Source organism: Mustelus asterias, chromosome 18, assembly GCF_964213995.1.
Source record: "Mustelus asterias chromosome 18, sMusAst1.hap1.1, whole genome shotgun sequence".
NCBI classification, from domain to species: domain Eukaryota; kingdom Metazoa; phylum Chordata; class Chondrichthyes; order Carcharhiniformes; family Triakidae; genus Mustelus; species Mustelus asterias.
The window spans coordinates 29,725,289-29,869,467 of NC_135818.1; the positions used below are offsets into that span (position 1 = coordinate 29,725,289).

Genomic DNA, 144,179 nt, shown 5'->3' on the forward strand with positions numbered 1-144,179 from the left:
TCTCTTCCTTTCTTGGTCCAACAGAATGTGGAATAGGAAGTGGCAAAAGTCAACATTATAAAGCAAATTTAACAACAGCACACAATTGGATTAAGCTTGAAATTTTCAGCAAAAGGGATAATAATGTAGAGTAAGAACCCAAAATATTTTGACATGATTTTAAACTTTGTGAAAGTTGAGCCTTAAACTCAACATTTTACTGAGAGAGGCAAGGGAGGAAATTGCTGGTCCTTGAGAGAAATCTTTGTTTCCTCACTGGCTACAGGGGAGGTTCCAGAGGATTGGAGAATAGCCAATGTTGTTCCTTTGTTTAAGACAGGTCGCAAGGATAATCCAGGTAATTACAGGTCGGTGAGCCTTATGTCAGTGGTAGGAAAATTATTGGAGAGGATTCTTCAAGACAGGATTTACTCCCACTTGAAAATAAGTGGACGTATTAGCGAGAGGCAACATGGTTTTGTGAAGGGGAGGTTGTGCCTCATTAACTTGATCGAGTTTTTCGAGGAAGTGACAAAGATGATTGATGAGGCAGTGGATGTTGTCTACATGGACTTCAGTAAGGTCTTTGACAAGGTTCCTCATGGCAGAAGGTGAAGTCGCACGGGATCAGAGGTGAGCTGGCAAAATGGATACAGAACTGGCTCGGTCATAGAAAACTGAGGGTAGCATTTTTGAAAGGAAGGCTGTGACCAGTGGCGTTCCTCAGGGATCAGTGCTGGGATCTTTGCTGTTTGTAATATATATATAAATGATTTGGAGGAAAATGTAACTGGTTTGATTTGTAAATTTGAAGACAACACAAAGATTGGTGGAATTGCGGATAGCGGTGAGGACCGTCGGAGGATACAGCAGGATCTAGATCGGTTGGACATTGGCAGAGTTTAACCCAGACAAATGTGAGGTAATGCATTTTGGAAGGCCTAATACAGATGGGAAATATACAATAAATGGCAGAACCTTAAGAGTATTGAAAGGCAGAGGGATCTGGGTGTACAGGTACACAGGTCACTGTAAGTGACAACGCAGGTGGAGAAGGTACTCAAGAAGCCATACGGCATGCTTGCCTTCATCAGCCGGGGCACTGAGTTTAAAAATTGACAAGTATTATTGCAGCTTTACAGAACCTTGGTTAGGCCGCACTTAGAACATAGTGTTCAATTCTGGTCGCCGGACTACCAGAAGGGTGTGGAGGCTTTAGAGAGGGTGCAGAAAAGATTTACCAGGATGTTGCCTGGTATGGAGGGCATTAGCTATGACGAGAGGTTGGAGAAACTTGGTTTGTTCTCACTGGAACAAGAGGTTGAGGGGCAACCTGATAAAAGTCTACAAGATTATGAAGGGCATGGACAGGGTGGATAGTCAGAAGCTTTTTCCCAGGGTGGATGAGTCAATTACTAGGAGGCATAGGTTTAGGGTGCGAGGGGCAAGGTTTAAAGGAGATGTACGAGGCAAGTTTTTTTACACAGAGGGTGGTGGGTGCCTGGAACTCGCTGCTGGGGGAGGTAGTGGAAGCAGATACAATAGTGCCTTTTAAGGGGCGTCTGGACAAATACATGAATAGGATGGGAATAGAGGGATATGGTCCCCGGAAAGGTAGGGGGTTTTAGTTCAGATGGGCAGCATGGTCAGTGCAAGTTTGGAGAGCCGAAGGGCCTGTTCCTGTTCTGTAATTTTCTTTGTACTTTATTGCTTAATTGGTAGATTCCTTGTCCGGGAGTTTTTCTTGGCTTGTGAGATGGTGGATCTGATGTATAATTGGAGAACATTCCCCAAACTGTTTTATCCTATGATTGGTTACTATGCATGCCTTAGATCGCAAAATAACTCACTCTACAGGATCTTAACAGCAGACATGCACAATTCCTAGCCTCTGACCTATTCTTGTAACCATGATGTGGAGATGCCGGCGTTGGACTGGGATAAACACAGTAAGAAGTTTAACAACACCAGGTTAAAGTCCAACAGGTTTATTTGGTAGCAAAAGCCACACAAGCTTTCGAAGCTCTAAGCCCCTTCTTCAGGTGAGTGGGAATTCTGTTCACAAACAGAGCTTATAAAGACACAGACTCAATTTACATGAATAATGGTTGGAATGCGAATTAGTTGTAAGTATTCGCATTCCAACCATTATTCATGTAAATTGAGTCTGTGTCTTTATAAGCTCTGTTTGTGAACAGAATTCCCACTCACCTGAAGAAGGGGCTTAGAGTTTCGAAAGCTTGTGTGGCTTTTGCTACCAAATAAACCTGTTGGACTTTAACCTGGTGTTGTTAAACTTCTTACTATTCTTGTAACTACAGCATTTATATGCCATGTTAATTTTCAGCTCAAAGGTTATCCCTGCATGTTGATGCTGGGTTTCAGCGATGCGGTAATGTTATTGAATGTCAAGGGCAGATGGTCAAGCCTGAATGCTGCCTTTATCTTGCGACGTGCAGGCTCAGATTACTCATTATCAGATAAGTTACTGATGGCTTACAGTGCCTTTTGAGCCGCTAGGCCTGTTCTCACAGCGCCAGGGTCCCAGGTTCAATTCTGGCCTCTGCTCAGTGTGGGGAGCTAGCACATTCTTCCCGTGATCGCGTGGGTTTCCTCCCACACTCCAAAAATATAAAAGAGTTAGATTGATTGGCTATGGTAAGTTGACCCTAGTGTCAAGGGATTAGTAGGATCAATATGTGGGGTTACGGGAATGTGGGGTGGGATTGTGGTTGGTGCTGACTCAATGGCCTTCTGCACTGTAAGGATTCTATAATTATGAATCTATCCCATTTAGCACTGTGATAATGTGACACCACACTGAGAACACTCTTCATTGTGTCAAAATAGGGTTATATCTCCACAAGATTCATGGTCATCCTACTACTACCATGGAGAGATACATCTACAATAGATAGATGGTTGAGGACAAGGTTAAGTTGGTTTTTGGTTTTCTCCTCTTGCCTCAGACCCGGTCTAGCAGATATGTCCTTCAAGAATTGGCCAGCTCTGTCAGTGGTACTAGTCAGTGGTACAGGATGAGGTATCTAAATGGATACAAAATTGGCTTCGGTGGTTTTTCGAACTGGAGGCCTGTGACCAGCAGTGTGCCTCAGGGATCAGCGCTGGGTCCACTGTTATTTGCCATTTATATTAATGATTTGGATGAGAATATAGGAGGCATGATTAGTAAGTTTGCAGATGACACCAAGATTGGTGGCATAGTGGACAGTGAAGAAAGTTATCTCCAATTGTAACGGGATCTTGATCAATTGGATCAGTGGGCTGACAAATGGCAGATGGAGTTTAATTTTGACAAAAGCGAGGTGATACATTTTGGTAGATTGAACCAGGGCAGGACTTACTCAGTTAATCATCATAGAATCATAGAAATCCTACAGTGCAGAAGGAGGCCATTCGGCCCATCGAGTCTGCACCGACCACAATCCCACCCAGGCCCTACCCGCTAATCCCTTTTTTTTTGCCCGCTAATTTACCCGCTAATCCCTCTAACCTACGCATCCCAGGACTCTAAGGGGCAATTTTTAACCTGGCCAATCAACCTAACCCGCACATCTTTGGACTGTGGGAGGAAACCGGAGCACCCGGAGGAAACCCACGCAGACACGAGGAGAATGCGCAAACTCCACACAGCCAGTGACCCGAGCCGGGAATCGAACCCGGGACCCTGGAGCTGTGAAGCAGCAGTGCTAACCACTGCGCTACCGTGCCGCCCGTGGTAGGGCGTTGGGGAGAGTTACAGAACAAAGAGATCTAAGAGTACATTTTCATAGCTCCTTGAAAGTGGAGTCACAGGTGGACAGAGTGGTGAAGAAGGCATTCAGCATGCTTGGTTTCATCGGTCAGAACATTGAATACAGGAGTTGAAATGTTTTGTTGAAGTTGTACAAGACATTGGTAAGGCCACACTTGGAATACTGTGTGCAATTCTGGTCACCCTATTATAGAAAGGATATTATTAAACTAGAAAGAGTGCAGAAAAGATTTACTAGGATGCTACCAGGACTTGATGGATTGAGTTATAAGGAGAAGCTGGATAGACTGGGACTTTTTTCTCTGGAGCGTAGGAGGCTGAGGGGTGATCTTATAGAGGTCTATAAAATAATGAGGGGAACAAATCAGCTAGATAGTCAATATCTTTTCCCAATGGTAGGGAGTCTAAAACTAGAGGGCATAGGTTTAAGGCGAGAGAGGAGAGATACAAAAGTATCCAGAGGGGCAATTTTTTCACACAGAGGGTGGTGAGTGTCTGGAACAAGCTGCCAGAGGTAGTAATAGAGGCGGATAGAATTTTGTCTTTTAAAAAGCATTTAGATAGTTACATGGGTACAATGGGTATAGAGGGATATGGGCCAAATGCGGGCAATTGGGATTAGCCTAGGGCTTTTAAAAAAATAAGGGCGGCATGGACAAGTTAGGCTGAAGAGTCTGTTTCTATGCTGTAAACCTCTATGACCTAGCCAGTCTTGGTGATGGGCTTTGAAGTCCCACATCAAATATATTCTGTGCCCTTACCCGTCTCAGTGGTGTTCAACATGGAGGAGTAACAATTCATCAGCTGTGGGTAAACGTTAGGTGACAACCAGGGATTTCCTTACCCATGTTTAACCTGTCATAGAACATCATGGTGACCTACTCCTCAGAGTTGCACCATCCTAACACCTCCAGTGGCTCTATCCTACTAGTGGGACAGGGCATACCCAGGAATGGTGATGGAAGAATCTGGGGCTTGTAAAGTATGGTTGATTGAGTGTGATGGTGCTCGAGCTCTCTCCTGAATGGCCTGGTCTTAATTTTAACCCAACAGTCGTGTGAAGATGTGTCCTAATTTTAAGGCTCTGTTGGCTTGTTCTGGATTCTCAAGTGTGAGGAAACAATTTCTGCTTACCCTACCAAACGCTCTAATTACTTGAAACATCAATGAGACTCCCTGTTACCCTCACGTCTTGTGGAAAAAGCCTGATGTGCCGTAGGTGATTTCCTGCTGACTCCCAATTTCTCCCCCCCTCCCAATTACATAACAGAAAGAAGGCAGCAGGAGGCAAATTTCCAGTGTTCAGTTTTCTAACTTTTAATGGTTAGTCAGGAACCCAGAAGGAAGTCCAATTGGTTTCCCTGGAGGCCCCAAATGTTTTTAAAAGACTCAACATATGTATAATATTCCAAAACATCACAAAGTCCAGAGATTCTGATGTACATCAAGTTTTCCAAAATTAAAGTACAAAAAGTTGCCGGAAATCTGCAATAAAAACAAAGTGCTGGGAAACATTCAGGAAGTACAGTCACCGACCTCGAACTTTAACCCTTCCGTGCTCTCTCCACTAATTAACCTGCTGAGTGTTTCCAGCATTTCCTGTTTTGATTTCAAAAGTATGCTGGTGGCCTTTCGCCATTAATTTGTAAGAAAAGTTCAATTAAGGGTGAAGTAAAGTTTATGGTGTTCAAGACATGTTTACTTAAAGGGGGCCACCACCAGCATAGAAACCTTCGTAAACAGAAAGGAACATTTTAGAAACTGAACGGAAACAGTTTGTTTTCATTGCATTGTAACACTATTTACAGAAATGTTGCATCCAGAGCAAGACTGTGACCAACAGGTTGCAATTCCTGGCTTTGATCGTCTTGCATCTCAGTAGAAATGCATTTGTGTTAAAATCGCAACCAGCCCCACAGAGACAAAAAGCCAACTTTCTTCAGAATTGTGCACAGGATTTGAGACACAGAATCAGCAGATAATAATCCACACAGATTGCACCCAGCTTTATTGTACGCTATTTCAGATAAGATTATACCAATTACAAAAGTCTATTTTCCAGTGCTCATCAATATTTACAGTACATCTTGGAAGCACATTCCAATAACAGAGATACTAAATGTAAAACTGATATAAAGCAAGTTGGTCCATGAATGGACGAACCAAGTTATCAGTAGCAAAGTAGAAAACCAGCCCAAATGTAATGGAGATTGGAAGTGCTGGTAAAGCCTTCTTAAAGATGGCAAGCAGCAGGAGAGTAAGGCACAAACCCTGAAACACAAAGAGGAGGCACATTACTAATCAGGGACATTTTATCCAAAACCTCTCCCCAAAAATATAACAAAGGAGGACAAGACATTCTAGTTTATACAGATAAAAAAAGCATTAAAATTCCACATTTTGGTTGGTTGAGGTGGTGCGCAGAAACCAACCAACCACAAGCAAAACGAGGTCAGTGAGAGGATAAAAGGTTGAGAGAGAGACAGACACAAGTGGGAAAATTTAGTGAGCAAGAACATAGGGAGGTGGGTGGGTGGGGAAGGGGGTGCACCCGGCAAAAGAGAGTGAGGGAGAGAGAGAGGGAGAGAGAGAGAGAGAGAGGGGGGGGAGGGGGGGGGGTGCGCACAGCGAGAAAGAGGGAGAGAGTGGGGGAGGGTGTGCATCCAGCGAAAGGGAGAGACAGAGAGCGTGGGGGGGGGGGGGGGGGGGGTGCGCCTGGCGAGAGAAAGAGAGAGGAGGGGGGTATTCCCGGCGAGAGAGAGGGAGGGGGAGAGAGTGAGAGAAGGGGGTGCATGCCCGCCGAGAGGGAGAGAGAGAACGACAGGGGGTGCACCTGGCGAGAGAGGGGGGGGGGGCGGTGGTGGTGCGACCGGCGAGAGAGAGGGGAGGGGGGGTATGCCCGGCGCGAGAGAGGGAGGGAAAGAGAGGGGGAGAGAGAGAGAGAGAGGGGGGTGCGTGCCCGGCGAGAGGGAGGGAGAGCGCGAGAGGGGGTGCGCCTGGCGAGGGAGGGGGGGGGGTGGTGGTGGTGCGCCTGGCGAGAGAGGGGCGGGAGAGAAAGGGTGGGTGGGGGGTGCACCCAGCGAGAGGGAGGGAGAGAGAGAGAGAGGGGGTGCGCCCGGCGAGAAAGAGAGGTGGGGGGGGGGGGGGGGGGGGAGAAAAGAGAGAGAGAGGGGGGGAGGGGGGGGGGTGCGACCGGCGAGAGAGAGGGGGAGAAAGTGAGAGGGGGGGGGAGGGGCGGCGAGAGAGAGGGAGTGCGGGGGTGCATTGGGTGAGAGAAAGGGGGGGGGGGGGGGAGGTGTCGGGGGGAGCCTCTGGCGAGAGTGAAGGAGAAAGTGAGCGGTTGCACCCAGCAAGAGAAAGGGGGAAGAGAGAGAGAGGGAGAGTGGGTGCGCCCGACGAGAGGGGGGGGAGAGAGAGGGGGGGGGAGAGAGAGGGGGGGGGATAGAGAGGGGGGGAGAGAGAGGGGGGGAGAGAGAGGGGGGGGGAGAGAGAGGGGGGGGGAGAGAGGGGGGGGGAGAGAGGGGGGGGGAAGAGAGGGGGGGGGAGAGAGGGGGGGGGAAAGAGGGGGGGGGAGAGGGAGGGGGGGGAGAGAGAGGGGGGGGAGAGAGAGGGGGGGGGAAGAGAGAGGGGGGGAGAGAGAGGGGGGGAGAGAGAGGGGGGGAGAGAGAGGGGGGGAGAGAGAGGGGGGAAGAGAGAGGGGGGGAAGAGAGAGGGGGGAAGAGAGAGGGGGGAAGAGAGAGAGGGGAAGAGAGAGGGGGGAAGAGAGAGGGGGGAAGAGAGAGGGGGGAAGAGAGAGGGGGGAAGAGAGAGGGGGGAAGAGAGAGGGGGGGAGAGAGAGGGGGGGAGAGAGAGGGGGGGAGAGAGAGGGGGGAAGAGAGAGGGGGGAAGAGAGAGGGGGGAAGAGAGAGAGGGGAAGAGAGAGGGGGGAAGAGAGAGGGGGGAAGAGAGAGGGGGGAAGAGAGAGGGGGGAAGAGAGAGGGGGGAAGAGAGAGGGGGGAAGAGAGAGGGGGGAAGAGAGAGGGGGGAAGAGAGAGGGGGGAAGAGAGAGGGGGGAAGAGAGAGGGGGGAAGAGAGAGGGGGGAAGAGAGAGGGGGGGAAGAGAGAGGGGGGAAGAGAGAGGGGGGGAAGAGAGAGGGGGGGAAGAGAGAGGGGGGGGAAGAGAGAGGGGGGGGAAGAGAGAGGGGGGGAAGAGAGAGGGGGGGAAGAGAGAGGGGGGAAAGAGAGAGGGGGGGAAGAGAGAGGGGGGGAAGAGAGAAGGGGGGAAGAGAGAGGGGGGGAAGAGAGAGGGGGGGAAGAGAGAGGGGGGGAAGAGAGAGGGGGGGGGAAGAGAGAGGGGGGGGAAGAGAGAGGGGGGGAAGAGAGAGGGGGGGGAAGAGAGAGGGGGGGAAGAGAGAGGGGGGGAAGAGAGAGGGGGGGAAGAGAGAGGGGGGGAAGAGAGAGGGGGGGAAGAGAGAGGGGGGGAAGAGAGAGGGGGGGAAGAGAGAGGGGGGGAAGAGAGAGGGGGGGAAGAGAGAGGGGGGGAAGAGAGAGGGGGGGAAGAGAGAGGGGGGGGAAGAGAGAGGGGGGGAAGAGAGAGGGGGGGAAGAGAGAGGGGGGGAAGAGAGAGGGGGGGAAGAGAGAGGGGGGGAAGAGAGAGGGGGGGAAGAGAGAGGGGGGAAGAGAGAGGGGGGGAAGAGAGAGGGGGGGAAGAGAGAGGGGGGGAAGAGAGAGGGGGGGAAGAGAGAGGGGGGGAAGAGAGAGGGGGGGAAGAGAGAGGGGGGAAGAGAGAGGGGGGGAAGGGGGGGGGGGGGAAGAGAGAAGGGGGGTTGCGCCTGGAGAAAGGAGGGGGGGGGGGCCCGGGAAGAGAGAGTGAGAGAAGGTGAAGGTGGGGTGGGGGAGGCCCCGGGCGAGGAAGAGTGGGCCCCCCGGGCGAGAAAGAAAGGCCCCCCCGCCCCCGGCAAGGACGGAAAGGCTGACTCCCCCCCGGGCGAGAAAGGGTTTTGCAGGTTAGGTGGATTAGCCCTGCTAAATTGCCTCTTCATGTCCCAAGATGTGTAGGTTCGGTGCATTCGCCATGATAAACGTGTGGAGATGGGGCAGTGGGGCTCGGTAAGACAGAGTCGTGTGAAGTCGATAAGCCAAATGGCCTTCTGCTGCACTGTCGGGATTCTATGGTAATTCAGCCCATAGGCTTGTTCCGCCATTCGATTAAATTCATGGCTGAGCCACTCCTGCCTTATCCACGATGCTTAATATCCTTATCCAACAACAAGCCGATGTCACCCATGAAAGCTCCAATTGATGTTAGGTTTGTTAGAGAATTTAAAGACTGACAAATCCCCAGGGCCTGATGGAATCTATCCAAGGCTGCTCAGGGAGACGAGAGATGAAATCGCTGGGCCTCTGACGCAAATCTTTGTCTCGTCACTGGACACAGGTGAGGTCCCAGAGGATTGGAGGATAGCTAATGTGGTCCCGTTATTTAAGAAGGGTAGGAAGGATAACCCGGGTAATTATAGGCTGGTGAGCTTGACGTCTGTGGTGGGGAAGTTGTTGGAGAAGATTCTTAGAGATAGGATGTATGCGCATTTAGAAAGGAATAAACTCATTAACGATAGTCAGCATGGTTTTGTGAGAGGGAGGTCATGCCTCACTAACCTGGAGGAGTTTTTTGAAGAAGTGACCAAAATGGTTGACGAGGGAAGGGCCGTGGATGTCGTCTATATGGACTTTAGTAAAGCGTTTGACAAAGTCCCTCATGGTAGACTGGTGAAAAAGGTTGGATCTCATGGGATAAAGGGGGAGGTGGTTAGATGGGTGGAGAACTGGCTTGGTCACAGAAGACAGAGGGTGGTAGTGGAAGGGTCTTTTTCCGGCTGGAGGCCTGTGACTAGTGGTGTTCCGCAGGGCTCTGTATTGGGACCTCTGCTGTTTGTGATTTATATAAATGATCTGGAAGAAGGTGTAACTGGGGTGATCAGTAAGTTTGTGGACGACACAAAATTGGCAGGACTTGCAGATAGTGAGGAGCATTGTCAGAAGCTACAGAAGGATATAGATAGGCTGGAAATTTGGGCAAAGAAATGGCAGATGGAGTTCAATTCTGATAAATGCGAAGTGATGCATTTTGGTAGAAATAATGTAGGGAGGTGCTATATGATAAATGGCAGAACCATAAAGGGTGTAGAGACGCAGAGGGACCTGGGTGTGCAAGTCCACAGATCCTTGAAAGTGACGTCACAGGTGGAGAAGGTGGTGAAGAAGGCATATGGCATGCTTGCCTTTATAGGACGGGGCATAGAGTATAAAAGTTGGGGTCTGATGTTGCAGATGTATAGAACGTTGGTTCGGCCGCATCTAGAATACTGCGTCCAGTTCTGGTCGCCACACTACCAGAAGGACGTGGAGGCTTTGGAGAGAGTACAGAGGAGGTTTACCAGGATGTTACCTGGTATGGAGGGACTTAGTTATGAGGAGAGATTGGGTAAACTGGGGTTGTTCTCCTTGGAAAGACGGAGGATGAGGGGAGACTTAATAGAGGTGTATAAAATTATGAAAGGCATAGATAGGGTGAACGGTGGGAAGCTTTTCCCCAGGTCGGTGGTGACGTTCACGAGGGGTCATAGGTTCAAGGTGAAGGGGGGGAGGTTTAACACAGATATCAGACGGACATATTTTACACAGAGGGTGGTGGCGGCCTGGAATGCGCTGCCAGGCAAGGTGGTGGAGGCGGACACACTGGGAACGTTTAAGACTTATCTAGACAGCCATATGAACGGAGTGGGAATGGAGGGATACAAAAGAATGGTCTAGTTTGGACCAGGGAGCGGCGTGGGCTTGGAGGGACGAAGGGCCTGTTCCTGTGCTGTATTGTTCTTTGATCCCCCAGAATCTACTCTGGGGAAAAAGAAAGTGCTCCAGATTTCTACTACCCTACAGGGGAAAGTATTTCCTGATTTCACTCATGAATGGCCCAACTTTTATTTTAAGGTTGCGCCCCTTTGCCCTGGAATTATCCACCGGAGAAAATAATGTCTCTGTATTCATGCTTAGAATATTCGAGCACCTTTATTAAAATCATTCAATTATCTAAACTCAAGGGAATGCAAATCTGGTTTCTGCAACTTGCCCTTATGATTTAACCCTCTTTCTCATAGCATTATTTTGGTGAATTGACATTCTATTGCCTACTAAGTCAGCAAAAACCATTTATTTTATGCTGCATCTCTCACAGTACTATATCACTCAAACAGGCTATGTCACCCAGCACGTCCATGGTGCTGATGCTCCAACCTTTATTATAACTCTTATCAACATATCCTTCTATTTATTCCTGCTTCATGTATTTGTCTCGTTTCCACTCAAATGTTTTATGCTATTTACCTCAACTGTTCCTTGAGAGAGATCAAAACAGTGAATGTTTCAGTAAATCTGTTATTACCCAAGTGTGAGGAATTATCTTCTTCGACATTCTCACCACTCTGGGTAAAAACGTTTCTCCTGAATTTGTTAGTCATCATCTTAAATTTATGGGCCCTAGTTTCGGACTCTCAGATTTAGGTCTACCCTCATAATTATCCAACAGGTCAGCCTTCTCTCTACATTACATCATTAAGTAACATCCTGTTCCTGATAAACACCAGGAGGACCACAGATCTACCTGTTTAATCAAAAAACATAACCCCCTCACAGCTTTGTTAGAACAGAAATACCTAAATACACCTGCTGTTTGCTGCACCAATGTCACTTGTGTTGCAGAGTAAGCTTCTTAAATACAGGCTGTGTAACGGTTCTGTTAGAACGTCACAAAACTCACTCTACACAGCAGTGAGTAAACTGCAATCAGCTCACTAATCTGGCTCACCCAAAGTCCAATTCCATTGTGATTAATTGGGAGGTTTAATTTACTTTATTAGCATGGAAGTATAAGCCCATTGATGTTTCAGCACTGCACCTCAAAGATTTATCTTTCACTATTTATTAAGATTCTAGGGCACTGACTTCACAGCAACATAATCGGTTGTGTATATGTTCTGGGCAACTCCTGATGTATACTCACAATTAATATTGCTACAAAGCAGGCTAGAGTTGTATTCCAGTCTCCACTTGCTGCTGCAGATGCTTTTCCAACAAGAACACTGTAGAATATGAAGTCACCCAAACCAAGTTTCACACCCCCTAAAAGAAAAGCAAGAGAATCTGACAATGATGAATAAAATAATACGTCCCAATTTGAAAGCGGTTACGAGGAAGGGGAAGGGAAGAGAGAATCAAAAATAATTTTAATGCTGCTGCACAAAGGTTTTCTTTAAAAAAATATTTCTAGCTATGTACACAGTTTATAAACAGAAGGCCTAATCAGTCCAGTACTACTGGGTACAATATTGCTGCTGAACAGGAATCACAGAATTATTGAACCACACAACCTAAATAGGTTAGGATTCCTGCCCTTATCTTCCTGATTATATACTAATGATCTAGACATTGGTGTACAGGGCACAATTTCAAAATTTGCAAATGATACAAAGCTTACAAAGATTGTGAACTGAGGAGGATAATGATAAAAGTCAAAAGGACAGATAAGCTGGGGGAATGATCAGACAAGTGGCAGATGAAACTTAATGCAGAGAAATATGAAATGATTTATTTTGGTATAAAGGACATGGAGAGACAATATGAAAGGTACAACTCTAAAAGATGTGCTGCAGCAGAGGGACTTGGGTGTATATGTGCGTAAGTTATTGAAGGTGGCAGGACAGGTTGAGAGAGATTAATAAAACACACAGAATTCTGAGCTTTATCAATAAGGGAATATAGAGTGCAAAAGCAAGGAAGTTACAGTAAATCTGTCTGAAGCAGGTTTCCAGAGATGCGTTACATAGATGGATTGGAGAAGCTGGGACTGTTTTCCTTGGAGAAGGTTGAGAAAAAATTTGATTAGAGATATTCAAAATCATGAGGGGTCTGGACAGAGTAGACAAGGATGCTGTTCCTATTGGTGGAAGAATAGAGGATGAAAGGCTAGCACAGGGGGTTGAGGTGCAAGGGACTAAATGTGACCCTAACAACCTATTCCTCTTAATGGTACCGTCACTTACTTTCCTCTGGATCTTCGATCACCATTGGAGGGCTTGGCAGAGACTGCACAGCTGCCCGACTCTCCTGGGTTGACTCCATTGGACCCAACCTGGCATCTCTGCTGTTTGTCCACTCCTGGGTGAATCCACCATCATCTGTATGCGTCACACCATCATCTACCCGGGTCTCACCATCATCTGTATGCGTTTGATTTCGGACATGGTCTGTAGAAATTAACAGAGAAACCACATTACTAACACAGATAGTTACTGTTTCCACCAAGGCAAATTGCAAGATCTGATATACAAGTACAAACTCAACAGTTAAAGACTCACATAGCTTGTCACAGATCAACAACATATTGCAAAAAGATGATAAAAAAATCACAGGCCAACTACATCCAATGATACAACCTGATGCATTTTGGAATGCACTTTCAACACTGGTGGAAGTAGATTCAATAGTAACTATTAAAAGAGTTAAATATTTGAAAAGAAAAGGTTTGCACGGTGATGAGGAAAGAACATGGGAATAGAACTAATTGAACAGCTCTTTGAAAGAGTCAGTATGGCCATGAGGAACTGTGACCCTTTGTGCTCTCATTTCCATGATTCTCTCTCTTATACTGTTCGTCCAATATTGCACTGCATAATACCCTGGGAGATAAAAATGGTCAAAGTGGAAAAGCTTTAAGGGATTAAGGAAAATCTTCTGGGAAATTCCTCTTTGGCTTGAAGATCGAGGCAACCATGACTCCATTTGTCTCAATACAATCACCACTACGATTATACCCCTACCAATCATGCATTACTCCATCAAAAATAGAAATAACTTTTTATCCCTGAAATAATAACAAAGAACTCTGGATTTGGTACTATTCTGAGCCTTAAGAGCAAGAAACTTCCAGACGTCTCCAGGCATTGCACGCTTAATCAGCTTAGAACAAAGAACAAAGAACAGTACAGCACAGGAAACAGGTCCTTCGGCCCTCCAAGCCTGTGCCGCTCCTTGGTTCAACTAAACCAATCGTTTGTATCCCTCCATTCCCAGGCTGCTCATGTGACTATCCAGGCAAGTCTTAAACGATGTCAGCGTGCCTGCCTCCACCACCCTACTTGGCAGCGCATTCCAGGCTCCCACCACCCTCTGTGTAAAAAACATCCCTCTAATATCTGAGTTATACTTCGCCCCCCTCACCTTGAGCCCGTGACCCGTCGTGAACGTCACTTCCGATCTGGGAAAAAGCTTCCCACCGTTCACCCTACCTATCCCCTTCATAATCTTGTACACCTCTATTAGATCTCCCCTCATTCTCCGTCTTTCCAGGAAGAACAACCCCAGTTTACCCAATCTCTCCTCATAGCTAAGACCCTCCATACCAGGCAATATCCTGGTAAACCTTCTCTGCACTCTCTCCAACGCCTCCACGTCCTTCTGGTAGTGCGGCGACCAGAACTGGACGCAGTACTCCAAATGTGGCCTAACCAGCGTTCTATACAGCTGCATCATCAGACTCCAGCTTTTATACTCTATACCCCGTCCTATAAAGGCAAGCATACCATATGCCTTCTTCACCACCTTCTCCACCTGTGTTGCCACCTTCAAGGATTTGTGGACTTGCACACCTAGGTCCCTCTGTGTTTCTATACTCCTGATGACTCTGCCATTTATTTTATAACTCCTCCCTACATTATTTCTTCCAAAATGCATCACTTCGCATTTATCCGGATTAAACTCCATCTGCCACCTCTCCGCCCAATTTTCCAGCCTATCTATATCCTGCTGTATTGCCCGACAATGCTCTTCGCTATCCGCAAGTCCAGCCATCTTCGTGTCATCCGCAAACTTGCTGATTACACCAGTTACACCTTCTTCCAAATCATTTATATATCTATCACAAATAGCAGAGGTCCCAGTACAGAGCCCTGCGGAACACCACTGGTCACAGACCTCCAGCCGGAAAAAGACCCTTCGACCACTACCCTCTGTCTCCTATGGCCAAGCCAGTTCTCCACCCATCTAGCCACTTCTCCTTGTATCCCATGAGCCTTAACCTTCTTAACCAACCTGCCATGTGGGACTTTGTCAAATGCCTTACTGAAATCCATATAGACGACATCCACGGCCCTTCCTTCATCAACCGTTTTTGTCACTTCCTCAAAAAACTCCACCAAATTTGTAAGGCACGACCTCCCTCTTACAAAACCATGCTGTCTGTCACTAATGAGATTGTTCCGTTCTAAATGCACATACATCCTGTCTCTAAGAAACCTCTCCAACCACTTCCTACCACGGACGTCAAGCTCACCGGCCTATAATTTCCTGGGTTATCCCTGCTACCCTTCTTAAACAATGGGACCACATTCGCTATCCTCCAATCCTCAGGGACCTCACCCGTGTCCAAAGAAGCGACAAAGATTTCCGTCAGAGGCCCAGCAATTTCATCTCTCGTCTCCCTGAGCAGTCGAGGATAGATGCCATCAGGCCCTGGGGCTTTGTCAGTTTTAATGTTCCCTAAAAAAACTTACACTTCCTCTCTTGTAATGGAGATTTTCTCTAACGGGGCAACACCTCCCTCCGAGACACTCCCGGTTAACACGCCCCTCTCCTTCGTGAATACTGATGCAAAGTATTCATTTAGGATCTCACCTATTCCCTTGGGTTCTAAGCATAATTCCCCTCCTTTGTCCCTGAGAGGTCCGATTTTCTCCCTGACAACTCTTTTGTTCCTAACGTATGAATAGAATGCCTTGGTTGGTTAAGAAGGTTAAGGCTCATGGGATACAAGGAGAAGTGGCTAGATGGGTGGAGAACTGGCTTGGCCATAGGAGACAGAGGGTAGTGGTCGAAGGGTCTTTTTCCGGCTGGAGGTCTGTGACCAGTGGTGTTCCGCAGGGCTCTGTACTGGGACCTCTGCTATTTGTGATAGATATATAAATGATTTGGAAGAAGGTGTAACTGGTGTAATCAGCAAGTTTGCGGATGACACGAAGATGGCTGGACTTGCGGATAGCGAAGAGCATTGTCGGGCAATACAGCAGGATATAGATAGGCTGGAAAATTGGGCGGAGAGGTGGCCGATGGAGTTTAATCCGGATAAATGCGAAGTGATGCATTTTGGAAGAAATAATGTAGGGAGGAGTTATAAAATAAATGGCAGAGTCATCAGGAGTATAGAAACACAGAGGGACCTAGGTGTGCAAGTCCACAAATCCTTGAAGGTGGCAACACAGGTGGAGAAGGTGGTGAAGAAGGCATATGGTATGCTTGCCTTTATAGAACGGGGTATAGAGTATAAAAGCTGGAGTCTGATGATGCAGCTGTATAGAACGCTGGTTAGGCCACATTTGGAGTACTGCGTCCAGTTCTGGTCGCCGCACTACCAGAAGGACGTGGAGGTGTTAGAGAGAGTGCAGAGAAGGTTTACCAGGATGTTGCCTGGTATGGAGGGTCTTAGCTATGAGGAGAGATTGGGTAGACTGGGGTTGTTCTCCTTGGAAAGACGGAGAATGAGGGGAGATCTAATAGAGGTGTACAGGATTATGAAGGGTATAGATAGGGTGAACAGTGGGAAGCTTTTTCCCAGTTCGGAGGTGACGATCACGAGAGGTCACGGGCTCAAGGTGAGAGGGGCGAAGTATAACTCAGATATCAGAGGGACGTTTTTTACACAGAGGGTGGTGGGGGCCTGGAATGCGCTGCCAAGTAGGGTGGTGGAGGCAAGCACGCTGACATTGTTTAAGACTTACCTGGATAGTCACATGAGCAGCCTGGGAATGGAGGGATACAAACGATTGGTCTAGTTGGACCAAGGAGCGGCACAGGCTTGGAGGGCCGAAGGGCCTGTTTCCTGTGCTGTACTGTTCTTTGTTCTTAGGATTCTCCTTAATCCTGCCTGCCAAGAACATCTCGTGACCTCTTTTTGCCCTTCTAAATCCCCGTTTGAGTTCTTTCCTACTCTCTCTGTATTCCTCCAGAGCTCCATCTGTTTTCTGTTGCCTGGACTTAACGTACGCCTCCCTTTTCATTTTAATCAGATCCTCTGGTTATCCACGGCTCTCAAATCCTACCTTTCCAATCTTTCCTTTTTATAGGCACATGCCTATCCTGCAGCCTTATCAATAGTTCCTTAAAAGACTCCCACATGCCAGATGCGGACTTACCCTCGAACATCCTCTCCCAATCAACATCCACCAATTCCTGCCTAATCTGGCTATAGTTAGCCTTCCCCCAATTTAGCACCCTGCCCGTAGGACAGCACTCATCCTTGTCCATTACTATCCTAAAGTTAACAGAGTTGTGGTCACTATTTGCCACATGTTCCCCTACCGAAACTTTGACGACCTGACCGGGCTCATTTCCCAGAACTAGGTCCAGTATAGCCCCCTCTCTAGTCGGGCTATCTACATACTGTTCCAAAGAACCTTCCAGTACGCATTTTACAAATTCCTCCCCGTCCGGACCCCCAGCTCTCAGCACTTTCCAGTCTATACCAGGGAAATTAAAGTCCCCCACTGCAACAACCCTATTTTTTCTGCACCTATCCAGAATCTCCTGACACATCCTTTCCTCCACTTCCCGTGGGCTGTTGGGTGGTCTGTAGTACACCCCCAGCAGAGTGACTGCACCCTCCTGTTTCTGAGTTCCACCCACAGCGACTCAGTACATGACCCCTCTAAGTTGTCTACCCTCTGCACCGCGGTAATATGCTCCTTAACTAATATCGCTACTCCCCCACCTTTTTTAGCCCCTCCTCTGTCTCGCCTAAAACACTTATACCCCGGAATATTCAGCTGCCAGTCCTGTCCTTTTAACCAAGTTTCTGTTACCGCAACCACATCCAAATTCCGCATAAGCATTAAGGCCGTAAGTTCGTCTGTTTTACCCGTTACGCTCCTTGCATTGAAGCAGATGCACTCCAGACCTCCAGGCCCACTCAGGTCATCCTCCTCCAGAGTGCTCCTCTTCTTAGCTAGCCTTGCCCTGGCCCCCAGCTCAACCCCAGCCTCAGTATTTACTGACCTCCTGTTTTGTTCCCCACCCCCCTGCCACACTAGTTTAAATCCTGCCGAAGCACTCTAGCAAAACTCCCAGCCAGGATATTTGCTACCTTCCAGTGAAGGTGTAACCCATCCTTTCTGTACAGTTGCCATCCTGACTTGAAGATTTCCCAGTTATCTATGAATTTAAAACCCTCCCTCTTGCACCAGTCCTTTAGCCACGCGTTCAACTGTAGAATCTCCCTGTTCCGAGCCTCACTTGCACTCGACACCGGGAGCAGTCCAGAGATTGCTACCCTGGAGGCCTTACTTTTTAGCCTCGCACCCAACTCCCTGAATTTCTCTCGTATGACCCCCCTGCTCTTCCTACCTACATCATTTTCACCAATGTGTATAATCACATCCATTGATTACATGATCTAAATATACCGGACCAAAATTCAATGCACATATGGAGCACTGCTTACATTGACAGTTCACCCAATATCCCTATACTTACTGAGCTACACTGGCTTCTCGTCCAGCAACAGATTTAAAAGCCTCACTGTTGCAAAGCCCTTGAGGTCCTGCCCCCCTCTATCTGTGGAACCTTCTCCAGCTGCCCAAACGTGTCCTCCCCTAATTTTGACCTCTCCAATATCCTCCATTTCCTTCACTGTGAGATCAAAAGACATCTTTAGAGTTTCGGGGGACTTAAAAACTTTGGAATACCCTCTATAAACATCTTTGCCTCTCCCTTTTGCTTTAATACACTCAACAAAACCCATAGCAACAATCAGGAGGTGACACCACACATCCTCTTATCACAAATAACCTTGTGGTGCCTCATTATCTTAGTGGAAAGCCATAAACTTAATTAAATAACAGGGAAATAGTAGTAATGACAACAACACTCACATGACTGGCATCTAAAGGAATCAGTCAGGAATTATGATGAAAGTGAGGAGGTGTGGGATAGAGGGAAAGTTGGCCGATTGGATAGGTAACTGGCTGTCTGATCGAAGACAGAGGGTGGTGGTCGATGGAAAATTTTCGGATTGGAGGCAGGTTGCTAGCGGAGTGCCGCAGGGATCAGTGCTTGGTCCTCTGCTCTTTGTGATTTGTTTAATGACTTAGAGGAGGGGGCTGAAGGGTGGATCAGTAAATTTGCTGATGACACCAAGATTGGTGGAGTAGTGGATGAGGTGGAGGGCTGTTGTAGGCTGCAAAGAGACATAGATAGGATGCAAAGCTGGGCTGAAAAATGGCAAATGGAGTTTAACCCTGATAAATGTGAGGTGATTCATTTTGGTAGGACTAATTTAAATGTGGATTACAGGGTCAAAGGTAGGGTTCTGAAGACTGTGGAGGAACAGAGAGATCTTGGGGTCCATATCCACAGATCTCTAAAGGTTGCCACTCAAGTGGATAGAGCTGTGAAGAAGGCCTATAGTGTGATAGCTTTTATTAACAGGGGGTTGGAGTTTAAGAGCCGTGGGGTTATGCTGCAACTGTACAGGACCTTGGTGAGACCACATTTGGAATATTGTGTGCAGTTCTGGTCACCTCACTATAAGAAGGATGTGGAAGCGCTGGAAAGAGTGCAGAGGAGATTTACCAGGATGCTGCCTGGTTTGGAGGGTAGGTCTTATGAGGAAAGGTTGAGGGAGCTAGGGCTGTTCTCTCTGGAGCGGAGGAGGCTGAGGGGAGACTTAATAGAGGTTTATAAAATGATGAAGGGGATAGATAGAGTGAACGTTCAAAGACTATTTCCTCGGGTGGATGGAGCTATTACAAGGGGGCATAACTATAGGGTTCATGGTGGGAGATATCGGAAGGATATCAGAGGTAGGTTCTTTACGCAGAGAGTGGTTGGGGTGTGGAATGGACTGCCTGCTGTGATAGTGGAGTCAGACACTTTAGGAACATTTAAGCAGTTATTGGATAGGCACATGGAGCACACCAGGATGATAGGGAGTGGGATAGCTTGAGCTTGGTTTCAGGTAAAGCTCGGCACAACATCGTGGGCCGAAGGGCCTGTTCTGTGCTGTACTGTTCTATGTTCTATGAATTAACAGGAAGTGATATTAGGATTGCCATCATGCTCAAGAGACAAGCCATAACCAATCAGGGACTGATCATTGTCTGGACCAGAGTTTGGGGATGTCAAGCGCACAGCATGAAGAGGAAATAGACTTTGGTCAATAGAACAGCACAAGAGACGGTGCTGCAGTCAACCGGATGTTGTGTGCCAGTGTTCCAAAGTGAACTGACTGCTTCCACTGTCTTCAAAAGAGTATTACAATTTTGTACTTATTGTAAGCAATTTAATAAATCTGTGACAATTTACTCATACCAAGCATGTTCTGTAGCTAGTCCTAATTGGAGATTCCTTTCAAAACAGCTCTCTCAACTCAGTCTAACAGTTATAATTGACTCAAGTCTTAAAATTCACAACAGATTCACAATACTTACAATGTAGGCGGCCATTCAACACATCAAGTCAGCACTAGCCCTCTGAAGGAGCATTCTACCTGTCCCACTCCCCTGCATTATCACTATAAAGAGAGTTTGCACATTCTCCTCGTGTCTGCGTGGGTTTCCTCTGGGTGCTCCGGTTTCCTCCCACAGCCCAAAGATGTGCGGGTTAGGTTGATTGGCCAGGTTAAAAATTGCCCCTTAGAGTTCTGAGATGCGTAGGTTAGAGGGATTAGCGGGTAAATATGTGGGGGTAGGGCCTGGGTGGGATTGTGGTCGGTGCAGACTCGATGGGCCGAATGGCCTCCTTCTGCACTGTAGGGTTTCTATGATTCTATGATAACCTGGCACATTCTCTCCTTTCAGATAGCAATCCAATTCCCATTTGAATACCTCAATTGAACTCACCTCCACCATTCCAGGAAATTTCTTCCAGACCCCACCAATTCTCTGGATGAATTCAATTTTCCCCATGCCATTCTACTCCATTCAAAACTGGGGTAAAAGGGGGCGACGGTGGGGGGGGGGGGGGGGGTGGCGACGTTAGGGAGGGGGGGAGGAGAGAGGAGAGATGGCGGGGGGGGGGCAGGGGAGCGAACCAAGGTGGGGGGGGGAGAGCGAGACAAGCTTGGGCGGGGGAGAGCGGGACAAGCTTGGGCGGGGGGAGAGCGGGACAAGCTTGGGCGGGGGGAGAGCGGGACAAGCTTGGGCGGGGGGAGAGAGGGACAAGCTTGGGCGGGGGGAGAGAGGGACAAGCTTGGGCGGGGGGAGAGAGGGACAAGCTTGGGCGGGGGGAGAGAGAGTGACAAGCTTGGGCGGGGGGAGAGAGTGACAAGCTTGGGCGGGGGGAGAGAGAGTGACAAGCTTGGGCGGGGGGAGAGAGAGAGACAAGCTTGGGCGGGGGGAGAGAGAGACAAGCTTGGGCGGGGGGAGAGAGAGACAAGCTTGGGCGGGGGGAGAGAGAGACAAGCTTGGGCGGGGGGAGAGAGAGACAAGCTTGGGCGGGGGGAGAGAGAGACAAGCTTGGGCGGGGGGAGAGAGAGACAACCTTGGGCGGGGGGAGAGAGAGACAAGCTTGGGCGGGGGGAGAGAGAGACAAGCTTGGGCGGGGGGAGAGAGAGACAAGCTTGGGCGGGGGGAGAGAGAGACAAGCTTGGGCGGGGGGAGAGAGAGACAAGCTTGGGCGGGGGGAGAGAGAGACAAGCTTGGGCGGGGGGAGAGAGAGACAAGCTTGGGCGGGGGGAGAGAGAGACAAGCTTGGGCGGGGGGAGAGAGAGACAAGCTTGGGCGGGGGGAGAGAGAGAGACAAGCTTGGGCGGGGGGAGAGAGAGACAAGCTTGGGCGGGGGGAGAGAGAGACAAGCTTGGGCGGGGGGAGAGAGAGACAAGCTTGGGCGGGGGGAGAGAGAGACAAGCTTGGGCGGGGGGAGAGAGAGACAAGCTTGGGCGGGGGGAGAGAGAGACAAGCTTGGGCGGGGGGAGAGAGAGACAAGCTTGGGCGGGGGGAGAGAGAGACAAGCTTGGGCGGGGGGAGAGAGAGACAAGCTTGGGCGGGGGGAGAGAGAGACAAGCTTGGGCGGGGGGAGAGAGAGACAAGCTTGGGCGGGGGGAGAGAGAGACAAGCTTGGGCGGGGGGAGAGAGAGACAAGCTTGGGCGGGGGGAGAGAGAGACAAGCTTGGGCGGGGGGAGAGAGAGACAAGCTTGGGCGGGGGGAGAGAGAGACAAGCTTGGGCGGGGGGAGAGAGAGACAAGCTTGGGCGGGGGGAGAGAGAGACAAGCTTGGGCGGGGGGAGAGAGAGACAAGCTTGGGCGGGGGGAGAGAGAGACAAGCTTGGGCGGGGGGAGAGAGAGACAAGCTTGGGCGGGGGGAGAGAGAGACAAGCTTGGGCGGGGGGAGAGAGAGACAAGCTTGGGCGGGGGGAGAGAGAGACAAGCTTGGGCGGGGGGAGAGAGAGACAAGCTTGGGCGGGGGGAGAGAGAGACAAGCTTGGGCGGGGGGAGAGAGAGACAAGCTTGGGCGGGGGGAGAGAGAGAGCAAGCTTGGGCGGGGGGAGAGAGAGACAAGCTTGGGCGGGGGGAGAGAGAGAGACACAAGGTTGGGCGGGGGGAGAGAGAGAGACACAAGGTTGGGCGGGGGGAGAGAGAGAGACACAAGGTTGGGCGGGGGAGAGAGAGAGACACAAGGTTGGGCGGGGGGAGAGAGAGAGACACAAGGTTGGGCGGGGGGAGAGAGAGAGACACAAGGTTGGGCGGGGGGAGAGAGAGAGACACAAGGTTGGGCGGGGGGAGAGAGAGAGACACAAGGTTGGGCGGGGGGAGAGAGAGAGACACAAGGTTGGGCGGGGGGAGAGAGAGAGACACAAGGTTGGGCGGGGGGAGAGAGAGAGACACAAGGTTGGGCGGGGGGAGAGAGAGAGACACAAGGTTGGGCGGGGGGAGAGAGAGAGACACAAGGTTGGGCGGGGGGAGAGAGAGAGACACAAGGTTGGGCGGGGGGAGAGAGAGACACAAGGTTGGGCGGGGGGAGAGAGAGACACAAGGTTGGGCGGGGGGAGAGAGAGACAAGCTTGGGCGGGGGGAGAGAGAGACAAGCTTGGGCGGGGGGAGAGAGAGACAAGCTTGGGCGGGGGGAGAGAGAGAGAGAAGGTTGGGCGGGGGGAGAGAGAGAGAGAAGGTTGGGCGGGGGGAGAGAGAGACAAGCTTGGGCGGGGGGAGAGAGAGACAAGCTTGGGCGGGGGGAGAGAGAGACAAGCTTGGGCGGGGGAGAGAGAGGCAAGCTTGGGCGGGGGGAGAGAGAGACAAGCTTGGGCGGGGGGAGAGAGAGACAAGCTTGGGCGGGGGAGAGAGAGAGACAAGCTTGGGCGGGGGGGAGAGAGAGACAAGCTTGGGCGGGGGGGAGAGAGAGACAAGCTTGGGCGAGGGGAGAGAGAGACAAGCTTGGGCGGGGGGAGAGAGAGACAAGCTTGGGCGGGGGGAGAGAGAGACAAGCTTGGGCGGGGGGAGAGAGAGACACACAAGGTTGGGCGGGGGGAGAGAGAGAGACACACAAGGTTGGGCGGGGGGAGAGAGAGAGACACAAGGTTGGGCGGGGGGAGAGAGAGAGACACAAGGTTGGGCGGGGGGAGAGAGAGAGACACAAGGTTGGGCGGGGGGAGAGAGAGACACAAGGTTGGGCGGGGGGAGAGAGAGACACAAGGTTGGGCGGGGGGAGAGAGAGACACAAGGTTGGGCGGGGGAGAGAGAGAGACACAAGGTTGGGCGGGGGGAGAGAGAGACACAAGGTTGGGCGGGGGGAGAGAGAGACACAAGGTTGGGCGGGGGGAGAGAGAGACACAAGGTTGGGCGGGGGGAGAGAGAGACACAAGGTTGGGCGGGGGGAGAGAGAGACAAGGAGGGGAGACACATGAAGTGTGTAGGGGTGGGGAGGGAGCCGGAGAGTGGGGTGGCACGTGCTATTTCATGCGAGTCTACAACAGACGCACAAAGGTTTAACCTGATGAAAGGCAAATGTAAGAAAGTTCTTGCTCATGGAAAAAAGCAACAATTATTTCTTGGTGGAATAGTGGAAATGAAACTGAAGTTGTTCAAGAAACAGTTGGATTCCATTCAATGACCTGAGAAGCATAGAATCCTTATTGAAGAGGCCAATTCAGCCCATCAAGTCTGCACTGACTCTCCGAAGAGCATTCAACCCCCATAACCCCGCATATTTACCATTGCTAATCCACCTAACCTATACATCTTTGGACTGAGGGGAAAAACCGGAACATGTGGAAGAAACCCCCACACACACACGGAGAATGTGCAAACTCCATCGACAGTTACCCTTGGCCGTTACTGAACCCGGATTCCTGGTGCGGAGTCAGTACTGCCAGCCAGTGTGCCACTGTGCTTTCCCATCTGTACGAAGTCTCAACACGAGGTTAAAGTCCAACAGGTTTATTTGGCAGCACAAGCTTTCGGAGCACTGCCCCTTCATCAGTTGAGTGGGAGTTGTGTTTACAAACAGGGCATATATAGATACAAACTCAATTTACAAGATAATGGTTGGAATGCGAGTCTTTACAGGTAACCAAGTCTTAAAGGTACAGACAATGAGTGGAGAGAGGGCCAAGCACAAGTTAAAGAGGCGTGTACTATCTCCAAGACGTGCCGGATCATCTCACACAAGAACACCATCCACCAGGTACATGGTACATACTCTTGTGGCTTGGCCAACGTTGTCTACCCGATACGCTGCAGGAAAGGATGTCCCAAGGCATGGTACATTGGGGAGACCATGGAGACGCTACGACAACGGATGAATGAACACCGCTCAACAATCACCAGGCAGGAGTGTTCCCTTCCCGTCGGGGAACACTTCAGCAGTCACGGGCATTCAGCCTCTGATCTTCAGGTAAGCGTTCTCCAAGGTGGCCTTCACGACACACGGCAACGCAGAGTCGCTGAGCAGAAACTGATAGCCAAGTTCCACACACGAGGACGGCCTCAACCGGGATCTTGGGTTCATGCCACACTACCTGTAACCCCCACGACTTGCCTGGACTTGCAAAATCTCACTAACTGTCCTGGCTGGAGACAATACACACTTCTTTAACTTGTGCTTAACCCTCTCTCCACTCACATTGTCTGTACCTTTAAGGCTTGATTACCTGTAAAGACTTACATTCCAATCATTATCTTGTAAATTGAGTTTGTATCTATATATGCCCTGTTTGTGAACACAACTCCCACTCACCTGATGAAGGGGCAGTGCTCCGAAAGCTTGTGCTGCCAAATAAACCTGTTGGACTTTAACCTGGTGTTGTGAGACTTCTTACTGTGCTTACTCTAGTCCAACGCTGACATCTCCACATCTTTCTCATCTGATCAGAGTACAGGACATACACTTTTAAACATCAATTGCAATAACCAAGGTTGATGATGGGGGAAAAGCATAAATTATTTTTATTTATACCAAGCGTTTCCTTTTGATCTGTTTTCTAAACCTGAGCAACTTAAAAAAGCTTAGATTGTAGTTTATTACAAAAAAGTAAAGCTTCCTCTGCTATTTGGGCACATGGTAATTGAAAGAAACAATGTTATATAAACATTGTTTAGAAATTAAAAGCAGCAGTAAAACATAGAATTAGAGAAGCAGGGCGGTTTTACACATGCTGAAACATGGCACTGGATTTGCATTGTTTCATTACATAACTTACATAGTGAATTTTTAAATTTTACTTTATTTCGAACTTTTCTATAGAGCTTGGCAAATACTAATGTTGAACTCACCAGATGGTTTTGAACCAGAATCATTTGGAGCACTTGGCCTGGCTTCTGGATCAGTATCTGCCATGTTAACCAACCATACCATTGTTGCTGTAAAGGAGCAAACAGGAGAGTTAACCCAATGAATGGAGACTTTTATTTAAATAATCGAAAAGAAAAAAAAACTATCAACTTACAGGAATAGATCAGAGCTGGAAATATTGGTTCATTTCTCTCTTGGGCAGTCTCAACTAGAATACGCAATGGGCCCTTAGGGCATAGCACTGCTACCAGATCTGAAAAAACAACATTTGCTCAATACAAATTTTGTATCATGATTTGATTGAAAAGTTGCAAGAAAATGTAAAGAAAACCTTGTACTCCTAGATGGTCGAGATTGTCGGCTTGGAAAAGCAACCTTAAGGAGTTGCTGCAGTGCATCTTGTAGATGGCACTCACTGCTGCCATTGTGTGCCAGTGATGGAGGGAGTGTTTCAGGCAGTGGATAGGCCATTCAAGTGGGGTGCTTTGTATTGGTATTGAGCTCTTCACAGACTTGTGACCTGTAGTTGATGGACAGGCTTTGGGGAGTCAAGGGGTAAGTTACTCTGTTGAAATCCCAGCCCTGGATCTGCTCCTGTAGCCACAGATTTATGGTTGGTGCAGTTACATTTTCTGGTCAATACTAACTCCCAGGATGTCCATGGCGGGGGGCATCCACCAATTGTAAATCTGTTGCATGTCAGGGGGGCATGATGAGATCTACTCTTGTTGGAGATGACCATTACCTAGCACTTGTGTCATGACTTACTTACATTTTTCAGTCCAAACCTCAATGTTGTCAAGGTCTTGCTACATCTAGGCACAGATTGCTTTATTATAAGGAACACCAAATATTCAATCTTAATTTTGCAAAGTATAACAACCAGAGGCAGACAGGCCTACATTGCATATTACATGGAACACAGAAACTGGCCATTCAGTTCAACTGTTCTGTACTTTCACAAGACCCCTCCCACCCTTCATCTAACCATATCCTATTCTTTCCGCCTTCAAGTGCTTATTCTGCTTTCTCTTAAATGCATCTAAGTTATTTGTCTTAACCACTCCAGCTGGTAGCAAGTTCCACATTTAAAATTTATCTGGGTAAAGTGGTGTCCACAAATTCCTTATTGAATTTCTTAGTGACTATCTTAGAGTCAGAGTTTTACAGCATGGAAACAGGCCCTTCCGCCCAACCTGTCCATGCCACCCTTTTTTTTTTAAAAAACCACTAAGGCTGGTCCCAATTGCCTGCATTTGGCCCATGTCCCTCGATTGCCATCTTATGCACGTAACTGTCTAAATGCTTTTTAAAAGACAAAATTGTATCTGCCTCTACTACTACCTCTGGCAGCTCGTTCCAGACATTCACCACCCTGTGTGAAAAAATTGCCCCCCGGACCCTTTTGTATCTCTCCCATCTACCGTAAACCTGTGCCCTCTAGTTTTAGACTCCCCTACCTTTGGGCCATCTTATATTGATGGCCCCTAGTTTTGTACTCCCCACAAATGGATCCATTTCTATACCTGTAGCAGTCGACCGTACCAAACCCTTTCAATCTCCCAAAGGCTCTATAATGTTACCTCTGAATCTTTTCAGGAGAAAAACAAAGAACAGCTCCAGCATGTAAACCCTTTCCTGATAGTTAGAGCTTCTCAGTTCTAGAATAATCTATGAATACCATTTTTGTACCTTCTCCAGTGCCTCTATCTTTTTATAATATGGAGACCAGAACTGTGCACAGTATTCCAAGTATGGTCTAGCCAAGGTTTTAGAAACATAGAAAAACTACAGCACAATACAGGCCCTTCAGCCCACAAATTTGTGCCGAACATGTCCCTACCGTAGCGATTACTAGGCTTACCTATAACCCTCTATCTTACCAAGTTCCATGTACTTATCTAAAAGTCTCTTAAAAGACCCTATCGAATCCGCCTCCACCACCGTTGCTGGCAGCCCATTCCACGCACCCACCACCCTCTGAGTGAAAAACGTACCCCTGACATCTCCTCTGTACCTACTCCCCAGCACCTTAAACCTGTGGCCTGTTGTGGCAACCATTTCAGCCCTGGGAAAAAGCCTCTGACTGTCCACTCGATCAATACCTCTCAACATCTTATACACCTCTATCAGGTCACCCCTCATTCTCCGTCTCTCCAAGGAGAAAAGGCTGAGCTCACTCAACCTATCCTCATAAGGCATGCTCCTTAACACAGGCAACATCCTTGTAAATCTCCTCGCACCCTTTCTATGGCTTCCACATCCTTCCTGTAATGAGGCGACCAGAACTGAGCACAGTACTCCAAGTGGGGTCTGACCAGGGTCTTATATAGCTGCAACATTATCTCACGACTCCTAACCTCAATTCCTCGATTGATGAAGGTCAGTACACCATACACCTTCTTAACCACAGCCTCAACCTGCACAGCTGCTTTGAGCATCCTATGAACTCTGACCCCAAGATCCTACTGATCTTCCACTCTGCCAAGAGTCCTACCATTAATATTATATTCCGCCATCCTATTTGACCTGTCAAAATGAACCACCTCACACTTATCTGGGTTGAACTCCATCTGCCACTTCTCCGCCCAGTCTTGCATCCTATCAATGTCTCGCTGCAACTTCTGACATCCCTCTACACTATCCACAACACCTCCAACCTTTGTGTCATCAGCAAACTTACCAACCCATCCCTCCACTTCCTCATCCAGGTCATTTATAAAAATCACAAAGAATAAGAGTCCCAGAACAGATCCCTGGGGCACTCCACTGGTGACTGACCTCCATGCAGAATATGACCCATCTATAACCGCTCTTTGCCTTCTGTGGGCAAGCCAGTTCTGGATCCACAAAGCAATGTCCCCTTGGATCCCATGCCCCCTCACTTTCTCAATAAGCCTTGCATGGGGCACCTTACCAAATGCCTTGCTGAAGTCCATATATACTACATCTACTGCTCTTCCTTCATCAATGTGTTTAGTCACATCCTCAAAAAATTCAATCAGGCTCGTGAGGCATGATCTGCCTTTGGCAAAGCCATGCTGACTATTCTTAATCATATCATACCTCTCCAAATGTTCATAAATCCTGCCTCTCAGGATCTTCTCCATCAACTTACCAACCACTGAGGTTAGAGTCACTGGTCTATAATTTCCAGGGCCATTTCTACTCCCTTTCTTGAATAAAGGAACAACATCCGCAATCCTCCAATCCTCGGAACCTCTCCCGTCTCCATTGATGATGTAAAGATCATCGCCAGAGGCTCAGCAATCTCCTTCCTCGCCTCCCACAGTAACCTGGGGTACATCTCATCCGGTCCCGGCGACTTATCTAACTTGATGCTTTTCAAAAGCTCCAACACATCCTCTTTTTTAATATATCTACATGCTCAAGCTTTTCAGTCCGCTGCAAGTCTGCACTACAACCACCAAGATCCTTTTCCATAGTGAAGACTGAAGTAAAGTATTCATTAAGTACCTCTGCCATTTCTTCCGGTTCCATACAAACTTTCCCACCGTCACACTTGATAGGTCCTATTCTTTCACGTCTCATCCTCTTGCTCTTCACATACTTGTAGAATGCCTTGGGGTTTTCTTTAATCCTGCCTGCCAAGGCCTTCTCATGGCCCCTCCTGGCTCTCCTAATTTCCTTCTCAAGATTCTTCCTATTAGCCGTATACTCTTCTAGATCTCTAACATTACCTAGCTCTCTGAACCTCTTGCAAGCTTTTCTTTTCTTCTTGACTAGATTCATTACAGCCTTTGTATACCAACGGTTCCTGTAACCTACCATAACTTCCCTGTCTCATTGGAACGTTGCTATGCAGAACTCCAGACAAATATTCCCTGAAAATTTGCCACATTTCTTCCGTACATTTCCCTGAGAAAACCTCTTTCCAAGTTAAGGCTCCAATTTCCTGCCTGATAGCCTCATAATTCCCCTTACTCCAATTAAACACTTTTCTAACTTGTCTGATCCTATCTCTCTCCAACACTATTGTAAAGGAGATAGAATTATGATCACTATCTCCAAAATGCTCTCCCACAGAGATCTGACACCTGACCAGGTTCATTTCCCAATACTAAATCAAGTACGGCCTCTCCTCTTGTAGGCCTATCTACATACTGTGTCAAAAAACCCTCCTGAACATACCTAACAAACTCCTCCCCATCTACACCCCTTATTCTAGGGAGATTCCAATCGATATTTGGGAAATTAAAATCTCACATCACGACAAAAGAACAACAAAGAACGAACAATACAGCACAGGAACAGGCCCTTCGGCCCTCCAAGCCGCACCGCTCCCTGGTCCAAACTAGACCATTCTTTGGTATCCCTCCATTCCCACCCCGTTCATGTGGCTATCTGGACAAGTCTTAAATGTTCCCAGTGTGTCCGCCTCCACCACCTTGCCTGGCAGCGCATTCCAGGCCCCCACCACCCTCTGTGTAAAAAAACGTCCCTCTGATATCCGTGTTAAACCTCCCTCCCTTCACCTTGAACCTATGACCCCTCGTGAACGTCACCACCGACCTGGGAAAAAGCTTCCCACCGTTCACCCTATCTATGCCTTTCATAATTTTATACACCTCTATTAGGTCACCCCTCATCCTCCGTCTTTCCAGTGAGAACAACCCCAGTTTACCCAATCTCTCCTCATAACTAAGCCCTTCCATACCAGGCAACATCCTGGTAAACCTCCTCTGCACTCTCTCTAAAGCCTCCACGTCTTTCCGGTAGTGTGGCGACCAGAACTGGGCGCAGTATTCCAAATGCGGCCGAACCAACGTTCTATACAACTGCAACATCAGACCCCAACTTTTATACTCTATGCCCCGTCCTATAAAGGCAAGCATGCCATATGCCTTCTTCACCACCTTCTCCACCTGTGACGTCACCTTCAAGGATCTGTGGACTTGCACACCCAGGTCCCTCTGCGTATCTACACCCTTTATGGTTCTGCCATTTATCGTATAGCTCCCCCCTACGTTAGTTCTACCAAAATGCATCACTTCGCATTTATCTGGATTGAACTCCATCTGCCATTTCTTTGCCCAAATTTCCAGCCTATCTATATCCTTCTGTAGCCTCTGACAATGTTCCTCACTATCTGCACGTCCAGCCATTTTCGTGTCATCCGCAAACTTACTGATCACCCCAGTTACACCTTCTTCCAGATCGTTTATATAAATCACAAACAGCAGAGGTCCCAATACAGAGCCCTGCAGAACACCACTAGTCACAGGCATCCAGCCGGAAGAAGACCCTTCCACTACCACCCTCTGTCTTCTGTGACCAAGATGTGGAGATGCCGGCGTTGGACTGGGGTGACAAAGCCAGTTCTGTGACCAAGCCAGTCCTCCACCCATCTAGCCACCTCCCCCTTTATCCCATGAGATCCAACCTTTTGCACCAACCTACCATGAGGGACTTTGTCAAACGCTTTACTAAAGTCCATATAGACGACATCCACGGCCCTTCCCTTGTCAACCATTCTAGTCACTTCTTCAAAAAACTCTACCAGGTTAGTGAGGCATGACCTCCCTCTCACAAAACCATGCTGACTATCGTTAATGAGTTTATTCCTTTCTAAATGCGCATACATCCTATCTCTAAGAATCCTCGACAACAATTTCCCGACCACGGACGTCAAGCTCACCGACCTATAATTTCCCGGGTTATCCTTCCTACCCTTCTTAAATAACAGGACCACATTAGCTATCCTCCAATCCTCTGGGACCTCACCTGTGTCCAGTGACGAGACAAAGATTTGCGTCAGAGGCCCAGCGATTTCATCTCTCGTCTTTTATTATTACATCTTTCCAGGATTCCCTATCTGCTCCTCAACATCCCTGTCACTATTGGGCGGCCTATAGAAGACACCCAGTAAAGTTATTGACCCGTTCCTGTTCCTAACCTCCACCCACAGAGACTCCGTAGACAATCCCTCCATGGTGTCCATCTTTTCTGCAGCCATGACACTATCTCTGATCATCAGTGCCACTCCCCCACCTCTTTTGCCTTCCTCCCTGTCCCTTCTGAAACATCTGAAACCCGGCACTTGAAGTAACTAGTCCTGTCCCTGAGTCATCCAAGTCTCTGTAATGGCCACCACATCATATTTCCAAGTAGTGATCCACGCTCTAAGCTCTTCTACTTTGTTCACAACACTCCTTGCGTTAAAATCAACACATCTCAAACCTTCGGTCTGAGCGCTCCCCTTCTCTATCACCCGCCTATCCTCCCTCTCACACTGTTGGCAAGCTTTCTCTATTTGTGAGCTAACCTCCTCTCTCCCAGTCACTTCAATTTGATTCCCACCCCCCAACCATACTAGTTTAAAGTCTCCCCAGTAGCCTTAGCAAACCTCCCCACCAGGCTATTGGTCCCCCTGGGATTCAAGTGCAACCCATCCTTATTGTACAGGTCACACCTGCCCCAAAAGAGGTCCCAATGATCCAGAAACCTGAATCCCTGCCCCCTGCTCCAATCCCTCAGCCATGCATTTATCCTCCACCTCATTCCATTCCTACTCTCACTGTCGCGTGGCACAGGCAGCAATCCCGAGATTACTACCTTTGCGGTCCTTCTTCTCAACTCCCTTCCCAACTCCCTATATTCTCCTTTCAGGACCTCTTCCCTTTTCCTACCTATGTCATTGGTACCAATATCTACCACGACCTCTGGCTCTTCTCCCCCCACTTCAGGATATCCTGGACGCAATCAGAAACATCCCGGATCCTGGCACCAGGGTGGCAAACTACCATCCAAGTTTCTTTTCTGCGTCCACAGAATCGCCTGTCCGACCCCCTCACTATACTGCTATTACTACCACCTTCCCCTTCCTTTCCCTACCCTTCGGAGCCACAGGGCCGGACTCTGTGCCGGAGGCACGGCCACTGTTGCTTCCCCCAGGTAGGCTGTCCCTATTTTATACAAATTTAATATAGTATGACTTTTTCCAATTCTATTGCTCTGGAAATTAACGCGAGTATGCAAAGCGACTGTACAGCCACCTTAACTTTACAAAAATAGTCAGTACTACTGACTTCTATAGGTAAGAATGCCTTGCAGCTGTGTTACTGAACAATGCCTAGACAAAACATTCATTGTTTGAACGCAGCTTATATCTTAAAATCATTGGCAGTCATTCAAATAATTCTTTTTGTTTTCTTACTCATTACTTGTACCCCAAGGCTTCTACAAGTACGTATAACCCATAATTATGAATTGCTTGATTACTGCGAACCAGGATATCATTTAAGATTTCTGCTTATCATAACTCACTTGCCTTGACTGATTCTTTAACTGATGTGTACATCAGTCTACAGATACAAGCGTCCACATGCCAGTTAAGGAAAACATCATTTTTGGTTTGTATTTCAAAATATATATTTTATGGACTTTGCTTTCCTACAACAACATTCAACAAAGCCATGACTGGGACAGTAATCCTGCATCCATACACTGCAACGTTTGACACTCTTCAAATGGGACAAGATACTACACACATCTGGGGAAAAACAGAACTCAATACTACACAGTGAACATAATGCTTACTATGTATTTTGTCACTGAAAATCGGGTCCTTCCCGTATTTGAAATCAATTTGAGACACGTTCTTCAATGAATATTTGGAATTCTAACTGAAGAATTAGATAAATTAGGCGTGCAGGGCATCTTTAGGTTATATATCTCCATGCACAATGTAACATGATATCTTTGTCTGGATACTTTTGAAGTGTACTCCCTGCTATGATGCAGGAAATTCAGCAGCCAACTTGCACACAGTAAACTCCCATCAACAGCAATTAAGAAACTAACTACTTTCTGTTTTAGGTATTTGCTGAGGGCTAAACATTGGCCTCACTCAAATCTCCACTATTCTTTTTCAAATAGTGCTGCCAGTAGTCTTCAAATAGTCTTACAAGGCATCTAAAAATCAGTACCTCCGACAGTGCAGCGCCATGCAGTAACGCACTAGGAGTATCAGACTGGACTTGGTGCTCAGGGGCTGAAACCATATGACTCAGTAGCAAGTATATTATCACTAAGTCACAGATGATGCTGTGAAGGTCAAAATGGGCAAGGATTAGTTTTTGAGGTGACAGACTGGGGAAGGAAATTTAGAGAGCATGGGTGTGATGGTTGAGTGCGTTTTACCAATACTGAAATGGAGTGAATACTAAACACAGAATAAGCTATTGTTTACATGATGAGGGTGTTCACTGAGACTAATTTTTGTTGAGCACTTGAAGCAGAGAAATCCAGTGGGATGGTGTAGAGGGACACATTTCATGATAACTGGCATTCCTCAGCAACTCCAGATTAGAATACCTGGCTTTGATAGCAATAATCATGTGAGCTTCAAATTGTGTTAAGGGCTACTTTGCATCTATGCCTCATGACATCTGTCTCTATGGACACCATACCATGTCATACCCAAAACCTTGCCCATTAGTGGAACTGGTTACTGTAAATTAAAATCCATAAAAAATAGAAGGACGACCTGACAGCATTCCTGTTCTCTCAATAAGAGAATTCACAATTGAATTTAGTGCATCGCTAACACAGATTGTCAACAAATTATATCACATTGGCAAGGTCCCCTGCCAGTGGAAACCTGTCACTTATAAAAGTAAATGTGCGATGGAGTAAAGGAGAAAGACACACTATTCCACAAGTGAATAGGGGCGGCACGGTAGCACAGTGGTTAGCACTGCTTCTTCACAGCTCCAGGGACCTGGGTTCGATTCCCGGCTTGGGTCACTGTCTGTGTGGAGTTTGCACATTCTCCTCGTGTCTGCGTGGGTTTCCTCCGGGTGCTCCAGTTTCCTCCCACAGTCCAAAGATGTGCGGGTTAGGTTGATTGGCCATGCTAAAAATTGCCCCTTAGAGTCCTGAAATGCGTAGGTTAGAGGGATTAGCGGGTAAATATGTAGGGATATGGGGGTGGGGCCTGGGTGGGATTGTGGTCGGTGCAGACTCGATGGGCCAAATGGCCTCTTTCTGCACTGTAGGATTTCTATGAATTATATAATAAATAAACTATGAGACAGCCCAATATCTTACTCTTTAAATCATTCTTGTACAATCCTTTTTTTTGCATCTTAATCTTATTTTTATGGTTGCCTACAATTATGTCAATCATTATAATTATTCGTTTTATTTGTATCAGCATCACAATTTCGCATTTGCTGCCATGATGGTTTTTCAATAATTTATGATCTAAGCACTGGAAATTACGGAGGTAGAATGGAAAAAGGGTTTGATCGATTTAAAACAAAGACAGATGTTAAAGTTAATTTGCTGGTACACCATAGACAATGACAAAGGTGAATGGGGCATGGGATTTGGCTATAGAGTACTGAAAACGTTTGTGGCAGAGACAAGTCGACATGGAGTTCAGAGGAGGTGAAGGAGCAAATTGGACATAAGGTAAAAGGGGGATGGGGTAGAGTGGTAAAGGTGAAGCTGACAGATATTACAGGATGGAAGGTGGTCCCAAGAACAGATGTTGGGAAGAAGATTTAGCTGAGAGCCAAGCAGAGGAAGTCAAAGATTGCACACTTCCAACCTTAGCTTGTTAATCGTGAGGGATGCAGATGGGATTAAGTTCAGAGCATGTAAACAGCAGCAGCAGAATGCAGTGGCTTAATTTCTCCCAATATTGCTGCAAGAAGGTCTGGGTGATGGTCAGACAGTGGATAATTTGGTAGGCTCTTTGCAAATAACCAAGCTAGATCTTGGGGCCCATATCCACAGATCTCTAAAGGTTGCCACTCAAGTGGATAGAGCTGTGAAGAAGGCCTGTTAGCTTTTATTAACAGGGGGTTAGAGTTTAAGAGCCGTGGGGTTATGCTGCAACTGTACAGGACCTTGGTGAGACCACATTTGGAATATTGCGTGCAGTTCTGGTCACCTCACTATAAGAAGGATGTGGAAGTGCTGGAAAGAGTGCAGAGGAGATTTACCAGGATGCTGCCTGGTTTGGAGGGTAGGTCTTATGAGGAAAGGTTGAGGGAGCTAGGGCTGTTCTCTCTGGAGCGGAGGAGGCTGAGGGGAGAATTAATAGAGGTTTATAAAATGATGAAGGGGATAGATAGAGTGAACGTTCAAAGACTATTTCCTCGGGTGGATGGAGCTTTACAAGGGGGCATAACTATAGGGTTCATGGTGGGAGATATAGGAAGGATATCAGAGGTAGGTTCTTTACGCAGAGAGTGGTTGGGGTGTGGAATGGACTGCCTGCAGTGATAGTGGAGTCAGACACTTTAGGAACATTTAAGCGGTTATTGGATAGGCACATGGAGCACACCAGGATGATAGGGAGTGGGATAGCTTGATCTTGGTTTCAGATAAAGTTCGGCACAACATCGTGGGCCGAAGGGCCTGTTCTGTGCTGTACTGTTCTATGTTCTAGATCAGACTTCTTTTCACATCGGCTTTAGTATTCTTCTAAAAAAGAATATTCTTCCTAAGGGTTCTTGCCCAAACTGGTTTTATTAATGGGATATGAGCAAATCTGGCAAGGTCAGCATTCATTGCCCATCCCTAATTTGGCTTCAGAAGGTAGGTGATGGAGAGGCACTTTCTTGAACCACAGTTGTATCTGGTGTCAGGAACACAAACAGTGCTTTCGGAAGGAGCTTCAGGTTTTGACCACAAAACTGCGATTTCCTCAAGACACAGATACTTCGCACTATTTTGCTGCAAAGTGCTTTTATATTCTGAGATTGTTGATGAGTTATACCACCCTATCAGTACATTTGTAATAATCAGTGATGAAGATGCTAGCAAGTGTCACTCGAACATTGGTGAGCAGGTTACTGGCTTTAAGTGCCACTTGCTAGCATCTTCCATCACTGATGATTTCCTTTCCTTTATCTTGTGCAGTACTTTGCTTCCTGTCTTCTCCATTCAGGAACTCCATTCTATGCTGTTCTACATGTTTATTGGCACTTGTTAAAATCCTGGGATAGCTAGTCTTTGTTCAGCTTCTACTAAATCCTGAAAGGTATTTATCATGTGACTTTTCCCCATAAATCAGACTGCCAGGCAAAGGGCTTTTTTTAAAGAAATTAAAGGCATACATCAGCCATGCTGATGGTTGTTGTAGCAACAGTTGTCAGGACCAGTGTGCTCTATTACTAACTGCCACATTAAATGGCACAGCTACAGAATTAAATGACAGCCGGTTAACAGGTTTACCTCGTGTGCTTAAACGGAAATCTCTCTCCATCATAACTTTCAGAAAGTTTCCAGGCAAGAAAGGAATTAGGTTTTTGAAACTCAACCTTCATATTACTGAACCACTACAGTTCAATATTTTTTTTACACATGCAGTTTCCTGAACTATGAGCCTGGGCTCTCTCTACACATTGCTTCTCAATGGATTGAACAGGGCGGAATGGTGGTACAGTGGTTAACACTGATGCCTCAGTGCCAGGGACCCGGGTTTGATTCCAGCTTCAGTTAACTGTCTGTGTGGAGTTTGCACGTTCTCCTTGTGTCTGTTCCGGTTTCCTCCCACAGTCCAAAGATGTGTGGGTTAGGTTGTTAGCCATGATAAATTGCCCCTTAGTGTCAGGAGAATTGGGAGGGTAAATGTGGGGTTACAGGGATAGTGCCTGGGTGGGATTGTCATCGGTGCAGGCTCGATAGAATCTACAATGCACTTTCAGCTATGATTAGAGCCAAATTAGCTGTGTATCCCTCCAAGGTCTCCATTCTTTGAATCCTCCTGCACTGTTAGTGGCAAATGGAGGCTTGCAAGGAAAAATATCACAATAAAAGGACCATTACGTTTAATGTTCAAAGCTTTAATCTACCTCACAAGAACATCCCAATATGAATGTACCTGAATACGTAGATGTAATAAATAATCTATTCATCTGGGGAGCCCACTTCAGGGAAGGTGTTTTGTATCTGCTATTTTTAATTATTTTTAAACAGATAACTAGCTGTGTGGGGTTTTGGCACTTGCTTTTGAAAAGACTTTGGGAATTCTAGAGACATTCCCCTCCCCTATTAACAGACAACAAAGGGCAAGTCTTGAATACCACTTTAAACGGGTGAAATAGGAATATTCATCAGTAGGAACGAGTAGCTATGAGAATATTTAACAACCGGGGTGGAATTGTAATTTCAGCTGTTCTGGGTATCTCTGCAAAACCGACCTGCATAAATTGAAAACATTAAAATGCTCTCATGTGTCACATTAACATAGCTTAAGGAGTGAATAGTACAACACAATAGAGTCTGAGTTCCAACCATCTATTTTTTATCATGTGACCATTTAGGAAATAAATCTTTTCCCAAAGTACATATTGCCAGTGGTTGATGCCTAAAGGAGGGCGGCTCCAGTTCACACTGATCAGTCAGAGAGCGCTCCGCAGGGAGACTCTAACAGACACTGATCAGACACAGAGCATTCAACAAACAGTTGGCTCTCTGTAAACCAATCACAAAATTGGATTTAATGGTTGAATCGATTTAGCAGCCAGTGACACCGCCACACCCTTTTCTGAGCATTGTTCCGATTCACAGAATCACTGAAGTTGTGAGAATTAATATCAAAAACCGAATCTTAAGCTAAATGATTCAGCACAGAATATTTGTCACAATTCAGAGAAATGCACGACCACATGGATTCCAGCAAAGGTAGTTAAAACACTAGTTTGGGCTTGTTTGAGTCAATGAATTTACGGCCTTAACAAACTTCAGGGTTGTGGGCATAAATCCCATCAGGACAAATTGTGAAACTAAATTTAGTCGCGTGTCATGTGTGGGCTGTCAATAGATAAAAGTGGCCATGAAATCTGCCACATTGTTGTAAAAATCTAACTGGATTACTAATTTCTTTCAAGGAGAGAACTGCCATTCTCTATGTTGGCCCACCGAGTCCTACATAGTGCAGTTAATCCTTGTTGCCCTCAAAAGCATTAGGTAGAGAATAAATACCAATCATTTTCTATGACTCAAATTAAGGTCAGTCAGTTTGAAATGAGGGTAACTATTGTCCTGAACATGACCATATGAAAGCAGGGAGAATCAGGAAAGAAAGCCTGACCTCCTTGATCACATCTCTTAACTATACGTGTAGGTAATTGAAGGAAGAATCAGGTTGAGCTGCAGTAGGTTTCCAGAGGATAATATCCTCATCATCTTCACAGTCCAAGAAAAAGAACAAAGAACATTACAGCACAGGAACAGGCCCTTCGGCCCTCCAAGCCTGCACCGACCATGCTGCCCGACTTAACTAAAACCGCCTACCCTTCCGGGGACCATATCCCTCTATTCCCATCTCATTCATGTACTTGTCAAGATGCCCCTTAAAAGTCACTACCGTATCCGCTTCCACTACCTCCCCCGGCAACGAGTTCCAGGCACCCACCACTGTGTAAAAAATCTGCCTCGTACATCTCTTTTAAACCTTGCCCCTCACACCTTAAACCTGTGTCCCCTAGTAATTGACTCTTCCACCCTGGGAAAAAGCTTCTGACTATCCACTCCGTCCATGCCTCTCATAATCTTGTAGACTTCTATCAGGTCTCCCCTCAACCTCCGTCGCTCCAGTGAAAACAAACCAAGTTTCTTCAACCTCTCCTCATATCTAATGCCCTCCATACCAGGCAACATCCTGGTAAATCTTTTCTGTACCCTCTCCAAAGCCTCCACATCCTTCTGGTAGCGTGGCGACCAGAATTGAACATTATATTCCTAGTGCGGCCTAACTAAGGTTCTATAAAGCTGCAAAATGACTTGCCAATTTTTAAACTCAATACCCTGGCCGATGAAGGCAAGCATGCCATATGCCTTCTTGACTACCTTCTCCGCCTGCATTGCCACTTTCAGTGCCCTGTGTACCTGTACACCCAGATCCCTTTGCCTATCAATACTCCTAAGGATTCTGCCATTTACTGTATATTTCCTATCTGTATTAGACCTTCCAAAATGCATTACCTCACATTTGTCCGGATTAAACTCCATCTGCCATCTCTCCACCCAAGTCTCCAACTGATCTATATTCTGCTGTATCCTCTGATGGTCCTCATCGCTATCTGCAAATCCACCAACCTTTGTGTCATCTGCAAACTTACTAATCAATCCAGTTACATTTTCCTCCAAATCCTTTATATATATATTACAAATGGCAAAGGTCCCAGCACCGATCCCTGAGGAACGCCATTTGTCACAGCCCTCCATTCAGAAACGCACCCTTCCACTGTCTTCTTTGACCGAGCCAGTTTTGTATCCCCTTGCCAGCTCACCTCTGATCCCATGCGACTTCACCTTCTGCACCAGTCTGCCATGAGGGACCTTGTCAAAGGCCTTACTGAAGTCCATGTAGACAACATCCACTGCCCTACCCTCATCAATCATCTTTGTCCCTTCCTCGAAAAACTCGATCAAGTTCGTGAGACACGACCTCCCCTTCACAAGACCTCATCAAGATTTACACATCGGCTGGTTGGACAGCTGGTAGGTGATACAGAGCAATGCCAACAGTGCAGGTTCAATTCCTGTACTGGGTCAGGTTATTCATGAAGGCCGGCCTTCTCAACCTTGCTCCTCGCCTGAGGTATGGTGACACTCAGGTTAAATCACCACCAAGTCAGCTCTGCCCCTCAAAAAGGGGAGAGCAGCCTACAGTCATCTGGGGCTATGGCTACTTTACCATTACATACTATATATATTTTATGGCAAAATATTGACTATTAATTCACTCCAAAGTGCCAAATTTAGTGTAATACATCTTTTAAGATGTACAAGAGGTTACATGTTTTAAAGTACAGAGCACCACATTAAATGCTTCCTTAAAAGGTTAAAAAAATCAGCATAAGTTACATTCCACACATTTACATCATCCATGCTATATCGTCAGAGTGCCTCTGAGCACTGGCCACTTCGTCTGTTTTACAGCTGATTGAAGCTGGCCATCACAACTCCCGTAGCTAACAATTTGAAAACAGACGTCAGCCAGCTCCAATGAGCTCTTTGCGAAATACAGATTAACTGTTGGTTTCCATTTAAATAAATTATCCTATTCCTAGCTGCGGATAGTTTTAGAATCCCTACAGTGCAGGAGGAGGCCATTCGGCCCATCAGCCTGCACTGACAACAATCCCACCCAGGCCCTCTTCCCATAAATGCCCAAGTGCCTTAATGCGCGGAGCATTTGCAATAAACTGGATGAATTAATCGCGCAGAAAAATGTAAATGGGTACGATACGATTGGGATTACGGAAACATGGCTGCAGGGTGACCAGGGGTATGAATTGAATATCCCAGAGTATGCAACATTTAGGAAGGACAGGTATAAACAAAAAGGTGGTGGAGTGGTACTACTGGTTAAAGAGGAAATTAACACAATAGTGAAAAAGGATATTAGCTCTGACAACATGGAGTCTGTATGGGTAGAGTTGAGAAATATCAAGGGGCAAAAAAATTAGTCGGTGTCATCTATAGACCCCCAAACTGCAGTGGTGATGTTGGGAATGGCATTAAGCACAAAATTAGAGATGCATGTGATAAGGGAATATCAGTGATCATGGGTGATTTTAATCTGCACATAGATTGGGTAAATCAAATTAGCCACAATGCCTTGGAGGAGGAATTCCTGGAGTGTATACGGGATGGTTTTCTTGACCAATATGTGGAGGAACCAACTAGAGAGCAGGCCATCTTAAACTGGGTACTGTGTAATGAGAAGGGAATCATTACCAATCTAGCTGTACGAGACCGCTTGGGAATGAGTGACCATAGCATGATAGAATTTTTTGTCAAGATGGAGAGTGAAGAAGTTGATTCGGAGACTAGGGTGTTGAATCTTAATAAACACGATGAGGATATGAGGTATGAGTTGGCCTTGATAGGTTGGGGAGTTACTTAAAGGGATGACAGTGGATAGGCAATGGCAACCATTCAAGGAACACGTGGAGGAACTGCAGCAAAATGGCTAAGAGGGCCAATCCATGGCTTACAAAGGAAATGAGAGAGTATCCGATCTAAGGAAGAAGCATATAGATTGGCCAAGAAAAATAATAGGTCTGAGGATTGGGAGCAGTTTAGAATTCAGCAAAGGAGGACCAAGGAATTGATTAAGAAGGGGAAAATACAGTATGAAAGTAAACTTGCAGGGAACATAAAGACTGACACGAAGAGTTTCTATACATATGTGAAGAGAAATGTAGGTCCCCTATAGACAGAAATGGGGGAATGGATAATAGGGGACAAAGAAATGGCCGAGCAACTGAATACATACTTTGGTTCTGTCTTCACAAAAGAGAACACAAATCAAATGCCAGAAATGTTGGAGAATGCAAGATTTAGAGAGAGGGAAGAACTGAGGGAGATCAACATTAGTAGAGAAATGGTGCTGGGAAAATTGATGGGATTGAAGGCAGATAAATCCCCAGGGCCTGATAACCTACATCCCAGAGTACTTAAGGAAGTGACTCTAGAAATAGTGGATGTATTGGTGGTCATCTTCCAGGATTCTATAGACTCTGGAACAGTCCATGAAAATAGGAGGGTAGCTAGTGTCACTCCAATATTCAAAAAGGGAGGTGAAGAGAAAACAGGGAATTCTAGGCCAGTAAGCTGAATGTCGGCAGTGGGGAAAATTCTTGAATTCATTTAAGGACTTTATAGCAGAGCATTAGCAAGATCAGACAGTCAGCATGGATTTATGAAGGGAAAATCATGCTTGACAAATCTGTTGGAATTCTTTGAAGATGTAACTAGTAGAGTTGACAAGGGGGAACCAGTAGATGTGGCATATTTGGACTTTCAGAAAGCTTTTGACAAAGTCCCGCACAAGAGATTATCGTGCAAGATTAAAAAGAGTATGGGATTGGGGGAAGTGTATTGAGATGGATAGAGAACTGGTTGGCAGAGGGGAAACAAAGAGTAGGGATTAATGGGTGTTTTTTAAAATTGGCAGGCAGTAACTAGTGGGGTGCCACAGGGATTGGTGCTGGGACCCCAACTATTCATATTAATGATTTGGATGAGGGTACAAAAGGTAACATCTCAAAGTTTGCAGATGATACCAAGTTGGGCGGGAGGGTGAACTGTGACGAGGATGCAGATATTCTTCAGAATGATTAATTGGGGGAGTCTGTGGTAGATAAATCCCCGGGACCTGATGAAGTGTATCCCAGGACATTGTGGGAGGCTAGGGAGGAAATTGCGGGTCCCCGAGCTGAGGTATTTGAATCATCAATAGTCATGGGTGAGGCGCCTGAAGATTGGAGAGTGGCAAATGTTGTGCCTTTGTTTAAAAAGGGCTGCAGAGAAAAGCCTGGGAACTACAGGCCAGTGAGCCTCACATCTGTGGTGGGTAAATTGTTGGAAAGTATTATGAGAGACAGGATCTACAGGCATTTAGAGACACAAGTACTGATTAGGGACGGTCAGCATGGCTTTGTGAGTGGAAAGTCATGTCTCACAAATTTGATTTAGTTTCTTGAAGGGGTAACCAAGGCGGCAGATGAGGGCAGTGCAGTTGATGTTGTCTACATGGACTTTAGCAAGGCCTTTGGCAACGTACCACATGGTAGGTTGTTGCATAAGGGCGGCACGCTAGCACAGTGGTTAGCACTGCTGCTTCACAGCTCCAGGGACCTGGGTTCGATTCCCGGCTTGGGTCACTGTCTGTGTGGAGTTTGCACATTCTCCTCGTGTTTGCGTGGGTTTCCTCTGGGTGCTCCGGTTTCCTCCCACAGTCCAAACATGTGCGGGTTAGGTTGATTGGCTGTGCTAAAAATTGCCCTTAGTGTCCTGGAATGCGTAGGTTAGAGGGATTAGTGGGTAAATATGTAAGGATATGGGGGTAGGGCCTGGGTGGGACTGTGGTCGGTGCAGACTCGATGGGCCGAATGGCCTCTTTCTGTACTGTAGGGTTTCTAGGTTTCTATAAGGTTAAATCTCACGGAATCCAGAGTGAGGTATCTGAATGGATACAAAATTGGCTTCTTGACAGAATGTGGAGATGCCGGCGTTGGACTGGGGTAAACACAGTAAGAAGTTTAACAACACCAGGTTAAAGTCCAACAGGTTTATTTGGTAGCAAAAGCCACACAAGCTTTCGGAGCTGCAAGCCCCTTCTTCACCTGAAGAAGGGGCTTGCAGCTCCGAAAGCTTGTGTGGCTTTTGCTACCAAATAAACCTGTTGGACTTTAACCTGGTGTTGTTAAACTTCTTACTGTTCTTGACAGAAGCCAGAGGGTGGTTGTAGAGAATTGTTTTTCAACCTGGAGGCCTGCGACCAGCGGTGTGCCTCAGGGATCAGTGCTGGGTCCACTGTTATTTGTCATTTATATCAATGATTTGGATGAAAATATAGGAGGCATGGTTAGTAAGTTTGCAGATGATACCAAGATTGGTGGCATAGTGGACAGCGAAGAAAGTTATCTCCAATTGCAACAGGATCTTGTTCAATTGGGCCAATGGGCTGACGAATGGCAGATGGAGTTTAATTTAGACAAATGCGAGGTGATGCATTTTGGTAGATTGAACCAGGGCAGAACTTACTCAGTTAATGGTAGGGCATTGGGGAGAGTTACAGAACAAAGAGATCTTGGAGTACATGTTCATAGCTCCTTGAAAGTGGAGTCACAGGTGGACAGAGTGGTGAAGTAGGCATTCGGCATGCTTGGTTTCATCGGTCAGAACATTGAATACAGGAGTTGAAATGTCTTGTTGAAGTTGTACAAGACATTGGTAAGGCCACACTTGGAATACTGTGTGCAATTCTGGTCACCCTATTATAGAAAGGATATTATTAAACTAGAAAGAGTGCAGAAAAGATTTACTAAGATGCTACCGGGACTTGATGGATTGAGTTATGAGGAGAGGCTGGATAGACTGGGACTTTTTTCTCTGGAGCGTAGGAGGCTGAGGGGTGATCTTAGAGGTCTATAAAATAATGAGGGGCACAGATCAGCTAGATAGTCAATATCTTTTCCCAAAGGTAGGGGAGTCTAAAACTAGAGGGCATAGGTTTAAGGCGAGAGGGGAGAGATACAAAAGTGTCCAGAGGGGCAATTTTTTTCACACAGAGGGTGGAGAGTGTCTGGAACAAGCTGCCAGAGGTAGTAGTAGAGGCGGGTACAATTTTGACTTTTAAAAAGCATTTAGATAGTTACATGGGTACGATGGGTATAGAGGAATATGGGCCAAATGCAGGCAATTGGGATTAGTTTAGGGGTTTAAAAAAAAGACGGCATGGACAAGTTGGGCTGAAGGGCCTGTTTCCATGCTGTAAACCTCTATGATTCTAATGATCTGGACAGATTGGGCGAGTGGGAAATTAATGGCAGATGCAGTACAATTTGGATAAATGTGAGGTTATTCACTTTGGAAGCAAAAACAGGGCGACTGTAAATTGGGAGGGGGCAGAATCATAGACACCTTACAGTGCAGGAGGCCATTCGGCCCATCGAGTCTGCACTGACCACAATCCCACCCAGGCCCTATCCCTGTAACTCCACATATTTACACCGCTAATCCCTCTAATGTACACATCCTGAGACACTAAGGGGCAATTTAGCATGGCCAATCAACCTAACCCGCACATCTTTGGACTGTGGGAGGAAACTGGAGCACCTGGAGGAAACCACACAGAACCGGAGAGAATATGCAAACTCCACACAGTGATCCAAGCCAGAAATCAAACCCAGGTCTCTGGAGTTGTGAGGCAGCAGTGCTAACCACTGTGCCACCATGCCGTCCCGGTGTTTAATGGAGTTTAATCTGGACAAATGTGAGGTAATGCATTTTGGAAGGTCCAATGCATATAGGAATTATACAGTAAATGGTAGAACTCATGAATATTGACAAGCAGAGAGATCTGGGCGTAAATGTCTACCGATCACAGAAAGTGGCAATGCAGGTGGATAAGGTAGTCCAGAAAGCATATGCATGCTTGCCGACATCAGTCGGGGCAATCAGTATAAACGTTGGCAGGCCAAGCAGCAGCTGTACAGAACCTTAGGCCTCATTTGGAATATTGTGTACAATTCTGGTCACCATACTACCATAGAACATAGAACAGTACAGCACAGAACAGGCCCTCCGGCCCACGATGTTGTGCCGAACTTTATCTGAAACCAAGATCAAGCTATCCCACTCCCTATCATCCTGGTGTGCTCCATGTGCCTATCCAATAACCGCTTAAATGTTCCTAAAGTGTCTGACTCCACTATCACTGCAGGCAGTCCATTCCACACCCCAACCACTCTCTGCGTAAAGAACCTACCTCTGATATCCTTCCTATATCTCCCACCACGAACCCTATAGTTATGCCCCCTTGTAATAGCTCCATCCACCCGAGGAAATAGTCTTTGAACGTTCACTCTATCTATCCCCTTCATCATCTTATAAACCTCTATTAAGTCTCCCCTCAGCCTCCTCCGCTCCAGAGAGAACAGCCCTAGCTCCCTCAACCTTTCCTCATAAGACCTACCCTCCAATCCAGGCAGCATCCTGGTAAATCTCCTCTGCACTCTTTCCAGCGCTTCCACATCCTTCTTATAGTGAGGTGACCAGAACTGCACACAATATTCCAAATGTGGTCTCACCAAGGTCCTGTACAGTTGCAGCATAACCCCACGGCTCTTAAACTCAAACCCCCTGTTAATAAAAGCTAACACACTATAGGCCTTCTTCACAGCTCTATCCACTTGAGTGGCAACCTTTAGAGATCTGTGGATATGGACCCCAAGATCTCTCTGTTCCTCCACAGTCTTCAGAACCCTACCTTTGACCCTGTAATCCACATTTAAATTTGTCCTACCAAAATGAATCACCTCACATTTATCAGGGTTAAACTCCATTTGCCATTTTTCAGCCCAGCTTTGCATCCTATCTATGTCTCTTTGCAGCCTACAACAGCCCTCCACCTCATCCACTACTCCACCAATCTTGGTGTCATCAGCAAATTTACTGATCCACCCTTCAGCCCCTCCTCTAAGTCATTAATAAAAATCACAAAGAGCAGAGGGCCAAGCGCTGATCCCTGTGGCACTCCGCTAGCAAGCTGCCTCTAATCCGAAAATTTTCCATCCACCACCACCCTCTGTCTTCGATCAGACAGCCAGTTACCTATCCAATCGGCCAACTTTCCCTCTATCCCACACCTCCTCACTTTCATCATAAGCCGACCATGGGGGACCTTATCAAACGCCTTACTAAAATCCATGTATATGACATCAACTGCCCTACCTTCATCAACACACTTAGTTACCTCCTTAGTTACCAGAAGGATGTAGATGCTTTGGAGAGGACAGAAGAGGTTTACCAGGATGTTGCCTGGTCTGGAGGGTATTCGCTATGTGGAAAGTTGGCTAAACTCAGTTTGTTCTCACTGGAACAATCTGATAGAGGTTTACAAGATTATGAGTGGCATGGACAGAGTGGATAGTCAGATACTCTTTCCTCGGGTAGAAAAGTCAAGTACTCGGGGACAGTGTACCGCAAGGATTTGTTTTGGGGCCACTGCTGTTTGTCATTTTTATTAATGACCTGGATGAGGGCGTAGAAGGATGGATTAGTAAATTTGCGGATGACACTAAAGTCGGTGGAGTTGTAGACAGTGCGGAGGGAAGTGGCAGGTTACAGAGGGACATAGATAAGCTGCAGAGCTGGGCTGAGAGGTGGCAAATGGAGTTTAATGCGGAAAAGTGTGAGGTGATTCACTTTGGAAGGAGTAACAGGAATACAGAGTACTGGGCTAATGGTAAGATACTTGGTAGTGTGGATGAACAGAGGGATCTGGGTGTCCATGTGCATAGATCCCTGAAAGTTGGCACCCAGGTTGATAGGGTTGTTAAGAAGGCGTACGGTGTGTTAGCTTTTATTGGTAGAGGGATTGAGTTTCGGAGCCAGGAGGTCATGCTGCAACTGTACAAAACTCTGGTGCGGCCGCATTTGGAGTATTGCGTACAGTTCTGGTCGCCGCATTATAGGAAAGATGTGGAAGTGTTGGAAAGGGTGCAGAGGAGATTTACCACGATGTTGCCTGGTATGGTGGGAAAATCGTATGAGGAAAGGCTGAGGGGCTTGAGGTTGTTTTTGTTAGAGAGAAGAAGGTTAAGAGGTGACTTAATAGAGGCATACAAGATGATCAGAGGATTAGATAGGGTGGATAGTGAGAGCCTTTTTCCTCGGATGATGTTGGCTAGCACGAGGGGACATAGCTTTAAATTGAGGAGTGAGAGATATAGGACAGATGTTCGAGGTAGGTTCTTTACTCAGAGAGTAGTAAGGGCGTGGAATGCCCTGCCTGCAGCAGTGGTGGACTCGTCAACGCTGAGAGCGTTCAAGTGGTTATTGGATAAACATATGGATGATATTGGAATAGTGTAGATTAGAGGGGCTTTGGTCGGCGCACTGGTCGGCGCAACATCGAGGGCCGAAGGGCCTGTACTGCGCTGTAATGTTCTATGTTCTATAGGTTTAAAATGCGCGGGGAAAAGCGAGGCAAGTTTTTTTTTTACACAGGGTAGCGAATGTCTGGAACGTGCTGCCCCACGAGATGGTGGGAGCAGGTACGATAGCGGTATTTAAGGGGCATCTAGATGAATACATAAACATTATGGAAATGGAAGGATACGGATTCTGTAAGTGCATACGGTTTTAGTTTAGGCAGGCATCATGATCAGCGCAGGCTTGGGGAGCCGAAGGGCTTGTTCCTGTGCTGTACTGTTCTTTGTTCAGATCAGTCTTCAACAGTTAGCAAGGTTAGGAATCCTAACCCCTTCAGAACCTTAAGCACTAAGAGGTCGAATGAATGAATTGTGTACAATATTCAAATTGCTTTAACACAAGCACACCTGCTAAAATAGAACAATACCAAAGTCCAACAATAGACAGCTGCATACATTCCACATCATCCAAAAGGGATTTAAACACTTTTGCTTAACTTGGGTAATTTGAAATACATTTACTGTTGCTGAAAGATGCAAATTTTTGTTCAACCCTTTCGCTTGAAACAAAACTTCAATAAAATAAGTTTTGTCAGAAGCAATAAGAAGTGGGTTTTCACTGGAATAAGAAACTGCTCTAGGATCAAGTCATTTACATTTATAAAGTACCTTTTACATAGGAATAGGTTACATTGAAGCTTCATATGTTTCATATGAAGCAATTTTTAAAAGCGGTATCTCGGCCTTTTGGCTAAGATGCAAATGAGCTCAAGTCTTGGAGGAGGTATTGCTTCCCCTCCTCCAATCAGCTCGGCTCATGTAGATCAGGCCCAGGACAGGGTAATTTGGTCGCTTGCCCTGTCTTGCCAGCCTGGATCAGAAATGTCTCAACTTGTTGAGACTCTGAATTGGACTTGATTTGATTGAATTGGAAAAGTATTTAAAAAAGCCCAAGGACTTATGATTTATTTTGACTGGTTTGGGGTAAAATGGATCAAGAGAGACAAATGTTTTAACAATTCAAGGAGGAATTAAGTGATTGACTTGTGGAGTGGTTAAAAATAAATTATTGACAAGACAATTGCCAGTAGTTTGGTTTGTTTTCTCAACAGCAATGAAGTGTTAAATGACTAAGTGCATTTAACTCTGACCTCATTCCCAAGCTATTTAATACAATTTTTAAAAAATAATTTCTTTGTATTTAGGAATTGTTATTCTGACACACTAGCGCACCCAACCCGACTCGGAATATGTACACTGGCATTTCATTGATCTGCTAAAAATTCCACATTAAAATGCTAGGAAATATCCCGTAGTACCGAGAGCCCCGAATCAGGGGCAGCAGAGAAATCACAAAATTCACACCATCAAAATCTGGCACCTAGCTAGGACATTTAATGGATATATGTAATAAATTGGCAGGAGAGATTAATGCTGAGGGGGTTTAGAGTCATAGAATTTTAAAGCACAGAAAGACACCCTTTGGCCCATCATGTCTGCGCTGGCCATCAAGCACCTACTTATTCTAATCCCATTTTCCAGCACTTGGTCCGCATCCTTTATGCTATATCGTTTCAAGCGCTCATCTGAATATTGTGAGGGGTCCTGCCTTTACCACCTTTTCAGGCAGAGAGTTCCAAATTCCCACCACACTTTGGATGAAAAGTTTTCTCTCAAATTCCCTCTAAATCTCCTTCCCCTTACCTTAAATCTATGCCCCTGGTTATTGATCTCCCTAAGATAAAAGGGCTCTTCCAATCTATCCCATGTCCCTCATAATTCTGACACTTTATCCGCTTCAAGGAAAACAACTCCAGCCTAACCAGCCTCTCTTCATAACTGAAGCGCGCCAGCCCAGACAACATTCTGATGAATCTGCTCTGCACCTTCTCTAGTGCAATCACATCCTTCTCATAGTGTGGTGATCGACCTGCTCACATAACTCCAGCTGTGGCCTAAATAGAATTTTATACAGCTCCCTCATAAGCTCCCAGCACTTATATTCTGTGTCTCGGCTAATAAAGGCAAGTATTCCATATGCCTTCTTAACCATTTTATCTATCTGTCCTGCTGCCTTCAGGGACCTTTGAACATGCACTCCAAGGTCCCTAGGGTCCTGTGCTTCCTAGTATCCTACCGTTCATTGTGTATCCCCTTGCCTCGTTAATCCTCCCAAAATTCATCACCTCACACTTTTCAGGGTTAAATTTAATTTGCCACTGTTCTGCACATCTGACCAGCCCATCCATATCATCCTGTAATCTAAGGCTTTCCACCTCAATTTACCACACCATCAATTTTCATGTCACCTGCAAACTTGCTGGTCATTTCATGCCCCACATTCATGTCTAGGTCATCAATGTACATTACAAACAGCAAAGGACCCAGCACCGATCCCTGTGATACACCACTGGACATAGACTTCCAGTTACAAAAACATTCGACCATCAATCTCTGCATCCTGCCACCAAGCCCATTTTGGCTCCAATTTGCCAAGTTGCCCTGGATCCCATGGGCTCTTACCTACTTGATCAGTCTCCCATGTGGAACCTTGTCAAAAGCCTTACTGAAGTCCATGTAGATTACATCAAAGGACAGCATGGTGGCATAGTGGTTAGCACTGCTGCTTCACAGTGCCAGTGACCCAGGTTTGATTCCAGACTTGGGTGACTGTGGAGTTAGCACATTCTTCCAGTGTCTGAGTGGGTTTCTTCTGGGTGCTCCAGTTTCCTCCCTCAGTCCAAAGCTGTGCAAGTTAGGTGGATTATCCCTTAGTGCCCAAAGATTTGTAGGTTAGGTGGATTAGCTATGGTGAATGCACAGGGTTACGGGGATAAAGTAGGAGGGTGGACCTGGGTAAGGTGCTCTTTTGGAGTGTCAGTGCAAACTCGATGGGGTGAATATAGGGATTATATGAACTGCACTGCCTGCACCTACACAACTAGTCACCGCCTCGAAAAATTGAATCAAATTTGTTAGACATGATCCCCCCCGACAAAGCCACGCTGACTATCCATGATTCATGCTGGCCTTTCCAAGTGGAGATTAATTCTGCCCCAGAATTTTTTCCAATAATTTCCCTACCACTAGCCTGTAAATTACCTTTTTCAATAATGGCACATTAGCTGTCCTCCAGTACCTCTCCTGTGGCTTGAAGAGGGTTTGAAAATTAGGATTGGAGCTCCTGCAATCTTCTCCATCCAGGCCCAGGAATTTATCCACTTTTAAGCCCATTAAAACACTTCCTCCCTCTCAACACTAATGTGTTCAATTGTATCACTGTTGCCCTTTCTGATTTCTATACCTACACTATCCACCTTCATAGTGATCATGTGGAGATGTCGGCGTTGGACTGGGGTGGGCACAGTAATAAGTCTCACAACACCAGGTTAAAGTCCGACAGGTTTATTTGGTAGCACAAGCCACTAGCTTTCGGAGCGCTGCCCCTTCATCAGGTGAGTGGGAGTTCTGGTCATAAACAGGGCATATAAAGACACAAACTCAATTTACAAAATAATGGTTGGAATGAGAGTCTTTACAGGTAATCAAGTCTGAAAGGTACAGACAATGTGAGGGAGAGAGGGTTAAGCACAGGTTAAAGAGATGTATACTGTCACCAGCCGGGACAGTTAGGGAGATTTTGCAAGCCCAGGCAAGTCATGGGGGTTACAGATAGTGTGACATGAACCCAAGATCCCGGTTGAGGCAGTCCTCGTGTGCGGAACTTGGCTATCAGTTTCTGCTCAGCGACACTGCGTTGTCATGTGTCGTGAAGGCCGCCTTGGAGAACGCTTACCCGAAGATCAGAGGCCGAATGCCCGTGACCGCTGAAGTGTTCCCCAACAGGAAGAGAACACTCTTGCCTGGTGATTGTCGAGCGGTGTTCATTCACCCGTTGTCGTAGTGTCTGCATGGTCTCCCCAATGTACCATGCCTCGTGACATCCTTTCCTGCAGCGTATCAAGTAGACAACACTGGCCGAGTTGCAAGTGCATATACCGTGTATGGTACTTAGAACCATAGAAAATTACAGCTCAAAAACAGGCCCTTTGGCCCTTCTTGTCTGTGCCGAACCATTTTATGCCTAGTCCCACTGACCTGCACTTGGACCATATCCCTCCACACCCCTCTCATCCATGAACCCGTCCAAGTTTTTCTTAAATGTTAAAAGTGACCCCGCATTTACCACTTTATCCGGCAGCTCATTCCACACTCCCACCACTCTCTGCGTGAAGAAGCCCCCCCTAATATTCCCTTTAAACTTTTCTCCTTTCACCCTTAACCCATGCCCTCTGGTTTTTTTCTCCCCTAGCCTCAGCGGAAAAAGCCTGCTTGCATTCACTCTATCTATACCCATCAAAATCTTATACACCTCTATCAAATCTCCCCTCAATCTTCTACGCTCCAGGGAATAAAGTCCCAACCTATTCAATCTCTCTCTGTAACTCAGCTTCTCAAGTACCGGCAACATCCTTGTGAACCTTCTCTGCACTCTTTCAATCTTATTTACATCCTTCCTGTAACTAGGTGACCAAAACTGTACACAATACTCCAAATTCGGCCTCACCAATGCCTTATATAACCATAGAAATCATAGAAACCCTACAGTGCAGAAGGAGGCCATTCGGCCCATCGAGTCTGCACTGATCACAATCCCATCCAGGCCCTACCCCCACATATTTACCCGCTATTCCCTCTAACCTACGCATCTCAGGACTCTAAGGGGCAATTTTTAACCTGGCCAATCAACCTAACCCGCACATCTTTGGACTGTGGGAGGAAACCGGAGCACCCGGAGGAAACCCACGGAGGAAACCTTACCATAACACTCCAACTTTTATACTCGATACTCCGATTTATAAAGGCCAATGTACCAAAGGCACTCTTTACGACCCTATCCACCTGTGACGTCACTTTTAGGGAATTCTGTACCTGTATTCCCAGATCCCTCTGTTCAACTGCACTCTTCAGAGTCCTACCATTTACCCTGTACGTTCTTCTTTGGTTTGTCCTTCCAAAGTGCAATATTTCACACTTGTCTGCGTTAAATTCCATTTGCCATTTTCCAGCCCATTTTTCTAGTTGGTCCAAATCCCTCTGCAAGCTTTGAAAACCTTCCTCACTGTCCACTACACCTCCAATCTTTGTATCATCAGCAAACTTGCTGATCCAAGGTGGATCAGCAAACTTATGCTGCAGGAAAGGATGTCCCGCGGCATGGTACATTGGGGAGGCCATGCAGACGCTACGACAACGGATGAATGAACACCGCTCGACAATCACCAGGCAAGAGTGTTCTCTTCCTGTTGGGGAACACTTCAGCGATCACGGGCATTCGGCCTCTGATATTCGGCTAAGTGTTCTCCAAGGCGGCCTTCACGACACATGACAAGGCAGAGTCGCTGAGCAATGACTGATAGCCAAGTTCCTCACACAAGGACAGCTGGGATCTTGGGTTCATGTCACACTATCTGTAACCCCCACGACTTGCCTGGGCTTGCAAAATCTCACTAACTGTCCTGGCTGGAGACAATACACATCTCCTTAACCTGTGCTTAACCCTCTCTCCCTCACATTGTCTGTACTTTTAAGACTTGATTACCTGTAAAGACTCGCATTCCAACCATTATTTTGTAAATTGAGTTTGTGTCTTTATATGCCCTGTTTGTGAACAGAACTCCCACTCACCGGATGGAGGGGCAGTGCTCTGAAAGTTAGCGGCTTGTGCTACCAAATAAACCTGTTGGACTTTAACCTAGTGTTGTGAGACTTCTTACTGTGTTTACCCCAGGCCAACACCGGCATCTCCACATAATCGGAATACAAGCAGATCTTATTTTCTCTTTTTGTTTTAAAAAAGCAAAAAAAATTGGACAGCATCAAATAGATAGTGAAAAGGGATGTTGAATTTGTTCTGTATTTGCAAATCAACTTGTGAAGCTGTACAAAATTTAAGACATTGGGACTCCTAAATTGCTACAACTTGTAGTGCCAGAAAATGCTATGAATGGACCTGGATTACCTTCTTTCCTTCAAATCATTGGACTAAACATGTCAGTACACTTAAACCGGCTCACTACTTACAACTGTGCCAATACAAACTAGTAAAGACTTGCAGACTGACACCCAATCCATCTTTAGGGTAGAAGCCAACTTGATTGAAGGTTGAGAAGGGAACAAGCAGATTTATGCTGATGCAATTCACACAGGTAATTATTTAATACCTGACCTACAGAAGGGCAGGTTTCCACAAGTTACACTTTTCCTCACTTGCCACATGTTATCAGAACCATTAGGTTCCACAAAGACCTTTTGAAAAACTTAATGCTTTAAGATTTAGGTCACCAATATCAGAATTAACAGTCTGCAGTTACAAATACCATCACATTCACTCTGTCACAACCCAGCCCTCTTCAAGAGGGAGTAAACTGGACTTATCTCTTCCTGATCAGCAGTCCATGACAAAATTCAAGCATGAACTCTAATTACTGGTTCTTACCGTATATCGAAATCACAGCCAGGATTAGCCAGGCAGTCCATTCGGGGAGATATTTAATGAAAACCAGAGCCATCAAAGCGCTGATCATGATCAAGTAGGCCTGCTGGAGTCGAAGTGGCCCCTTCCAGTGGATACATACCATCCCGACTACTCCAAAGTTCCAGATCACCAAAGCCAATGTGAAGTAATCCATGGCAACATTGTAGGTTTTGAAGACTTCCCTGAAGAGATATGAATTGACTCTGGCTTACTGAATTAATTTCAATTATTATAGCACAGGAGGCTGCCATTTGGCCTATCGTGTCTACACCTATTCTCCACGGAACACACCTAGTGCCACTCCCCTGTGCGCTCCCTATAGATCTGCACATTCTTCCTTTTCACATTGCAGTCTAATTCCCTTTTGAATGCCTCCACTACACTTGGGCAGTGCATTTCAGACCTCAGCTACTCATGCCATGAAAAAGTTTTTCCTCTTCTGTTTCTTTAGGCAATTACTTTAAATCAGTGCCTTCTCATTCTCAATCCTTTCACAAGTGGGAACAGATTCTCCATAAGTACACTGTCCAGGTCATGATTTTTTACAATTTCATTTATGGGATCAAGGTACCCAGCATTTATTGCCTATCCCTAGTTCCCTCGAGGTGGGGAGCTGCTGCCTTAAACTGCTACAGTCTGAGGTATACATACACCCACAGTGCTGTTAGGGAAGGAGTTCCAGAATTTTGACCCAGTGACAGTGAAGGAATGGCAATATACTTCCAAATCAGGATGGTGAGCGACTAGGAGGGGAAATCTCCAGGTCGAGGTGTCCCTAGGTACCTGCTGCTTTTATCCTTCTAGATGGCAGCGGTTGTGCATTTAGAAGGTGTTGCTCAAGGAGCCTCAGTGAGTTCACGCAGTACAGCTTGTAGATGGTACACACTGCTGCCACTTGTCGCCTGTGATAAAGGGATTAAATGTTTGTGGAATGGGGACCAATCAAGCGGGTTGCTTTGTCCTGGATAGTGTCGAGCTCATGACTGCTGTTGGAGCTGCATTCATCCATGGAAATGAAAAGTATTTAACCACACTCCTGAATTAAAAACATCAAAAATAGGAGTAAGCCATTTGGCCCTTTGAGCCTACTCTGCTATTCAGTATGATCATGGTTTATTATCCAATTTGTGCTTTGTAGATGGTGGGCAGGTTTTGGGAATCAAGAGGCGAGATACTTGCTGCAAGATTCCTATTCTCTGACCTGTAGCCATAGTATTTATATGGCTAGTCCAGTTCAGTTTCTAGTCATCAGTAATCTCCCCCCACAGGATGGTGACAATGTGGGTTTCAGCGATGGTAATGTCATGGAATGTTAAGGGGCGATTAGATCCTCTCCTATTGGAGACGATCATTACCTGGCACTTGTGTGGTGCAAGTGTTGTTTGCCACTTGTCAGCACAAGCCCAGACACTGTCCAGCTCTTACTGCATTTGGACATGGATTTTGAATACCTCTATCAAAGCTCCTCAGCCAGAATTCTCTTCGCAAAGGAAAACAACCCCAATTTCTCCAATCTAACTTCATAACTGAAGCGCCTCATCCCTTGAACCATTCTCCTGAGTCTTTTCTGCACTATCTCCAATGCCTTCTCACCATCTTAAAGTGTGGTGCCCAGAAATTAAACAAATTATTTCCCTACAGGCCCACATTCTAATCTCTCCCCTGGCATTATGTTCTCTTTTCTCAGTTGCTGGAGAGTTTGAGGTTATTGATATTATCACATCAAACATCAGTACTTAAATTGGACCTTGAGCTCGATACTCACCCAGCCAATCCTGTTAATACTGCCAACTCAGTCAAGACCCAAAACTGGAATTGTGGTTCTCAAGGAACATTCAACAGCTCCAACAACCAGACTGCCACCAACTGCAGAATCGCAGAATCTTTACAGGGCAGAAGGAACCCATTAGCCCATTGAATCTGCACAGGCTGAAAGTCCCATTCCTCTGCCTTACCTCAGTAACCTTACATATTCATTTTCCATTAGCAATCCAATTTCACGATCAGAATCCTACAGTGCAGAAGGAGGCCATTCAGCCCATTGAGTCTGCACCGACCACACACCCACCCAGGCCCTACCCCCATAACCCCATGCATTTACCCTAGGTAGTCCCCCTGACACTAAGGGGCAATTTGGCATGGCCAATCAACCTAACGCGCACATCTTTGGACTGTGGGAGGAAACCAGAGCACCTGGAGGAAATCCACACAGACACAGGGAGGATGTGCAAACTCCACACAGACAGTGACCCAAGCCGGGAATCGAACTTGGGTCCCTGGTGCTGTGAGGCAGCAGCACTAACCACTGTGCCACCATGCCACCCCAATTCTTTTTGTATTCCTTTCGAATTCCTCGATTAACCCTGTGTCCATTGCTGTCAGGAACTTTATTCCAAATTCCAACCACCCTTTGGGCGAAAGAAGTTTCCCTTGCATCATATCTACTTCTTTTGCTCAGTATTTTGAATCTGTGACATCTAGTTCTTGATGCTCTCAAGTGGAAACAGTATCTCATTATTTACCTTATCCATACCCCTCAGGATTTTAACTACATCTATCAAGTCTCCTCTCAGCCTTCTTTTCTCCTAGGAAAACAGTCCTAACATCTCCAATCTATCCTCGTGGCTACAGTTCTTTAGCCCTGGAAGCATTTTTGCAATCTCCTCTGTACTCTCTCCAATTCCTTCACATTCACTCTCAAGTATGGCAACCAAAACTAGACACAGTACTCCAGATGTGGTGTTCTACAAGTTCAACATGACCACTTTACTTGTGTATTCAATGCTCCTAGGATATTAACTGCTCACTCAACATGCCCCATCACCTTCAATACACACAAAGGTCGCTTTGTTGCTGCACCTTCTTATAGGTTTTTATTTTGTGCTGTCCCTACACATTCTTGCTGCCAAAATGACTTGCCTCACACTTCGCTGCATTGAACTTCATCTGCCACTTGCCTGCCCAATCCACCAATACGTCTATGTCATTTTGAAGTTCAAGATTATCCTCATCACAGTTGACAACATTTTCAATCTTCCAATTAGGGAAATGGCATCAGGATTTTATGGCAGACAAACTACGAGATAAAACACTTGTGCAGATATATCTTTTTTCAAAAAGTTTGAACTTACCCCAAATAGATGAATGAGAAAAAGAAAAGCAGCAAGAGTGATGAGATTATCAGCCATCCATGAATGACCTGTTTAAACAAGACCAAGATAAGGCTTCAGGCATCAAAAAGCTTGGCTGATTTTCCTCTCTGAAAGGGCCACATTAATTGATAAAAATACAATTTGGTTTTGATATCTAGGGCATAATGATAAGAAAGGGACAATGCTGCTCTTCAGATGGCACTTGAATTATATGGCTTGTCTTAGTCATATAATCTGTACAGTACAGAGGAGGCCATTCGGCCCATCAAATCTGCACTGGCTCTGACAGGCCCTCTCCCCTGTAACCCCACACATTTACCATGGCTAATCCAGCTAACCTACATCATCATCTTTGGACACTAAGAGGCAATTTAGGATGGCTAATCCACCTAGGCTGCACATCTTTGGACTGTGGGAGGAAACAAGAACACCCAGAGAAAATTCATGCAGACAAGGGGAGAATGTGCAAACTCCACAGAATGACCTCCACACTTCGAACCTGGATCCCTGACGCTGTGAGGCAGCAGTGTTAACCACTGTGCCACCGTGCTGTTCTCTAAATACTACGCGATTTTGAAGCCGTGGCCAGATTGGTAGCACCTCTTAGTCAGAAGGGTTCAACTCCCATTCCAGAGGCTGGTGCATTTAATCTTGGTTGACCCTCCACTGCAAGATTGACAGAGAGCTGCACTGCAATATTTTAAAAGATGACTTTAAGAAGGGACCCATCTGCTCTCAGTTGGATGTGCTCTCCTCTCTTGCTGCACCCAGGTATCCACCCCCTGCCAGATTTGCTTAATCTTTTACCCTAGTTAACGTTTTCACGGGGTCACAGGTCCCAGCCCTGTTGAGATGCAAACTGTCCATAGGAATATAAAGAACAGGAACAACAGTAGACCTGTTGAGCTTGCTCCACCATTTAATGCGATCATGGTTAATCTTCTGCTTCAACTCTACTTCCCACACTGCTCCCTATATCCAATCATTCTCTGACAGGTCAAAAGTCTATTTATCTGATCTTTGAATATACCCTACAATAGAGCATTCAGAATCTTCTGAGGTAGACAATTCTAAAGCTTCACAACTCTGAGTGAAGAAATTTTGCATCTCAGTCTTAAAGTAATCAACCCTCATCCTGGGACTGCGTTCCAGATTCCCCAGCCAGGGGAAATGACTATGTCTACCCTGTCAAATCCCTTCAGCTATTTGCATATTTCAATGATTTATTGAAAGAGGATTGGAGTACAAGAATAAAGAAGTCCTTCTACAATTGGTGCTTTGCTGAGAACACAACTGGAGTAGTGTGCTGTTTTGGTCTCCATAGTTAAGAAGGGATATATTTGCCTTGGAGGCAGTAGATTGGTCCCTGGGATGACAGCATTGTTCTATAATGAGAAGCTAAGTAAACTCAGCCCATCCTATCTGGCAAAAAGAAATAAAGGCCAACATTCCATTTGCCTTCCTAGCCGCTTGAGTTTGCACACCAACTTTGTGTTCCTTGTACAAGTAGACACAAGTCTTTAAATTCATGCCCTTTAAAAAATACTCTGCTTTCTAATTTCTTGCTACCAGAGTGAATAACCTCTCACACATTATGTTCCATGTGCCACCTTGTTGCCCACTCACTAAACCTGGCGGTATCTCTTTGTAGCCTGTGTCCTCCTCACAGCTCATCTTCCCACCTACCTGTGTCATCAACAAACTTGGATACATGACTCAAGTCTCTTCACCCAACTCATTAATATAGATTGTATAAAGCTGATCCTTGCAACTCCACCAGTTATAACCTGCCAACCTAAAAATGTCTCATTTATCCATATTCTTGGCTTCCTGTCCATTAACCAGCTCTCCATGTTGATACTACCCCCAGCTCCGTTATATTCAGACTCAAAACGTTAGCTTTATTCTTTCACCACGGATGCCGATAGACCTACTGAGATTTCCCAGCATTTTCTGTTTTTGTTTCAGATTCCAATATCCACAGTAACTTGCTTTCATCTCAGGTTTTTGTGGAGCCCATTTCAATGGAGCAGTTCTTGTTCCTCAATACTAACAGCAGTACCCCACTTTTCCCTTTTTCTCAGATGCTTCATTTTGTTCTTTACAGGGTATGAGTGTCATTGGCAAGGCCAGTGTTTTCTGCCAACCCCTTACTGCCCTCAAGGTGGTGGTGCGTTTTGAATAGATTCTCCCCTACTCAGGAGGACCCTAACGGGTTAGGTTCCACAAAACTAACACCCTTCTTCCTACACCATTCCTCCAGCCATACGATAACATACTTCACCCCACTATTCTTATCCCACCAGCAAATAGATATTACTACTTTTGTGGTACTGCTTTTTCCTCCGAGGCTCCTGTAACACTAATTATGATCTATAAGACAGGATCAGGATGGATTTACAGAATTACGGGCTTATACTGAAGTTGAATGAGGTAATTAGTAACCTGGTGGACAGTGGACATTCTTTAAATTGGGTTTTAAAATTTTTTTAGCAAATGCTTCAAGCAATTAGTCTATAAAAATTTGCACACCTGTAGGCTAATTGGGACTGAAGTTTTGAAGTGGACAGGAAGTTGGCTAAACCAGAGAAAGAAAAATATGGACCTCAATAAAACATCTTCATAATGGGAAGAAGTCAGTATGGAGCAGCCATTGGGATCAGAGCCAAGGCCACTTGGTTAGTCTACAGATAATTGGAAACTAGGAAAATGATTTGCTGATGTCAAAATTTGACAATGAGTCACACAAGGAGATATTAGGATGGGTCAAGGAGGTAGGCTGATGGCAGGAGGGAGAAATGGCAAGATACAGATGTGGCGGGGGGGTGGAAAGGTGGAAAGAGGAGGAGCGCAGTTCAGCTGGTGGCATGGCCATCAATAGAGGAGCAATTAAAAGCAGTGATGTGCAGGGGACACATCTACATAGGTTGAGAAGGCTGAGTGACAAATGGTATTCGGCACAGTGAACAATGCAAAGCAATGACTAAGGAAGGAAAAGAAATATCAAATATATGTCAAGCTTCAGGATAACACAGGATTTCTGGATTTGGTATTGCTGACTACAACTTGCATTCATATCACACCTTTAGCACATTTAGTGCATAGCTGCAGCAAGAAAAACTAAATGGATTTCGGAATATGTAGCCAGAATTAGAATTGGTGTCCGAGTCACTGCCCTACTGGAATGCCAGGGAAAAAAAATCTGTATTTCACTCTGGATCATCTAAAAAGGAGCATGCAGGTTTCAGATTACAAAATTCACTTTGCCTGCTCTATGTGGAGTATTGCAAACTCAGAAAATATGAAGTTACAGCTTAGTTGTATGGTACATAACTATTTTGATCATTTCCCTAAAGGCTGTGCAATCTTATTTTTAATTATTCTGTAAATCTATTTAAGGTGCTCATTGGGAAAGGGAAAGTCAAAAATCTACATCAGCAAAATTGACCAAAAAGAGTGCGTCTTCAACCTGCGAACACATACCTTGTAGCACCTGTACTTGTAGAGAAGTACAAGAATTAATGTCATCACTACAATGACACTGATCATAATGAGGGCATTCAATATGGAGTTTACAGCTCGCTCTCCAACAGTGTCTGTGTCTTCTGTAAATGGAGTGTACAACCTGAAGGCAAATATTCCACAACAGTCAGAGCAATCTCATAGAGACATAGAAGATAGGAGCAGGGAGGAGGCCATTTGGCCCTTCGAGCCCTGCTCCGCCATTCATTACAATCATGGCTGATCAGAACATGATCTCATCAGAACAATGACCCAGAACCAGTTTTCTTAGCAATTAATAAAAATTCAAGAGTTCTCAATGGACAATGCAAAAGATAGAGGTCAAGTCCCAGCTGTTCTACAATGATAGAACTATATCCCCAATTTCTGCCCACTCTCCAATGTTTTAAATGGTTTGATGAGCTCTCCTTCCATTTTTACAATCTATGCAAATGCTGATATCTTTAATAAGTGACATTAGCCATTTACATGGCGAATTCAATTACTTTGCGTGCAATGTCCCAACTCAAAATATCCCTCCCCACATTAGCAGGGATTCTCTCCTCTATACCCTGGGACTCTTAGTGCCCTCCTCGGCACCCTTGCAAGCTCTCCTAGTGGGAGAGGCCGCTGCAGCTTGATAGCTGATTGGCACAGCCAGTTAAATAAACTGGTTAAGATTGGTTCCTGAAGCAGGAGAGGCAGAGTACAAAATAAGGCCTAAAGTGCAATCAGCATGGGGTGGAAGCTGCATCGAGTGGAGGTTGAGAGTTGGGTCAAGTGGGGGAGGGAGATATTGCGGTGTCTCGTTTTCCTAACTATTTCCACAGATCAGTGGTGGCAGGAGCAGACCAAGGCAGGAGAACTGGGAGATAGGACACAGCAGTCCTATGACACCGAGCGAACACGCCCGTGTGATATCACAGATATGTGATTGGTATGTGAGTATTTCTCTCTTCTACCTTTTCTGACTTGTTTTTAGATTGAAGGCTAGGTAGAAAAAAAGAGTGAATATTAAAGATCAATAGAAAAATTAAAAACAAATTAAAAATCTAATTAAATAAAATAAGAATGCAGGGTCAGGCAATGTGTTGTAGCTGCAGCATGTGGGAGCTGGTGAACCCCATTGTGGTTCAGTGACCACATCTGTAGCAAGCATTGGTTGCTTGAGGAACTTCGGCTCAAGAGTCGATGAGTTGGAGTCTGAACTTAAGACATTGCAACACACCAGGGAGGGGAGGGATACCTGGCCGCTGTGTTTCAGGAAGCAGTCACACCCCTGGGATAAACTACCTTGAATTCGGTCAGTGGTCAAGGACAGGGGGGTGTGGCTACAAATGAGGCAGTCAGAGGGATCCAAGAAGTAGTGATGCAGGAGCCTCAGTCCCTTCCCTTGTCTGACAGGTTTGTGATTCTTGCTCCGTGTGGAGCACAGTCAGGACTGCAAGAAGGATGAACAAACTGACCATAGCACTGTGGTACAGGGAGTCATTCATGTGGGGAAGGAAAGAGAAATGTATTCATAGTCGGGTTAGTATAGTTACGGCAATAGACACTGTTCCCTGCAGCCAGGAATGAGAGTCTTGAAGCCTGCGTTGCCTACCTGATGCCAGGGTTAAAGATATCTCATCTCAGCTGCAGAGGAACCTGGAATGGGAGGGGAACATCCAGTTGTCATGGTCCATATAGGTACCAACAATATAAGTAAAATGAGGAAAGAGGTTCTGTGGAAGGAATACGAACAGCTAGATGTGAAATTAAAAAGAAGAACCATAAAGGTAATAATCACCAGATTACTACCTGAGCCATAAGCTTTTTGGCATAGAGTTATTTAGATTAAAGAGGCTCAAAGAGTGGTGTGTGGAGAAATGGGTTCGAGTTCATGGGACATTGACACCAGTACTGGGGAAAGAGGGAGCTGTTCTGATGTGATGGGCTCCACTTGAGTCATGTTGGGACTAGTGTCCTGGCAAACCAAATAACTAGGGGGTGTAGATAGGGCTTTAAGCTAAATAGTGGGGGTAGGGTTCAGTAGCATGGAAATTTTAAAAAGTTCAAGGAGAAGGTTAATGCTGAGGCTAATTACCACCAGATAATGAAAAGGGACAGAGCGTGTGAACCTCATATTACATCAGGGGATCATATAGGAGTAGAGAAAATTAATAATAGGACAGACTTAAAGGCTTTGTATCTGACTGCACAGCATTTAAAATAGAATGAATGAGTTAACAGCACAAATAGAGACAAAGGGTGGTGATTATGGAGACATGCTTATGAGGAGACTTGGCCCAGAAGTTGAATATCCAATTGTTTTGTAAGCATAAACAGAAAGGAAAAGTTGGTGGTGTAGCTTTGTCAGTAAAGGAAGCGATCAGTGCTGTAGTGAGAAATGATATTGGCATTGGAGCCCAAGACATAGAATCAGTCTGGGTAGAAATAAAAAATAGCAAGGCAAAGTAGTAATCTATAGGTCTTCAAATAGCAGTTCCACAGTATAAACCAGGAAATACTGGGGGCTTGTAAGAAAGGTACAACAATAATCATGGGTGATTTTGATATGCATCTTGAATGGATTAATCAAATTGGCAAGCCTCCAGGGTAGTTCTTGGAGTGCATTACAGGTTGTTTCTTGGAATAATTTGTTTTACCAACCAGGGAGCAGGCTATTTTGGATTTAGTATTGTGTAATGAGTTAGGATTAATGACCTGGTAGTAAAGAATGCTGGAGGGAAGTGTGATCATCGCATGCTTGAATTTCAAATTCAGTTTGAGGGCAGAATCCCACACTAGTTCTGGAGTTAAACCAAGGAAATTACATAGACATGAGGACACATTTGGCCATAGTGGACTGGGCAGAAAACGAAAAGATAGGACAGTTGATGAACAGTGACATATATTCAATTCCTCCCAACTAAAATATATTTTAGAGGGGAAGATAGATTGTCAGAGGGGAACAGTGTTGTAACTGCACTGGAAGAGTTTAGCTAAGGGCATGGCTAGTTCTATAGAACATAGAACAGTACAGCACAGAACAGGCCCTTCGGCCCACGATGTTATGCCGAGCTTTATCTGAAACCAAGATCAAGCTATCCCACTCCCTATCATCCTGGTGTGCTCCATGTGCCTATCCAATAACCGCTTAAATGTTCCTAAAGTGTCTGACTCCACTATCACTGCAGGCAGTCCATTCAACACCCCAACCACTCTCTGCGTAAAGAACCTACCTCTGATATCCTTCCTGTATCTCCCACCACAAACCCTATAGTTATGCCCCCTTGTAATAGCTCCATCCACCTGAGGAAATAGTCTTTGAACGTTCACTCTATCTATCCCCTTCATCATTTTATAAACCTCCGCTCCAGAGAGAACAGCCCGAGCTCCCTCAACCTTTCCTCATAAGAGCTACCCTCCAAACCAGGCAGCATCCTGGTAAATCTCCTCTGCACTCTTTCCAGCGCTTTCATATCCTTCTTATAGTGAGGTGACCAGAACTGCACACAATATTCCAAATGTGGTCTCACCAAGGTCCTGTACAGTTGCAGCATAACCCCACGGCTCTTAAACTCAAACCCCCTGTTAATAAAAGCTAACACACTATAGGCCTTCTTCACAGCTCTATCCACTTGACTGGCAACCTTCAGAGATCTGTGGATATGAACCCCAAGATCTCTCTGTTCCTCCACAGTCTTCAGAACCCTACCTTTGACCCTGTAATCCACATTTAAATTTGTCCTACCAAAATGAATCACCTCACATTTATCAGGGTTAAATTCCATTTGCCATTTTTCAGCCCAGCTTTGCATCCTATCTATGTCTCTTTGCAGCCTACAACAGCCCTCCACCTCATCCACTACTCCACCAATCTTGGTGTCATCAGCAAATTTACTGATCCACCCTTCAGCCCCCTCCTCTAAGTCATTAATAAAAATCACAAAGAGCAGAGGACCAAGCACTGATCCCTGCGGCACTCCGCTAGCAACCTGCCTCCAATCCGAAAATTTTCCATCGACCACCACCCTCTGTCTTCGATCAGACAGCCAGTTACCTATCCAATCGGCCAACTTTCCCTCTATCCCACACCTCCTCACTTTCATCATAAGCCGACCATGGGGGACCTTATCAAACGCCTTACTAAAATCCATGTATATGACATCAACTGCCCTACATAGAATCATAGAAATCATAGAAACCCTACAGTGCAGAAGGAGGCCATTCGGCCCATCGAGTCTGCACCGACCACAATCCCACCCAGGCCCCACCCCCACATATTTACCCACTAATCTACACATCAAGGACTCTAAGGGGCAATTTTTTTTTTAACCTGGCCAATCAGCCTAACCTGCACATCTGTGGACTGTGGGAGGAAACCGGAGCACCCTGAGGAAACCCATGCAGACACGAGGAGAATGCGCAAACTCCACACAGACAGTGACCCGAGCCGGGAATCGAACCCGGGACCCTGGAGCTGTGAAGCAGCAGTGCTAACCACTGTGCTACCGTGCCGCCCCCTCATCAACACACTTAGTTACCTCCTCAAAAAGTCTATCAAATTTGTGAGGCACGACTTGCCCTTCACGAATCCGTGCTGACTATCCCGGATTAATTCGCATCTTTCTAAATGGTCGTAAATCCCATCTCCAAGGACCTTTTCCATCAATTTACCAACCACCGAAGTAAGACTAACGGGTCTATAATTACCAGGGTCATTTCTATTCCCTTTCTTAAACAGAGGAACAACATTTGCCACTCTCCAGTCCTCTGGCACCATCCCCGTGGACAGTGAGGACCCAAAGATCAAAGCCAAAGGCTCTGCAACCTCATCCCTTGCCTCCCAAAGAATCCTAGGATATATTTCATCAGGCCCAGGGGACTTATCGACCTTCAGTTTATTCAAAACTGCCAGGACATCCTCCCTCCAAACATCTATTTCCTCCAGCCTATTAGCCTGTAACACCTTCTCTTCCTCAAAACATAGCCTCTCTCCTTGGTGAACACTGAAGAAAAGTATTCATTCATCACCTCGCCTATCTCTACTGACTCCATACACAAGTTCCCACTACTGTCCTTGACCGGCCCTAACCTCACCCTGGTCATTCTTTTATTCCTCACATAAGAGTAAAAAGCCTTGGGGTTTTCCTTGATCCGACCCGCCAAGGACTTCTCGTGTCCCCTCCTAGCTCTCCTAAGCCCCTTTTTCAGCTCATTCCTTGCTAACTTGTAACCCTCAATCGAGCCATCTGAACCTTGTTTCCTCATCCCTACATAAGCTTCCCTCTTCCTTTTCACAAGACATTCCACCTCTTTCGTGAACCATGGTTCCCTCACTCGGCCATTTCCTCCCTGCCTGACAGGGACATACCTATCAAGGACATTCAGTATTTGTTCCTTGAAAAATTTCCACTTTTCATTAGTTCCTTTCTCTGACAGTTTCTGTTCCCAACTTATGCCCCCTAATTCTTGCCTAATCGCATCATAATTACCTCTCCCCCAATTGTAAACCTTGCCCTGCCGTACGGCCCTATCCCTCTCCATTGCAATAACAAAAGACACCGAATTGTGGTCACTATCTCCAAAGTGCTCTCCCACAACCAAATCTAACACTTGGCCCGGTTCATTTCCCAGTACCAAATCCAATGTGGCCTCACCTCTTGTCGGCCTATCCACATATTGCGTCAGGAAACCCTCCTGCACACACTGCACAAAAACTGCCCCATCCGAACTATTTGACCTACAAAGGTTCCAATCAATATTTGGAAAGTTAAAGTCCCCCATGACAACTACCCTGTGACGCCCACACATACCCATAATCTGCTTAGCAATTTCTTCCTCCACATCTATATTACTATTTGGGGGCCTATAGTAAACTCCTAACAACGTGACCGCTCCTTTCCTATTTCTAACCTCAGCCCATATTACCTCAGTGTGCAGATCCCCCTCGAAGTGCCTTTCCGCAGCCGTTAAACTATCCTTGATTAACAATGCCACTCCTCCACCTCTTTTACCAGCTTCCCTACACTTAGTGAAACATCTATACCCCGGAACGTCCAACAACCATTCCTGTCCTTGTTCTACCCACATCTCCGTAATGGCCACAACATCGTAGTCCCAAGTACCAATCCATGCCCCAAGTTCATCTACCTTGTTCCGGATGCTCCTTGCATTGAAGTAGACACACTTCAACCCACCTTCCTGTCTACCGGTACCCACCCTTGACCCTGATACCTTCCCCAATACCTCACCACCCTCACTGACTTCTGGACTACAACTCCTTTTCCCACTCCCCAGACAAATTAGTTTAAACCCCCCTGAAGAGCCGTAACAAATTTCCCTCCTAGGATATTGGTGCCCCTCTGGTTCAGGTGCACCCCGTCCTGTTTGTACAGGTCCCACCTTCCCCAGAATGTGTTCCAATTATCCACGTATCTGAAACCCTCCCTCCTACACCATCCCTGCAACCACATGTTTAACTGCACTCTCTCCCTGTTCCTCAACTCGCTATCACGTGGCACCGGCAACGTACCAGAGATGACCACATGTTTTGTCTTGGCTCTCAGCTTCCAGCCCAGCTCCAGAAATTCCTGCTTTAAATCCCCGTCCCTTCTCTTACCTATGTCATTGGTACCAATGTGTACCACGACTTGTGACTGTTTCCCCTCCCCCTTCAGAATCCGGAAAACACGGTCTGAGACGTCACAGACCTTGGCATCCGGTAGGCAACATACCATCCATGAGTCTCTTTTGCTGCCACAGAACCTCCTATCTATCCCTCTAACTAACGAGTCCCCAATAACTATTGCCCTCCCGCTCTGCCCCTTACCCTCCCAAGCCACAGAGATGGACACAGTGCTGGAGATCCTCTCACTGCGGCTCACCACTGGTATGTCATCCCCCTCAACTGTATTCAAAGCGGAATACTTGTTGCTAAGGGGAACGACCACCGGGGATCCCTGCACGGACTGCTTCCTCCCTGCCCCTCTCACCGTCACCCATCTGTTTTCATTCCTCGGAGTAACTGTATTCCTAAAGAGGATTCCACAGGCTCACTACCCTCTGACTGAAGTTAATCCTCATCTCAGTCTATGGCCACCTCTGCGTCCCTAATGATCCTAAGTTCATCCAACTCCAGCTCCAGTTCCCTAACACGGTTTTGGAGGAGCTGCAGATGGGTGCACTTCCCACAGATGTAATCAGCAGGGACACTGTCGTCGTCTCTCACCTCAAACATAGTGCAAGAGGAACATAGCACTGCCTGCACACCCATCCCCTCTAGATACCTTGCCAGTACCAGGTAGAAAGTGCAAAAATGAATTAAACTCACCCCTGCTCGCCCTTTCTGCCTACGCCCTGTGAGCCAAAGCCTTATAGCTCACACTCTGCTTCTCACGCACTCCACTGCCCGCTCCCGACGCTGCCCGCTGTATACTGCAGCCTACCTTTTATACTTCACGTGCTTAAAAAACCCTTCCCAGACTTCTTAGCAGCCCACTTCCGGTTTTCACTTTAAACTTAAAATACTACTGCAAAAGTAAAGGCCAAAAAAAAACACACACTAGCTGACTAATTAAATAAATAAACAATTCAATTAATCTCTCACCAGCACTGCTGCCTCCAATCACTCCCTCTCAGCTCTTGCCGTAATGTGAATGCCCACAGCCTTTAAAAGGTCGACCATCTCTAGCATACAGTTGAATTATCTGAGTATCTAGTGCTTTCAGCCTTATGTACAAACAATAAATTAGGAGCTGAAGTAAGACATTTGATCTCTGAGCTTGCTTATAAGGTCATGGTTGATCTGACATGTGGCAATAAGTCCACATTCCACCCACTCCGATCCTCCCCAATAATCTTTGACTCTCCTGTCAGTCAAAGATCTACCTCTGCCTTGAAAATATTAAATGTCCCCATCTCCACCACTCTCCAGGGAAAGAAATTTGGAAGCCTCATGGGCCCCCAAAACATTACTCCTTATCTTAAATGGGAGATATGGGGAAACATCCCTTCATTATCCACCGTGTCAAACCCCCTCAGGATCTTGTATGTTTCAAGATAAGATCACCTCTCAATCTTCTGAACACCAATTGGTAACAGGCCCAGCGTGCCCAATATTTCCTCATAAGAATCCCCCATCCAATACTCTAGATGTGGTCCCACGAACATCCTGTACAACTGCAGAAAAACATCCTTACTTTTTTGTTCTATTCCCCTTGCAATTAATGACAATACTCCATTCCCTTTCTAATGACTTGCTGCACCTGCATTCTGACTTTTTGGGATTTATGTACTGAGACACCCAGTTCCCTCTGTATCTCAAGAGTTCTGCAATCTCTCTCCATTTAAGTAATATGCTTTTCTATTCTTCCTGTCAAAGTAGACAAGTTCATTCATGTCCCAAGGACCTTGGTGCCCTTGGTCAACTAGGTGGTGGAGATTGTGTGTTTGGAAGGTGCTGTTGAAGGAGCCTTGGCAAGTTGCTGTATTACATCTTGTGTATGGTAAACACTGCAAATACTACACGATGGTGGTGCATAGATTGAATGTTTACGGCGGTGGATGGGTTGATGTTTTGGATGGTGTTGAGCTTCTTGGGTGTAGGCACTTAACTCATCCAGGCAAGTGAAGAGTTTTATAACTGCCTTTACTTGTGCCTTGTGAATAGCTTTGGGGAGACCAGAGGTGAGCTACTCCCAGAATTCCCAGCCTCTGACCTGTGTTTGGGAGCCAAATTATATGGTAGGTCCAGTTCAGCTTCTGGTCAATGTTAACCCCCAAAACATTGATAGAAACATAAAAAAAGGTCATTCAGCCCTCTGAGCCTGGTTCACCATTCAATATCATGGCTGATCCTTTATCTCAGCACCATGCTCCTACGCTCTGCCCATACCCCTTGACGCCTTTTGATTCTAGAAATCTATTTTTTTTCTTAAATATATTCAATGACTTGGCCTCCACAGCCTTCTGTGGTAGAGAATTCCACAGGCTCACTACCCTCTGACTGAAGTTAATCCTCATCTCAGTCCTAAATGGCTGTATCTGGAGACTATGACCCCCTTGTTCTAGATCACCACAGCCAGAGGACACATCATCCTTGTATCCAGTCTGTCCAGCCTTGTCAGAATTTTATATGTTTCAATGAGATCCCGAGTGAATACAGGCCTAGTTGATCCAATCACTCCTCATACGACAATCCTGCCAACCCAGGAATCCACCTGATGAACTTTCACTGAAATCTCTCTCTATGGCAAGTACATTCTTTCTTCGGGTAGAGACCAGAACTGTACACAATACTCCGAGAGTGGTCTCATTACGGCCCTGTACAGCTGCAGCAAGACATCCTTCCTCCTGGACTCGAGTCTGCTTGCAACAAAGACCAACTGGTATACAAGGACATTCAGGTCCCAGTGGTACATCTTCCCAACACTTCCCAATCCATCACCAGTCAATGAAAGTGGAGAGGCAGGTGCAGCAAGCAATTAGGAAGGCAAGTGGCATGTTGGCCTTCACTGCAAGAGGATTCAAGTTTAAAGTACCGTTATATAAGAGCCTTGGTGAGACACACCTGAAGTATTGCGCGCAGCTTTGGTCTCCCTACCTAAGAAAGGATATACTTGCTATAGAGGGAGTGCAGCAGAGGTTCACTAAGCTGAAACTAGGGTTGGCAGGACTGTCTTGTGAAGAGGAATTGGTTCAACATGGCCTGTATTCACTGGAATTTAGAAGGATAAAAGATTGGATTCAAGGTATAAAATTCTAACAGGGCTGGACAGACTAGACATGATGTGGAGATGCCGGCGTTGGACTGGGGTAAACACCAGTTTATTTTAACTTGTTGGACTTTAACCTGGTGTTGTTAAAACTCTTACTGTGGACAGACTAGATGCAGGGAGATGTTTTTTCTGGTTGGGGACTCTTGGACCAGGAGGACACAATCTCAGGATATGGGGCAGACCATTTCGGACGGAGATGAGGAAATATTTCTTTACTCATAAGGTAGTGAACCTATGGAATCCTCTACCACAAAAGACTGTGGAGACCAGTCACTGAATTTTCTGATAGAAGTCTACAAGACAAGGGGCATGGATAGTCAGAAGCTTTTTCCCAGGGTGGAAAAGTCAATTTCTAGGGGCCTCGGTTTAAGGTGCGAGGGGCAAGGTTTAAAGGAGACGTACGAGGCAAGTTTTTTTTTTTACAAAGGGTGATGGGTGCCTGGAACTCGCTGCCGGGGGAGTAATGGATGTAGATATGATAGTGACTTTTAAGGGGCTTTTTGGCAAATACATGAGGAGGATGGGAATGGAGGGATATGATCCCCGGGGGTTAGGAGGTTTTGGTTCAGTCAGGCAGCACGGTTGGTGTAGGCTTGGAGGGCCGAAGGACATGTTCCTGTGCTGTAAATTCCTTTGTTCCCATACCCTTTGACAGCATTAAAATCTTTTTTAAAATCTTATCTATTTCTTGAATATGCTCAAAGAACAAAGAAAATGAACAAAGACTGAACTAAAACCCCCTACCCTTCCGGGGGCTGTATTCCTCTATTGCCATCCTATTCATGTATTTGTCAAGACGCTCCTTAAAAGTCACTATCATATCTGCTTCCACTATCTCCCTTGGCAGCGAGTTCCAGGCACCCACCACCCTCTGCATAAAAAGCTTGCCTCATACAACTCCTTTAAACCTTGCCCCTCACACCTTAAACCTATGCCCCCTAGTAATTGACTCTTCCACCCTGGGAAAAAGCTTCTGACTATCCACTCTGTCCATGCCCTTCATTATCTTGTTGACTTCTATCAGGTCGCTCCTCAACCTCCGTTGTTCCAGTGAGAACAAACCGAGTTTCTCCAACTTCTCCTCATAGCTAATGCCCTCCATATGAGACAACAACCTGGTAAATCTTTTCTGTACGCTCTCCAAAGCCTCTACATCCTTCTGGTAGTGTGAATTGAACACTATATTCCAAGTGCGGCCTAACTATAAAGGCCTATAAAGCTGCAACATGACTTGCCAACTTTTAAACTCAATGCCCCAGCCGATGAAGGTAAGCATGCTGTATGCCTTCTTGACTACATTCCCCACCTGCGTTGTCACTTTGTGACCTGTGTACCTGTACATCCAGATCCTTCTGCTTATCAAAAGGAAGAAAGCGGGAATATGGCATTGAGATCAAATTGAATGCCAGAGCAGGCTTGAACGGTCAAATGGCCCACCCCTGCTTCTAGTTTCTATGTTTCTATCTCATCCTTGCGAATGCTCCACAGTGAGTCCAGTTGCAGCTCTAGCTCTGCAATGTGGATTTCGCGTAACTGCAGCTGGAGACATTTCCTGCACAGTGGGGAACTTAGCAATGATAATGTCATTGAATGTCAAGAGAAGATGTCTAACTTTCTGTCTTGTTGGGAGATGGCAATTGTCTAGTATTTGCGTGACAAGAATTTTGCTTGCCCCTTACCACCCCAAGCCTGAATGTTATCCAGGTCTTGCTGCATATTAGAATCATAGAAACCCGACAGTGCAGGAAGAGGCCATTCGACCCATCGAGTCTGCACCAACCACAATCCCACCCAGGCCTTAGCCCCATATCCCTACATATTTTACCCGCTAATCCCTCTCACCTACACATCTCAGGACACTAAGGGGCAATTTTAGCATGGCCAATCAACCTAACCCGTACATCTTTGGACTGTGGGAGGAAACCGGAGCACCCGGAGGAAACCCACGCAGACACGAGGAGAATGTGCAAACTCCACACAGACAGTGACCCGAGCTGGGAATCGAACCCACGTCCCTGGAGCTGTGAAGCAGCAGTGCTAACCACTGTGCTACCGTGCCGCCCCTACCATACCAATATGCAGTCCATATTGGTATGGACTGCTTCAACATTTCAGGATTGCGAACGGTACTGAACATGGAAGCAGTGGTGAGGGATCAGAGATCGTGCGACCAAATCTTCTCAATATTTAACTGGGGTAAATTCCAGCCCCTCCAGTGCTGGATGTTGGATATTCAATCTGATAATTGAGACAGTGGAGGGGTTGAGAGAGGTGATGAGGTAGAGCTTAATGTCGTAAGAATATATGTGGAAACTAATGTGCTTTTGGATGACGGAGTGAGGGGCAGTATGGCGATGAGAAACGGGAGGAGGCTGAGAATTTATCCTTTAGGGACAATTAGATAAGAATCCTTATTATTAAACATATAGTAAATTTTACCATGTTACTGACACAAAACTTATTTGGAGAAAAGGGTCAAGTTGATGCTGCAATTATAACAAAGTTCCATGAATTTTACAGGTATAACAAGTGTGCCATCTTCTGGTGGAATACAGAATGAGATTATAATACATCCAAAATGATGTCTATGCTTGCAAAATCCTGCTAACTGTCCTGGCTTGAGACAATTTACACCTCTTTAACTTGTGATTATCCCTCTTTCCATTCGCACTGCAAAGACTTGCATGCCATTATCTTGCAGTTGAGTCTGTCTATATATGCCTCACCTGATGAAGGAACAGCGCTTTGAAAGCTCGTGATACCAAATAAACCTGTTGGACTTTAACCTGGTATTGTGAGACTTCGTACTATGATTCAATGACAATAGGATCCCTATTCCTCAACTTCCAACTCATGAACTTCCTCATATTCAATCATATCATGATCTTTATCTTAATTTACTTTGCCCTTGCTCCATATCCCTTAATAGTTCTTGATCAAAAAACAGCACCTATTAAATAAATGGGAAATTTTGCCAATAAATCATACATTTTCTTTTCCTCCTCTTTAGCGTAAATTAAAAATGTGAATGAAAGATGGCAAGATTCAGCCCCTCTAGCCTGTTCCACCATACATAGAAACATAGAAACCCTACAGTGCAGAAGGAGGCCATTCGGCCCATCGAGTCTGCACCGACCACAATCCCACCCAGGCCCTGCCCCCACCAATTACAATTACATCCTGGCTGATCAATATTTTAGCTCCAATCTTGCCTACCTTTCTTCCACATTTCTTGATACTGTAGCTGAACATAAATCCATCAACCTCAACCTTGAAATTTTCAGGGAATGCTTTAAGCAGGAGTATTCCAAATTTCCACTTACGCGAAATTATTCCTGACACCTGTGAAATGCCTAGCGTTAATTTCAAGGTTATGCCTCCTTGCTTTGGACTCTCCCACCACTATGTAGTTTCTCCACTTTTTCTGGTTTACCACTTGAACCCCTTTTCCCCTCTGACCTCCTGACTAGGTTTAAGTAGAGGTCTGGGAATAATAAATTTTCTTTCTTGTAGACAATTTCCAGCTTTCTGCTTTGTACAGTAACGGGTACACTACTATTGGTGATGTAGGAAATTGGGAGGGGGGGGTGGCGCTGCTAAAGGAGTTTGACAGTTTAGCTCCAGGCCATGTGCTCCAACAGTGATGGAACATGGCAGAGTGAGGATTACAAAGAGATGAGAGAAAGCAGACAGAGGTCATTGTCCACATCAGCACGAATGACAAAGGTAGAAAGAGTAGCGAGGTCCTGTAATGGCAATTTAGAGAGTTAGGTTGAAGATTGAAAAGCAGGACCTCTAGGGTAGCATAGAAATCATAGAAACCCTACAGTGCAGAAAGAGGCCATTCGGCCCATCGAGTCTGCACCGACCACAATCCCACCCAGGCCCTACCCCCATATCCCTACATATTTTACCCGCTAATCCCTCCAAGCTACGCTTCTTAGGACACTAAGGGGCAATTTTTAGCATAGCCAATCCACCTAACCCGCACATCTTTGGACTGTGGGAGGAAACCGGAGCACCCGGAGGAAACCCACGCAGACACGATGAGAATGTGCAAACTCCACACAGACAGTGTCCGGAGCCGGGAATCGAACCCAGGTCCCTGGAGCTGTGAAGCAGCAGTGCTAACCACTGTGCTACCGTGCCGGGCAATCTCATGATTACTCCTCATGCCACATGCAAGTGAGGGTAGGACCAAGGAGATAGTGCAGCTGAACGTGTCGCTAAGGAACTGGTGCAGAAGGGAGGGTTTCAGTTTCTTGGATCATTGGGGTGTCTCCCAGGGAAGGTGGGGCCTGTACAAGAAGGATAGGTTACACCTGAACTGGAGGAGCACCAATATCCTGGCTGGGAGGTTTGCCAGTATGGTTCGGGTGGGTTTAAACTAATGTGGCAGGGGGGGTGGGAATCAGGACAGTAGGCCAGCAAGTGTAGAGAGTGGGGATGAGTATGGAACCAAGGCCAGGCTAGCGAAGAGGAAGAGCAGGCTGGGGGAAGGTTGAACTCAGTGGGCCCGGAGGTCTGGAGCGCATCTGCTTCAACGCAAGGAGCATAACAGGTAAGACAGATAAACTCAGCCTTGCTTCTTGCGTGGAACTTGGGTGTGGTTGCAATAATGTAGGCTTGGTTAAAAGAGGGACAGGACTGGCAACTAAATATTTCGGGATATAAATGTTTTAGGCAAGACAGAGGGGAAGGTAAAAGAGGCGGGGGAAGTTGCAACACTGGTTAGGGAACATATTACAGCTGTACAGAGGGAGAACACTTTGGAAAAATCACGTAATGAGACACTGTGGGTAGAACTCAGAAACAGGAAGGGGGCAGTCACTATGATGGGGATGTACTACAGGCCTCCCAACAGCCCACGGCAAGTTGAGGAACGGATAAGTAAGTAGATTCTGGACAGATGTAGAAATAATAGGGTTGTTGTTGTGGGAGATTTGAATTTTCCTCATTTTGATTGGAAATCCCTCAGGGCTAAAGGTCCGGATGGTGAGGAATTTGATAAGTGCGTCCAGGAAGGCTTTTTGCAACAATATGTGGTTGGTCTGACTAGAGAGGGGCTTTACTGGACCTAGTACTAGGGAATGAGCCCGACCAGGTCAAAGTTGCATTGGGGGATCATGTGGTGAAAAGTGACCACAATTCCATAAGCTTTCGGATACTGATGGAAAAGGACGAGTGTTGTCCTAAGGTTAAGGTGCTAAATTGGGAGAAGGCTAACTACAACCAGATTAGGTAGGATTTGGAGGCTGTTGTTTGGGAGATGCTGTTTGAGGGTAAATCCACATTTGGCATGTGGGAGTCTTTTAAGGAGCAGTTGGAGTGCAGTGCAGGCATGTGCCTATGAAAAAGGACAGGAAAGGCAGGATTCAGGAACCGTGGATGACCAGGGAAATTGTGAGTCTAGTCAAAAAGAAAAAGGATGCATACATGAGGTCTAAGCAATTAAAAACAGGTGAAGCATTTGAAGAATACAGGGAAAGTAAAAAAGAGCTCAAACAGGGAGTTAGAAGGACAAGAAGGGGTCACGAAATGTCCTTGGCAGACATGATTAAGGAGATTCTGAAGGCATTTTATACATATATTAGGAACAAGAGAGTAGCTAGAGAAAGAGTTGGTCCACTTAAGGACAAAGAAGGGAAATTATGAGTAGAACCAAAGGAAGTGGGTGAAATCCTTAATGAGTGCTTTGCATTGGTATTCACAAAGGAGGGACACGTCGATTGATGGCATCTTGGAGGGGTGTGTAAACCCTTTAGAACAAGTCATCATTATGAAGGAGGAAGTGTGAGGTGAATTAAAAAACATTAAGGTAGACAAATCCCCAGGACTATATGGCATCTATCCCAGATTACTGAAGAAGACAAGAGATGAAGTTGCTTGGCCCCGACAGAAATCTTTGTTTCGTTGTTGGTCACTGGTGAGGTCCCAGAGGATTGGAGGAGAGCCAATGTTGTCCCGTTATTTAAGAAGGGTAGCAAGCATAATCCAGGTAGTTACAGACCAGTGAAGGGAAACCGTTGGAGACGATTCTTAGGAATAGGATCTGTACACATTTGGAACTGAGTGGTCTTGTTAGCGACAGACAGCATGGTTTTGGACATGGGAAGTCAAGTCTCACTAATTTGAGTTTTTTTGAGGTGACAAAAATGATTGACGAGGGAAGGGCTGTGGATGTTGTTTACATGGACTTTAGTAAGGCATTCGACAAGGTCCCTCATGGCAGGCTGGTGCAAAAGATTAAATCTCAAGAGATCAGGAGCGCACTAGCTAGATGGATTCAGAACTGGCTTGGCCATAGAAGACAAAGGGTAGCAGTAGATGATGGTTTTTCTGAATGGAGGTCTGTAACTAATGGTGTTCTGCAGGAATCAGTGCTGGGACCTCTGCTGTTTGTAATATATATAAATGACTTGAAAGAAAACATGGCTGGTCTGATTAGCAAGTTTGCGGATGATACTAGGATTGGTGGAGCTGCGGATAGTGATGGAGATCATCACCGAGAATACAGCAGAATATAGATAGGTTGGAAAATTGGGCCGAGAAATGGCAGATGGAATTTAATCCAGACAAATGCAAGGTGATGCATTTTGGTAGATCCAATTCAGGTGGGAGCTATAAAATAAATGGCAGAACAATCAGGAGCATAGACACACAGATCTGGGAGTACAGATCCATAGATCTTTAAAAGTGGCAGCACAGGCGGCGAAGAAAGCATATGGCATGCTTGCCTCCATCAGACGGGGCACTGAGTATAGAAGTTGGCAAATTATGTTACAGTTGTATAAAACGTTGGTTAGGCCACATCTGGAATACGGTGTCCAATTCTGGTCACCACACTACCAGAAGGACGTGGAGGCTTTGGAGAGAGTGCAGAAAAGATTTACCAGGATGTTGCCTGGTATGGAGGGTATTAGCTATGAGGAGAGATTGAATAAACTGGGATTGTTCTCCCTGGAAAGACGGAGGCTGACGGGCGACCTGATAATAGGGTTCAGTGGAGATGTGCGGGGGAAGTTTTTTTTTTACACAGAGGGTGGTTTTGGAGTGCACTGGCAAATGAGGTGGTTGAAGCGGTTACGTTAGCTACATTTAAGACTTACCTTGATAGGCATATGAACAAATGGGGAATAGAGGGATAAGCGGCTGGTTATAGAGGTAAACGGGATCGGCACAAGGTTAGAGGGCTGAAGGGCCTGTTCCTGTGCTGTAGTGTTCTTTGTTCTATTGACAAGTCATTCCACCATTTTACTACCACTCAGCCTGAAATGTCTGGGGTATTGACAGGCAAAGGGATCTGGGTGTACAGGTACCGGCTTGGGTCACTGTCTGTGTGGAGTTTGCACATTCTCCTCGTGTCTGCGTGGGTTTCCTCCAGGTGCTCCGGTTTCCTCCCACAGTCCAAAGATGTGCGGGTTAGGTTGATTGGCCATGCTAAAATTGCCCTTAGTGTCCTGGGATGCGTAGGTTAGAGGGATTAGTGGGTAAAGTATGTAGGGATATGGGGGTAGGGTCTGGGTGGGATTGTGGTCGGTGCAGACTTTATGGGCCGAATGGCCTCTTTCTGTGCTGTAGGGTTTCTAAGATTTCTTTCTAAGGTACACAGGTCACCGAAAGTGGCAATGCAGGTGGAGAAGGTAGTCAAGAAGGCATACGGAATGCTTGCCTTCATCGGCCGGGGTATTGAGTTTAAAAATTGGCAAGTCATGTTGATGCTTTATAGAACCTTAGTGAGGCCGCACTTGGAATATAGTGTTCAATTCTGGTCGCCACACTACCAGAAGGATGTGGAGGCTTTGGAGAGGGTACAGAAAAGATTTACCAGGATGTTGCCTGGTATGGAGGGCATTAGCTATGAGGAGAGGTTGGAGAAACTTGGTTTGTTCTCACTGGAGCGACGGAGGTTGAGGGGAGACCTGATAGAAGTCTACAAGATTGAGGGGCATGGACAGAGTGGATAGTCAGAAGCTTTTTCCCAGGGTGGAAGAGTCAATTACTACGGGGCATAGGTTTAAGGTGCGAGGGGCAAGTTTTAAAAGAGATGTACGAGGCAGAGTTTTTACACAGAGAGTAGTGGGTGCCTGGAACTCGTTGCCGGGGGAGGTAGTGGAAGCGGATATGGTAGTGACGTTTAAGGGGCGTCTTGACAAGTACATGAATGAGATGGGAATAGAGGGATATGGTCCCCGGAAGCGTAGGGGGTTTTAGTTAAGGTGGGCAGCATGGTCGGTGCAGGCTTGGAGGGCCGAAGGGCCTGTTCCTGTGCTGTAATTTTCTTTGTTCTTTGTCTGGTGTTCTGCAATCTCCCTTGGTTTCCAAAACACTTACTGATTTTCCTTTTTTTTTGAACAGATGGTGATTGACCTGTGAATTTTGACATCAGATTTTCAAGATTTGCAATTCAGTTAGATCCAGATTTCCTCACCTGCCAAAGAGCCTCAATTTGATGAACTGTTTTATGTCAATAAATACCAAAATAAAATGTGGAGATTCAAAGATAAGACATGTGTGCATATTGGAGAAAGTGCTCAAAGATCTCACCTTTTAGTTAAAAACAGGCTATTGCTCCCTTGACCAGCCTTCGTAAACTTAGACATATCTAAGCTTTGCTGCTGCATCCTAACTTACACCAAGCCCTGTTCACTCATCATTCCTTTGTACAGACCCACATCAGCCCCTGGTCTGGCACCACTAATATTAAAATTCTCATCCCAGTGTTCAAATCCTACCATGGCCTCACCTCCTCGCAAACTCTAATCTCCACCAGCTCTCAACCCTCCAGATCTTCATTGACCTAGTTCTAGCCTGGTGCATCTCCTATTCCCTTTGTTCCAGCTTTGGCACCCATGGTCTCCATTGCAAAGTTCCACAATTTCTCTTTGTACTTCTTCCCTCCTTTAAGACTGTTCTCAAAATTGATCTCTGATGAAACATTTAACTGTTTCTCTCTCCACAGATGCTGTCCTATCCAAGTATTTCCAGCACTTTATATTTCTAAAATCTCCTTACATTGCATTTTAGCAATAAATCATTTTAGATCTGAGACAGTAACTGTTTCTCTCTCCACAGATGCTGCCAGACCTGCTGAGTTTATCCAGCATTTTGTTTTTACTTCAGATTTCCAGCATCTGCAGTATTTTGCTTTTATTATAGCAAATCTTGATTGATGATAAACCCATAAAGTATCTTTGGGTATTTTATTACATTACAGATGCCACATAGATGCTAGTTATTGAGGAAAATAACTTGAAGTTTTCCATCAAACATGTGACTATAAAGGAAAGGTGTACGTAGCTTGCAGCTGTGGAACTGAACGCTAGACTTTGCTGCCATCAGATAGAACCTTCATAGAAAAGCAATGAGAGAAAAGGGACCGATCATAGAATCCTACAGTGCAGACAGAATGAGGCCATTTGGCCCTTTGAGCCTGCACCGACAACAATCCCACCCAGGCCCTATCCCCATAACCAAATGAGACATTGAGAGGATGCAAGACTGGGCGGAGAAGTGGTAGATGGAGTTCAACCCAGATAAGTGTGAGGTGGTTCATTTTGACAGGTCAAATAGGATGGCGGAATATAATATTAATGGTAGGACTCTTGGCAGAGTGGAAGATCAGTAGGATCTTGGGGTCAGAGTTCATAGGATGCTCAAAGCAGCTGTACAGGTAGAGGAGGTGGTTAAGAAGGCATATGGCGTACTGGCCTTCATCAATTGAGGAATTGAGTTTAGGAGTCGTGAGATAATGTTGCAGCTATATAAGACCCTGGTCAGACCCCACTTGGAGTACTGTGCTCAGTTCTGGTCGCCTCATTACAGGAAGGATGTGGAAGCCATAGAAAGGTTGCAGAGGAGATTTACAAGGATGTTGCCTGGTTTGGGGAGCATGCCTTATGAGGATAGGTTGAGTGAGCTCGGCCTTTTCTCCTTGGAGAGACGAAGGATGAGGGGTGACCTGATAGAGGTGTATAAGATGTTGAGAGGTATTGATCGACTGGATAGTCAGAGGCTTTTTCCCAGGGCTGAAATGGTTGCCACAAGAGGACACAGGTTTAAGGTGCTGGGGGGTAGATACAGAGGAGATGTCAGGGGTAAGTTTTTCACTTAGAGGGTGGTGGGTGCGTGGAATGGGCTGCCAGCAACGGTGGTGGAGGCGGATTCGATAGGGTCTTTTAAGAGACTTTTAGATAAGTACATGGAACTTAGTAAGATGGGGGGTTATAGGTAAGCCTAGTAATCGCTAAGGTCGGGACATGTTCGGCACAACTTTGTGGGCTGAAGGGCCTGTATTGTGCTGTAGTTTTTCCATGTTTCTAAATAATTACACTGTTAATCCTCTAATACTAAGGGGCAATTTAGCAGAGTCAATCCACCTAACCTGCACGTCTTTGGACTGTGGGAGGAAACTGGAGCACCCGGAGGAAACCCACGCAGACCCAGGGAGAATGTGCATACTCCACACAGGCCATCACTAGAGGCCAGAATTGAACCTGGGTCCCCGGCACTGTGAGGCAGCAATGCTAATTATTGTGCCACCGTGCTGCCCTGAAGCAAAACATGCATAATCAAAATAGACAAAATTGAACCAATAACAAAAAAGCTAGAAGCACTCAGTGGGTCAGGCAACAACTGTGGAGAGTGAAAGACTTACCATTTCAGATCAATTACCTGCAGTTCGTCAGAGGTTCTGGTGTGAGCAATCAATCTGAAACACTAAAACACCGCCCACAGAGACTTAAATGCTTTGATTAAGCATTTTCTGTTTTTAGTTCAGATTTTCAATACATCTTTAGGTGTGGTGCCCAGCACTGCTCTCAGTACTTCAGCTTTAGATGAACCAGGGCTTTGCATAGCTGAAACATAACTTCTACCTCCCTTGTATACTAGCCTTCTAAATGCAAAGGCCAGCATTCCATAGCCTTTTTGATTATTTTCTGTACCTGTTTGTAACATCATTTAGAAAATGCTCTGTTTCATCTTTTTTAGGTCCATTTGTCTACAGTATTTGTCTGTTTTGTCCACTCTCATCAATATCCCACTAATTTTATGCTACCACCTGTATTCCTTATAGTGCTGTCTATATTTGTCACCAGGAAATTTGATGTATGTGGCTTTCTATACCAACATATTTGTTAACAAATAGTGAGCGAATAGTTAAGGCCCCAATACAGGGACCTTGCGGGACACCACTAATTACAGCCTGCCAATTAGGGTGCCTTTCCATTATCCTTACTCTGTCTTCTCTGTCAGCCATAACTCATCCTTTACAGATTCATTTGTAGCTCTATGATCAGGTGGCACAATGGTTAGCAATGCTGCCTCACAACGCCAGGGACCCGGGTTTGATTCCTGGCTTGGGTCATTGTCTGTGCATTCGCCTTGTGTCTGCGTGGGTTTCCTCTAGGTGCTCTGGTTATCTCCCACAGTCTGAAAGTGATCAGGTACATTGAGGGAGGATTTAGCATGGCCAGTGTACCTGAACAGGCGCTGGAGTGTGACGACTAGGGGATTTTCACAGTAATCTCATTGCAGTGTTAATGTAAGCCTACTTGTGACACTGATAAATAAACTTTAAACTTTAGCTGAGAATTTAAGGTGTTTAGTCACCTTATCTTTAATAAGATTTCCTGAGAACAGGTTTTGGCCTGGAGCGATCACAGTATGGTTGAATGTAACGTACAGATGGAGCGTGAGAAGGTAAAATCCAATACCATTGTCTTGTGCTCAAACAAAGGAGACTACAATGAGAAAGAGGAGGTGTTGGCTAAGGTAGACTGGGAACAAAAACTTTATGGTGGAACATTCAGGAACAGAGGAGGACTTTCAAAGTGATTTTTCACAGTGCTCAGCAAAAGTATATACCAGTGATAAGAAAGGACTGTAGAAAGAGGGATAATCAGCCATGGATAACTAAGGAAATAAAGGAGGATATCAAATTGAAAGAAAAAGCATACAAATTAGTAGGAAACAAGAGGATTGGGAAATCCTTAAAGGTCAACAGAAAGCTACTAACAAAGCTATAAAGAAAAGTAAGATAGATGAGAGTAAACTAGCTCAGAATATAAAAACAGATAGCAAAGGTTTCTACAAACATAAAATAAAAGAGTGGCTAAAAGACATTGGTCCTTTAGAGGATGAGAAGGGGGATTTAACAACGGGAAATGAAGAAATGGCTGAGGCATTGAGCAGGTGTTTTGTGTTGGTCTTCACAGTGGAAGACACAAATAACATGCCAAAAATTGATGACAAGGCGGCTGTGGCAGGTGAGGACCTAGAAACGATCACAAAAGAAGCAGCGTTGGGCAAGCTAATGGGGCTAAAGGTAGACAAGTCTCCTGGTCCTGATGGAATGCATCCCAGGGTACTAAAAGAGATGGCGGGGGAAATAGCAAATGTACTTGCGGTAATTTACCAAAATTCGCTGGAATCTGGGGCGGTTCCAGCAGATTGGAAAACAGCAAATGTGACGCCACCATTTGAAAAAAGGAGGTAGACAAAAGGCAGGTAACTATAGGCCGGTTAGCTGTAGTGGGGAAAATGCTTGAATCTATCAAGGAAGAAATAGCGAGGCATCTGGACAGAAATTGCCCCATTGGGAAGATGCAGCACGGGTTAATGAAAGGCAGGTCATGTTTAACTAGTTAGGTGGAATTCTTTGAGGACATTATGAGCATGGTGGACAACGGGGAACCGGTGGATGTGGTGTATCTGGACTTCCAGAAGGCATTCAACAAGATGCCACACAAAAGGCTGCTGCATAAGATAAAGGTGCACGACGTTACGGGTAATGTATTAGCATTGATAGAGGATTGGTTAACTCACAGAAACGAAGAGAGTGGGGGCAAATAGGTGTTTTTCTGGTTGATCAGTGACTAGTGGTATGCCTCAGGGATCAGTGCTGGCACCGCAATTGTTTACAATTTACATAGATGATTTGGAGTTGGGGACCAAGTGTAGTGTGTCAAAATTCACAGATGACACTAAGATGAGTGGTAGAGCAAAGTGTGCAGACAACACTGAATATCTGCAAAGGGATATAGATAGTTTGAGTGAGTGGGCAAGAGTCTAGCAGATGGAGTACAATGTTGGTAAATGTGAGGTCATCCATTTTGGTAGGAATAACAGCAAAAAGGACTATTATTTAAATGGTAAAAAATTGCAGCATGCTGCTGTGCAGAGGGACCTGGGTGTCCTTGTGCATGAATCGCAAAAAGTCAGTTTGCAGGTGCAAGTAATTAAGGCAAATGGAATTTTGTCCGAGGGGGATGGAGTTTAAAAACAGGGAGGTTATGTTGCAGCTGTATAAGGTGTTGGTGAAGCCACACCTGGAGTAGTGTGTACAGTTTTGGTCTCCTTACTTGAGAAAGGATATACTGGCAATGGAGGGGGTGCAGAGGAGATTCACTCGGTTGATTCCAGAGTTGACTTATGAGGATAGACAGAGTAGACTGGGACTATACTCGTTGGAATTTAGAAGAATGAGAGGGAGGATCTTAAAGAAGGGATTAGATAAGATAGAAGCAGAGAGGTTGTTTCCACTAGCAGGTGAAACCAGAAGTAAAGCGCATAGCCTCAAAATGAGGAGCAGATGATTTAGGACTCAAGTTGAGGAGGGACTTCTTCACCCAAAAGGTTGTGAATCTGTGGAATTCCCTGCCCAGTGAAGCAGTTGAGGCTACCTCATTGAACGTTTTTAAGGCAAAGATAAACAGATTTTTGATCAGTAAAGGAATTAAGGGCCATGAGCAGGCGGGTAAGTGGAATTGAGTCCACAAAAAGATCAGCCATGATCGTACTGAATGGCGGAGCAGGCTCGAAGGGCCAAATGGCCTACTCTTGACCCTCGTTCTTATGTTGTTCACATGTTCTTATGAGTTCCAGGAGTTTGATCCAGCGATAGTGAAGAAACAGCAATATTATTTCAAGTCAGGAAGGTGCGTGATTTGGAAGGACCTCAGGTGATGAGGGGCGGCACGGTGGCACAGTGGTTAGCACTGCTGCTTCACAGCTCCAGGGACCTGGGTTCGATTCCCGGCTTGGGTCACTGTCTGTGTGGAGTTTGCACATTCTCCTAGTGTCTGTGTGGGTTTCCTCCGGGTGCTCCGGTTTCCTCCCACAGTCCAAAGATGTGCGGATTAGGTTGTTGGCCATGCTAAATTTGCCCCTTAGTGTCCTGGGATGTGTAGATTAGAGGGATTAGCAGGTAGAATATGTAGGGATATGGGGGTAGGGCCTGGGTGGGATTGTGGTCAGTGCAGACTCGATGGGCCGAATGGCCTCTTTCTGTACTGTAGGGTTTCTATGTTTCCATGTATCTGCTGCCCTTTGTCCTTCTAGGTGGTAGCAGTCACAGTTGAGAAGGCATTGAAGGCCTTGGTGAATTGCTGAATGCATCTTGCATATAGTACATATAGCTGCAACTGCACAATGGTAAAGGTAGTGAATGTTTGCAGATGGGCTACCAAACAAGTGGGCTGCATTGTCCAGGATGGTATCAAGCTTTTGTGTTGTTGGAGCTGCACTCATCCATACAAGCGGAGGGAATTTCCTCACTCTCCCAACTTGTACCTTGTGGATGGTGAATAGATTTTGGGGAGTCAGGCGAGTTACTCGCTGCAGAATTCCTAACCTCTGACTTGTTCTTTTAGCCACAGTATTTACATGACTGGTCCAGTTCAATTTCTGTTCAATGGAATCCCCCAGGATGTAGATAGTGGGGGATTCAGCAATTGGCAAAAGAAGCAATGGCAACATGAGAAAAACATTTAAAAATAAAACATGAGTGGCTGGGCTCTGGAATGTGCTGTCAGTGAGTGTGGTGGAAGCAGATTTAATCATGTCAGTCAAAAGGGAATGGAAATGATCTGAAAGAAAAAAATTGCAGGGCTACCAGCAAAAGATGAGGAGCGACACTCGGCAGTAAGAGCACGCCTGACCATGTGGCTTATGATTCATTGTTTTTTAAAAATTCACACATGGGATCTGGTCACTGCTGACCAGGCCAGCATTTATTGCTCTAACTTCTCTAGAGAAGGTAGTGGGATTGAGCTCCTTCATGAACCACTGTGGTCCCCGAGGTGCAAGTACACCCACAGTGCCTTTAGGAAGGGAGCTCCAGGATTTTGACCCAGCGATCGTGAAGGAATAGCGATATATTTCCAGATCAGGATGGTGAGTGACTTGGAACTTCCAGGTGATGGTGTTCCCTGTGTCTGCTGCTCTTGTCCTTCTAGACAGTAGTGGCCATGGGTTTGGAAGGTGCTGTTTCAGGAGTCTTCCTGCAGTGCATGACGTAGATGGTACACACTGTGCATCCATTGGCGGAGGAAAGTTTGTCAATGGGGTGCCAACCAAGCAGGCTGCCTTTTCCTGGACGGTGTCAAGCTTGAGTGTTGTTGCAGCTGCACTCATCCAGGCAAATTCAGAGTATTCAATCGCATTCCTGTCTTATGCCTTGTAGATGGTATGTAGGTTATTGGGAGTCAGGAGGGGAGTTTCTCACCTCAGGATTCCTAGCCTCTGATTTGTTCTTGCAGCCACAGTATTTATATGGCTAGTCCAGCTGAGTTTCTGGTCAATAGTAACCTCCAAGGTGTTGACAGTGGGAATTCAGTAATGGGAATGCCATTGAATGTCATGGGGCGACGGTTAGGTCCCCTCTTGTTGGAGGTGGTTATTGCCTGGTACTTGTGTGGCGCAAATGTTACTTGTCAGCCCAAGACTGGATATTGTCCATGTCTTGTTGCATTTGGACATGGACTGCTTCAGTATCTGAACTGCGGCAAACGGTACTGAACATTTTGCAATCATCAGCAAACCTCTGACCCAGTGAGAGAAGATCATTGATAAAGCATCTGAAGATGGTTGGGCTTCGGGCACTACACTGAGTAACACTGCAGTGATGTCCTGGAACTGGGTTGACTGACCTCCAACAACCACAACCATCCATCTTTGTGCTAGGTATGACTCCAACCAGTGTGCTGCCTTGACGTCAAGGGCAGTCATTCTGACATCACCTCTGGAGTTCAGCCTTTGTTCCTGTTTCAGCCAAGGCTGTAATGAGCTGAGCGACCCTGGCAGAATCCAACTGAGCATCAGTGAGCAAGTTATTGCTAAGCAAGTGCCACATGACAGCAGTATTGATGACCCCTTCCTTCACTTTATTGATGATTGAGAGTAGACTTATGGGCCAGGTTGGATATGTCCTGCTTTGTGTGTACAGGACATACTTGGGCAATTTTCCGCATTTGTCAGGTAGATGGCAGTGTTGCAGCTGTACTGCAACAGCTTGCACTAGGAGTGCAATAAGTACTGGAACAGAAGTCTTCAGTGCAGTATCCAGTGCCTTCGAACATTTCTTGATATCACATGGAGTGAATTGAATTGGCTGAAGACTGGCATCTGTGATGCTGGGGACCACAGTAAGAAGTTTAACAACACCAGGTTAAAGTCCAACAGGTTTATTTGGTAGCAAAAGCCACACAAGCTTTCGGAGCTCCAAGCCCCTTCTTCAGGTGAGTGGGAATTCTGTTCACAAACAGAGCATATAAAGACACAAATTCAATTTACATGAATAATGGTTGGAATAGAACATAGAACATAGAACAGTACAGCACAGAACAGGCCCTTCGGCCCACGATGTTGTGCCGAGCTTTATCTGAAACCAAGATCAAGCTATCCCACTCCCTATCATCCTGGTGTGCTCCATGTGCCTATCGAATAACCGCTTAAATGTTTCTAAAGTGTCTCTGACTCCACTATCACTGCAGGCAGTCCATTCCACACCCCAACCACTCTCTGCGTAAAGAACCTACCTCTGATATCCGTCCTGTATCTCCCACCACGAACCCTATAGTTATGCCCCCTTGTAATAGCTCCATCCACCCGAGGAAATAGTCTTTGAACGTTCACTCTATCTATCCCCTTCATCATTTTATACACCTCTATTAAGTCTCCCCTCAGCCTCCTCCGCTCCAGAGAGAACAGCCCTAGCTCCCTCAACCTTTCCTCATATGACCTACCCTCCAAACCAGGCAGCATCCTGGTAAATCTCCTCTGCACTCTTTCCAGCGCTTCCACATCCTTCTTATAGTGAGGTGACCAGAACTGCACACAATATTCCAAATGCAGTCTCACCAAGGTCCTGTACAGTTGCAGCATAACCCCACGGCTCTTAAACTCCAACCCCCTGTTAATAAAAGCTAACACACTATAGGCCTTCTTCACAGCTCTATCCACTTGACTGGCAACCTTTAGAGATCTGTGGATATGGACCCCAAGATCTCTCTGTTCCTCCACAGTCTTCAGAACCCTACCTTTGACCCTGTAATCCACATTTAAATTTGTCCTACCAAAATGAATCACCTCACATTTATCAGGGTTAAACTCCATTTGCCATTTTTCAGCCCAGCTTTGCATCCTATCTATGTCTCTTTGCAGCCTACAACAGCCCTCCACCTCATCCACTACTCCACCAATCTTGGTGTCATCAGCAAATTTACTGATCCACCCTTCAGCCCCCTCAAATGCGAATACTTACAACTAATCAAGTCTTTAAGAAACAAAACAGCATGAGTGGAGAGAGCATCAAGACAGGCTAAAAAGATGTGTATTGTCTCCAGACAAGACAGCCAGTAAAACTCTGTGGGGGTTACAAATAGTGGGACATGAACCCAATATCCCGGTTGAGGCCATCCTCGTGTGTGCGGAACTTGGCTATCAGTTTCTGCTCAGCGACTCTGCGCCGTCGTGTGTCGCGAAGGCCGCCTTGGAGAACGCTTACCCGAATATCAGAGGCCGAATGCCCGTGATCGCTGAAGTGCTCCCCAACAGGAAGAGAACAGTCTTGCCTGGTGATTGTCGAGCGGATATGAACACCGCTCGACAATCACCAGGCAAGACTGTTCTCTTCCTGTTGGGGAGCACTTCAGCGGTCACGGGCATTCGGCCTCTGATATTCAGGTAAGCGTTCTCCAAGGCGGCCTTCGCGACACACGACAGCGCAGAGTCGCTGAGCAGAAACTGATAGCCAAGTTCCGCACACACGAGGACGGCCTCAACCGGGATATTGGGTTCATGTCACACTATTTGTAACTCCCACAGTTGCGTGGACCTGCAGAGTTTCACTGGCTGTCTTGTCTGGAGACAATACACATCTTTTTAGCCTGTCTTGATGCTCTCCACTCATGCTGTTTTGTTTCTTAAAGACTTGATTAGTTGTAAGTATTCGCATTCCAACCATTATTCATGTAAATTGAATTTGTGTCTTTATATGCTCTGTTTGTGAACAGAATTCCCACTCACCTGAAGAAGGGGCTTGCAGCTCCGAAAGCTTGTGTGGCTTTTGCTACCAAATAAACCTGTTGGACTTTAACCTGGTGTTGTTAAACTTCTTACTGTGTTTACCCCAGTCCAACGCCGGCATCTCCACATCATGCTGGGGACCTCCAGAGGAGGCCAAGATGGATCATCCACTTGGCATCTCTGGCTGAATAAATGCTTCAACCTTGTCTTTTGCACTGAAGTACCAAACTCCCTCGCCATTGAGGATGGGGATATTTGTGGAGCTTCCTCCTCCAGTGAGTTAATTGTCCACCACCATTTACAACTGGATGTGGCAAGACTGCAGAGCTTCGACCTGATTCATTGGTTGTGGAATCACTTAGTTCTATCGCTCACTGTTTCTTGGCTTACAAGTGTTTCATTCTCTCTTTTTATAGATCTCGTCATCTTTATTTAATATATTCTCCATTCATCAGGATCTGTGCTATATATTATATTTTGGTACGTCTTTCCTATATTTTTTCTTGTCTCTTACCTGTGCATCTTTTCCGGAAAGTTCTTGTCCATTAGGGATATAAAGGATATACAGCATAGGGATATACAGCAGGATATAGATCAGTTAGAGACTTGGGCGGAGAGATGGCAGATGGAGTTTAATCCGGACAAATGTGAGGTAATGCATTTTGGAAGGTCTAATACAGATAGGAAATATACAGTAAATGGCAGAACCCTTAGGAGAATTGATAGGCAGAGGGATCTGGGTGTACAGGTATACAGGGCACTGAAAGTGGCAATGCAGGTGGAGAAGGTAGTCAAGAAGGCATGCTTGCCTTCATCGGCCGGGGTATTGAGTTTAAAAATTGGCAAGTCATGTTGCAGCTTTATAGAACCTTAGTTAGACCGCACTTGGAATATAGTGTTCAATTCTGGTTGCCACACTACCAGAAGGATGTGGAGGCTTTGGAGAGGGTACAGAAAAGATTTACCAGGATATTGCCTGGTATGGAGGGCATTAGCTATGAGGAGAGATTGGAGAAACGTGGTTTGTTCTCACTGGAGCGACGGAGGTTGAGGGGAGACCTGATAGAAGTCTACAAGATTATGAGGGGCATGGACAGAGTGGATAGTCAGAAGCTTTTTCCCAGGGTGGAAGTGTCAATTACTAGGGGGCATAGGTTTAAGGTGCTCGGGGCAAGTTTTAAAAGAGATGGACGAGGCAGATTTTTTACACAGTGGTGGGTGCCTGGAACTCGTTGCCGGGGGAGGTAGTGGAAGCGGATACGGTAGTGACTTTTAAGGGGCGTCTTGACAAGTACATGAATGAGATGGGAATAGAGGGATATGGTCCTCGGAAGCGTAGGGAGTTTTAGTTAAGTCAGGCAGCATGGTCGGTGCAGGCTTGGAGGGCCGAAGGGCCTGTTCCTGTGCTGTAATTTTCTTTGTTCTTTGTAAACTGATTCTGCATCACACTATGTTTTATGAACACCTCCCAATGACCTTCTGTCATTTTACCCTTAGTAGTTGTTCAATTGCTAGTTTACTAGCAAACTGTCCCCTTGTGGACAGTCTCTTTCATTTCATTAAAGTCAACTTTACCTATATCGAGAACTTTAAATAGCTGTTTCACTTCTCTGCCTTTCAAATGCTACATTGATCTTGATTGCAACTTGATAAATGTTAATGCTATGTTAGGATGTTAATTAAATCTGGCTCATTAGGTAAAACAAGTTAATATTGCCAGTCCCTTGCTCTAGGATATCTTAATGCAGAGCACTATGCTGAGCACACAATAAATTCACAGCTTGACATGCAATAATCTGATTATCCAAATTCACATGAAAACATAAAATTCCACATGAAAACCACTTGGCCGTTCACACATACAAATCATCCCCTCAAAAAGGAGGAGCTATATGGACGTCTATATGGACTTTAGTAAAGCGTTTGACAAAGTCCCTCATGGTAGGTTGGTGCAAAAAGTTGGATCTCATGGGATAAAGGGGGAGGTGGCTAGACGGGTGGAGAACTGGCTTGGTCACAGAAGACAGAGGGTGGTAGTGGAAGGGTCTTTTTCCGGCTGGATGCCTGTGACTAGTGGTGTTCCGCAGGGCTCTGTATTGGGACCTCTGCTGTTCGTGATTTATATAAACGATCTGGAAGAAGGTGTAACTGGGGTGATCAGTAAGTTTGCGGACGACACAAAAATGGCTGGACTTGCAGATAGCGAAGAACATTGTCAGAGGCTACAGAAGGATATAGATAGGCTGGAAATTTGGGCAAAGAAATGGCAGATGGAGTTCAATCCAGATCAATGCGAAGTGATGCATTTTGGTAGAACTAACGTAGGGGGAGCTATACGATAAATGGCAGAACCATAAAGGGTGTAGATACGCAGAGGGACCTGGGTGTGCAAGTCCACAGATCCTTGAAGGTGACATCACAGGTGGAGAAGGTAGTGAATAAGGCATATGGCATGCTTGACTTTATAGGACGGGGCATAGAGTATAAAGGTTGGGGTCTGTATAGAACGTTGGTTCGGCCGCATTTGGAATACTGCGCCCAGTTCTGGTCGCCACACTACCGGAAAGACGTGGAGGCTTTAGAGAGAGTGCAGAGGAGGTTTACCAGGATGTTGCCTGGTATGGAAGGGCTTAGTTATGAGGAGAGATTGGGTAAACTCGGGTTGTTCTCACTGGAAAGACGGAGGATGAGGGGTGACCTAATAGAGGTGTATAAAATTATGAAAGGCATAGATAGGGTGAACGGTGGGAAGCTTTTTCCCAGATCGGTGGTGACGTTCACGAGGGGTCATAGGTTCAAGGTGGTGGTGGTGGTGGTGGTGGTGGTGGTGGGGGGGGGGGGGGGGGGTTTAAGGTTTAACACGGATATCAGAAGGACGTATTTTACACAGAGGGTGGTGGGGGCCTGGAATGCGCTGCCGAGCAAGGTGGTGGAGGCGGACACACTGGGAATGTTTAAGACTTATCTAGATAGCCACATGAACGGAGTGGGAATGGAGAGATACAAAAGAATGGTCTAGTTTGGACCAGGGAGCGGCGTGGGCTTGGAGGGCCGAAGGGCCTGTTCCTGTGCTGTATTGTTCTTTGTTCAAAGAGGAGAGATGATGTGTAAAAGAAAAAAATTCCATAAAATACTCAAAAGGAAATACTTACAATTGGCCATCTTTCCGTGTGTAAAAAGTGACCGATTTGATAGTTGCAACCACGACCACCATGCACAAGGTGACTGGCACAAAGAGCATGATTACGTGTTTGGCCCCATATTTAAGAGTCAGCTCCTCCTCGTCCCCTTCCTCCTCCTCCTGGGCCTGCCGCGTGGCACTCTGAGATTGACCATTGCTCTCCTGACAAGGTTCTTCATCACTCAGCCTCCTGCGAGCAAGATCGGACTGTGAAAAGATTTTTGAAGGTTGGGGTTGGAAAAAATTGTAACCATGAAAAGAAACTAGTTAACAAAAGACAAGACAATATCTGAGTCACAATGTTAGTGTGGAGTATTGGAGAGGTGGGTGGCTGGGAGGGCAGGACAGAAAAGGAGGAGAGGTAAAGATGCAAGAGGGAGGGAAGAAAGGTTTCATGCAGTCTGGATGAGCAGAACGACAGCTCCAGCTCTGAATTTGTCATGCTGTGGCTGGTCAGTCTGAATACTTCTACTACTGAACACATTCCTTAATAGGTAGGGTGCAAAGATAGCAAAACAACCATCACAAACACTGGCTTCAGGAACTAAATTGTTAATTAACTATCATAATAAGATTGAATTCGTAGTGAGATCAGAAGCTTCAAGAGATACCTCCGCCATCTTGTTCTTTACTAGAATCCAGTTCTACAACAGTTAAGCAATCCAAGACGGAAGTTTCTCAAGACTAAAAATTGTTGTGCAATCTTACACCTCAATGATTAACAATGTATAGCACTGACAGGAAGTATTTTCCACTTCAGCTGGACTTTGTACTTGAAATTCTTCTGTCAGAAACAAGGTCACAGGAATTTTATGGAAAGGACCAGAACAAAAGTTTGAACTAAAAGACTTGTCTATAGAAAATGTGGCATTTTTTCCCCCAATTTAGTATCACAATCCGACTGTTAAGCAAAAGCTGCTGAGGAAAGCTCAGTTTTTTAACCAGACAGTGGGGCCGGAACTTTACTGCTTTGCCTGTCCTGGCTCGCAGAACAGAAATCTGCATTGGCCTCAGGTGGGATTTTACAATCTCACCATGTGAGGTCGTAAAATCCCCCCCTGGATGTTAAAAGTTCAGTAAACCCTTAGCTTAATGACCACAAGGAAAATCATTTAAGCACGCCTGGGTCACTGAACACAAAATCTCTCCTTTACAAAGTATCTGAAATCACAAAACTAACTTCCTCTTCAAGTAACACTATAACCACCAATAGTGAACAGCAAGGGTAGCAAGTTCATTTGAGGTATTAGAGATGGTCATCCCTGCCATTTTGAGAATTGCCCGAAGCTCAGGGTTATAAGCTGTGGTCAACAGTGGATCCAGAAAATTTTCATTGTGATGGCAAAAGTGGAACTTAAAGACAACAGATGTTTTAGGCGGAAAATCCTTCAGGAAGAGGATTTGTGCTTCTTTGAAGCAAACATGAAAGCAACAATGAGTGATCACCTCCTGTATTCTGTTCCTTAATCATATTGTTCACTGAAGTTGGAAAATGGGAGGCTCTTATGAGCAACTGAAGGGGAAAGTGGAGGACCACAGGGTGTGGAGAAATGAGAAGAGCATCTGTTCTTGGGCATTAGATACAATAATGGAAGCTGTAGCATTTTCAAAACTAGTTAAAACAAGAATGTCCCCGTTCTGCCAATGGAACAACTTTAGTTTCTGACAACTACAAACTAGTCACCTCTTGAATAATAGTACAATTCATTTATTAATCTAGACATACAACTGATCTCTCCAAGAAACTGGTAACATTTTCCAACAAATATCTTGCTAGAAAATTTAGCTAATTATGGTGTTTGACCTAAATGTTGATAAGCTGTCTTGAAGAAAGTTAAGTAGACTTATTCAGAGATTCAGCTCTGACCCTCTGCTTTAACCATCCTATGATTCTACATTTTTTGCAATTTTAGAAACATAGAAATAGAAAATAGTAGGTCATTTGGTCTTTTAACATCATGGCTGATCTTCAATGCCAATGCCATGCTCCTGCGTCCTAACCATATCATTCACGCCTTTTAAGTCTAGAGATCTATTTTTCGGAAATATGCTCAGTGACTTGGCCTTTACAGCATTCTGTGGTAGAGAACTCCACAAAGAGTTCATTAGCCTTTGAGTGAAGTTTCTTCTCATATCAGTCTTAAATGGATACCCTGTATCTTGAAACTGTGACCCCCTTATTCTAGACACCTAGCCAAAGGAAACAAATTCCCTGCATCCATTCTAACCAGGCATATCAGAATTTTGTACGTTTCAAGGAGATCCTCTCTTTCTTCTAAATTCCAGTGAATATAGAAAGTGAATATATAGTGAATAGTCAGTCCAAAGATGTGCGGGTTAGGTTGATTGGCCATGCTAAAATTGCCCTTAGTGTCTTGAGTTGTGTAGGATAGAGGGATTAGTGGGCAAAATATGTGGGGGTAGGGCCTGGGTGGGATTGTGGTCAGTGCAGACTCGATGGGCCGAAAGGCCTCTTTCTGTGCTGTTGATTCTATGATGATGATTCTATGATAAGTATGTACCTGTTAGGCAGGGAGGAAGTGGTCGAGCGAGGGAACCGTGGTTTACTAAAGAAGTTGAATCTCTTGTGAAGAGGAAGGAGACTTATGTAAAAATGAGACATGAAGGCTCAGTTAGGGTGCTTGAGAGTTACAAGTTAGCCAGGAAGGACCTGAAGAGAGAGTTAAGAACAGCCAGGAGGGGACATGAGAAGTCTTTGGCAGGTAGGATCAAGGAAAACCCTAAAGCTTTCTATAGGTATGTCAGGAATAAAAGAATGATTAGGGTAAGATTAGGGCCAGTCAAGGACAGTAGTGGGAAGTTGTGCGTGGAGTCTGAAGAGATAGGAGAGGCGCTAAATTAATATTTTTCATCAGTATTCACACAGGAAAAAGACAATGTTGTCGAAGAGAATACTGAGATACAGGCTATTAGACTAGACGGGATTGAGGTTCATAAGGAGGAGGTGTTAGCAATTCTGGCAAGTGTGAAAATAGATAAGTCCCCTGGGCCGGATGGGATTTATCCTAGGATTCTCTGGGAAGCTAGGGAGGAGATCCAAAGATGTGCGGGTTAGGTTGATTGGCCAGGTTTAAAAAATTGCCCCTTAGAGTCCTGGGATGCGTAGGTTAGAGGGATTAGTGGGTAAAATATGTGGGGGTAGGGCCTGGGTGGGATTGTGGTCGGTGCAGACTCGATGGGCCGAATGGCCTCCTTCTGCACTGTAGGGTTTCTATGATTCTATGATGATCTATGAGATATCAAAGCCAAAGGCTCTGCACTTTATGTCATCATTGTCTACAGGAATAGTGCCAGAAGACTGGAGGATAGCAAATGTTGTCCCCTTGTTCAAGAAGGGGAGTAGAGACAACCCTGGTAATGATAGACCAGTGAGCCTTACTTCTGTTGTGGGCAAAGTTTTGGAAAGGATTATAAGAGATAGGATTTATAACCACCGAGAAAGGAATAATTTGATTAGGGATAGTCAATACGGTTTTGTGAAAGGTAGGTCATGCCTCACAAACCTTATTGAGTTCTTTGAGAAGGTGACCAAAGAGGTGGATGAGGGTAAAGCAGTTGATGTGGTGTATATGGATTTCAGTAAAGTGTTTGATAAGGTTCCCCATGGTAGGCTATTGCAGAAAATACAGAGGCATGGGATTGAGGGTGGTTTTGCGGTTTGGATCAGAAATTGGCTAGCTGTAAGAAAACAGAGGGTGGTGGTTGATGGGAAATGTTCATCCTGGAGTTCAGTTACTAGTGGTGTACCACAAGGATGTGTTTTGGAGCCACTGCTGTTTGTCATTTTTATAAATGACCTGGATAAGGGCGTAGAAGGCTGGGTTAGTAAATTTGCGGATGACACTAAAGTCGGTGGAGTTGTGGACAGTGCGAAAGGATGTTACAGGTTACAGAGGGACATAGATAAGCTGCAGAGCTGAGCTGAGAGGTGGCAAATGGAGTTTAATGTGGAAAAGTGTGAGGTCATTCACTTTGGAAGGAGTAACAAGAATACAGAGTACTGGGCTAATGGTAAGTTACTTGGTAGTGTGGATGAGCAGAGAGATCTCTGTGTCCATGTGCATAGATCCCTGAAAGTTGGCACCCAGGTTGATAGGGTTGTTAAGAAGGCATACGGTGTGTTAGCTTTTATTGGTAGAGGGACTAAGTTTCGGAGCCACGAGGTCATGTTGTAGCTGTACAAAACTCTGGTGCGGCTGCACTTGGAATATTGCGTACGGTTCTGGTCACCGCATTATAGGAAGGATGTGGAAGCATTGGAAAGGGTGCAGAGGAGATTTACCAGGATGTTGCCTGGTATAGTGGGAAGGTCTTATGAGGAAAGGCTGAGTGACTTGAGGCTGTTTTCGTTAGAGAGAAGGTTAAGAGGTGACTTAATAGAGGCATACAAGATGATCAGAGGATTAGATAGGGTGGACAGTGAGAGCCTTTTTCCTCGGATGGTGTTGGCTAGCACGAGGGGACATAGCTTTAAATTGAGGGGTGATAGATATAGGACAGATGTCAGAGGTAGGTTCTTTACTCAGAGTAGTAAGGGCGTGGAATGAATGACCTGCCTGCAACAGTAGTGGACTCGTCAACATTAAGGGTATTTAAAGGGTTATTGGATAAACATATGGATGATATTGGAATAGTGTACGTTAGATGGGCTTTAGATTGGTCGGCGCAACATTGAGGGCCGAAGGGCCTGTACTGCGCTGTAATGTTCTATGTTCTATCTCCTCTGGCAGCACGTTCCAGACACCCACCACTCTGTGAAAAACTTCCCCTGCACATCTCCTTTAAACTTTCCCCCTCTCAACCTGAACCTGTTCCCCCTTGTAATTGACACTCCCACCCTGGAAAAAGGCTTCTGACTATCCACACTGTTTATGCCTCTCAATTTTGTAGACCTCTATCAGGTCTCCCCTCAACCTCTGTCTTTCCAGTGAAAATAATCCTAGTTTATTCAACTTCTCTTCACAGCCAATACCCTTGCGAACGTTCTTTGCACACTCTCCAAAGCTTCCACATCCTTCTGGTAGTGTGGTGACCAGAATTGCACGCAATACTCCAAATGTGGCCCACCAAGGTTTTACATAGCTGTAACGTGATTTCCCCAACTCTTGTACTCAATGCCCCAGCTGATGAAGGCAAGCATGCCATATGCTTTTTTAATCACCTTGACCACCCATGTTGCCACTTTTAGGGAACTGTGGACCTGCACACCCAGATCCCTCTGTACCTTAACGTTCCTAAGGCTTCTGCCATTTACAGTATAACTCGCAGCTAAATTTGATCCTCCAAAATGCATCACCTCACAATTAAACGCCATCAGGCATTTCTGTGCCCAAGTCTCCAACCTATCTATATCCTGTTGTATCCTCTGACAATCCCTGGCACTATCAGCAACTCCACCAATCTTTGTCATCCACAAACTTACTATTCAGTCCACCCACATTTTCTTCCAGATCATTTATATCTATTACAAACAACAGAAGTCCCAGCACCGATCCCTCCGGAACACCAATGGCTACAGATCTCCATTTTGAAAATCACCCTTCCACCGCTACGCTCTGCCTCCTATAGCCAAGCCAAACCATAGGCCTAGTCAACTCAATCATACAACAATCCTGCCATCCCGGGAATCATTCTAGTGAACCTACACTGCACTCCCACTATGGCAAGTATATCATCTTAGATAAGGAGACAGAAACTGCACACAATATTCCATGGATGGTCTCACCAAGGCCCTGTACAGCTACAATAAGATATCCCTGCTCTTATATTAAAGTCTTCTTGCAATTAAGGCCAACATGCCATTTACCTTTGTGTGTTTGCTGTGCCTGCATGCTTGCCTTCAGTGATTGATGCACAAGGAAACCCAGGTCCCTTTATACATCTACACTTCCCAATCTATCACCATTTAAATTATACTCTGCTTTCCTACTCAACACTATCCACATAATAATGCATCTGCCATGTATTTGCTCACTCCAGTCCCACCAAGTTTCATGCCATCAGTAAACTTGGAAATATTGCATTTGGCTCCCTCATCATTGGAACTGCAAGCAGAAGCAGGCCATTCGGCCTTTCAAGCCTGCTCTGCCATTCATTATTATGGCTGATCATCAAATTCAATATCCTGACCCCCATCCTTTCCCCCATATCCCTTGATCCCTTTTAATCCCAAAAGCTATATCGAATTTCTTGAAATCAGACAACGTTTGGGTCCCAACTACACTGTGGTAGTGAATTCCACACATTCACCACTCTCTGGGTGAAGAAATTTCTCCTCAGCTCAGTTTTAAAAGGTTTACCTCTTATCCTCAAACCGTGACCCCTAGTTCTGGACTCCCCCACTCAGGAACATTCTTCCTGAATCCACCCAGTCAAACCCTGTTAGAATTCCATAAATTTCAATGCGACTCCCTTCACTTCTGAACTCCAGTGAAAATAATCCTAACTGACTGAATCTCTCCTCATATGACTGAGATCCAGGAATCAGCCTTGGTAAACCTTCACTTTACTCCCTCAACAGCAAGGACATCCTTCCTCAGATAACACCAAAACTGCACACAATACTCCAGGTGTGGCCTCACCAACACCCTGTACAATTGTGAGTAAAACATTCTTATCCTCAAATCCTCTCGCTATGAAGGCCAACATACCATTTGCCTTCTTTACTGCCTGCTGTACCTGCGCACTCACTTTCAGCGACTTATGCATTAGGGCACCAAGGTCTCGCAGAGTATCCACCTCTCTCAATTTACACCCATTCAAGTAAAAATGTCTCCCTATTATTGTTACCAAAGTGGGTAACCTCACATTTACCCAGATGATACTGCATCTGCCATGCTCAAGCCTGTCCAAATCATGTTGAAACATCTCTGCACGCTCCTCACAGCTCACTTTCCCAACTTTGTATCATCTGGAGATAATACATTTAGTCCCCTCTTCCAAATCATTAATATATAATGTGAACAGTTGGGATTCTAGCATAGATCCCTGCAATACCCCACTAGCCACTGCCTGCCAATCAGAAAGAAACTCATTTATGCTAACTCTTTGCTTCTTATCTGCTGACCAGCTTTCCATCCATCTCAAGACATTACCGGCAATCCCATGCACTTTAAGTTTACTGTTATGTGAGACCTTATCGAATGCCTTCTGAAAGTCTAAATAAACCACATCCACTGGTTTTCCTCAGTCAACTCTACTAGATACATCCTCAAAAAATTCCAATAGATTCGTCAAGCATTCTTCCCTCTTTGTAAATCCATGCTGAGTTTGTCTGATTATACCGCTGCTTTCCAAATGCAGAGTTATGAAATCCTTGATAACGGATTCTCGCAACTTTTCAAGTATTAGGCTCACTGGTCCATAGTTCCCCGTTTTCTCTATCGTGCTTTTTGAATAGCTGGCTTCTTTACTGCCTGCTGTACCTGCACACTCGCTTTCTTTGTAACAAATGCAATCTTTGTATCCTCACTGACTACAGGGGAGGAAGGGGCTAAGAGCTCCGAAAGCTTGTGTGGCTTTTGCTACCAAATAAACCTGTTGGACTTTAACCTGGTGTTGTTAAACTTCTTACAGGGGAGGTCCCAGAGGATTGGAGAATAGCCAATGTTGTTCCTTTGTTTAACAAGGGTAGCAAGAATAATCCAGGTAATTACAGGCCGATGAGCTTACATCAGTGGTAGGGAAATTATTGGAGAGGATTCTTCGAGACAGGATTTATTCCCACTTGGAAATAAGTGGACACATTAGTGAGAGGCAACATGGTTTTGTGAAGGGGAGGTCGTGTCTCACGAACTTGGTTGAGTTTTTCGAGGAAATTACGAAGATGATTGATGAGGGTAGGGCAGTGGATGTTGTCTACATGGACTTCAGTGAGGCCTTTGACAAGGTCCCTCATGGCAGACTGGTGCCGAAGGTGAAGTCGCATGGGATCAGAGGTGAGCTGGCAAGGTGGATACAAAACTGGCTCGGTCAAAGAAGACAGAGTAGCAGTGGAAGGGTGCGTTTCTGAATGGAGGGCTGTGACAAGTGGCATTCCTCAGGGATCAGTGCTGGCACCGTTGCTGTTTGTAATATATATATATATTTTATTTATATATATAAGTAAATGATTTGGAGGAAAATGTAACTGCTTTGATAAGTAAGTTTGCGGATGACACAAAGGTTGGTGGATTTGTGGATAGCGATGAGGACCATCAGAGGATACAGCAGGATATAGATCAGTTGGAGACTTGGGCAGAGAGATGACAAATGGAGTTTAATCCGGACAAATGTGAGGTAATGCATTTTGGAAGGTCTAATACGGATATGAAATATACAGTAAATGGCAGAACCCTTGAGTATTGATAGGCAAAGGGATCTGGGTGTACAGGTACACAGGGCACTGAAAGTGGCAATGCAGGTGGAGAAGGTAGTCAAGAAGGCATACGGCATGCTTGCCTTCATCAGCTGGGGCATTGAGTTTAAAAATTGGCAAGTCATGTTGCAGCTTTATAGAACCTTAGTTAGGCCACACTTGGAATATAGTGTTCAATTCTGGTCGCCACACTACCAGAAGGATGTGGAGGCTTTGGAGAGGGTACAGAAAAGATTTACCAGGATGTTGCCTGGTATGGAGGGCATCAGCTATGAGAAAAGGTTGGAGAAACTTGGTTTGTTCTCACTGGAACGACGGAGATTGAGGGGAGAACTGATAGAAGTCTACAAGATTATGAGAGGCACGGACAGAGTGGATAGTCAGAAGCTTTTTCCCAAGGTGGAAGAGTCAATTACTAGGGGGCACAGGTTTAAGATGCGAGGGGCAAGGTTTAAAGGAGATGTACGAGGCAGACTTTTACACAGAGACTAGTGGGTGCCTGGGGGAGGTAGTGGAAGTGGATATGGTAGTGACTTTTAAGGGGCGTCTTGATAAATACATGAATAGGATGGGAATAGAGGGATATGGTCCCCGGAAGGGTAGGGGGTTTTAGTTCAGTCGGCCAGCATGGTCGGTGCAGGGTTGGAGGGCCGAAGGGCCTGTTCCTGTGCTGTAATTTTCTTCGTTCTTACATTAGCTACCTTTCAATCTGTAGGAACCAGTCCAGAGTCCAAAGAATTTTGGAAAATAACCAATGGATCTACTATTTCCAGGGCCACTTTCTTGAGTACTCTGGAATGAAAATTATCAGACCCTAGAAGGACAACAGCAGCAGATGAACGGGAACACCACTGTTTGCATGTTCCCCTCCAAGCCATCCTGACTTGGAACTATACCATCATTCCTTCACTGGGTCAAAAACCTGGAACTCCCACCCTAACACTGCATGGACTGCAGTGGCTCAAGAATACAGCATTAATTTGATTGTAAATAGCTGATGCTCAAGTACTGATCACTGCAAAACCGCACTAGGCACAACATGCCTAGTGTACATATTATAGAGGTGGTGCTGGAAGTCTTAAAGTGCATCAAGGTAGATAAATCCCCGGGACCTGATGAAGTGTATCACAGGACATTGTGGGAGGCTAGGGAGGAAATTGCGGGCCCCCTAGCCGAGATATTTGAATCATCGATAGTCACGGGTGAAGTGTCTGAAGATGGGAGTGTGGCAAATGTTGTGCTTTTGTTTAAAAAGGGCTGCAGGGAAAAGCCTGGGAACTACAGGCCGGTGAACCTCACATCCGTGGTGGGTAAGTTGTTGGAGGGTATTTTGAGAGACAGGATCTACAATCATTTAGAGATGCAAGGACTGATTAGGGACAGTCAGCATGGCTTTGAGTGGAAAATCATGTCTCACAAATTTGATTGAGTTTTTTGAAGGGTTAACCAAGAAGGTAGATGAGGGCAGTGCAGTTGATGTTGTCTACATGGACTTTAGCAAGGCTTTTGACAAGGTACCGCATGGTACGTTGTTGCACAAGGTTAAATCTCACAGGATCCAGGGTGAGGTAGCTAAATGGATACAAAACTGGCTTGACGACAGAAGTGGTTGTACAGGGCTGTTTTTCAAACTGGAGGCCTGTGACCAGCGGTGTGCCTCAGGGATCAGTGCTGGGTCCACGGTTATTTGTCATTTATATTAATGATTTGGATGAGAATATAGGAGGCATAGTTAGTAAGTTTGCAGCTGACACCAAGATTGGTAACATAGTGGACAGTGAAGGTTATCTCGGACTGCAACGGGATCTTGATCAATTGGGCCAGTGGGCTGACAAATGACAGATGGAGTTTAAATGCGAGGTGATGTATTTTGGTAGATTGAACCAGGGCAGGATTTACTCAGTTAATGGTAGGGCGTTGAGGAGAGTTACAGAGCAAAGAAATCTAGGGGTACAGGTTCATAGCTCCTGGAAAGTGGAGTCACAGGTGGACAGAGTGGTGAAGAAGGCATTCAGCATGCTTGGTTTCATTGGTCAGAACATTGAATACAGGAGTTGGGACATCTTGTTGAAGTTGTACAAGACATTGGTAAGGCCACACTTGGAATACTGTGTACAGTTCTGGTCACCCTATTATAGAAAAAATATTATTAAACTAGAAAAAGGGCAGAAAAGATTTACTAGAATGCTACCAGGACTTTATGGTTTGAGTTATGAGAGGCTGGATAGACTGGAACTTTTTTCTGTGGAGCGTAGAAGGCTGAGGGGTGATCTTATTGATGTCTATAAAATAATGAGGGGCACAGATCAGCTAGAAAGTCAATATCTTTTCCCAAAGGTAGGGGAGTCTAAAACTAGAGGGCATTGGTTTCAGGTGAGAAGGGAGAGATACAAAAGGGTCCAGAGGGGCAAATTTTCACACAGAGGCTGGTGAGTGTCTGGAACAAGCTGCCAGAGGTAGTAGAGGCGGGTACAATTTTGTCTTTTAAAAAGCATTTAGACAGTTACATGAGTAATTTGGGTATAGAGGGATATGGACCAAATGCAGGCAATTAGGAGTAGCTTAGGGCCTTAAAAAGGGGGCAGCATGGACAAGTTGGGCCGAAGGGCCTGTTTCCATGCTGAAAACCTCTGACTCTAATCTTCAATCCAAGCTAATATCCCTCAATTCCATAATTGCTAATTTAATGGAATAGGCTCGATTTTGGCCCTTTATAGAATATTTCACTACATTACACTGGAAAAGTTCTTGAAGATTTTCTTTTCATAAATCAATGTTGACTATTATTAGGTCCCTAAATAATGGATTCTAGCATTTTTCTTACTTTTGGTGTTAGTCCAACTGGCCCCTAGTTTTCTCTCTTCCATTTTGTAACTGGGATTCACTTTAGGTTTTATTTCTTCTCCCCCGCCCCCATGAATCCCATTTAACAGCAGCTAGATTTCACAACATAAAGGCTTTTAAAGTTCAAAGTCTCCTTGGGAATGCAATTCAAGTTGTCCTTGAGCGGGCTTAATGAACATCGGCAGGGGTTACATTTCATTCTCATTAAAAGAGGAATATTACAGGAACTTTTAACCAAGTTAGCTGACAAGCTACATCTTTGTGTGTGCAGATGCCATCAATTCGTTAAGTTTCTCCCAGCCTCCAAGGCGATTCAAGGGTTTGAAAGAGGCATTTATAATGTAGAAAACAAATATATAGAAGCATAGAAAATAGGTGCAGGAAGAGGCCATTTGGCCCTTCAATCCTGCACCACCAATCAATATGAACATGATTGATCATGCACTTTCAGTATCCCACTCCTGCTTTCTTTCCATACTGATAGCCAGGTTCCGCACACACAAGGACGGCCTCAACCGGGATATTGGGTTTATGTCACACTATTTCACATAAATATTTCTGCTTTTTTCCTCCTGAGTCTTTATCATGCGATCCTAGAATCAGAATTTATGTCACACTATTTGTAACTCCCACAGTTGCGTGGACCTGCAGAGTTTCACTGGCTGTCTTGTCTGGAGACAATACACATCTTTTTAGCCTGTCTTGATGCTCTCTCCACTCCCATTGTTTTGTTTCTTAAAGACTGGATTAGTTGTAAGTATTCGCATTCCAACCATTATTCATGTAAATTGAGTCTGTGTCTTATAAGTTCTGTTTGTGAACAGAATTCCCACTCACCTGAAGAAGGGGCTCAGAGCCTCGAAAGCTTGTGTGGCTTTTGCTACCAAATAAACCTGTTGGACTTTAACCTGGTGTTGTTAAACTTCTTACTGTGTTCTTTCCATACCCCTTGATCCCTTTAGTCACAAGAGCCACGTCCAGCTCCCTTTTGCACAGATCTAATGAACTGACCGCGACAGCTTTCTGTGGTAGAGAACACCACAGGTTCACAACTCTGAGTGAAGAGATTCTTCCTCATCAGTCCTGAATGGCTTGCCACTTATTCTTAGACTGTGACCACGAGTTCTGAACTTCCAACATTGGGAACATTCTTCCTGCATCTCGCCTGTCAAGTCACATCAGGATTTTGTATGATTCTATGAGATTCCCCTCTCACTTTTCTAAATTCCATTGAGTACAAGCCCAGTCAATACAGTCTCTCTTCATACGTCAGTCCTGCCATTCCAGGAATCAGTCTGGTGGACCTTGGCTGGACTCCCTCAACAGCAAGAATATCCGTCCTCAGACTCAGACCAAAACTGCACACAATACTCGAGGTGTGGCCTCACCAAGGCCCTGTATAACTGCAGCAAGACATCCTTACTCCTATACTCAAATCCTCTTGCTATGAAGGCCAGCATGCCATTAGCTTTCCTCACTGTCTGTTGTATCTGCATGCCAACCTTCAGCGACTGTTCCACTATGACCCCCAGGTCACATTGAACTTCCCCCTTTCCTAAATTGCCACCATTCAGATAATCTTCCTTCCTGTTTTTGCCAAAGTGGATAACCTTATATTTATCCACATAATTTGCCAAGTATTTGCCCACTTAGCCAGCCTGTCCAAGTCACCCTGCAGCCTGTTAGCATCCTCCTCACAGCACACACTGCCACCCAGCTTAGTGGCATCTGCAAATTTGGAGATATCGCATTCAAGCCCTTCGTCCAAATCATTAATGTATATTGTGAATAACTGGGGTCCCAGCACTGAACCCTGCGGCCCCTCACTCATCACTGCCTACCACTCTGAAAAGGAGCAGTTTATTCCCACTCTCTGCTTCCTGCCTGCCTACCTGTTCTCTATCCACATCAATACATTAGCCCCAAATACCATGAGCTTTAATTTTGCTCACTAGTCTCTTGTGTTGGACCTTGTCAAAAGCCTTTTGAGAGTCCAGATACACAACATCGACTGGTTCACCCTTGTCCACTCTACTGTTACATCCTCAAAAAATTCCAGAAGATTTGTCAAGCACGATTTCCCTTTAGTGAATCCATGCTTAGTTGGACCAATCCTGATACTGCTTCCCAAATGCTCAATTATTTCATCGTTAATAATTGACGCCAGCATTTTCACCACCACCAATGTCGGGCTAACCGCTCTATAATGCCCCATTTTCTCTCTCCCTCATTTTTTAAAAAGTGGGGCTACTTTAGCCACCCTCCAATCCACTGGAACTCTTCCAGAGTTTATAGATTGCTGGAAAATTATCACCAATATGTCCGCTATTTCTAGGGCCACTTCCTTGAGTATTCTGGGATGCACAGCATCATGCCCTGGAGACTTATCAGGCTTTAATCCCAGCAATTTCCCCAATACAATTTCCTGACTAATAAGGATTTCCTTCAGTTCCTCCATGCTGCACCCTCTGTGCCCTAGTATTTCTGGAAAGTTATGTGTCCTCCTTAGTGAAGACAGATCCAAAGCATTTATTCATTTGATGTGCCATCTCTTTGATGCCCATTATGAATTCACCCGATTCTAACTATAAGGGACCTCCATTTGTCTTTAGTTTTTTTCTCTTCACATATCTATAAAAGCTTTTGCCGTCAGTTTTTATTTTCTGCAAGCCTACTCTCGTAGTCTATTTTCCCCTTTTGAATTAAACCCTTTGTCCTCTGCTGGATTTTAAATTTCTCCCAGTCCTCAGGTTTGCTGTTTTTTCTGGCCAATTTATATGCCTCCTCTTTGGTTTTAAAACTCGTTTCTCGTTAGCCATGGATGAGCCACCTTCCCCGATTTACTCTTGCACCAGACAAGGATGTACAATTATTGAAGTTCATCCATGTGTTTGTTAAATGTCTGCCATTGCCTATCCACTGTCAATCCCTTAAGTATCCTTTGCCAGCTTATCCTAGCCAATACACGTCTCATACCATTAAAGTTAGCTTTCCTCAAATTCAGAACCCTAGTCTCAGACTTAGCTGTGTCACTTTCCACCTTAATGAAGAATTCTACCATATTATGGTCACACTTCCCCAAAGAACCCAGGACCACAAGGTTGCTAATTAATCCTCTCTCATTACACAATACCCAGTCTAGGGTGGTCTGCTCTCTAGTTGATTCCTCAACATATTGGTCGATAAAACTATCCCTTATACATTCCAAGAAAATGTATTTTTGCTATGAAATCTTAAATATAGCTTCATCCACATATAAACACTAATTTAAGCACTAACAATTTAAATGTTAAATGCTAGCCAATTCTACATAATCAGGAAAATTTTAAGACTGAATGATCAGAATATTTTGTGCTCTCGGGGGACACCCAACCCAGAGGGATTGATGCTGGTGCCCAGAGCCAAATGTCCATTTCGTTAGAAAGCAGATCATGCAGGTTGCCCAAGTACAACGAGGCCCAATCCTCCCCTTGTTTGAGATCCACATGACTCGCTCCCTGCAAGTGCCCCAGGCAGCAACAGGAAATGGGATTTGTCCAATTTTCTTCTCCATAGGTCTATGGTAATACTAATGCCCCAATGGTTACAATTCAGCAAGATCCACTTACTCCGGATAGATTGGGCATTAAACCTTGGAGCTGATGGTCTGTGTGGCTCAGTAGCTTGTTTAACCGCTAAAGAATCAGGTGGTTTTTGAGGCTTGAGGATATTTCCAAAAATTTTTTATATGCGGAGAGGTTGCATAAACATGATTTGGATTCTGTCGCGTTGGCGAGGGAGGATGTGGAGAGTAGTCTCAAAGGTAAAGAAGAAAATATGATAGATTGGATACCAATTCCCCTAGAAGGGAAGGGATCAAGAACCAGGCACATACTTTCAAATAAGAGTTAGGCAGTTCAGGACTAAAATCAGGAAGCATTTTTTCATACAAAGTAGTGGAAATCTGAAATTCTGCCCAGTCAAAAAGGCAGTGAAGAACACACTGACATTTGAACCATTCAACCTCGAGATCAGTAGACTTTTGATAGACATGGTATCAAGGGCAGATCGTGCCTTACGAGCCTGGTGGAGTTCTTCGAAAATGTGACTAAACACATTGACGAAGGGAAGGCGGTAGATGTGGTTTATATGGATTTTAGCAAGGCGTTCGATAAGGTTCCCCATGCAAGGTTTCTAGAAAAAGTGAGAGGGCATGGGATCCAAGGGGCTGCTGCCCGGTGGATCCAGAACTGGCTTGCCCAAAGGAGGCAGAGAGTGGGTATAGATGGGTCTTTTTCTAAATGGAGTTCGGTCACCAGTGGTGTGCCCCAGGGATCTGTTCTGGGACCCTTGCTGTTTGTCATTTGCATAAATGACCTGGATGAGGAAGCGGAGGGATGGGTTGGTAAGTTTGCCGACGACACGAAGGTTGGTGGGGTTGTGGATAGTCTGGAGGGATGTCAAAAGTTACAGAGGGACATAGATAGGATGCAAGACTGGGCGAACAAGTGGCAGATGGACTTCAACCCAGATAAATGCGTCGTGGTCCATTTTGGTAGGTCAAATGGGATGAAGGAGTACAATATAAAGGGAAAGACTCTTAGTACTGTAGAGGATCAGAAGGACCTTGGGGTCTGGGTCCATAGGACTCTAAAATTGGCCCCGTAAGTGGAGGAGGTGGTTAAGAAGGCATATGGTGTGCTTGCCTTTATCAATCTAGGGATTGAGTTTAGGAGTCCGGGGATAATGATGCAGCTATATAAGATCCTCGTCAGACCCCACTTGGACCAGAACTGTGCTCAGTTCTGGTCGCCTCACTATAGGAAGGATGTGGAAAAGATTGAAAGGGTGCAGAGGAGATTTACAAGGATGTTGCCTGGATTGAGTGGCATGCCTTATGAGGATAGGCTGAGGGAGCTCGGTCTTTTCTCCTTGGAGAGATGAAGGATGAGAGGAGACCTAATAGAGGTGTATAAGATGTTGAGAGGCATAGATCGGGTGGACTCTCAGAGGCTTTTTCCCAGGGTGGAAATGTCTGCTACGAGAGGACACAGGTTTAAGGTGCTGGGGGGTAGGTACAGGGGAAATGTTAGGGGGAAGTTTTTCCACACAGAGCGTGGTGGGCGAGTGGAATCGGCTGCCGTCAGTGGTGGTGGAGGCGAACTCAACAGGGTCTTTTAAGAGACTCCTGGATGAGTACATGGAGCTTAATAGGATGGAGGGTTATAGGTAGGTCTAGACGGTAGGGATGTGTTCGGCACAACTTGTGGGCCGAAGGGCCTGTTTGTGCTGTAGTTTTTCTATGTTTCTAAGGGAGGATAGGTAGAAAAATGTCAAGATACAAATCAGGTAATTGCAGAGTGAAATAAACTTCCAGATTAAATGGCATCTCCCTGTTGGGTAAAGGGTCAAAGAATATGGCGATGAGAGGGCAGGGAGAAGAACTAATGAACAAACAGACTAAAACACATTTAGAAGGGCCATGAGTTCAACATATTCAAAATATTTTCCATCACCAGTACCTGCGAAGTGTAGCTAAAGTCAGTAAATTAACAGATTTTTTGAAATATACTTTCAGCTGCATTCTCACAACAAATCCCATCAGCAAAGCTGTGCTTCCAAGTAATCATCATCAGCAACTTCCATATCCATCCACCCAACGATTGATGTGGAATTGTTGAGATGCTCAACTTAAACCAAGAAATTCACCTCGGAAAACTCTCCTTCTGTACAAATTTGTTCTGCTTGTCTATGTGCCAGGAAACACGTTCCTTGCTAATGTGCAATGATAAAGCTGTCTGAAGACTCGTTGCATAAGGCACAAGGCGAAGAAGAACTTTGCTGCTTTGTCTCAGCCAGGACCGGCAGCCTACCTGGTCAGTTTTGACAGTCTTGCTAGTCATCTCCTCTCTGAAGGTCAGCAAAGGAATGCTCTCATTTTCATCAACATTATCCATTTCAAACAGTCCTGCTCACAACTTTGGCAGGGGTTGGTGTTTTCCTCTCTACAGTAAGGCAAGCCTGGTTTGAGAAAGAGACAGGTGTTTGCCACTGAACAGTAAGCACACTGGGGAAACCTACACAACTACTTGCTTTTACTGAGTCAGCACTAGGGCCAGATCAAAAGATAAGACTGCAAGTGAAGCTAACAACACTGGTAATTTGTTCATTGTTGTAGAAAGCTTTTGATTTGCACAATGTGTATTTACATAGCACCCCCTTAATGTAGTAAAACATTTCAGTGCTTCAGAGGCAGTCAAAATGGCACACTGGCACAATGATCAGCAGTACTGCCTCATAGCGCCAGGGACCCAGGTTCAATTCCAGCCTGGGATGGGCTGTGTGGAGTTTGCACATTTTCCCAGTGCCTCCATGGGATTCCTCAGGCTGCTCTGGTTTCAACTCACAGTCCAAAGTTGTGTAGGTTAGGTGGATTAACCATGGTAAATGCGCAGGGTTACAGGGATAGGGTGGAGAAGGGGGCTTGGGTGGGATGTTCTTTTGGAGAGTTGGTGCAGACTCAATGGGCTGAACAGCCTCCTTCTGCACTGTAGGGATTCTGTGGTGCCATAGAGTCACATTAGGACAGGTGATCAAAAGTTTGGTCAAGAGACAGGCTTTAAGAAATAAAAATAACGCAGCAAAGAAAATTGGGAATGTTCAAGAAGCCAGAATTGGAGGAACACAAGGAACTTGTGCTGTGGGGCTGGAGGCAATTACAGAGGTAAAGAGGTTGGAGGGATTTGAAAATAAGGATGACATTTTTAAAATTGTGGCGTTGCCTGCCACTGTCAATCATTGAGCACAGAGGTGATGAATGGTCAGAATTTGGCAACTCACGATATAGGCGTTTAAATTTCATTTAAAAAAAATTTAGATGTCAATAATATTTAACAAACAACAGTTTCCTGCAAACAATTGACAATTTGCCAAATCAACCAACCTCAGTCAAGGCAATCAAAGGAAAATCCTCCCAGGCGTGTGAAACCTGCCCCAACTCCCAAAAGTAACAGAATAAAATATCAGGATATTAATTTAATCCTGCATCATAGACTGATTTCTGATAATCAGAAGTTAAATCACTCAAATCAATCCAATATCATAACCTCAGTGCAGTTAGTACAAGTCCATCAAGCTGAACTACACAAAACAAGGCAAACAGAATTACAAGCTTTTCTCCTAGTCCACAGAGCCTTAAGCAATAATAAACTTTCACAGCCACGAGCTTTGAATATATTTAAACGGTGCATGAAGAAAAATCTCAGTAAATGCACTGAATATTAAAGACCAACTTCTTAGCACAATATTGGGAAATTGGAGCAAACACCCTGGACTGGAAGCAAAATACAGAAAAGCGGAAAAGCATCCATCAGGTACGCATTTTCAAAACTTAATGCACTACATCTAGAGGTGCAGAAAAATGCTTACAACACAGGAGAAAGAGGGGCTATTTGGCCTGTCATATCCGTGCTGGCTCTCTGAAGGAGCGATTCACCTATTGCCATTCTCCGGTTTTCTCTCTGAAGCCCGACACACATTTTTCCTTTTCAGATAATCAAATCAAATTCCCTCGACTGCCTTGATTGAACCTACTTCCACCACAATCTCAGACCTATTCCAGGTCCTAAAGATCTGCTGCACGAATGAAGATTTTTTTTACCTTAAACCTGTGTCCTCTCATTCTTGATCCTTACACCAATGGAAACAGTATCTCCATACCTACTCTGACCAGTTCGCTCATGGTTTTGAACACCTCTATCAAATCTCTTCTAAACCTTCTCTTCTCCAAGAAAACAGTCCCAACTTCCCCAATCTATCAATGCAACTAAAGCTCCCCATCCCTGGAACCATTCATGATTTTCTATACCCTCTCTAATACCTCATTATCCTTATCAAAGTACAGCACCCAGAACTAGAGACATTAAGAGGCCAAATGAGTGTTTTATGCAAGTTTAAACTAACTTGTTTGCTTTTATACTCTATGCCCTGATTAATACCTAGGGTGCTGTATGCTTTAACCCCTCTTGTAACCTGTTCTGCCAACTGTAATGATTTATGCACCCTCTGCTCCTGCATAGCCTTTAGAATTGTTCCCTTATTTTATCTTGTCTCCCCATGTCCTAATCTGTTCTGCCAACTTTAATAATTTATGCACTGGTCCCCCTGCTCCTGCATAGCCTTTAGAATTGTCCCCTTTATTTTATCTCGTCACCCCATGTTATTTCTACCACAATGAATTTCTTCACACTTCTCTGCATTGAATTTCATCTGCCACTTGTCCGCCCATTCCACCAACCTATGCTCTTTTGAAGTTGTACACTATTCTCCTCACAATGCTTCCAAGCTTTGTGTCATCCACAAACTTTTGTTGTGCCCTATACACCAAGTTCTAGGTCAGTGATAGGTACCCTAGGCTAGTGAGTGAGCTGCATGAGTGGCCCTCCATCTCAGTAGGCCACAAGATTGAAATCAGGCTTGTTCACCAATCACAACCCTATGAAGAAATGCACTTAATGCATGCCAAATATTTCAAAACAAGTTACTTAATCATTTAGATGTTGATAGAACTAACAACTTCAAATGGTAAAAACAAAACAAATATTTACACTTTGGACACGGGGGGGACGTGAACGGAATCAGCAAGCACCTCACTTGCTCTTGCTTTGTGTGTGTATAATTTCAGTCATACCAGTCGGAAAAAATCCAAGCAGCCAGAAATCAGCAGCATGTGGCAACCCTGCACCTGGGCAGCAGTCAACTAAATGTCTCATGGGCAGCAGTCAACTAAATGTCTCATGGGCAGCAGTCAACTAAATGTCTCATGGGCAGCAGTCAACTAAATGTCTCATGAGCCGCACTCAGAACCCTGATGGACAGCCTCCATTGGAATTACTAACAGTTGTCAAACACAGACTGAAACCAAGTTATGAGTTGCTCCTGAAATAGGACACACCGCGTTTATGCTTTTCACAGTTCAAGTCCTATTTAAATCAGCAACAGGATATTGTTCCCGATCACTCAAGTGTTGCAACAATCCTTTTCCTCAGAAACCAACCCTTATAGAATAGAACAGCACAGGAGGTGACCCGTCTGCACAGTGTGTGTAACAGTTCTGTAGTCTCACTCTCCATGCTCTTTATACACAGCTCTGCAAATGTTTACCTTTCAAGCATTTATCCAATTCCCTTTGAAAGTAATCACTGAATTTGTTTCCATCATCCTTTCAGGCTGCACATCCCAGAACATAAATCAATGTAAAGAAAGGGTTTCCTCATTACTCTCCCCTACCCCCTCCCCAACATTGTTTGTTGCACCAATTATCTTAAATTTGTGTCTTCTTCACTCTCCTGTTAACAAAAACACTTTCAATGACGAACAGTCATTTATAATTTTCAAGTACAAGAGATCATAAAGTGTAAAATGAAGAGCACAATGCCTCACCGAGTTGGCCTGATGGTTTTCTGATGCACTCTCTCTTGGCTGCCCGCCCTGAAACACGGGCACAACCTGGGCAGATAACTCCGACATCAGTAAGGTCCCACGGAGCAAATGGAGCGGTCCCCCTCGTTAGTTAACACTCCCTCCCTCGCTGCAAAGCATACAAGAGCAGAAAAACATTATCCTCCTATCGTCAAGACACCCAATATGGATAATCATTCCTGAACATTTGGATATTTCCTTATTTGTTAGCATGGATAGAAACTCCAGTAAATCATCCCTACCACATGGCAACGAGGAATCAACTGACCATGTCATAAGTGGAAGCTTCCCCATCACATTCAAAAATGGTCAAGGACACTTGGTCTTAAATCTGCATACCAGTGATTGTGTTTTATGACAAACAAAATTTGACACAGAGCCACAAGGTACTATTAAGATGGTTGACCAAAAACCTGGTTAATGAGAGAGATTTTAAGGTGCATCCTGAAGGAGAAAAGGTAAGAGAAGTAGTGGTGTTTTGGGAGATATTTTCAGAGTTTAAGACCTTGATCATTGAAGTAACATCCATCAATGCAGGAACGGTTATCAGTGATGCGGAAATGGTTAGAATTGAAAAAGTACAAATCAGATGTTTCTAGTGCTGGAGAAGTTTACAAAGATGGGGGGGAAAGAGGCGGTGGTGTGGTAGAGCAGGATGCTCCCAGTGTACATGCGATTACAGATGATGTGTCAAGGGCAGCAAGTGGAAAAAAAATAGGACACAGCTGAAGACACATGAGTGAGACAACCGTGGCACCAATCGGGGGAATGCACCCTTCCCCCAACCAAACTAACCCCGAGGGGAAGGTGAGGATCCCCCCAACAAACTGACCCCTAGGGGAAGGAAAGGATCCCTGCCTCCCAACCAAACTAACCTCGAGGGGAAGGTGAGGATCCCAACTAAACTGACCCCTAGGGGAAGGAGAGGACCCCTCCCCCAATCAAACTGAGCCCGAGGAGGAGGACAGAACCCCTGCCTCCCAATCGTGCAGACCACTAGGGGAAGAGAGGACTCCTGCACCCCCCCACCAACAAAACTGACCTTGAGGAGAGGACCCCTGCCCCCAAACTGACCCCGAGGTGAAGGAAACAATCCCTGCCCCCTAACCAAACAGGCAGCACAGTGGTTTGCAGTGCTGCCTCAATGTCAGGGACCAGGTTTGATACCCGGCTTGGATCACTGTCTGTGTGCAGTTTGCACATTCTCCCCGTGTCTGCGTGGGTTTCCTCCAGGTGCTCCAGTTTCCTCACACAGTTCAAAGGTGGGCAGGTTAGGTGGATTGGCTAATTTGCTAAATTTCCACTTGTCAGGGGGACTAGCTCAGGTTAATGCATGGGGTTATGAGAATAGGGCCTGGGTGAGATTGTCCTTGGTGCAAACTCAATGTGCTGAATGGCTTCCTGCTGCACTGTAGGATTCTATGATTCAAACTGACCTCCAGGGGAAGGCGAGGACACCTGCCCACCCCATCAAAGTGACCCCCAGGGGAAGGAGAGGACACCTGCCCACCCCATCAAAGTGACCCCCAGGGGAAGGAGAGGACACCTGCCCACCCCATCAAAGTGACCCTAAGGAGAGGACACCTGCCCACCCCATCAAAGTGACCCCCAGGGGAAGGAGGGGACACCTGCCCACCCCATCAAAGTGACCCCCAGGGGAAGGCGAGGACACCTGCGCCCCCAACCAAACTGACCCAAAGAGGAAGGAGAGGGGCCTACCCCACCGACCCCGAAGGGAAGGAGAAGCCGCGCCTCTGCTGTGACCACCGGGGAAGGAGAAGCATCCAAATCCCATCCTGAAGGAGGGTGGGAGGAGAAGCCCGCCCCATGATAGAGGGGAATCACCACCCCCCCTCAGACAGCCGGCCCGGGGGTGAGGGTAACTCACCCGGAGTTCACTCACTCTCATGCTGCCCCCAACCCTTCCTCACACACAGCCTTCTTCCCCACCCACCGGAAATGACAAACGGCACTCCAACGTCACCTCCGCCACAGGCAGAGCCGGGCGGGATGACACGACCGCGTCTCGGTCATGTGACCGGCGGCTTTCCTGCGCGCGCATCGCGTACCCATCCCTTGTTCGTGAAGCGGATTCGGACGGGGAGCGCATGATGTCGGTCTTTGTGACAGTTATGTCAGAGCCACTCTCTCTAAACTATGGTGCATCTGCTCTGAGAGCTGTTAAACAGACAATAAAGATTGATATTTACTCTGTATCCAACCGATGTATCTGCCATGTGAGTGTTAGATTTAGAGAGGAGCAACAGGGGTATTAATAGTGAGAGAGGATCAACAGAATCATTCACAATGAGAGAGGATCAACAGTGTCATTCACAGTGAGAGAGGAGCAACAGGGCTATTAATAGTGAGAGAGGATCAACAGAATCATTCACAATGAGAGAGGAGCAACAGTGTCATTCACAATGAGAGAGGAGCAACAGGGTCATTCATAGTGAGAGAGGAGCAACAGGGTCATTCACAGTGAGAGAGGAGCAACAGGGTCATTCACAGTGAGAGGAGCAACAGGGTCATTCACAGTGAGAGAGGAGCAACAGGGTCATTCACAGTGAGAGAGGAGCAACAGGGTCATTCACAGTGAGAGAGGAGCAACAGGGTCATTCACAGTGAGAGAGGAGCAACAGGGTCACACAGTGAGAGAGGAGCAACAGGGCTATTAATAGTGAGAGAGGATCAACAGAATCATTCACAATGAGAGAGGAGCAACAGTGTCATTCACAGTGAGAGAGGAGCAACAGGGTCATTCACAGTGAGAGGAGCAACAGGGTCATTCACAGTGAGAGAGGAGCAACAGGGTCATTCACAGTGAGAGAGGAGCAACAGGGTCATTCACAGTGAGAGAGGAGCAACAGGGTCACACAGTGAGAGAGGAGCAACAGGGCTATTAATAGTGAGAGAGGATCAACAGAATCATTCACAATGAGAGAGGAGCAACAGTGTCATTCACAGTGAGAGAGGAGCAACAGGGTCATTCACAGTGAGAGAGGAGCAACAGGGTCATTCACAGTGAGAGAGGAGCAACAGGGTCATTCACAGTGAGAGAGGAGCAACAGGGTCATTCACAGTGAGAGAGGAGCAACAGGGTCATTCACAGTGAGAGAGGAGCAACAGGGTCATTCACAGTGAGAGAGGAGCAACAGGGTCATTCACAGTGAGAGAGGAGCAACAGGGTCACACAGTGAGAGAGGAGCAACAGGGCTATTAATAGTGAGAGAGGATCAACAGAATCATTCACAATGAGAGAGGAGCAACAGTGTCATTCACAGTGAGAGAGGAGCAACAGGGCTATTAATAGTGAGAGAGGATCAACAGAATCATTCACAATGAGAGGAGCAACAGGGTCATTCACAGTGAGAGAGGAGCAACAGGGTCATTCACAGTGAGAGAGGAGCAACAGGGTCATTCACAGTGAGAGAGGAGCAACAGGGTCATTCACAGTGAGAGAGGAGCAACAGGGTCACACAGTGAGAGAGGAGCAACAGGGCTATTAATAGTGAGAGAGGATCAACAGAATCATTCACAATGAGAGAGGAGCAACAGTGTCATTCACAGTGAGAGAGGAGCAACAGGGCTATTAATAGTGAGAGAGGATCAACAGAATCATTCACAATGAGAGGAGCAACAGGGTCATTCACAGTGAGAGAGGAGCAACAGGGTCATTCACAGTGAGAGAGGAGCAACAGGGTCATTCACAGTGAGAGAGGAGCAACAGGGTCATTCACAGTGAGAGAGGAGCAACAGGGTCATTCACAGTGAGAGAGGAGCAACAGGGTCACACAGTGAGAGAGGAGCAACAGGGCTATTAATAGTGAGAGAGGATCAACAGAATCATTCACAATGAGAGAGGAGCAACAGTGTCATTCACAGTGAGAGAGGAGCAACAGGGTCATTCACAGTGAGAGAGGAGCAACAGGGTCATTCACAGTGAGAGAGGAGCAACAGGGTCATTCACAGTGAGAGAGGAGCAACAGGGTCATTCACAGTGAGAGAGGAGCAACAGGGTCATTCACAGTGAGAGAGGAGCAACAGGGTCACTCACAGTGAGAGAGGAGCAACAGGGCTATTAATAGTGAGAGAGGATCAACAGAATCATTCACAATGAGAGAGGAGCAACAGTGTCATTCACAGTGAGAGAGGAGCAACAGGGCTATTAATAGTGAGAGAGGATCAACAGAATCATTCACAATGAGAGGAGCAACAGGGTCATTCACAGTGAGAGAGGAGCAACAGGGCTATTAATAGTGAGAGAGGATCAACAGAATCATTCACAATGAGAGAGGAGCAACAGTGTCATTCACAGTGAGAGAGGAGCAACAGGGCTATTAATAGTGAGAGAGGATCAACAGAATCATTCACAATGAGAGGAGCAACAGGGTCATTCACAGTGAGAGAGGAGCAACAGGGTCATTCACAGTGAGAGAGGAGCAACAGGGTCATTCACAGTGAGAGAGGAGCAACAGGGTCACTCACAGTGAGAGAGGAGCAACAGGGCTATTAATAGTGAGAGAGGATCAACAGAATCATTCACAATGAGAGAGGAGCAACAGTGTCATTCACAGTGAGAGAGGAGCAACAGGGCTATTAATAGTGAGAGAGGATCAACAGAATCATTCACAATGAGAGGAGCAACAGGGTCATTCACAGTGAGAGAGGAGCAACAGGGTCATTCAGTGAGAGAGGAGCAACAGAGTCATTCACAGTGAGAGAGGAGCAACAGGGTCATTCAGTGAGAGAGGAGCAACCGGGTCATTCACAGTGAGAGAGGAGCAACAGGGTCACTCACAGTGAGAGAGGAGCAACAGGGCTATTAATAGTGAGAGAGGATCAACAGAATCATTCACAATGAGAGAGGAGCAACAGTGTCATTCACAGTGAGAGAGGAGCAACAGGGCTATTAATAGTGAGAGAGGATCAACAGAATCATTCACAATGAGAGGAGCAACAGGGTCATTCACAGTGAGAGAGGAGCAACAGGGTCATTCAGTGAGAGAGGAGCAACAGGGTCATTCACAGTGAGAGAGGAGCAACAGGGTCACTCACAGTGAGAGAGGAGCAACAGGGCTATTAATAGTGAGAGAGGATCAACAGAATCATTCACAATGAGAGAGGAGCAAAAGTCATTCACAGTGAGAGAGGAGCAACAGGGCTATTAATAGTGAGAGAGGATCAACAGAATCATTCACAAGGATCAACAGAATCATTCACACGAGAGGAGCGAGAGAACCATTAACAGCGAGAGATTAGCAACAGGTTCAGCACAGCGAGAGAGGAGCAACAGGGTCATTCACAGCAAGTGAGGACCAATGGGACCATTAACAATGAGAGAGAAACAACAGGGTCACACAGCAAGAGAGGAGCAACAGAGGCATCAATAGTGAGAGAGGAGCAACAGGATCATTCACAGTGAGAGATGAGCAATGTTCTGGTTACCACACTACCAGAAGGATGTGAAAGCTTTGGAGAGGATGCAAAAAAGATTCACCAGGATGTTGTCTCATCTTGAGGTTGTTGGCAATGAAGAAAGTTTGAATAAACTAGGATAGTTTGCACTGGCAATACAGAGGCTGAGGGAGACCTGAGAAAAATCTGCAAAATTGAGATAATCAAAGGCTTTTTCCATGGTTGGAAGTGTGAATTACAAGGGGGAACAGGTTCAAGGTCAGAGGGGGAAAATTTAAGGAAGATGTGCAGGGGAAGTATTTCACGCAGAAAGTGGTGGGTGCCCGGAATGTTCTGCTAGAGGCAGTGGTGGAAGCAGGCACATTAGCAACATTTAAGAGTCATCAGGATGGGTAAATGAATAGCGAAGGAATAGAGGGAGAGAGGAGCAACAGGGTCATTCATAGGGAGAGGGGGGCAACAGGCATGTAACAGCGAGAGAGGAGAAACAGAAACATTAACAGCGAGAGTGGAGCGATGGGGCGAGTAACAGCGAGAGAGGAGAAAAAGGGAACATTCAGTGAGAGAGGAGCAACAGGATCATTCACAGTGTGAGAGGAGTGATGGGGTCATCAACAGTGAGAGAGGAGCAACAGGTCATTCACAGCGAGAGAGGAGCACCAGAGTCATTCATAGGGAAAGGGGGGCAATGGGCATTTAACACTGAGAGAGGAGCAAGACGGTCGCTCACAGTGAGAGCAGAGCAACAGAGTCATTAACAGAGAGAGAGGAGCAAAAGTGCATTTAACAGCAAGAAAGGAGCAATGGGACCATTCCAAGCGAGAGAGGAGCAACAGGGTCACTCGCAGTGAGGGAGGAGCAACAGGGTCACTCGCAGTGAGGGAGGAGCAGCAGGGTCATTTGCAGTGAGAAAGGAGCAACAGGGTCACTCGCAGTGAGAAAGGAGAAACAGGGTCACTCGCAGTGAGAAAGGAGCAACAGGGTCACTCGCAGTGAGGGAGGAGCAACAGGGTCACTCGCAGTGAGGAAGGAGCAACATGGTCACTCGCAGTGAGGAAGGAGCAACAGGGTCACTCGCAGTCAGGGAGGAGCAACAGGGTCACTCGCAGTGAGGGAGGAGCAACAGGGTCGCTCGCAGTGAGAAAGGAGCAACAGGGTCACTCACAGTGAGGGAGGAGCAACAGGGTCATTCGCAGTGAGGGAGGAGCAACAGGGTCACTCGCAGTGAGGGAGGAGCAACAGGGTCACTCGCAGTGAGGGAGGAGCAACAGGGTCACTCGCAGTGAGGGAGGAGCAACAGGGTCACTCGCAGTGAGAAAGGAGCAACAGGGTCACTCGCAGTGAGGGAGGAGCAACAGGGTCACTCGCAGTGAGGGAGGAGCAACAGGGTCACTCACAGTGAGAAAGCAACAGGGTCACTCGCAGTGAGAAAGGAGCAATAGGGTCACTCGCAGTGAGGGAGTAGCAACAGGGTCACTCGCAGTGAGAAAGCAACAGGGTCACTCGCAGTGAGAAAGGAGAAACAGGGTCACTCGCAGTGAGAAAGGAGCAACAGGGTCACTCGCAGTGAGGGAGGAGCAACAGGGTCACTCGCAGTGAGAAAGCAACAGGGTCACTCGCAGTGAGAAAGGAGCAACGGGGTCACTCGCAGTGAGGGAGGAGCAACAGGGTCACTCGCAGTGAGGGAGGAGCAACAGGGTCACTCGCAGTGAGGGAGGAGCAACAGGGTCACTCGCAGTGAGGGAGGAGCAACAGGGTCACTCGCAGTGAGAAAGCAACAGGGTCACTCGCAGTGAGAAAGGAGCAACGGGGTCACTCGCAGTGAGGGAGGAGCAACAGGGTCACTCGCAGTGAGGGAGGAGCAACAGGGTCACTCACAGTGAGGGAGGAGCAACAGGGTCATTCGCAGTGAGGGAGGAGCAACAGGGTCACTCGCAGTGAGGGAGGAGCAACAGGGTCACTCGCAGTGAGGGAGGAGCAACAGGGTCACTCGCAGTGAGGGAGGAGCAACAGGGTCACTCGCAGTGAGAAAGGAGCAACAGGGTCACTCAGTGAGGGAGGAGCAACAGGGTCACTCGCAGTGAGAAAGCAACAGGGTCACTCGCAGTGAGAAAGGAGCAATAGGGTCACTCGCAGTGAGGGAGTAGCAACAGGGTCACTCGCAGTGAGAAAGCAACAGGGTCACTCGCAGTGAGAAAGGAGCAACAGGGTCACTCGCAGTGAGGGAGGAGCAACAGGGTCACTCGCAGTGAGGGAGGAGCAACAGGGTCACTCACAGTGAGAAAGCAACAGGGTCACTCGCAGTGAGAAAGGAGCAATAGGGTCACTCGCAGTGAGGGAGTAGCAACAGGGTCACTCGCAGTGAGAAAGCAACAGGGTCACTCGCAGTGAGAAAGGAGAAACAGGGTCACTCGCAGTGAGAAAGGAGCAACAGGGTCACTCGCAGTGAGGGAGGAGCAACAGGGTCACTCGCAGTGAGAAAGCAACAGGGTCACTCGCAGTGAGAAAGGAGCAACGGGGTCACTCGCAGTGAGGGAGGAGCAACAGGGTCACTCGCAGTGAGGGAGGAGCAACAGGGTCACTCGCAGTGAGGGAGGAGCAACAGGGTCACTCGCAGTGAGGGAGGAGCAACAGGGTCACTCGCAGTGAGAAAGCAACAGGGTCACTCGCAGTGAGAAAGGAGCAACGGGGTCACTCGCAGTGAGGGAGGAGCAACAGGGTCACTCGCAGTGAGGGAGGAGCAACAGGGTCACTCGCAGTGAGGGAGGAGCAACAGGGTCACTCGCAGTGAGGGAGGAGTAACAGGGTCACTCGCAGTGAGGGAGGAGCAACAGGGTCACTCGCAGTGAGGGAGGAGCAACAGGGTCACTCGCAGTGAGAAAGGAGTAACAGGGTCACTCGCAGTGAGGGAGGAGCAACAGGGTCACTCACAGTGAGAAAGGAGCAAAGGGGTCACTCGCAGTGAGGGAGGAGCAACAGGGTCACTCGCAGTGAGGGAGGAGCAACAGGGTCACTCGCAGATAGGGAGGAGCAACAGGGTCACTCGCAGTGAGGGAGGAGCAACAGGGTCACTCGCAGTGAGGGAGGAGCAACAGGGTCACTCGCAGTGAGGGAGGAGCAACAGGGTCACTCGCAGTGAGGGAGGAGCAACAGGGTCACTCGCCGTGAGAAAGGAGCAACAGGGTCACTCGCAGAGAGAGAGCAACAGGGTCACTCGCAGTGAGAGAGGAGCAACAGGGTCACTCACAGTGAGGGAGGAGCAACAGGGTCACTCGCCGTGAGAAAGGAGCAACGGGGTCACTCGCAGTGAGTGAGGAGCAACAGGGTCACTCGCAGTGAGAAAGGAGTAACAGGGTCACTCGCAGTGAGGGAGGAGCAACAGGGTCACTCGCAGTGAGGGAGGAGCAACAGGGTCACTCGCAGTGAGGGAGGAGCAACAGGGTCACTCGCAGTGAGGGAGGAGCAACAGGGTCACCCGCAGTGAGAAAGGAGTAACAGGGTCACTCGCAGTGAGGGAGGAGCAACAGGTTCACTCGCAGTGAGGGAGGAGCAACAGGGTCACTCGCAGTGGGAAGGGAGTAACAGGGTCACTCGCAGTGAGGGAGGAGCAACAGGTTCACTCGCAGTGAGGGAGGAGCAACAGGGTCACTCGCAGAGAGGGAGGAGCAACAGGGTCACTCGCAGTGAGAAAGGAGCAACAGGGTCACTCGCAGTGAGGGAGGAGCAACAGGGTCACTCGCAGTGAGGGAGGAGCAACAGGGTCACTCGCAGTGAGAAAGCAACAGGGTCACTCCCAGTGAGGGAGGAGCAACAGGGTCACTCGCAGTGAGAAAGCAACAGGGTCACTCCCAGTGAGGGAGGAGCAACAGGGTCACTCGCAGTGAGAAAGGAGCAACTGGGTCACTCGCAGTGAGGGAGGAGCAACAGGGTCACTCGCAGTGAGAAAGGAGCAACTGGGTCACTCGCAGTGAGGGAGGAGCAACAGGGTCACTCGCAGTGAGGGAGGAGCAACAGGGTCAATCGCAGTGAGGGAGGAGCAACAGGGTCACTCGCAGTGAGAAAGCAACAGGGTCACTCGCAGTGAGGGAGGACCAACAGGGTCACTCGCAGCGAGGGAGGAGCAACAGGGTCACTCGTAGTGAGAAAGCAACAGGGTCACTCCCAGTGAGGGAGGAGCAACAGGGTCACTCGCAGTGAGAAAGCAACAGGGTCACTCCCAGTGAGGGAGGAGCAACAGGGTCACTCGCAGTGAGAAAGCAACAGGGTCACTCGCAGTGAGGGAGTAGCAACAGGGTCACTCGCAGTGAGGGAGGAGCAACAGGGTCACTCGCAGTGAGGGAGTAGCAACAGGGTCACTCGCAGTGAGGGAGGAGCAACAGGGTCACTCGCAGTGAGGGAGGAGCAACAGTGTCACTCGCAGTGAGGGAGGAGCAACAGGGTCACTCGAAGTGAGGGAGTAGCAACAGGGTCACTCGCATTGAGGGAGGAGCAACAGGGTCACTCGCAGTGAGGGAGGAGCAACAGTGTCACTCACAGTGAGGGAGGAGCAACAGGGTCACTCGCAGTGAGGGAGGAGCAACAGGGTCACTCGCAGCGAGGGAGGAGCAACAGGGTCACTCGTAGTGAGAAAGCAACAGGGTCACTCCCAGTGAGGGAGGAGCAACAGGGTCACTCGCAGTGAGAAAGCAACAGGGTCACTCGCAGTGAGGGAGTAGCAACAGGGTCACACGCAGTGAGGGAGGAGCAACAGGGTCACTCGCAGTGAGGGAGTAGCAACAGGGTCACTCGCAGTGAGGGAGGAGCAACAGGGTCACTCGCAGTGAGGGAGGAGCAACAGTGTCACTCGCAGTGAGGGAGGAGCAACAGTGTCACTCGCAGTGAGGGAGCAGCAACAGGATCACTCGCAGTGAGGGAGGAGCAACAGGGTCACTCGCAGTGAGGGAGGAGCAACAGGGTCACTCGCAGTGAGGGAGGAGCAACAGCGTCACTCTCAGTGAGAAAGGAGTAACAGGGTCACTCGCAGTGAGGGAGGAGCAACAGGTTCACTCGCAGTGGGAAGGGAGTAACAGGGTCACTCGCAGTGAGGGAGGAGCAACAGGGTCACTCGCAGTGGGAAGGGAGTAACAGGGTCACTCGCAGTGAGGGAGGAGCAACAGGTTCACTCGCAGTGAGGGAGGAGCAACAGGGTCACTCGCAGAGAGGGAGGAGCAACAGGGTCACTCGCAGTGAGAAAGGAGCAACAGGGTCACTCGCAGTGAGGGAGGAGCAACAGGGTCACTCGCAGTGAGGGAGGAGCAACAGGGTCACTCGCAGTGAGAAAGCAACAGGGTCACTCCCAGTGAGGGAGGAGCAACAGGGTCACTCGCAGTGAGAAAGCAACAGGGTCACTCCCAGTGAGGGAGGAGCAACAGGGTCACTCGCAGTGAGAAAGGAGCAACTGGGTCACTCGCAGTGAGGGAGGAGCAACAGGGTCACTCGCAGTGAGAAAGGAGCAACTGGGTCACTCGCAGTGAGGGAGGAGCAACAGGGTCACTCGCAGTGAGGGAGGAGCAACAGGGTCACTCGCAGTGAGAAAGCAACAGGGTCACTCGCAGTGAGGGAGGACCAACAGGGTCACTCGCAGTGAGGGAGGAGCAACAGGGTCACTCGCAGTGAGGGAGGAGCAACAGGGTCAATCGCAGTGAGGGAGGAGCAACAGGGTCACTCGCAGTGAGAAAGCAACAGGGTCCCTCGCAGCGAGGGAGGAGCAACAGGGTCACTCGCAGTGAGAAAGCAACAGGGTCACTCGCAGTGAGGGAGTAGCAACAGGGTCACTCGCAGTGAGGGAGGAGCAACAGGGTCACTCGCAGTGAGGGAGTAGCAACAGGGTCACTCGCAGTGAGGGAGGAGCAACAGGGTCACTCGCAGTGAGAAAGCAACAGGGTCACTCCCAGTGAGGGAGGAGCAACAGGGTCACTCGCAGTGAGAAAGCAACAGGGTCACTCGCAGTGAGGGAGTAGCAACAGGGTCACTCGCAGTGAGGGAGGAGCAACAGGGCCACTCGCAGTGAGGGAGTAGCAACAGGGTCACTCGCAGTGAGGGAGGAGCAACAGGGTCACTCGCAGTGAGGGAGGAGCAACAGTGTCACTCGCAGTGAGGGAGGAGCAACAGGGTCACTCGAAGTGAGGGAGTAGCAACAGGGTCACTCGCATTGAGGGAGGAGCAACAGGGTCACTCGCAGTGAGGAAGGAGCAACAGTGTCACTCGCAGTGAGGGAGGAGCAACAGGGTCACTCGCGGTGAGGGAGGAGCAACAGGGTCACTCGCAGCGTGGGAGGAGCAACAGGGTCACTCGTAGTGAGAAAGCAACAGGGTCACTCCCAGTGAGGGAGGAGCAACAGGGTCACTCGCAGTGAGAAAGCAACAGGGTCACTCGCAGTGAGGGAGTAGCAACAGGGTCACACGCAGTGAGGGAGGAGCAACAGGGTCACTCGCAGGGAGGGAGTAGCAACAGGGTCACTCGCAGTGAGGGAGGAGCAACAGGGTCACTCGCAGTGAGGGAGGAGCAACAGTGTCACTCGCAGTGAGGGAGGAGCAACAGTGTCACTCGCAGTGAGGGAGCAGCAACAGGATCACTCGCAGTAAGGGAGGAGCAACAGGGTCACACGCAGTGAGGGAGGAGCAACAGGGTCACTCGCAGTGAGGGAGTAGCAACAGGGTCACTCGCAGTGAGGGAGGAGCAACAGGGTCACTCGCAGTGAGGGAGGAGCAACAGTGTCACTCGCAGTGAGGGAGGAGCAACAGTGTCACTCGCAGTGAGGGAGCAGCAACAGGATCACTCGCAGTGAGGGAGGAGCAACAGGGTCACTCGCAGTGAGGGAGGAGCAACAGGGTCACTCGCAGTGAGGGAGGAGCAACAGTGTCACTCGCAGTGAGGGAGGAGCAACAGTGTCACTCGCAGTGAGGGAGCAGCAACAGGATCACTCGCAGTGAGGGAGGAGCAACAGGGTCACTCGCAGCGAGGGAGGAGCAACAGGGTCACTTGCAGTGAGAAAGAAGCAACAGGGTCACTCGCAGTGAGGGAGCACCAACAGGGTCACTCGCAGTGAGGGACGAGCAACGGGGTCACTCGCAGTGAGAAAGAAGCAACAGGGTCACTCGCAGTGAGGGAGCACCAACAGGGTCACTCGTAGTGAGGGAGCAGCAACAGTGTCACTCGCAGTGAGGGAGGAGCAACAGTGTCACTCGCAGTGAGGGAGCAGCAACAGGATCACTCGCAGTGAGGGAGGAGCAACAGGGTCACTCGTAGTGAGGGAGGAGCAACAGTGTCACTCGCAGTGAGGGAGGAGCAACAGTGTCACTCGCAGTGAGGGAGCAGCAACAGGGTCACTCGCAGTGAGGGAGGAGCAACAGGGTCACTCGCAGTGAGGGAGGAGCAACAGGGTCACTCGCAGTGAGGGAGCAGCAACAGTGTCACTCGCAGTGAGGGAGGAGCAACAGTGTCACTCGCAGTGAGAAAGAAGCAACAGGGTCACTCGCAGTGAGGGAGCAGCAACAGTGTCACTCGCAGTGAGGGAGCACCAACAGGGTCACTCGCAGTGAGAAAGAAGCAACAGGGTCACTCGCAGTGAGGGACGAGCAACGGGGTCACACGCAGTGAGAAAGCAACAGGGTCACTCGCAGTGAGGGAGGAGCAACAGTGTCACTCGCAGCGAGGGAGGAGCAACAGGGTCACTCGCAGTGAGGGAGCACCAACAGGGTCACTCGCAGCGAGGGACGAGCAACGGGGTCACACGCAGTGAGAAAGCAACAGGGTCACTCCCAGTGAGGGAGGAGCAACAGTGTCACTCGCAGTGAGGGAGCAGCAACAGGATCACTCGCAGTGAGGGAGGAGCAACAGGGTCACTCGCAGTGAGGGAGCAGCAACAGGATCACTCGCAGTGAGGGAGGAGCAACAGTGTCACTCGCAGTGAGGGAGGAGCAACAGGGTCACTCGCAGTGAGGGAGGAGCAACAGGGTCACTCGCAGTGAGAAAGAAGCAACAGGGTCACTCGCAGTGAGGGAGCACCAACAGGGTCACTTGCAGCGAGGGACGAGCAACGGGGTCACACGCAGTGAGAAAGCAACAGGGTCACTCGCAGTGAGGGAGGAGCAACAGGGTCACTCGGAGCGAGGGAGGAGCGACAGGGTCACTCGCAGTGAGGGAGGAGCAACAGGGTCACTCGGAGCGAGGGAGGAGCGACAGGGTCACTCGCAGTGAGAAAGCAACAGGGTCACTCGCAGTGAGGGAGGAGCAACAGGGTCACTCGCAGTGAGGGAGGAGCAACAGGGTCACTCGCAGTGAGGGAGGAGCAACAGGGTCACTCGCAGTGAGGGAGGAGCAACAGGGTCACTCGGAGTGAGGGAGGAGCAACAGGGTCACTCGCAGAGAGGGAGGAGCAACAGGGTCACTCGCAGTGAGGGAGGAGCAACAGGGTCACTCGCAGTGAGGGACGCGCAACAGGGTCACTCGCAGTGAGAAAGCAACAGGGTCACTCGCAGTGAGAAAGCAACAGGGTCACTCGCAGTGAGAAAGGAGCAACAGGGTCACTCGCAGTGAGAAAGCAACAGGGTCACTCGCAGTGAGAAAGGAGCAACAGGGTCACTCGCAGTGAGGGAGGAGCAAAAGGATCACTCGCAGTGAGGGAGGAGCAACAGGGTCACTCGCAGTGAGAAAGGAGCAACAGGGTCACTCGCAGTCAGAAAGGAGCAACCGGGTCAATCGCAGTGAGGGAGGAGCAACAGGGTCAATCGCAGTGAGAAAGCAACAGGGTCACTCGCAGCGAGGGAGGGGTAAGAGGGTCACTCGCAGTGAGAAAAGAGCAACAGGGTCACTCGCAGTGAGAAAGGAGCAACAGGGTCAATCGCAGTGAGAAAGGAGCAACAGGGTCACTCGCAGTGAGAAAGCAACAGGGTCAATCGCAGTGAGGGAGGAGCAACAGGGTCACTCGCAGTGAGAAAGGAGCAACAGGGTCACTCGCAGTGAGAAAGCAACAGGGTCACTCGCAGTGAGAAAGCAACAGGGTCACTCGCAGTGAGGGAGGAGCAACAGGGTCACTCGCAGTGAGAAAGGAGCAACAGGGTCACTCGCAGTGAGAAAGCAACAGGTTCACTCACAGTGAGAAAGCAACAGGGTCACTCGCAGTGAGGGAGGAGCAACAGGGTCACTCGCAGTGAGAAAGGAGCAACAGGGTCACTCGCAGTGAGAGAGGAGCAACAGGGTCACTCGCAGTGAGGGAGGAGCAACAGGGTCACTCGCAGTGAGGGAGGAGCAACAGGGTCACTCGCAGGGAGAGAGGAGCAACAGGGTCACTCGCAGTGAGAAAGCTACAGGGTCACTCGCAGTGAGGGAGGAGCAACAGGGTCACTCGCAGTGAGAAAGGAGCAACAGGGTCAATCGCAGTGAGGGAGGAGCAACAGGGTCACTCGCAGTGAGGGAGGAGCAACAGGGTCACTCGCAGTGGGAAGGGAGTAACAGGGTCACTCGCAGTGAGGGAGGAGCAACAGGTTCACTCGCAGTGAGGGAGGAGCAACAGGGTCACTAGCAGAGAGGGAGGAGCAACAGGGTCACTCGCAGTGAGAAAGGAGCAACAGGGTCACTCGCAGTGAGGGAGGAGCAACAGGGTCACTCGCAGTGAGGGAGGAGCAACAGGGTCACCCACAGTGAGAAAGGAGCAACAGGGTCACTCGCAGTGAGAAAGCAACAGGGTCACTCCCAGTGAGGGAGGAGCAACAGGGTCACTCGCAGTGAGAAAGCAACAGGGTCACTCCCAGTGAGGGAGGAGCAACAGGGTCACTCGCAGTGAGAAAGGAGCAACTGGGTCATTCGCAGTGAGGGAGGAGCAACAGGGTCACTCGCAGTGAGAAAGGAGCAACTGGGTCACTCGCACTGAGGGAGGAGCAACAGGGTCCCTCGCATTGAGGGAGGACCAACAGGGTCACCCGCAGCGAGGGAGGAGCAACAGGGTCACTCGTAGTGAGAAAGCAACAGGGTCACTCCCAGTGAGGGAGGAGCAACAGGGTCACTCGCAGTGAGGGAGTAGCAACAGGGTCACTCGCAGTGAGGGAGGAGCAACAGGGTCACTCGCAGTGAGGGAGGAGCAACAGGGTCACTCGCAGTGAGGGAGGAGCAACAGGGTCACTCGCAGTGAGGGAGGAGCAACAGGGTCACTCGCAGTGAGGGAGGAGCAACAGTGTCACTCGCAGTGAGGGAGGAGCAACAGGGTCACTCGCAGTGAGGGAGTAGCAACAGGGTCACTCGCAGTGAGGGAGGAGCAAGAGGGTCACTCGCAGTGAGGGAGGAGCAACAGGGTCACTCGCAGCGAGGGAGGAGCAACAGGGTCACTCGCAGTGAGGGAGGAGCAACAGGGTCACTCGCAGCGAGGGAGGAGCAACAGGGTCACTCGCAGTGAGAAAGAAGCAACAGGGTCACTCGCAGTGAGGGAGGAGCAACAGGGTCACTCGCAGTGAGGGAGGAGCAACAGGGTCACTCGCAGTGAGGGAGGAGCAACAGGGTCACTCGCAGTGAGGGAGGAGCAACAGGGTCACTCGCAGTGAGGGAGGAGCAGCATGGTCACTCGCAGTGAGAAAGCAACAGGGTCACTCGCAGTGAGGGAGCACCAACAGGGTCACTTGCAGTGAGGGAGGAGCAACAGGGTCACTCGCAGTGAGAAAGCAACAGGGTCACTCGCAGTGAGGGAGGAGCAACAGGGTCACTCGCAGTGAGAAAGCAACAGGTTCACTCGCAGTGAGAAAGGAGCAACAGGGTCACTCGCAGTGAGAAAGGAGCAACAGGGTCACTCGCAGTGAGGGAGGAGCAACAGGGTCACTCACAGTGAGGGAGGAGCAACAGGATCACTCGCAGTGAGGGAGGAGCAACAGGGTCACTCGCAGTGAGAGAGGAGCAACAGGGTCACTCGCAGTGAGAAAGCTGCAGGGTCACTCGCAGTGAGAAAGGAGCAACAGGGTCACTCGCAGTCAGAAAGGAGCAACAGGGTGACTCGCAGTGAGAAAGCAACAGGGTCACTCGCAGTGAGAAAGGAGCAACAGGGTCACTCGCAGTGAGGGAGGAGCAACAGGGTCACTCGCAGTGAGGGAGGAGCAACAGGGTCACTCGCAGTGAGAAAGCTGCAGGGTCACTCGCAGTGAGAAAGGAGCAACAGGGTCACTCGCAGTCAGAAAGGAGCAACAGGGTCACTCGCAGTGAGAAAGGAGCAACAGGGTCACTCAGTGAGGGAGGAGCAACAGGGTCACTCGCGGTGAGGGAGGAGCAACAGGTTCACTCGCAGTGAGAAAGGAGCAACAGGGTCACTCGCAGTGAGGGAGGAGCAACAGGGTCACTCGTAGTGAGAAAGGAGCAACAGGGTCACTCGCAGTGAGGGAGGAGCAACAGGGTCATTCGCAGTGAGGGAGGAGCAACAGGGTCACTCGCAGTGAGGGAGGAGCAACAGGGTCACTCGCAGTGAGGGAGGAGCAACAGGGTCACTCGCAGTGAGGGAGGAGCAACAGGGTCACTCGCAGTGAGAAAGGAGCAACAGGGTCACTCGCAGTGAGGGAGGAGCAACAGGGTCATTCGCAGCGAGGGAGGAGCAACAGGGTCACTCGCGGTGAGGGAGGAGCAACAGGTTCACTCGCAGTGAGAAAGGAGCAACAGGGTCACTCGCAGTGAGGGAGGAGCAACAGGGTCACTCGCAGTGAGAAAGGAGCAACAGGGTCACTCGCAGTGAGAAAGGAGCAACAGGGTCAATCGCAGTGAGGGAGGAGCAACAGGGTCACTCGCAGTGAGAAAGGAGCAACAGGGTCACTCGCAGTGAGGGAGGAGCAACAGGGTCACTCGCAGTGAGAAAGGAGCAACAGGGTCACTCGCAGTGAGGGAGGAGCAACAGGGTCACTCGCAGTGAGGGAGGAGCAACAGGGTCACTCGCAGTGAGGGAGGAGCAACAGGGTCACTCACAGTGAGAAAGCAACAGGGTCACTCGCAGTGAGAAAGGAGCAATAGGGTCACTCGCAGTGAGGGAGTAGCAAGAGGGTCACTCACAGTGAGAAAGCAACAGGGTCACTCGCAGTGAGAAAGGAGAAACAGGGTCACTCGCAGTGAGAAAGGAGAAACAGGGTCACTCGCAGTGAGAAAGGAGCAACAGGGTCACTCGCAGTGAGAAAGCAACAGGGTCACTCGCAGTGAGAAAGGAGCAACGGGGTCACTCGCAGTGAGGGAGGAGCAACAGGGTCACTCGCAGTGAGGGAGGAGCAACAGGGTCACTCGCAGTGAGGGAGGAGCAACAGGGTCACTCGCAGTGAGGGAGGAGCAACAGGGTCACTCGCAGTGAGAAAGGAGCAACGGGGTCACTCGCAGTGAGGGAGGAGCAACAGGGTCACTCGCAGATAGGGAGGAGCAACAGGGTAACTCGCAGTGAGGGAGGAGCAACAGGGTCACTCGCAGTGAGGGAGGAGCAACAGGGTCACTCGCAGTGAGGGAGGAGCAACAGGGTCACTCGCAGTGAGGGAGGAGCAACAGGGTCACTCGCCGTGAGAAAGGAGCAACAGGGTGACTCGCAGTGAGAAAGCAACAGGGTCACACGCAGTGAGAGAGGAGCAACAGGGTCACTCGCAGTGAGGGAGGAGCAACAGGGTCACTCGCCGTGAGAAAGGAGCAACGGGGTCACTCGCAGTGAGTGAGGAGCAACAGGGTCACTCACAGTGAGAAAGGAGTAACAGGGTCACTCGCAGTGAGGGAGGAGCATCAGGGTCACTCGCAGTGAGGGAGGAGCAACAGGGTCACTCGCAGTGAGGGAGGAGCAACAGGGTCACTCGCAGTGAGAAAGGAGTAACAGGGTCACTCGCAGTGAGGGAGGAGCAACAGGTTCACTCGCAGTGAGGGAGGAGCAACAGGGTCACTCGCAGTGAGAAAGGAGCAACAGGGTCACTCGCAGTGAGGGAGGAGCAACAGGGTCACTCGCACTGAGGGAGGAGCAACAGGGTCGCTCGCAGTGAGAAAGGAGCAACAGGGTCACTCACAGTGAGGGAGGAGCAACAGGGTCATTCGCAGTGAGGGAGGAGCAACAGGGTCACTCGCAGTGAGGGAGGAGCAACAGGGTCACTCGCAGTGAGGGAGGAGCAACAGGGTCACTCGCAGTGAGGGAGGAGCAACAGGGTCACTCGCAGTGAGAAAGGAGCAACAGGGTCACTCGCAGTGAGGGAGGAGCAACAGGGTCACCCGCAGTGAGAAAGCAACAGGGTCACTCGCAGTGAGAAAGGAGCAACGGGGTCACTCGCAGTTAGGGAGGAGCAACAGGGTCACTCGCAGTGAGGGAGGAGCAACAGGGTCACTCGCAGTGAGGGAGGAGCAACAGGGTCACTCGCAGTGAGAAAGGAGCAACTGGGTCACTCGCAGTGAGAAAGCAACAGGGTCACTCGCAGTGAGAAAGGAGCAACGGGGTCACTCGCAGTGAGGGAGGAGCAACAGGGTCACTCGCAGTGAGGGAGGGGCAACAGGGTCACTCGCAGTGAGGGAGGAGCAACAGGGTCACTCGCAGTGAGGGAGGAGCAACAGGGTCACTCGCAGTGAGGGAGGAGCAACAGGGTCACTCGCAGTGAGGGAGGAGCAACAGGGTCACTCGCAGTGAGAAAGGAGCAACAGGGTCACTCGCAGTGAGGGAGGAGCAACAGGGTCACTCGCAGTGAGAAAGGAGCAACGGGGTCACTCGCAGTGAGGGAGGAGCAACAGGGTCACTCGCAGATAGGGAGGAGCAACAGGGTCACTCGCAGTGAGGTAGGAGCAACAGGGTCACTCGCAGTGAGGGAGGAGCAACAGGGTCACTCGCAGTGAGGGAGGAGCAACAGGGTCACTCGCAGTGAGGGAGGAGCAACAGGTTCACTCGCCGTGAGAAAGGAGCAACAGGGTCACTCGCAGTGAGAAAGCAACAGGGTCACTCGCAGTGAGAGAGGAGCAACAGAGTCACTCGCAGCGAGAGAGGAGCAACAGGGTCACTCGCCGTGAGAAAGGAGCAACGGGGTCACTCGCAGTGAGTGAGGAGCAACAGGGTCACTCGCAGTGAGGGAGGAGGAACAGGGTCACTCGCAGTGAGGGAGGAGCAACACGGTCACTCGCAGTGAGGGAGGAGCAATAGGGTCACTCACAGTGAGAAAGGAGTAACAGGGTCACTCGCAGTGCGGGAGGAGCAACAGTTTCACTCGCAGTGAGGGAGGAGCAACAGGGTCACTCGCAGTGGGAAGGGAGTAACAGGGTCACTCGCAGTGAGGGAGGAGCAACAGGTTCACTCGCAGTGAGGGAGGAGCAACAGGGTCACTCGCAGAGAGGGAGGAGCAACAGGGTCACTCGCAGTGAGATAGCAACAGGGTCACTCGCAGTGAGGGAGGAGCAACAGGGTCACTCGCAGTGAGGGAGGAGCAACAGGGTCACTCGCAGTGAGAAAGCAACAGGGTCACTCCCAGTGAGGGAGGAGCAACAGGGTCACTCGCAGTGAGAAAGCAACAGGGTCACTCCCAGTGAGGGAGGAGCAACAGGGTCACTCGCAGTGAGAAAGGAGCAACTGGGTCACTCGCAGTGAGGGAGGAGCAACAGGGTCAATCGCAGTGAGAAAGGAGCAACTGGGTCACTCGCAGTGAGGGAGGAGCAACAGGGTCACTCGCAGTGAGGGAGGAGCAACAGGGTCAATCGCAGTGACGGAGGAGCAACAGGGTCACTCGCAGTGAGAAAGCAACAGGGTCACTCGCAGTGAGGGAGGACCAACAGGGTCACTCGTAGTGAGAAAGCAACAGGGTCACTCCCAGTGAGGGAGGAGCAACAGGGTCACTCGCAGTGAGAAAGCAACAGGGTCACTCGCAGTGAGGGAGTAGCAACAGGGTCACTCGCAGTGAGGGAGGAGCAACAGGGTCACTCGCAGTGAGGGTGTAGCAACAGGGTCACTCGCAGTGAGGGAGGAGCAACAGGGTCACTCGCAGTGAGGGAGGAGCAACAGGGTCACTCGCAGTGAGAAAGCAACAGGGTCACTCGCAGTGAGGGAGGAGCAACAGGGTCACTCGCAGTGAGGGAGTAGCAACAGGGTCACTCGCATTGAGGGAGGAGCAACAGGGTCACTCGCAGTGAGGGAGGAGCAACAGTGTCACTCGCAGTGAGGGAGGAGCAACAGGGTCACTCGCAGTGAGAAAGGAGCAACAGGGTCACTCGCAGCGAGGGAGGAGCAACAGTGTCACTCGCAGTGAGGGAGGAGCAACAGGGTCACTCGCAGTGAGGGAGGAGCAACAGGGTCACTCGAAGTGAGGGAGGAGCAACAGTGTCACTCGCAGTGAGGGAGGAGCAACAGGGTCACTCGCAGTGAGAAAGGAGCAACAGGGTCACTCGCAGTGAGGGAGGAGCAACAGGGTCACTCGCATTGAGGGAGGAGCAACAGGGTCACTCGCAGTGAGGGAGGAGCAACAGTGTCACTCGCAGTGAGGGAGGAGCAACAGTGTCACTCGCAGTGAGGGAGGAGCAACAGGGTCACACGCAGTGAGAGAGGAGCAACAGGGTCACTCGCAGTGAGGGAGGAGCAACAGGGTCACTCGCCGTGAGAAAGGAGCAATGGGGTCACTCGCAGTGAGTGAGGAGCAACAGGGTCACTCACAGTGAGAAAGGAGTAACAGGGTCACTCGCAGTGAGGGAGGAGCATCAGGGTCACTCGCAGTGAGGGAGGAGCAACAGGGTCACTCGCAGTGAGGGAGGAGCAACAGGGTCACTCGCAGTGAGAAAGGAGTAACAGGGTCACTCGCAGTGAGGGAGGAGCAACAGGTTCACTCGCAGTGAGGGAGCAGCAACAGGGTCACTCGAGGTGGGAAGGGAGTAACAGGGTCACTCGCAGTGAGGGAGGAGCAACAGGTTCACTCGCAGTGAGAAAGGAGCAACAGGGTCACTCGCAGTGAGGGAGGAGCAACAGGGTCACTCGCACTGAGGGAGGAGCAACAGGGTCGCTCGCAGTGAGAAAGGAGCAACAGGGTCACTCACAGTGAGGGAGGAGCAACAGGGTCATTCGCAGTGAGGGAGGAGCAACAGGGTCACTCGCAGTGAGGGAGGAGCAACAGGGTCACTCGCAGTGAGGGAGGAGCAACAGGGTCACTCGCAGTGAGGGAGGAGCAACAGGGTCACTCGCAGTGAGAAAGGAGCAACAGGGTCACTCGCAGTGAGGGAGGAGCAACAGGGTCACTCGCAGTGAGAAAGCAACAGGGTCACTCGCAGTGAGAAAGGAGCAACGGTGTCACTCGCAGTTAGGGAGGAGCAACAGGGTCACTCGCAGTGAGGGAGGAGCAACAGGGTCACTCGCAGTGAGGGAGGAGCAACAGGGTCACTCGCAGTGAGAAAGGAGCAACTGGGTCACTCGCAGTGAGAAAGCAACAGGGTCACTCGCAGTGAGAAAGGAGCAACGGGGTCACTCGCAGTGAGGGAGGAGCAACAGGGTCACTCGCAGTGAGGGAGGGGCAACAGGGTCACTCGCAGTGAGGGAGGAGCAACAGGGTCACTCGCAGTGAGGGAGGAGCAACAGGGTCACTCGCAGTGAGGGAGGAGCAACAGGGTCACTCGCAGTGAGGGAGGAGCAACAGGGTCACTCGCAGTGAGAAAGGAGCAACAGGGTCACTCGCAGTGAGGGAGGAGCAACAGGGTCACTCGCAGTGAGAAAGGAGCAACGGGGTCACTCGCAGTGAGGGAGGAGCAACAGGGTCACTCGCAGATAGGGAGGAGCAACAGGGTCACTCGCAGTGAGGTAGGAGCAACAGGGTCACTCGCAGTGAGGGAGGAGCAACAGGGTCACTCGCAGTGAGGGAGGAGCAACAGGGTCACTCGCAGTGAGGGAGGAGCAACAGGTTCGCTCGCCGTGAGAAAGGAGCAACAGGGTCACTCACAGTGAGAAAGCAACAGGGTCACTCGCAGCGAGAGAGGAGCAACAGGGTCACTCGCCGTGAGAAAGGAGCAACGGGGTCACTCGCAGTGAGTGAGGAGCAACAGGGTCACTCGCAGTGAGAAAGGAGTAACAGGGTCACTCGCAGTGAGGGAGGAGCAACAGGGTCACTCGCAGTGAGGGAGGAGCAACAGGGTCACTCGCAGTGAGGGAGGAGCAACACAGTCACTCGCAGTGAGGGAGGAGCAACAGGGTCACTCGCAGTGAGAAAGGAGTAACAGGGTCACTCGCAGTGCGGTAGGAGCAACAGTTTCACTCGCAGTGAGGGAGGAGCAACAGGGTCACTCGCAGTGGGAAGGGAGTAACAGGGTCACTCGCAGTGAGGGAGGAGCAACAGGTTCACTCGCAGTGAGAAAGGAGCAACAGGGTCACTCGCAGTGAGGGAGGAGCAACAGGGTCACTCGCACTGAGGGAGGAGCAACAGGGTCGCTCGCAGTGAGAAAGGAGCAACAGGGTCACTCACAGTGAGGGAGGAGCAACAGGGTCATTCGCAGTGAGGGAGGAGCAACAGGGTCACTCGCAGTGAGGGAGGAGCAACAGGGTCACTCGCAGTGAGGGAGGAGCAACAGGGTCACTCGCAGTGAGGGAGGAGCAACAGGGTCACTCGCAGTGAGAAAGGAGCAACAGGGTCACTCGCAGTGAGGGAGGAGCAACAGGGTCACCCGCAGTGAGAAAGCAACAGGGTCACTCGCAGTGAGAAAGGAGCAACGGGGTCACTCGCAGTTAGGGAGGAGCAACAGGGTCACTCGCAGTGAGGGAGGAGCAACAGGGTCACTCGCAGTGAGGGAGGAGCAACAGGGTCACTCGCAGTGAGAAAGGAGCAACTGGGTCACTCGCAGTGAGAAAGCAACAGGGTCACTCGCAGTGAGAAAGGAGCAACGGGGTCACTCGCAGTGAGGGAGGAGCAACAGGGTCACTCGCAGTGAGGGAGGGGCAACAGGGTCACTCGCAGTGAGGGAGGAGCAACAGGGTCACTCGCAGTGAGGGAGGAGCAACAGGGTCACTCGCAGTGAGGGAGGAGCAACAGGGTCACTCGCAGTGAGGGAGGAGCAACAGGGTCACTCGCAGTGAGAAAGGAGCAACAGGGTCACTCGCAGTGAGGGAGGAGCAACAGGGTCACTCGCAGTGAGAAAGGAGCAACGGGGTCACTCGCAGTGAGGGAGGAGCAACAGGGTCACTCGCAGATAGGGAGGAGCAACAGGGTCACTCGCAGTGAGGTAGGAGCAACAGGGTCACTCGCAGTGAGGGAGGAGCAACAGGGTCACTCGCAGTGAGGGAGGAGCAACAGGGTCACTCGCAGTGAGGGAGGAGCAACAGGTTCACTCGCCGTGAGAAAGGAGCAACAGGGTCACTCGCAGTGAGAAAGCAACAGGGTCACTCGCAGTGAGAGAGGAGCAACAGAGTCACTCGCAGCGAGAGAGGAGCAACAGGGTCACTCGCCGTGAGAAAGGAGCAACGGGGTCACTCGCAGTGAGTGAGGAGCAACAGGGTCACTCGCAGTGAGGGAGGAGGAACAGGGTCACTCGCAGTGAGGGAGGAGCAACACGGTCACTCGCAGTGAGGGAGGAGCAACAGGGTCACTCACAGTGAGAAAGGAGTAACAGGGTCACTCGCAGTGCGGGAGGAGCAACAGTTTCACTCGCAGTGAGGGAGGAGCAACAGGGTCACTCGCAGTGGGAAGGGAGTAACAGGGTCACTCGCAGTGAGGGAGGAGCAACAGGTTCACTCGCAGTGAGGGAGGAGCAACAGGGTCACTCGCAGAGAGGGAGGAGCAACAGGGTCACTCGCAGTGAGATAGCAACAGGGTCACTCGCAGTGAGGGAGGAGCAACAGGGTCACTCGCAGTGAGGGAGGAGCAACAGGGTCACTCGCAGTGAGAAAGCAACAGGGTCACTCCCAGTGAGGGAGGAGCAACAGGGTCACTCGCAGTGAGAAAGCAACAGGGTCACTCCCAGTGAGGGAGGAGCAACAGGGTCACTCGCAGTGAGAAAGGAGCAACTGGGTCACTCGCAGTGAGGGAGGAGCAACAGGGTCAATCGCAGTGAGAAAGGAGCAACTGGGTCACTCGCAGTGAGGGAGGAGCAACAGGGTCACTCGCAGTGAGGGAGGAGCAACAGGGTCAATCGCAGTGACGGAGGAGCAACAGGGTCACTCGCAGTGAGAAAGCAACAGGGTCACTCGCAGTGAGGGAGGACCAACAGGGTCACTCGTAGTGAGAAAGCAACAGGGTCACTCCCAGTGAGGGAGGAGCAACAGGGTCACTCGCAGTGAGAAAGCAACAGGGTCACTCGCAGTGAGGGAGTAGCAACAGGGTCACTCGCAGTGAGGGAGGAGCAACAGGGTCACTCGCAGTGAGGGTGTAGCAACAGGGTCACTCGCAGTGAGGGAGGAGCAACAGGGTCACTCGCAGTGAGGGAGGAGCAACAGGGTCACTCGCAGTGAGAAAGCAACAGGGTCACTCGCAGTGAGGGAGGAGCAACAGGGTCACTCGCAGTGAGGGAGTAGCAACAGGGTCACTCGCATTGAGGGAGGAGCAACAGGGTCACTCGCAGTGAGGGAGGAGCAACAGTGTCACTCGCAGTGAGGGAGGAGCAACAGGGTCACTCGCAGTGAGAAAGGAGCAACAGGGTCACTCGCAGCGAGGGAGGAGCAACAGTGTCACTCGCAGTGAGGGAGGAGCAACAGGGTCACTCGCAGTGAGGGAGGAGCAACAGGGTCACTCGAAGTGAGGGAGGAGCAACAGTGTCACTCGCAGTGAGGGAGGAGCAACAGGGTCACTCGCAGTGAGAAAGGAGCAACAGGGTCACTCGCAGTGAGGGAGGAGCAACAGGGTCACTCGCATTGAGGGAGGAGCAACAGGGTCACTCGCAGTGAGGGAGGAGCAACAGTGTCACTCGCAGTGAGGGAGGAGCAACAGTGTCACTCGCAGTGAGGGAGGAGCAACAGGGTCACACGCAGTGAGAGAGGAGCAACAGGGTCACTCGCAGTGAGGGAGGAGCAACAGGGTCACTCGCCGTGAGAAAGGAGCAACGGGGTCACTCGCAGTGAGTGAGGAGCAACAGGGTCACTCACAGTGAGAAAGGAGTAACAGGGTCACTCGCAGTGAGGGAGGAGCATCAGGGTCACTCGCAGTGAGGGAGGAGCAACAGGGTCACTCGCAGTGAGGGAGGAGCAACAGGGTCACTCGCAGTGAGAAAGGAGTAACAGGGTCACTCGCAGTGAGGGAGGAGCAACAGGTTCACTCGCAGTGAGGGAGCAGCAACAGGGTCACTCGAGGTGGGAAGGGAGTAACAGGGTCACTCGCAGTGAGGGAGGAGCAACAGGTTCACTCGCAGTGAGAAAGGAGCAACAGGGTCACTCGCAGTGAGGGAGGAGCAACAGGGTCACTCGCACTGAGGGAGGAGCAACAGGGTCGCTCGCAGTGAGAAAGGAGCAACAGGGTCACTCACAGTGAGGGAGGAGCAACAGGGTCATTCGCAGTGAGGGAGGAGCAACAGGGTCACTCGCAGTGAGGGAGGAGCAACAGGGTCACTCGCAGTGAGGGAGGAGCAACAGGGTCACTCGCAGTGAGGGAGGAGCAACAGGGTCACTCGCAGTGAGAAAGGAGCAACAGGGTCACTCGCAGTGAGGGAGGAGCAACAGGGTCACTCGCAGTGAGAAAGCAACAGGGTCACTCGCAGTGAGAAAGGAGCAACGGTGTCACTCGCAGTTAGGGAGGAGCAACAGGGTCACTCGCAGTGAGGGAGGAGCAACAGGGTCACTCGCAGTGAGGGAGGAGCAACAGGGTCACTCGCAGTGAGAAAGGAGCAACTGGGTCACTCGCAGTGAGAAAGCAACAGGGTCACTCGCAGTGAGAAAGGAGCAACGGGGTCACTCGCAGTGAGGGAGGAGCAACAGGGTCACTCGCAGTGAGGGAGGGGCAACAGGGTCACTCGCAGTGAGGGAGGAGCAACAGGGTCACTCGCAGTGAGGGAGGAGCAACAGGGTCACTCGCAGTGAGGGAGGAGCAACAGGGTCACTCGCAGTGAGGGAGGAGCAACAGGGTCACTCGCAGTGAGAAAGGAGCAACAGGGTCACTCGCAGTGAGGGAGGAGCAACAGGGTCACTCGCAGTGAGAAAGGAGCAACGGGGTCACTCGCAGTGAGGGAGGAGCAACAGGGTCACTCGCAGATAGGGAGGAGCAACAGGGTCACTCGCAGTGAGGTAGGAGCAACAGGGTCACTCGCAGTGAGGGAGGAGCAACAGGGTCACTCGCAGTGAGGGAGGAGCAACAGGGTCACTCGCAGTGAGGGAGGAGCAACAGGTTCGCTCGCCGTGAGAAAGGAGCAACAGGGTCACTCACAGTGAGAAAGCAACAGGGTCACTCGCAGCGAGAGAGGAGCAACAGGGTCACTCGCCGTGAGAAAGGAGCAACGGGGTCACTCGCAGTGAGTGAGGAGCAACAGGGTCACTCGCAGTGAGAAAGGAGTAACAGGGTCACTCGCAGTGAGGGAGGAGCAACAGGGTCACTCGCAGTGAGGGAGGAGCAACAGGGTCACTCGCAGTGAGGGAGGAGCAACACAGTCACTCGCAGTGAGGGAGGAGCAACAGGGTCACTCGCAGTGAGAAAGGAGTAACAGGGTCACTCGCAGTGCGGGAGGAGCAACAGTTTCACTCGCAGTGAGGGAGGAGCAACAGGGTCACTCGCAGTGGGAAGGGAGTAACAGGGTCACTCGCAGTGAGGGAGGAGCAACAGGTTCACTCGCAGTGAGGGAGGAGCAACAGGGTCACTCGCAGAGAGGGAGGAGCAACAGGGTCACTCGCAGTGAGATAGCAACAGGGTCACTCGCAGTGAGGGAGGTGCAACAGGGTCACTCGCAGTGAGGGAGGTGCAACAGGGTCACTCGCAGTGAGAAAGCAACAGGGTCACTCCCAGTGAGGGAGGAGCAACAGGGTCACTCGCAGTGAGAAAGCAACAGGGTCACTCCCAGTGAGGGAGGAGCAACAGGGTCACTCGCAGTGAGAAAGGAGCAACTGGGTCACTCGCAGTGAGGGAGGAGCAACAGGGTCACTCGCAGTGAGAAAGGAGCAACTGGGTCACTCGCAGTGAGGGAGGAGCAACAGGGTCACTCGCAGTGAGGGAGGAGCAACAGGGTCAATCGCAGTGACGGAGGAGCAACAGGGTCACCCGCAGTGAGAAAGCAACAGGGTCACTCGCAGTGAGGGAGGACCAACAGGGTCACTCGTAGTGAGAAAGCAACAGGGTCACTCCCAGTGAGGGAGGAGCAACAGGGTCACTCGCAGTGAGAAAGCAACAGGGTCACTCGCAGTGAGGGAGTAGCAACAGGGTCACTCGCAGTGAGGGAGGAGCAACAGGGTCACTCGCAGTGAGGGAGTAGCAACAGGGTCACTCGCAGTGAGGGAGGAGCAACAGGGTCACTCGCAGTGAGGGAGGAGCAACAGGGTCACTCGCAGTGAGAAAGCAACAGGGTCACTCGCAGTGAGGGAGGAGCAACAGGGTCACTCGCAGTGAGGGAGTAGCAACAGGGTCACTCGCATTGAGGGAGGAGCAACAGGGTCACTCGCAGTGAGGGAGGAGCAACAGTGTCACTCGCAGTGAGGGAGGAGTAACAGGTTCACTCGCAGTGAGGGAGGAGCAACAGGTTCACTCGCAGTGAGGGAGGAGCAACAGGGTCACTCGCAGTGGGAAGCGAGTAACAGGGTCACTCGCAGTGAGGGAGGAGCAACAGGTTCACTCGCAGTGAGAAAGGAGCAACAGGGTCACTCGCAGTGAGGGAGGAGCAACAGGGTCACTCGCACTGAGGGAGGAGCAACAGGGTCGCTCGCAGTGAGAAAGGAGCAACAGGGTCACTCACAGTGAGGGAGGAGCAACAGGGTCATTCGCAGTGAGGGAGGAGCAACAGGGTCACTCGCAGTGAGGGAGGAGCAACAGGGTCACTCGCAGTGAGGGAGGAGCAACAGGGTCACTCGCAGTGAGGGAGGAGCAACAGGGTCACTCGCAGTGAGAAAGGAGCAACAGGGTCACTCGCAGTGAGGGAAGAGCAACAGGGTCACTCGCAGTGAGAAAGCAACAGGGTCACTCGCAGTGAGAAAGGAGCAACGGGGTCACTCGCAGTTAGGGAGGAGCAACAGGGTCACTCGCAGTGAGGGAGGAGCAACAGGGTCACTCGCAGTGAGGGAGGAGCAACAGGGTCACTCGCAGTGAGAAAGGAGCAACTGGGTCACTCGCAGTGAGAAAGCAACAGGGTCACTCGCAGTGAGAAAGGAGCAACGGGGTCACTCGCAGTGAGGGAGGAGCAACAGGGTCACTCGCAGTGAGGGAGGGGCAACAGGGTCACTCGCAGTGAGGGAGGAGCAACAGGGTCACTCGCAGTGAGGGAGGAGCAACAGGGTCACTCGCAGTGAGGGAGGAGCAACAGGGTCACTCGCAGTGAGGGAGGAGCAACAGGGTCACTCGCAGTGAGAAAGGAGCAACAGGGTCACTCGCAGTGAGGGAGGAGCAACAGGGTCACTCGCAGTGTGAAAAGAGCAACGGGGTCACTCGCAGTGAGGGAGGAGCAACAGGGTCACTCGCAGATAGGGAGGAGCAACAGGGTCACTCGCAGTGAGGTAGGAGCAACAGGGTCACTCGCAGTGAGGGAGGAGCAACAGGGTCACTCGCAGTGAGGGAGGAGCAACAGGGTCACTCGCAGTGAGGGAGGAGCAACAGGTTCACTCGCCGTGAGAAAGGAGCAACAGGGTCACTCGCAGTGAGAAAGCAACAGGGTCACTCGCAGTGAGAGAGGAGCAACAGAGTCACTCGCAGCGAGAGAGGAGCAACAGGGTCACTCGCCGTGAGAAAGGAGCAACGGGGTCACTCGCAGTGAGTGAGGAGCAACAGGGTCACTCGCAGTGAGAAAGGAGTAACAGGGTCACTCGCAGTGAGGGAGGAGCAACAGGGTCACTCGCAGTGAGGGAGGAGCAACAGGGTCACTCGCAGTGAGGGAGGAGCAACACGGTCACTCGCAGTGAGGGAGGAGCAACAGGGTCACTCGCAGTGAGAAAGGAGTAACAGGGTCACTCGCAGTGCGGGAGGAGCAACAGTTTCACTCGCAGTGAGGGAGGAGCAACAGGGTCACTCGCAGTGGGAAGGGAGTAACAGGGTCACTCGCAGTGAGGGAGGAGCAACAGGTTCACTCGCAGTGAGGGAGGAGCAACAGGGTCACTCGCAGAGAGGGAGGAGCAACAGGGTCACTCGCAGTGAGATAGCAACAGGGTCACTCGCAGTGAGGGAGGAGCAACAGGGTCACTCGCAGTGAGGGAGGAGCAACAGGGTCACTCGCAATGAGAAAGCAACAGGGTCACTCCCAGTGAGGGAGGAGCAACAGGGTCACTCGCAGTGAGAAAGCAACAGGGTCACTCCCAGTGAGGGAGGAGCAACAGGGTCACTCGCAGTGAGAAAGGAGCAACTGGGTCACTCGCAGTGAGGGAGGAGCAACAGGGTCACTCGCAGTGAGAAAGGAGCAACTGGGTCACTCGCAGTGAGGGAGGAGCAACAGGGTCACTCGCAGTGAGGGAGGAGCAACAGGGTCAATCGCAGTGACGGAGGAGCAACAGGGTCACTCGCAGTGAGAAAGCAACAGGGTCACTCGCAGTGAGGGAGGACCAACAGGGTCACTCGTAGTGAGAAAGCAACAGGGTCACTCCCAGTGAGGGAGGAGCAACAGGGTCACTCGCAGTGAGAAAGCAACAGGGTCACTCGCAGTGAGGGAGTAGCAACAGGGTCACTCGCAGTGAGGGAGGAGCAACAGGGTCACTCGCAGTGAGGGAGTAGCAACAGGGTCACTCGCAGTGAGGGAGGAGCAACAGGGTCACTCGCAGTGAGGGAGGAGCAACAGGGTCACTCGCAGTGAGAAAGCAACAGGGTCACTCGCAGTGAGGGAGGAGCAACAGGGTCACTCGCAGTGAGGGAGTAGCAACAGGGTCACTCGCATTGAGGGAGGAGCAACAGGGTCACTCGCAGTGAGGGAGGAGCAACAGTGTCACTCGCAGTGAGGGAGGAGCAACAGGGTCACTCGCAGTGAGAAAGGAGCAACAGGGTCACTCGCAGCGAGGGAGGAGCAACAGTGTCACTCGCAGTGAGGGAGGAGCAACAGGGTCACTCGCAGTGAGGGAGCAGCAACAGGGTCACTCGAAGTGAGGGAGGAGCAACAGTGTCACTCGCAGTGAGGGAGGAGCAACAGGGTCACTCGCAGTGAGGGAGGAGCAACAGGGTCACTCGCATTGAGGGAGGAGCAACAGGGTCACTCGCAGTGAGGGAGGAGCAACAGTGTCACTCGCAGTGAGGGAGGAGCAACAGTGTCACTCGCAGTGAGGGAGGAGCAACAGTGTCACTCGCAGTGAGGGAGGAGCAACAGTGTCACTCGCAGTGAGGGAGGAGCAACAGTGTCACTCGCAGTGAGGGAGGAGCAACAGTGTCACTCGCAGTGAGGGAGGAGCAACAGTGTCACTCGCAGTGAGGGAGCAGCAACAGGGTCACTCGCAGTGAGGGAGGAGCAACAGGGTCACTAGCAGTGAGGGAGGAGCAACAGGGTAACTTGCAGTGAGAAAGAAGCAACAGGGTCACTTGCAGCGAGGGACGAGCAACGGGGTCACTCGCAGTGAGAAAGCAACAGGGTCACTCCCAGTGAAGGAGGA

At 48.0% G+C, this 144,179-nt stretch overlaps 1 protein-coding gene across 4 annotated transcripts; it reads right to left on the bottom strand.

Moving 5' to 3' along the window:
• Positions 1-5,745: 5,745 nt before the first annotated feature.
• On the bottom strand, positions 5,746-115,080 carry psen1 (presenilin 1). Of its 4 annotated transcripts, none has more exons than XM_078233667.1 (11): positions 115,023-115,080; positions 113,081-113,228; positions 92,411-92,646; positions 61,168-61,309; positions 57,664-57,731; positions 54,494-54,714; positions 25,716-25,814; positions 25,543-25,629; positions 12,832-13,035; positions 11,793-11,911; positions 5,746-6,025 (listed from the first exon to the last, which is right to left on the bottom strand). In XM_078233667.1, the coding sequence occupies exons 2-11, from the start codon at positions 113,165-113,167 to the stop codon at positions 5,870-5,872; spliced, it is 1,419 nt and encodes a 472-aa protein (XP_078089793.1). In that variant the 5' UTR covers positions 113,168-113,228; positions 115,023-115,080; the 3' UTR covers positions 5,746-5,869. The 4 variants fall into 4 exon arrangements, with proteins under 4 accessions (XP_078089793.1, XP_078089792.1, XP_078089795.1 ...); XM_078233666.1 differs by having other exon boundaries at positions 115,008-115,077; XM_078233669.1 differs by lacking the exons at positions 57,664-57,731; positions 61,168-61,309.
• Between the last annotated feature and the right edge of the window lie 29,099 nt (positions 115,081-144,179).

Coding starts and splice junctions, on each gene's coding strand:
- psen1 (XM_078233667.1), bottom strand. CDS start 113,167: ATGTCGGAGTTATCTGCCCAGGTTGTGCCCGTGTTTCAGGGCGGGCAG. Junction 25,815..54,493: donor GGCTGTGATTTCGATATACG/GTAAGAACCAGT, acceptor TTGTTTTTTCAG/ATCTGGTAGCAGTGCTATGC. Junction 25,630..25,715: donor TCCAGCTCTGATCTATTCCT/GTAAGTTGATAG, acceptor GCTCCTTTACAG/CAACAATGGTATGGTTGGTT.